The sequence below is a fragment of the Trachurus trachurus genome, assembly GCF_905171665.1.
Source record: "Trachurus trachurus genome assembly, chromosome: 5".
Classification (NCBI taxonomy): Eukaryota; Metazoa; Chordata; class Actinopteri; order Carangiformes; family Carangidae; genus Trachurus; species Trachurus trachurus.
Genome location: NC_139896.1, coordinates 11,662,769 through 11,777,167, shown reverse-complemented (window position 1 = coordinate 11,777,167; position 114,399 = coordinate 11,662,769). Strand labels below are relative to the sequence as shown.

The window sequence follows — 114,399 nt, the reverse complement described above, 5'->3', positions numbered from 1 at the left end:
AATGTGACTGATCTATTTAGGTTTGGTCAAATACGATGACGCTCAGAGGGCAAAACCAGGCGCATTTTTTTAAGATGGTTTCTTAATTAAGTCGCCTACGAGTGGGAGATGTTCACTAGAGAGAGAGAGAGAAAGTGTGTGTGTATGTGTGTGTGTGTGTATGACCTTTTTCTATCCAAAGCAATAATCTCACTTGGACTCTGACGTACTGAGGAGCAGGAAAAGGTCACATAAAGGTGATGCATTTAGTGAGTGGATGTACGATCCCATCAACACCCCGTCTTTTTAAACCTCCGACTGTATAATGAGGTTGAGTGTGAGAGTGAAAACACATTTTCGTCTGAATGTCTGGCGATGATGATGGCAAGAGCCAAAAAGTGTGCGAGTTTCCTGAAGTTGTAGAGCTCGAGGTCACAGGAATAGTTTTAACACTACGGACCAGGACCAGAGGGAAACATCCAGGCCGACCTGTCCAAGACAATCAACCTGTCGGCACCTCTGAAGCTCACTAATTAACATGTTATAGTTTTTATTATTATTCCGCATAAAAACAGAGGTGTAGAAAGGAAAGTCATCAATTTATACCAGGTATGAATAAATACTTTTTCTTAAATCACAAATGCACTGTAAACTCATAGTCTTTTTGTCAGACCTACTGTATATAGAACATATATACATATATATATAATACTCTCACTTCTGAGCACAACCTTTTCTTTTATAATAAATGCATTTTTCTCCTGGTCATGTCTGTGAACTATTGATACCTGATCTTTTCAGAAGAAGACACAGAAATTTCCCAGATATGTAAACATGAATTTTATTCTGCACACAGCACTCAACATAATATCTGGTTTTCTAATCCTTAATCCTTTGTTTTAGATTCAGACTGGACGAGTGTTTGTATTTTATTTTCTTTAAGCTCATTTTGAGCCTTATTTACATGTAAATATTTTCAATGTGTAATGGGCATTTTTTTATGTGACCTGTTTATGGTAAAAAATCTTTTTCTTGAATTCTAAGTCAAAACATTTCAGCAATTTGAAGTTAAATGTTAGACATCAGGTTGTGCTGTGAGTAACGAAATGTTCTTTTAGTCCAAAATCTCTCTTTTATTTTTGCTCTGATTCCTCTGATCACTATTGGTTTTTCCACCTAAACCGTCAGACTTGAATGGTTTAGTGAATGAAATGACTAAAGCCTGCTATCTGGGGGATGTAGAAAGTGAATAGGAAATCAATACAGGTTGAGGGACAGTGTAATAAAATTTGTGACTACCACCGAAATCACAAAACTATTCCTCAACACCACAGACAGATACATTTTTACTTTAACAGTGTATCAGTGGTTAAACAAAGGGGATGAACCAACCTATTCCATATGGATCTAAGTGATGCTCTACCTCCGTTTCCTCACCGCTGTAGGAAGCCTTAAAGTGTGTGTGAGAGAGACTGTATGGCATGTATAATTGAACAGCGACACTCTGCTCCCAGAAGCAGCAGCACAGAGATTAAAAAGATGAATGGCAGTAAAGATAATCTTGCTATTCCCGTGAGACAAACTGATGTAACAGGTTGTCAAAATGATATATAGTGAGAAGACAGGGACGCAGAAGAAAAGTACATGAATAGTAATGGGGAATATGTCTTAATGTGGGAAATTAGATTTCTATCAACTGCATTACAGAAACTTTACAATGATTGAATCAGTCTGGTAGCAACATGTGTTGAATATGTTAATTTTTAGCTCCCAGTGGAAAGCTAAGCAGTAATGTTAAGAAAAAGTCACTTCTAAAATGTGCTTTGTTAAGACTTAATTAAGTCACATGGGCAGCTCTGTGGTGCTGTACCTCTAGGCACAGAACGGTACATGTGTGCACAATGACAATGCTTTCGGGCGGATGTTTAGCTGATATAATGTTAAACTGTCCTACTCTAAGTCAGGCGATCTCTCCACCATCAGGGGCTGATATCCCCGAAGCCATGTCATTAAGCTTAAAAATGCATTTCTTATCAAACGTATCCACATTTGTCTCTCCACCAAACACTTGGATACATTGAACTGCATCTCAAAGCGTCTGAGCAGTTTGGAGAAAATCCGTTTTTCTTCATTAAGATGCAAAGTTATGCCGTATTTTACCTGAAAATCTAATCAGGCCGGCAAGAGAAGCTTGCAGAGAAAGTGTGACGTTTCTGTCTTGGGCTGTTGTTGAGAAAGTCAGACGTCACTGTGGTGGCCGGGCAGAGGAAAGACAGTGATCATTTTGGGCATTTGATGATTTATCCTAAGGTACAGCATGTATCATGAGATAATAATCCCATTACAGGTATTTTCAGGTGATCTCTTCAGTCGCTGCAGCAAGAGAGAGCTATTGAAAAACAGACATCTTTCTTCTGGCCATCAGGAGTCTGATCGTTCCTCCTCCTGTGCCAAAAAGGCAGCTTCAATCACTTGTCAAGACAATATCATCACACAGCTTGGCAGAGCCCTGATTCTCTCAAGACATTACTTTAGACAAAGCAGGGGACAAGAATAGAAATGACAGCATTCAAGCCAGAGAGACTGTAGTGTGAGGGGGTGAGTAACGACAAAACAGAAAGGCTGAAGCTATAAGAACGCAGAGCCCCCTATAGTACAGTCAACACCCACTTCCATGTGTTGTGTGTGTGCGTGCATGAGTGTATGTGCACGGGAGTAAATAGACTCCCTATTGAGACATCAAGCTGTTATTTGAGCGCTCTCTCCAGTCGCCGCGCCATGATGGAGACAAAATGTCATGTCAGAGCAAAACACTTGCAGGCCACTGCTCATCCTCAGCACAGTGGGCCTGAGAGACACACATATATATACAGTGCACTGACGCATGCACGCACGCACACACACACACACGCACACAGTAAATGTGCAACAGAACCCCTGCTGAGTCTAAGTGGTCTTGTAGCTGTGGTTGAATACTGAAAGGATGAAAGTCTGATCCGATGCAGCGGTGGACCATGTTACCGGGTGGTAAATGGAAGGAATTACTTCCACTTTCCACTAAATTATATGTAAAATAAACACAGGTCAGACAGAGAAGTCCGGATGGAAACTGGCCTCCAGCTGACCTCCTGACTTTCTGAACACACAAACACTTTTATTGCGCTAAACCTGTTCAGGCAGGACGTGACTCTGACCTTCAAATGTCAGGGCAACTACCATGTTTACTATTGTCTAGATCACTATCATCATGTCAAGCATTACCAAGTGCAGTGGACATGATAAATGTAAATAGATGGTTGTGGAAGGGGAAATATGTTTTCTACAGTCAATTGTTATTAAAAAAAAAAAAAAAATCTTGAAACACGATTGCATCTGACCAGCATTAGATTGTGAATTGAAATGCTTTTAGTCATTTATGGGAATGGTTTGACCTTTACTTTATGACTTAAACATTATTATTAGGTTTATGAGTCACACAGCTCTTATTGATCGTGAAAGCCAGAGCCCAAAACAAGCAGATAAGGTTCATATTATTGCTTTTTTTTATTATCATTAAGTATTTTGTTGTTCTTTGTTACTGAGATGTTGTATAACTGCATTGTAATTTTGCAGCAGGTCAAGGGTCAACATGACCATAATGAGCTCGCTCACAGAGTTTGTTTTACTCCGACTAGTTCACTGACTCTGTCCAGGACTTTTGCATCTTTAATTGTCACTGTTGTTAAAGCTGCACCGATAAATCTTATTATTAAAAATCTGATAATAAAAACTGTATAAATCTTGGCTCAGTTAATAATGGAGCTGAGAATATATTTACTTGACAACTGAGGCATAATCTAAGAGGAAACTTATACAAAGAGTAAGAGAGTCGACATTTTGCCATTCTAGTAGTCAGTGACCAGAAAACATTTGGTATTGGGAAACAAATCCATTATTTAGACAGAGCCTCCAAATGGTAGATGGGCAAAGTATCCTGGCTCTCGCTGAGGGGCTTTGTGTTGTCCTGTTAACCTGAATTATTTATCGCTCAGCAGAAATATGGACCTGAAATAGCCAACCATTGAAAACCTAAGCTCAGAGAAGACGCAGAGAGAAGAAAAGAGAGGGGAAAGAAGAAAATGAGACAGAGTGAGAGAGAGAGACAAGAGAATGGTGCGTGATTGATGCTGAAGAGAATAAAGCGACTTGGTGAAAAATGATGAGGTTATTTCACTGCAGAGGGAGACAATTAGTAGACAATTAAACCATTTGTGTGTGAGAGACAGAGAAGGTAAGATGATGATGATGTATTGACACACACATGCTCATACATACACCGACACACACACATACACTTCCTGAATTTGTGTGTCCAGCGGGATTCGGTTTCCCTTTCTTCATGTTCACAATCAAAGCCGTCCACAGCAGAACACGGGGACAGCAGGGTGGAGATAGAGCTCAGACTCAGACGCTTTTATCAAGTTGTCTTCCCTCTCTTTGCTTTCCTCCACCTCCACAATGCTGCAACCCCACCGCTCTCCTTCCAAGTAACCCCAGCCCCCTTTACTCCTCATCTCACCTGCTGTTTTACTGCATTTAGTTTCACTTTCAAATTCTTCTTTGAACAACCCCCCTCTGATGTTTTGTTCTCTGTCAAACTGTTGCTCGTGCTGAACAGCTGAAATAGAAAACTGCACGATGCAGCATGTGGGTCATATGAGAGTATAAACCTGATTTATGTGATTCTGTTTGGGTATGTTGCAGTAGTGAAACGCTGAGCAGTACAATGTCCCATGTGACAAAACTATAATGGAAACTGTTCATCTTACTGATTGTCTGACTGCATGGTTTACAGAATACAACCCTGGCATAAATACTTAAATATTAATAGCAAAATGCATCTGATTATTATTGTCATTATGCTGATTATGAATGAATTTATCATTTGGTCTAGAAAGTGTCAGGTAGACAATGAAAAATGCTCATCATGAAAAAAAAAGAGGTCTATGAAATCCATTGACATTTGCAAAGCTCATTCTCTGCATTTTGTTTAAAACTTGATTTGAGTCATTAGGCGTTTATCAAATAATTTTTGCAGAAGAATTGTCAATAATCTCAGCAATTTGATTCAATATTTGGGCAATTTAAGTCAAAAACAATGAGCAGTACACAAAATCCTTCAGGAATAGTAAGACATGACATGCAATAACTGAACAGACCAATCCTAAAAACTCTTCAGTTGCCCTTCAATTAATGCAAATGGTTTAGCTGTCTACCTGAAGTTGCAGTGAGTTGTTATGCCCCTTACATTTTTAAGGAAGGAGAAATAGAGCCATAACTCAGCCACAAATCGACACTGACAGGCAGTGAGAGTGGATTATGAGCGGTATAAGGCATTTGAAAGATATTTAAGGCATGTTTGTCCCCTTGGCTATTGGCACACACAACAAAACATAAATGCAAAACATGGCAAATGCAAACACCATCCAAACAGACATCCACACTTTGATGTAGCTACAGTATGCATGGTGAGATGTTTCCAGCGGACTGCAGCGAGGACTCCCTCAGGAGCGTGGGAGAAATGCACAGCCTCAGAGCCCGTAACTGTGTCAAGCACCTACTCCCACATACAGCCCGAGGTTTCTAATAAAACACAGATTCCTCTGCTAAATCGATATTTCGTGGAGATCCGTGTGCCAAACAGCGCAGGGTGGTGCGCTAATATGGGCTGCATGTCAGAGAGGCAAGTAGGCTACCAATCAACGGACTAAATAAAGTTGGATAAAAAAAATGTATTACTGTAAGAAAAACGAAATTTTTCTGGTTGAAAAAGATGTTGGTGAATATCCGCACGACAGGACAAATATCTATAGCCTGCATCAAACTGCGTAAAAGTTCTACTGAGAGCAAATTGAGGAGATGTGTGAACATTTAAGTGCACGTTCCTATCGCGCCATAACAGTCTTGTTTAATTGGCAATTTAAGTTATTGCTGGTTTAGATTGATGTAGTAGGCTACCAAGCGCTGTGCAATGCACACTCAAATGTTTCTATCAGATAAACGACTGCACGAATAAGTGAGTTCTTATTGATAAAAAAGAAAAATCTGATAGAATTAACTCATTTACAAAAACAAAAAAACAAACAAAAGAACTGCTCTCCTACCTGTGGTGTCGGAGTCGTGTTCTCAGCAACCTGCGTCCACAACCTGTGAGCGTGTTGATGGGAAGCGTTTCTTCTGCCCTGTGGAGCACATGCTCAGCAGCAGCAGCAGCAGCATCGACTCCACTCCACCAGGCGCTGACAACACTACAGCTCCGTGGGACGGACAGACGGCGGCGGTGTCCACAGGAGGAGCTCAGGCTCCTGCTGGATCCACTGAAGACCCTGCTGACGGGACGACTGCAGCCGACTGAGGGAGGAGGGAGGGAGGGAGGTGCTACAGATGCTACAACCAAGGTCATTCAGATCAAATCAGGTTTACATCTTAATACTTGTGCCGTGTTTGTTGAGGCAAAACTTTAAAGATTAAGTTTGATATAAATGTACTGAACTTTATAGGCTATTAAGGAATGGTGAGTTAAACTTTAAAGGAGAACTCCATCTATTTCACACACCAAAGTCTAGGGACAGATGTTGGGGCGGGGTCAACAACTGTATGTGAAAAACATCATCTGTAAATAAAGATGGGCGTGGCCTCTGACGTCATCCATAGGTTAGGCCTACATGTCTTCTCCCTCTTTTGCTGTATTCACTTTCCCGGGCTGGTTAGTTTCCAGCCACTTCTCTCTGCGCTTCTGCAAATTCGCAGCACCTTCTCTCAGCATCATGCTAAGCCCTGTACTGACTTTATATTTAATGAAATCCTTGTAATACTGTTTGGCTCCATTGAAGAGGAACTATGCAGGATTCTCACTTTAACTCTGCTACATTTGCACCTTAATTAAACAGCTTCAGAGCAATTGTGATGGTTAAGTAACTTGTTACAAGGGAGAATGGAGGCTCTCTTCCTTTCACCTAGCGTGCATGGCTGAAAAACAACCTTGTAAGATCAGAGCCTCCGACCCGGACCGGTGTCCCAGCTCTTGCCTCTGCGGCACCGTTTATGACACATAAGACTACACAAACATCGTAACATCATTATGATAAATAATATTATCCCCCCAGCTCCATGGATTGATTTCTCACCAGCCTTGTTGTAAAAAAAAAAGCACATGGCCAAGAGGAGGGTTAGCAAAACAGAGAAAAAGAGACCAGACTTGTAGCCGTATAGTTCCCCTTTAAGTTTATTCCCTCCAAAGCAAATCATGTTTTTGGCAATTCCTGTGTAATTACTGTGTTATGTCTGCGTAACAAACGCACATGGGCCGTGCGCTAGGCCACACTGTCCTTGGCGCTTGTGGTGGGACTTCATGGGTGGCCGCAATAATAACAAAATCTTCTTTGTCTTCTATATGGGTTCGAACTCAATCCTCCTATAGTCCAAAGTGAATGCCATCATTCAAGCAGCTATCCAGTTAGATGTGTTGAGCCCTCAGCTCCACCATTATTATTACCTTAATTACACAGCCTCGAGAAATTGCCAACATAATTCATACAGTTGTAATAAGTATAGGAAAATTAACTATAGATAGATACGGTTTTTCGCATCAGGATGTAAACATGTTTATTCCTGATGTGAAGATTGGCATTGAAGGAGTCAGTGGTGATTGATAGACTCACTTTTGGAGAAAGATTTAAGTGGCCATTAAAGGAACTGCAGATTTTGGCATTAAAATATGTTGGCTTACATTTTTCAGCCCCAGAGGCTGCTGCTTGGAAAGATATATGAAGCTCCGGAAGAAGCTGTGTGAAGTCTGATGAGTTAACTCAAATGATGTTACTTCAATCTGCATCAAACTTTACTAAAGAAGTTTGAAAATGAAAAGAAAATCTGGACTGTGGAGTTAGAAGAAAGACATGAGAGTAGCAGACCATTGTAACCGGCTCCTCGGCTCTGCTTGCTCATACATTGTGGGTAATAGGCAGCATGTTTTGATAAAGAATCATTTTTGGAATAAGAAAGATTGCATTTAGTCCAGTTGTATTGATTGTGATATTTTTTTCCCCGGTTGTCCATTCATTGTGATTTTGCAAACAAAACAGGGCTCCAAGGCCAAAACATTTAAGAATAAAAGTGCATTTTCAAAATGTTTCACTGTTCATCATCATAAGCTGGTTTTCCTGCAAACTGATATTCGTTCATTTATTGTCATGTTTCATCTTGTTTTGTTTACCTTTATGTGTATTTGAGTGAATGGCTGAGCCTTCAATTGACAATGGAACATATACTATATAAAGCTACAATTCAAAGCTCAAACCTTCGGTCTCCCAAGACAACAGTACATGATTAGAAATGTGCAGCTGGAGCATCTGCACACTGTGAAGGGAAACAAAAACAAACCAACTGCCAAAAAACCCTGGTCAATACACTGGCAACCTGCTCACAATATAGAAATCAACCTCACTGTAGATAATTGTATAGCTACAGTTCAATACACAATTGCCATTTTAGTAATGAGATCTAGTCAGCATGCATCTCATGACTCATTTTAGTCTAAACAAAGAAATGGAATATGACCAGTGTTCATCTTTATGTTGCATGTGGGCAAGTAAATGTATTCATGTGATGTACTGTAACTGATACAAAAGCCGACCAATAAAAAAACCCAAACATAAATGTTAATCTTCCCATGATTCATTAACTCATTACATTTAAGCCAGATTCATGCCTTTCAATACATTAGAAAACAATGAAGCAGCTGGTACAATGTGGGGTACTTATTGTGTTTCATGCATGGACATGGACAGAATCAGAAACAACCAGCTCTAGCTCATAATGTTTTCTGTAGACAGAAAAGCTAAAAGAAAAAAAAAGCAGCAAAAACCAACTGATAAGAAAAAAAGAGCAACAGTAAGACTCATAACACTTGACCTACTGAATCTTCCCTTCCCACATTTCTTCTGCAGGACATATCAGACAACCAATTTGGTTTAAGATCTGCCCGGCTTTTTGCTGCCACCTTACTCGAAATGATGGCCAAAGTGGCACTTGTGCCACCAGCTGAAGCCTCTCTCACTCTCAGTATAATGGTTTGCTTCCGTCCCCTCGCCCCTCGCAGCTGCTCGCTCTTTCCCCTTCTCTTCCTCTGGTTCTGAGGCAGAGCAGGCTGCTGCAGCTGACAGGACAGCGCAGGCCAGGGGACAATTAGAGAAGCGTGGGAGAGACAGCTGGACCTGTTGCCAATTACACTGGCTGACCAGGAACCACACACACACACACTGAAGCCTTCTGGTGAACCTCATGCAAGTTAACTTAAATGGACTTTCAGGAATGAAGAATAAAATTTAAAAAGGTTTAGTTTTATTTATTTATCTCCAAAAGAAAAAATGACATAGTGAGTAAAAGTGCTTTCTGAGGAACAACATGTAGTGTTTGCTCCTACGACCATGTGGGGCAATATAATGTAACAGCAACAAAGTGACCGCTGCAATTTCTGACATGTCTCCAAACATCACGGTTATCTGTGACATGATCAAGTAGTTTCATGCGTGTGGTAAATCCAAGATGGACAACGTGTCCGCTCAACCATCGGGAGTTCAGATCAGTCATCAGTAGGAGATCTTTCCCAGCAGCATGCTCTGCAGCTGCCTGATCCGGCTTTCCTGGGGCAGCACCATGCTCTTCTCTGCTCGCTCCTCCTCCTCCAGCAGCTGCTCGATGTAGCAGGAGGAGCCCAGCAGGATGTGGCCTGTGGCCTGCATGGTGAAGATGGTCCATCGCAGAGCCTCTCTGGAAGCACAGCACAGACAGGGAGAGAGGAGGAAAGTATAAGAGAGTTGGCATTAATAGAAAATTCATGTTTCATGCCCTATTTTGAAAGTATAGTTAATTGCATTGTCCCTAAAAAAGTCAACTAAATACGATAGTGATGTGATGTTTAACCACCAAAATCTAATGAGTTCATCCTTGTGTCCTATTGAATATTTGTGCTAAATATGAAGAAGCTGCATCAAGGTGTTAGTGAGATACCATGTCTGCGAGAAAGGGGCTTATGCAAGTATGTACAACCCAAAAACAATATGCCTCTGGCTCTGTCTGCTGCCAGCATGGAGGCATTATAACAATGACAAGTTATTTCTTGAGTAATTGTCACAGGAAACAATACAGACAAGCATGACCGACCACACAAGCTGATTAGCAAAGTGCTGACAGGAAATATTCACAACCTCAGATAGAAATTTCACACATCAACTGCATGTCATGAAGCTGAAATCTAAGAAACAAACCTCCTCCAGCGCAGTGTGAGCACAAAAGCCTCATATATGACAAGTCTGCAAAATTTAATCCTCTCTGACTGAGGCGCTGTGTCAAAGCTGAAAACCAGCAAATCTCAGCAGCTGTGACATAACTCCTCCCAAAATTAATCTCTGTAAAATCTAGCCTTTGTTCTTCTGTGATCTGACCATTTAACTCTTCCACCCACACAGGTACACACAACACAATCTGACTTCATGCTCTACATGTCTGGAGCTGTGCAGAGAATATGTAACGTGTGTTGATATGTTATGGAAGTAGCCGACATGCTGTAGGAAACGGACCGGAAAATAGCTAAATCGTTAGTGGGTGGTGGGATAGCCAAAAGGTGATGAGCTGCTTGGAAATTTATGAAGCAGAAACTCATTTAAATGGATCAAATTGCATCTCTTAACTGGATTAAACTATTACCAAGAATCCAGATAGCGCTTCAGTGAAGTCACCAAGGGAGACAAAACGGTTACATAAGAGTTCAACACAAAAGCATAAAAATATCAGAAGGTCTCACGTATTTGGCAGGAAACTCACTTCAACATGCTTTTGGCAGCGTAACAGCGCAGGTCATAGGACACAGAATAAGCACCGTACAGGGTCGCTTTGACGTTCAGGCAGCCAATGAAATCTTTGGGATTGTTCTTGTAGAGGTCAAATGTCACCTTGGCCACATCTGTCCGGCGCCGTGGCCGATGGTCACTGAGCTGATCTCTGGAGGGGCTGTTCTGCGAGGGGGACAGGAAGAGAAACATGAGACGGGTCAAAAGGACACAGACACATTTCGTTGGTAAACACCAGCACACGATTGGATCTCAGACTGAAGCAGCTCCTGTTGATGATGATGATGATGATGATAGAGGAAAATGACCATGAGACAAGGTCCATGTCAGATCACCAGAGTAAATATTCAGACGGTGATTCAAATCATCGCATGCATCATTTTCTTCGGAAAATAATTGCTTTGGGGTGAACATAATTCATATTTGATGATACCCCTGGGTCTCATTAATATTCAAAACCAGCCTTTCATTTTTCCTCTCCAAATTATGAGGGAGGAAACTAATCTCTGGTGTTTGTCTGTGTTCTGCCTCAGCACAATAACTCATTCATTCATCTCGTGTCCAGTTTGAAGGATAAAATATTTGCCATTATTGAATGTCACTAAATTGTCAATGCATTTCTAATCAGACCAAAGACCATGTCATGTAGCATCCCCATGCATGGTTGCTTCATTAATGAAACAGACACTTCTCTATGGGCTCAGTCATTACATGAAAGAAACACTGGCATAAAAGAGGGTGGATAAAGAGACCATCAGTATTTTATATTATACAGTTTCCACTGTGCCACACAGCAATGCAAATGATCAAGGGTGACATCTAGTGGTTAATGTGGAAAAAAAGAGTCATACTGAATGTGGGAGCCACTTCTGCCCTTTGTCCAGGACCATGAGGACGGTGTTGTCGGGCAGCGTCTGGAAAAACTCCTCCGTGTCCACACCTGTGCCGTCTTCATCCAGCACCAATGCACTGACACACGGTACATTCAGAGAGTCAGTCACCTGAGGAAAAGAAACACACGGCAGCACGTTCATGAGTGGGTTGGTCATGCGTCATATGACCAGACAGTAAACCAAACATTTTTCCTCTATATTAAGACATCACATGAAGACACAGAGACCTCATTCCTCAGCATGAGCTCAAACTGTTACGAGTGTCACAGACGGTGCAGCAGTAAGTGAGTCACAGGCCAGTAAGTCTGTGGTTATTTTAACATTTTAACACACCGGGGTGTCTCCCTGCTTCATCACTGTGTCTTTAACCTTTCTTTCAACTGACTCACTACTGCTCAATCATTCCCTCTTCTGCGTCACAATTCCTCCTTCCTCATCCTACACCTTACACCCCCTGCTCCTCCTCCCCTCCCTTCACCTTGTTCATCAGGTCTTCTAGCGTGTCTGCCATGATGCCCTTTTTCACGCTACGGTTGTCATTTGTGACTCTGAAGGGCTTCAGCTGAGGAGCTCGACCCGACAGGAGCTGCTGGGTCATGGAAGCGGTGGTAGACACGCCAGCTGTCACACACCTGGGAAAAACACAAACACAAACACAGCCCGTAATTGTAGGTGAAAGTTCAAAAGTTCAAGCCTTCTATGAACTGGTGATAGTGCTGCCGAGTCGACCATCCCATCCAACTCAGGGAGCAGTGCTCTTACTTGGAGAGAGAAGATGGAGTCAAAAGGCTGAGAGACTTCATCGCATAATCCATCTGAGGGCGCCTGGACCTGTGATGGAAGTAGATCAGTTTACCAACCAGACTTTAACTGTAAGGCAACAAAGTATCAGCAGTAAACAGTAAAATTACACACAGGTTTCATAGATAAGTAGGAGCAAGTAAGTAGCAGTTTAAATAGCATTATATCAAATAAAGGAAAACAATCAAAACTAAATTTGCTCTGTATCTGGGTTTCCAAACATTCATGTATTACAGCTTGCTTATCTGTAAAATAAACCCTCTTTCTCAATAAACTACAAGCGTACCACAACAAGAAAGGAAATCTACATGTGAGAAATAAACTTACAGTGTCTGAGTTTTAAAAAGCTGACACTTCATCAGCTGTTGTCCCGACCGTATGTGAATATAATCCTCTCCTCCTGAAGAGCTCCTAACTCAGCTGCGACCGCTAAACCTGTGACAACACACGCTCTTGGTGCCGTTTCTTGCACCACTTGGTCAATGAACTTTGCGCCGATGACTGTTGAACTAGTTGTGAACCACCAAGCTTTATTGAGCAACTCTCCAGGAACACTCCTACTAACCCTCCCCACAAGATCCCTGGTCTGCAATTTGTTACAGATTAGAAATGCAATGACATCAACTGAACACCCTAAAGGGTCAGTTCATCAAAACACCATCTCTAATGGGATCTTACCACACAGACAATTTGGGATTAATCAATGAATTGCTGTACTGAAGTGGCAGCAAACACTTCTGTCCACATGACTAAACACAACAAATGTATTTCAGAGGTGCATCAACCAAGTGAATCTAATGTCACTTACACTATGATAATATTAAATAAATGTACAAGAAACAGATGGAAGCTGCAATGATCTGGTTGGTTTCTTCCTTTAATGTTGAAAAAAACTGATTAAAAGGTGGTGAACGTGTAAAAAATACAGATATTTGGGTGCTGTACTAATTTTTCAACTCAAACATTATTTTTTTTAACAAGAAAAACCCCCTACTGGCCAACATATAGACCAACTATAGGGCTATGTCACGAAATGAGGCTAAATTAAACTTCCCACATTAGGTCATCGTTCAATGTTCGCCACGTTATCTAGCAAAGGTGTGACTAGACCTCTCAGTGTTATCACATGACGTCAGGTTACACAATCAAATCTATAGGCAGTCTGAGATCACCTGTTGACACGTATGACAGCAGTTCACACCCAGCGATTGATTTAAAAATGATGTGGTGGCAATCTTACCCAGGTACAAAGCAACAGCTTTTATCATAAACAACATCCAACTAGTATTAATTTGAAAACATTGAAGGGTTGTCTTGGGCCAAGTGTGACCTCACTCACGCACCTCCTGTAACAATACAGCCCAGCTAAAAGGCACAATCTGTTTTAATTTAGACTTAAGACCAAAGAACACTGCTGTTCTATTACACAACTCATACGCCATAGCCAGTGGCTGCGTTTCACACCGTCTGTGAGCTTGAGACACAGCTGAGCAGCACATCATTCACACCCAGATGACCCCTGTACAACTGTGGCATTGGGAGAGAAAATTAATCTTTTCACATCTGTAGTGCACACACAGACTCACATTCACACAGTTCTGACATTAAGTATATTGTTTGCTTACTGGACAGGCTATAATCCTGTATTTGTGTTTTTTGTCACACTGCTAAAATGCAAAACAAAAGCTTTCTGTAAAAAAAAAAAAAAAAAAAGAGAGAACGGAGGAGTCAAAACAGAGGAGATGACTCAAAATTTAAATGTAGGATTATCCATGGAGTTCAGAGAAATACATGATGCAACTGCCAACTCAGAGAGGAGGCATGGTCAGAAAACCAACTTCTTGTTTTCTTTGGTTTCTTAGATAATATATGCCGAGCATTGAGACAGATCTCAGGATAATAAAATCCATAAAGAGAGAACTAGATACTAGTACACCAACAAAATCGTTTGTACTTGAAGGTGGAATGGAGGTAGATTAAAGAGAGATGGAGGGAATAAACACTATGCCTGATACAGAGAGCAGAAGAAAAAAAAAGTCTCTTTAATCAAAGGCAGACTCCATCACCCCACCTTCACCAATCCTTTCAGTAACTCCCATCAGACACTTCAAAGCATCACAGGCCGAAGACAGAGCCTCCAAAACCTTTTTTCATTTCGACTGCACTGCACATCTTAAAACAAGGCAAAATGGACCATCATCACTATTTTTGATGCAACCTTGCAGAGCTTCTCATGTTTATTTATAGACCTGTTGGGTTTAAATGCAATTTTAAGTGAAGCCTTCCTGGGGTGAGTCCCAAACCTAATACTGATTTTATTTTAGCCTATTTTTTAACCATAGCCTATGTGAAGGGCAATAATCATAACAGCAGAGCTGCACTGTTTCTTGTGAAATGTGTGACACTATGTTGTTTAACGTTCAATGCAATAAAGTTTAGAGTTCAGCGGGAAAACAGTAAAACAGTCAAACTTACCTTTCCCCTATATGTTCCTGCTGTAAAGTCAGTCCACGTCCACGAGTCCACCACTGCCTCAGCTCTAATTAACAACACCTGGATTAGACTAATTGGGTCGCCTCCGCGCCATTTTGGCTCATTCTTTCTCTTCAAAATAAGAGACAAGTTAGACTGTAACTCTAGCTATGTGATTCAAAATAGGTGAGTTAGGAGACCCTGTGGTCCTTTCTAATCAGGGTCACCTGTTAAGTTCGTCAATTAGCTACGGTGAGCGGTAATGGTAAGTGCAACGCTTAATTTATGCTCCATGCAGTGAGGATATGTTGGATGAGCCAACACCTGGAACCGTCCGCCCAGTGTAGAAGTGGATTTAGGGAATAATCTGACTCGATCTGTTCATTTTTAACCCAAATTATGAAACAACATGCATAAAAGGATCATGGATGTGGAATCTCTCTCTCTCTCTCTCTCTCTCTCTCTCTCTCTCTCTCTCTCTCTCTCTCTCTCTCTCTCTCTCTCTCTCTCTCTCTCTCTCTCTCTCTCTCTCTCTCTCAAGGCACAGGTAGAAGAAAGAATGAGGACATCACGTGGACAAATGACGAACTACTAGTTCAGACATCCGCAGGCAGCAGGTAAAAAGAAAATGAGCTCACTCTAAATATCCTGAAACACTATGCAATCAGTTTCATTGTGTTGGACAGTGGTTGAAAAAAAAAATGCTTTACGTTACCACTAAAGGTGTTTTTTTTATTATTATTATTTAAGGAGGACAATGCACATTAATGGACATAATAAAATGTAAAAGTGCCAGTGTTAGCCAACGGCTAGGGAATGGAAAATATAGTACTGCAGTAAGTAAAATGTATGTTATAAATAGACCTAGTAGCTACAGGGAAAATGCACATTGTTTTTGTTTTTTTTCCATGTTATGCTAGACATTTCAGACTACAGTCTAACTCTATTCTACTCCACAACATTATATTTTACATAATTAAGAGACACAACAGAGTCCAGATTGAGATTTTCCAGTCTTAGATGGTTTTATTTGGGCCTATTGAGGCCGAATGGTCCAGTATTTCACAAAAAAAAAAAAAAACCTAAATTATCTCAGGACCACCAGGATTTATGACCCCTAGTTTGGGAGCCTATATCTTGAAGGACTAAATGCACAAACTGTAGGCCTATAAAGTAGTGAAAACTAGCTCCCTGACCTGCAACCACACAGAAATGCTGGTTATACACTGAGACATTGGTATTAAATATAGGCCCACAGATGAAATATATGAATTAGCCACAGAACAATTATTTTTGTACATTCACAGATAATTGGCTGTGAATACTTCCATAACCAATGTAGAGATTTGTGCTTGTAATCACGCATTTGTAAAAGTTAGACTTCTGACATCCTGAATCTGGTTATGTTTGAGAATAGTTATTGTATTTGTCAAACAAATGTTGAGTAAAGAGAACGATAGTTTCCTCTGAAATGTAGCAGAGTAAAATGTAAAATAGAAAAAAATGGAAATACTTCAACTAAAATATGGTGCCTGCCTGTACTGGATATTATATCATTGGTGCAGCTTATTTTCCGTATCATTAGCAACTACTGCAGCAGAACTACGTTTGTCCAGGCCGATCTAAGAGATGACTTTCAACCCAAACTGAAAAGGCTAAATAAAGACCGTGGCGACTCAGAGGAATACACACATTGCATAAATTGCTTGAACGATAACTGCTGCAACAGAAGCCTGAGAAAACCTTTTAGTCCTCCTCAAATAGAACATGGTCACATTATTCTCATGGCAGTGTAAACATCGTCCTCCGTGTTGCCAGCGGGGCAACAACCAAACACTAATATATCTAAGTAATTGCTGAGTCATTCGTATATTTTCTGGGGTTAGATCATCTGTTTAGCTCAACAGAGCATTGGTGGTCTTATTGATTTATTGTATTCCAATCCCAATCACAGTGGCAACTTCTGTCTTCAAGTATAGTGCTTAGTTTATTAGTGCTCTACTCTGTTTGCACAGTATTTACGTTGTTTGGTAAAGCTTCGGTGGATTTAAGTGAATAAGTCAAGGTCATGACACCAGTGTAAAACAGAACGAACTCATGTAAATCAGATGAGCAGTTTATTTCACTCTGTTGCTTCACATTTCATGCCCACTGCAGGAGCACAGATGAATCATGCCACAGATATTAGTTTAATGCGGAGCAGATCGTGCATAGGACTTAAAATAGCTGCGACTCGTTTGGAAAATTCATCAAGTATTAGTGAACAAAGGGTCCATAGAAAGGGTCTGCTCCTCTTTCAGAGGTCAATATCCTGCCCATGTCTTTGTCCTGTTATCACACATCAGGCCCCACTGTTGATGGTGACGCATGCTTATTTGGCTCAGACCCATTTATTTGTGCTTTATGGGTTGCTGATGCTTGTAATTATACTAAGCGTGCATGATATCAGTGCGTGAAATGAATTAGACTTGAGAAAAAAATATCATTATCATAATGGATTTAATTGAACAACCTTTTTCTTTGATTTCAAGATTACACATGCAAACACAAGAAACAGATTTGAGAACCTGATCACAGTTTCTGACCCACGGGTGAATAATCTTAGAGAAAAAAGACCAGCTTCATCTTATATCCTTTGACTTTGTTTGCAGTGTCCTTTTGTGCGATTATGTTTTACATCCTTCCTTTTAATTATAAGTATTTCAAGAGTCCGTCCAAGGAGTGTTTGTGTATAATGAGGTAATAGAATAAATAATTTAATACAAATATAAAAGTAACGCAGATCTAAGCTCTAGAGGAAATATACTGACCGCAATGACTGTTTGCACCCAAACTAACATTGTTTCTAACCAAGTGCCAGTGCCACAATGTGTTAACTCCCCTACATGGTGAGATTTTTTTCCATCAAGCCCCATCGACTGCTCCAAGGGACTTTTCATTTCCTCTTGCCTATTCGTGCCATAAGTTCTGCGTTCGCTGCAGCCTTGGTCCTCATGTCCTGGTTCTTGGCCAGGTCTATGAGGACACTGAGGATGCTGGTGGGAACATCGAGAGACAGGGCGAAGCGGGACCCCTGCTGGGCTCGCTTTGGCACCTGGGAGGCTGGGCGAGGGGCACGCGATCGCCTGAGCAGCGTGTGATGCTCTGACCGGAGCAATGAGTTCAACACGCCGCTGCGGTTTAGGATGTCGACAGCCAGCACGTCCGTCAGTGTGTCTTCATCCAGTTTGGCAAGAGCAGGGACGCTCCTCTGACTCTGGACACACCAAGGCAACAGCAGAGCCAGGCAGAAACACACACGCACACGTTTCATGGTCAGAGGCATCTGCAGGGAGAGGAGAGATCACACATCAACCAGTGGCTCAAACTCACTCAGCTGTGATGCTGTAAAAGAGTTCGCTCAGTGATGGCATGCAACAGGATTTTCTTTTTTCTCCATAGTTAATCGGACAGAAGACACTCGTATAAATCATATATCATACTGATTTTATATCATGAATGAGGACAGTGGTGAATTGTAGAATAATATAAGAAAGAAATAATAACATTCATCATCTGCAATATCCAAACCAATACACACACACATTTCAGGAATCCAAGTCAGTGCATAAAAGGAGAATAAACATAATTCATGATTCAAATTTAAATGCCTTGCAGAAAAAGTCACAAAAATCTTTAGTCACTTGTTCAATAAATCATCCAATTCTCTAATATATTACTGCAATATTTTCTGTTTTATGTACCTGGCACTATCAAGAGTAATAATCCTACTCCATACTTACACAGTGACACCGCGGTGAAATGTCAGTAACTTGGCAAAAAGGCACTTCTCCCTCCTCTGGGCTAAAGCCGGACTTTGGTCTTTGGCCGTCAGATCTTGTGTGAATGTATCTTCTGTCGCACAGCTGCTTCTGCTTCTTCTTCTTTTTCTTCTTCTTCTTGCGCTAGTGGAGGAGCGACCTGTGTGGCACGCAGTCGGACGTTCAACTGGACTTCTGCCTGCTCGTCCACGACTTTGTCTTCACCCCCATTTGTCTTTGTTGTGACACTGCCCTCTCCACTCTCTGTTTATCTTCTACATTTCTAGAGCCCACCGCCCTCCCCTCATTTAATCTCATTTCCTCCACACTCATTGCTTGTCTTTCTGTGTCTAAAAATAACACAATGATAATCACAATAATGAATTAGATAGTTGTCTCGCTCTGCTGTCAAAGCACAACTCAGACTTACCACCTCCATTCAAAAGTTATGCTGCAAAAACAACATGCATCAGATTAGCGTGGTTCACTTTCCTACGTGGGGTTATTCATGTGCTGTCAGTCATCCATACAGAGCAGGGTGACACGTTAAAATCAGACACAGTAGTAATTCAAACAGCATTGTGACTGAAGATGAACAATTTTATGGTATAAGATGGGCCTGTGATTATCTTTTTGGTCTTTTGTGTGTGGTAGGTGGGTCTAATTCTGTCTTATTGATTTTCTTAAAACGTACTGAATAGAAAAGAAGAAGATTCAGATTTAAGTGTTGAAGCCTCATACAGTTAACACAACTATGATGCCTTATACAACAGTCAATTTGCAGTTTGTAAAGTGAATGGCAGTTAACAAAGATGTGTCATTAACGAAGTACAAAAACAGAGAGCGATCGCATCTCACGTCTCCACCGAGCATTTGCAGGCCGGTCTCGTCTCACAGCGTGAAGACACGACAGCACTGAACAAAAATCAACTCACGTCATGATCGTCATACACAAAACATTGTTCTTGTGCACCTGGTTGGCTACCTCTTGTAGTTTCATTAAAAGATTTACCAAGAAAATTTTCCTTTAACTCATCGGCCTACAGCCAAAACTTGTGGACCTACATCACACCTCATATCCACCATATTACTGTGACTGTTTAAACTGAACAGGATGCATTAAGTTGGGAGTTTTTCTTCTTTTTTAAGTGATGTCAATACAAGACAAGTGGAAAACAACAGAAACATACAAAGACAAAAAAACAACCTATTAAAGGGTTAGACAAGACAAATAAAGAAAGTGCTATACTGGTGCAAACCATGCATACATATACTATGTGCATGTGTATATCTGTATGTGTTGGTCTGTGCGTGTGTATGTGTTGGAAATAATGGGGATGAACTGGAACGGTATAAGCAAAGAAAATTACATGTGGGATGGGAGAGAAAGAAAGAGAGAGAAAAAAACAAAGATACAAAGTGTTTTCTTGATAAGAAACGTTAAATTGCTCCTCTGTTGTCAGTTTTCAGGCTTGTGTGACAGGTGTCAGAGTTGTGTGTGGCAGCGTGAGATGCATTTCAGACACTGCTGGATGCTGCACATTGTTGCCACCTAATGGAACATATTGTATGAGTACATTTAGTCCTATTTAGAGAGCACAGTGCAGGAGGAGAGGGGGGGGGGGGGGTGTTGGGAGGTTAGACAGAGAAAGCCCTCTGGAGAGCAATAAGGAGGAAGAGGCTGTCAGGCTCAGGAGGGCGACTCGCCAAGACGAAGCCTACCTCCATTTCCTGAGTCACCTCCAGTCCAGCCCATCAACTGATTCATCCTCATCTGACTAATGATATGAATATTACAAGTACGGCCCGATTATAATAGCCGGGCCCTCAGGGGCCCCCGGGATTATGAGCCGTCTGAGTTACCCTCAGATAAACAAACATGGGTCACATAAATGTCACTCAGCAGCGAACAGAGATGTCCTGCGTCGGACCACTAGCATTATTGTCACAGCAACATCATGACGCAGGATTACACATGAGTGTGAGATGATGACATCTCTGTGATTCAACATATAGACTCTTTCATAGCAGGTCTCAGTTTATCCCTCATGCAGCTGACTTGACGTATGTTCTGTATTCAATAGACCTCATGTATCAGGGAGCATCTCGTCAGCTCCTCCGAGCAGTGACGTCAGCCACGTTGTCCATTTAGATTCTGTATCTGGTTTAATCTTACAGGAAAAAAGGAAAATGATCATGTAATAGCAGGAAGCACAGTGACTAAACCTAAAGAAGACGTTGCTGCAGTGGTGAAAAACAACGAGACAACTGAGAATTTGCCCACAACCTAGAATTACTGTACATCTCAAACTATTGATCATTGATTAACCCTGATTATGTTCAGAAGACTGAATAGAGAGAAAATACAATTGCGATGCTGGAAAAAATAAGATTTAAAGAACAACTGTGAGACTCATCAGTGTGTTATTCACCATGGAGGCCTCTGTCCCGCCGTGTTGAGGTCAACGAGCCACAACCTACAGTTTTCATCAAGACAAGCCGTCCTCTGAGAAATAACATTTCATGGACCGTCTGCAGAGAGCAATACTGAAAACAGATATATTATTTAATATTCAATAAAGCAAGGAGACCAAAGTACACAGCTCCTTCTACTACGTCAAAGTGTAGATCCTGCTGGTAAAATATTACACCAATAACGGTTAAAATTGTTCAGTCACATTTAAATTTTATGGCAACTAATTGTTTTGTTCGGTATTTACAGAAGTAGCTTTTTATCCAAATTACTGTATAAAATAAAATATATACTGTGTTGTGGTGGCAGGACAAATTGATGCAGATGTTTTCTGACTTTGTGTTTCGTCAGTTTGCATGTTTTAGGTGTTTAGTTGTAGTGCGTTGAGCTCTCGGGGCCACCGGAGATTTGAGCCCTGCAGGTGAGGTGTCCTCACCATGTGTCAGTGCTCTCACACATTCAGGGGCCCTCAAGACATTCATTTCATTTTACTCTTTAGTGGTGTGACCGACTGTGCTTTCATGTGTAGAAAACTGAATCAGCCAGAGGCAACTTTGCATTTTCATCATTCTTATAGGCTACATTTTGTTTTCTTTTATTTGCGGTCTTGTATAAAACTGAACATAAACGTGGTTGTGTACTTGATGATATACTGCAGTCTCCCGGTGCAATGAGACAAAACAAATCATTGTTTTACAGTTTTTTATTTTCATCGGAATGAGAGCTTCTGTTATGTACAATAGAGGACAGAAACAAATGTTACAGAAATTATAAATATACTCTTGCTCCGAACTGACTGTATTCATTATCGACCGTACTGTGCCCAGTAGATATTTTGAATTTAAGTCCGTCCTCTTTCCCCTCCCCTCTGCAAGTCAGTACCAGGTGATGAGGACCTGTGCAGTGAATTCAAGAGGTAAATCATGTGCACCATGTGCAGCCTAACTGCCCCCCTCATGACTAAGTGTGATCAGTGGGCGGGATAAGAGAGGGAGGCGGGGGAGAAGAAAGAGGATGGATGGCTGCCTGTGCCGTCGAGCCAACACGTGGACAATCCTCAGGTGTTCGCTCTTGTGGCGGTGACTGGAGGAAAGCGGGATGAGGAAGATGAGTAGCAAACGTGGGACACTTGGAGCAACATCACAACACATCTTAAAACCTGAGCCAGTACATGGCACTGCGCATTCTGTTGTAGTCGGGTAGCTGCTCGACGGGGCCTGGAAGAGACAGAGGAGAGACAGATGAGAGGAAATTATCACAGTATGACCTCTGGCGTCGCCGCAGATGGATTAAAGCAACAGCAGAACTCACCGACGCCTGCCACAGCTGGACACTTGTCGTAGATATATTTGGAGCAGGTGTCACGAATCATCCTGGGGGTCACAGCCTGAAAGGAGAGATGAGGAAGGAAGTCAGGACTCTGATAATCCTGAGACAGACTAGAAAATAATTAATTTTAGCAAGTTTTTTTTAAAGCCACTGCATCACAAAAGTGTCGACTCACCTCAATGCGAGCGTCCCACTCGGCCAGAGGAATACGACGTCCGTAGTTCAGGATGTGTCTGCCGATGTCGTCACAAATTGGAGTTGTTCCTAACCACCAACAAACAGTTACATGAATCAGTTATTCCGATAAGTACATGTGTGTGAGTGTGTGTGTGTGTGTGTGTATACACTAGACAGACACGTGACGTACCATTGAGCTGTCCGACCAGGCTGGCCTTCAGAGCGTTCTTGCCTCTGGCTACATCACTCTCTGTTACTGTGGTGCACAGGTTCATCCTGCAGGGAGAAGGAAGGGAAGGAAATCAGATATTATCTCTTTCACTATTTATTCAATAATTATGTAAATTTGACAGATAATACAACAATGATAACTGAACAAATGATGATGGTCGTGGTTCAAGAAAACTTAAAAATACAGAAATCATCTCACTATGTATGAAAAGCATCCGTGTTTGTTTGTACAGCGGAGAGCGGAGTTTCTTCCCTCACTATCTATCTCTGTTGGGTGTCAACAGCATGATGAGGGCACTAATTTAGGCCTGACATCAAGTTACTGACAGAATCAACATTAATTAATGACAGCTGATACAATGTACCTCCGGTGCTGTTTGTATTTTTAACAAGTGGGAACAACTCTCAGTGGAGTCTCAGATCACAAGCTGCAGCCCAATGTTTCGCTGACAATTATTAGCATCAGAGCTTCGGGAAGCTGTTGATGTTGATTGTTTTTACTTGATTTGGTGAATTCATTGACACCTGTAGTCTACGATTGAAATTTTAAAATTGTGTAATTGCAACTTTATGACATTTAATAAGCTTCTGATTGAGCTGTGCAGTGATTGCAAGAAAGACAGAAACACTATAAAAGTGTATTAATTCAGTTGGCGCTGGTGTCTGTGTGAGCGTGTGTGTTTTTGAGTCTCTACTGACCAGGCGTTCTGGGACCAGTGCATCATGTCGTCGATGTTGTTTTTGTCAGTCACAAAGTAGATGCCCAGCAGGCCGGTGTCGCTGTAGGAGGAGTGGAAGGCCTGGAAGCTGTGACACAGGTTCTCCTCCGCTGCCAGACGAGCCAAACGGCTGCTCAGGTGCTGTATGCGAGAGGAAGGAATACATGCCGATATTTTTTTACTGTGTTTAAAGATGTGGTGCATCATCAAAGTGGGATTTTATCACATTATAGATAAACAGTATAGATAAATATGACAAAACTGATTTTAAACCTAAAATAGAATACCGGTTCACGTATAAAACAGAGTTTTGGCATACTTTACCAAACGAAATTTGAGTATTTAAGTGTTTTTAAGACTAAAGTAAATTAACAAAACTGCACAAAGTTATGCGCAGCCAAACATGGTGATTTTTCCTGATATGTAATTCAGGTGATGTTCCTCCTAACAGGTCCAGAGGCAGGGATGAGACCCCTGACCCAGGTTACTGTAGAGGGAGGACCATGATCTACCCCTCCATAATGGCCACTTAAAGCATTAACAACCTCAAGTGGGCAAAGCTAAAAGGGGACAGCACTGAACTAAGAAATTTAGTTCAAAATCAGTGGTTCCTAAGCTGCAGACATCGCTATTAAAACATATTACACCAACCTTTCCACCACCAAAGGTGATGTCATAGCTGCCGATGATGGCGTTGGCCACCATGAGAGGCACGATGTCCGGGCTGGCAGCACTGGCACCCTCCACCGCGATGGCAACGTGTGCCAGAGGCAAAGCATCGTCACGCATAGTGATCTGAGGAGAGGCAGAAAGAGGAAGAGAGGAAATATTAATGGTGGGAAAAAAAACTGAGATAATGTAAAAATGAAAAAACAGCACGCACATCCAAAAGCCCATGTTGTGTGGGTGCTGGACCAAAGGAAGGTAAAACATGAAAAAGAAAAAAGGTCCACAACACCACGTGGCTCCAGTGCAGAAAATTTATAACGTTTCGAGCCACATGGTGTTGCGGACCTTTTTTCTTTAAAAAAAAAAAAAAAAAAAAAAACTGAGATACCATGTAATAACCCATTTCCTGCGTAACAATATCAACACATCTCACCTCACTGCCAGTGAATCGGCATGGTGACAACACGGGGACGGCATCTCCCTCGTACTCAAAAGACACTCCACTGAAGTGAGACTTGGCCAAAGAGACCAGCTCGTTGTGGCTCACACCTTTAAAAGGAAGCACAACACCAACGAGTCATTCCCCTGAAACTGAAAACTCACCCGTGTGTGTGTGTGTGTGTGTGTGTGTGTGTTAGGAGGGAGAGGACCTACCTCCTGCAGCAGCCAGCACCATGCGAGGAGCCTTGTAGTGGCTGTTGATGTAATCCACTAGGTCCTGGCGGGTCAGAGTCCTGGAGGAATCGAACATGAGCATCACTATTAATATACAATTAAATATTATCAGTGTTGGGCATGTTACTATGAAAAAGTAATTAGTCATAGTTACTAGTAACCTTCCCAAAAAAAGTAACTGAGTTAGTGCCAACAAGTTATTACATGATAAAAGTAATTAATTACAAGGAAAGTAACTAAAATGTTCAAATATGTCAAATTACTTGGGCTTCCCTCCCTAACGCCTCTTCCACACGCACTGATCTAAACAGCTGATAGGTGGAGTGATACAGCACATCGTGGAGCCTGCCTGTGTGGAGGAATACTGAGTGAGTTGGTTAGTTCCAGATAAACAGCTTTTTTCCCCAACAAACTGAAAAAAAATGTGTATATAACGTCCTACACTTAAACGGGTGTATTATTTTCTGATGGGACTTCATGAGTCAAGTAACGGCGTGACGGCGCATTTTATTGTCAATAGCGATAACGGTGTTGTAACAGGGGAAACTGTAACTTTTTTTGATTACTCGTTACTGAAAAAAGTAGCGCTGTTGGTAACGGCGTTATTCCCATCACTGAATATTATACAGAATGGAAATGCCAAGAGTGGTGTGGTGGCTGTTTTACTTCTTTACTATATCATCATCACATCCCTGCATTGTTTTAACAGTAATGTGATTTTGAAAACCTTTGAGTTGTCTTCTGAGATGGTCACTTATATTTAAATGTTCTGTGTGTGTATGTGTGTGTGTAAGCAGTTCCTCCTACCTGGCATTAGCAGAGGGTCCCAGTACGCTGTGCCCCAGAGGAGTGCCCTGGAAGGCCGTGGCATGCAGCAGGTCCAGACAAACCTCCTGCAGGTTGCCCTCAACCTCCTCAAGCTCACGCAGCACAACGCTCCTCTGCTGCTCAATCTCAGCCTCACTCAGAGCGCAGCTCTGCACCACCTCCGACAGCAACTCCACAGCTGGGAAACAGAGGAAAAATATTTGCTCATAATGCCTTCATCTTCCAAGACGAAAAGGTTTTATTGTACAAGACGAGCCAGGCGGCTGCTCAGGTGCTTTATGCGAGACGAAGGAATACATGCTGCTGATATTTGACTCTGTTTAACAATGTGGCGCATCATCAAAGTGGGATCTTATTACACTATAGTCAGATAAACGTGTCAAAACTGATTTCAAACCTTATAATGCACAGCTATTTCATCCAAAGATGTTTATTTCCTGACATGTAATTCAGGTGATGTTGCTCCTGACAGGTCCAGAGGCAGGGATGAGACCCCTGACCCAGGTTACTGTATAAGGGAGGACCATGATCTACCCCTCTATAATGGCCACTTAAAGCATTAACAACCTCAAGTGGGCAAAGCTAAAAGGGGACAGCATTGAACTAAGAAAATTAGGTAACTTTTATTTTAACTTTTATTATATATTTAAAAGGTTTTATTGTACAAGCAGCCTTTGAAATCATATTATGGTTAAAAAGGTCTCGTCACCTTTGGGCAGATCTTTGGACAAGGTCTTCATGTAGTAGGCGGTGTGCTCCCGAGACGTGTAGGCACTCAGATGAGCACCCATCGACTCCACCTCCTTCTCGAGGGCGGTTTGAGGGTACTTTTTCGTTCCCTGCGTGTGGAGAGACCAGAAAAGGGGGAATTTAAGTAACTGCATTATGACGATGTGTGACAAAAATGCAGGTCGACTGATGGCTACCTTGAAAGCCATGTGCTCCAGGAAGAAGCCTGCTCCATTGTTCTTCTCACTCTCATAGCGGCTGCCGGTGCTGATCCACAGTCCAACCTGTGAAGGAGATAAGTGGAGCAGCTCTCACTCATGTATCGTGTATCATTTAATTAAAGTGTAATAACAACCTTGTGAATGGTTGTAAAAAAGGACGCAGTGTTGCTGTGTTCTTACAGTGCACGTGTCATGTCCGGTCTCCTCAGATGCAACCCTCAAGCCGTTGTCCAGGGCGGTGAGGCGGGTCTCTGGAGCTCCCACCAGGCTCTGAGCATAGCTGACCGAGGCCTGCCCACGCCTCAAAGACAGCAGGATGGGCTACAAGAGTAGACAGGCAACAAGAGTTATTAAAAAAACATGTTTAAAATAACAGAGCTTGTGATTCACATTCAGGTTCTGGTAGATCCACTTACTTACATAAATATTAAATTACGTTCCCCTTACTAATCACCTGCCTAATGCAAGTTAAGTTTTTTAAAACAAACTACCTTGCCGATAAAACAAGCTCAAAACAATAATTAGATAATGTAGCAGCTATTGTTCGGAGTCTATATACTTCAAACCCACTCAAGTTCATATCCATATGAAAAACAAGAGCAGGAATATTTGGCACAGGACAGCACTGAACCTTAAGGCATCTGACATTGAAGCCACCACCACCCTCCGTGTGTCTCCCAGATGAAATGACTGCCAAAACAATCAGTATCAGTATATGTTCTGTGTTTTAAATGAGAAAAATATTACATTTATGTCCATCTTATTGCATTATGAAACGGGAGACAACATATTGTAGCTACTACACATTATTCACAGATGATAAGTCAAGATTTTAGACATTACAAGCAGACATTACGAAACGTATCATTACAAAACCTGGAAGCACAGATCAAGAAAACACAGTTTCTGAGACCTATGTAAGATATCCTTTATGTATGTCAATGAGCAGCTTTCACGTCATTTCCCCACTTGCTATAGACTTCTTCTTCAATAAACAATCAATCATATTTGGCGATGGATACAACTACAGACTGTCACTGTCCGCGTCTGTCGACCCAAAGTCACCGTGCTAACGCCGTTAGCCAGGACGCTTAAGTTAGCTGTGGGGGGCAAGTGAGGACAACAGCTGCTGAGCCCTAAAATGATCTAACTACGACTGAAACGACGACAGACTAATGTAAATAACACAAACAAAGTCGACATTATATACTAAGTGGCAGCTACAACAGCCTCCGTCTCATTTGACAAGTGACCTTGCATTCACTGCTAGCTGGCTAATGCTAACCGGCTAGCTAGCCTCTTTCCGTGTCTGTCCTGCGGACAAACTGAGCCAGATGTTAGCCAGTGGTGGTTAAACTCAAACCGGACTTCATATCCACGATTAATTTCAAACTTTTCTTCGTAGACTTTCAAATTTCATACTTACACTGCGGGTTTTAGCGAGGGCTCGACCCACGGTGCTCCCGACTCGGCACACGGACGCCGCCATTTTTTAGTTCGGTTACAGACAGAAGGCTGGAGGGAGTGAGAGTTTCTTCTTCCTCTACGTGGCCCGGTGGAAATGTTTAGGCTCGTGTGTTTCAACGCCACCAACTGTTCACTATGTGTTATTGTTGGCGAGTTGTGTAGCACATTTTTTTTCGCACAGTGCAGTTCTCTGGTTGAACTACTTGAAGGATAAAAGCAAAGACGGTTTATATTCTGTACAAGTTCAAGAACCATTCTCATGCATCAGTCGATAACATTTATTTTAGGCACCAAACATTTTGGCTGGTAAAAAATAAAACCCCACTGTGGCAGTGGCTGGTGGCCAACAAAGTTAACTTCAGGCCCTGTACAGACTAGTTTACAAACAGTAAAAAAATAAAACAATACAAAACAAACAAATAAAGGAAATTAAATTGTTTCCATCAAACGTGTCATTGAGATAGCTATGTAAATAGGTGGCCTACTTTAGAACTCCCTTTGACTTTCCCAGATTATATCAAATTGTTTGCACTCTCCACTGCTGCCTTCAATGTCCACATTTTCCATCTGAATGCTTATCAATTTTATGCAGTGTTTATTATGGGTCTATGTTGTTGCCGTTAATCAGTGTGCACAGCGCAGAGTAGACTAGAGTCGACTCATTAGTCCACACATTTTGTGTTATACCCTCCTGTTCATTTGTCGTTTTCCAAATTTGTAGCCTAATTCTTTGACATACATTTTTTTTAGTTATTTTTTCTATATTGAAATATAGAAAGGAGTGCATACAAAAACAGCGAAAGGAAATCAAGACATGATAATCTTATTATATGTGACTTTATTATGAGGTAGGCAAAAAAATCCCTGCAAAAACAAGGTGCAATCAAAAGGAGCGTCAGGGCAGGGCAAGGGTCCGGGGCAATTCTGTTTACAGTCCTCAGCGGGACAACACACATGAACACAAAATGTTACGTTCAAACTAGCTGTCAGTGGTATTGGCAATGGCTACACATGCTGGCTAATCGCTATTGAGCAATCTGATAGTTGAAGGGAATGAGCTTGAGTAGCAGTTTTAGTCTTCCTTGGGGGGGCATAGTGGCGCCTTCCTGAAGGCATCAACACAAAATGACCCAACAAGATGTGGTTTATGTGGTCACGATAAAACCTTTTGCCTTAATTCCTGACAACCTGCTTCTTCCACATTGAAGCCAAGTCACTCAGCTGAAGTCCCAAGACCTTGGAGCAAACCTTGTGAAGTATTACCATGTGTTTGTATGTTTGTTTGTTTGTTTATTTAGCACATATTAAAATTATAAAAATGACCAGTGACAAGAGAACATTATAGAGCAGACATGCAACCCTCAAAGGCCTTGGCAAGAGGATTTCCCTAGATAAGCATAAAGATGGGCATAAATGCAAGACATTACACGAAACACATGCGCTGCAAACACACCCTCAGGAATAAAACACGCAGATGCACACTCACATCATCACACACACATCAGGCTGTCACAAACTTCAAACATCTTATTTAGTTTTTTAACATTCAACATTAGCAATTGAAACATTATCAAACAGCACTGTAGTGAAATATCATCATGTGAATTATTTAAATGTTTTATCTTCTCATTTAGGCACTCAAGCTGCTGGCGACAGCTTGGTGAGGCGGTTTTGAGATGGTAATTTCTGGTGGGAATGATTGATCTTGGTCACAGGATTGTACTTTGTCCATGCAAACTTTTGATTCCTCGAGTCTCCTCTTCAACAAAGATAAAGAGGGAGACTGGGCACTAATAGGCAGGTGGGTGGACTTGTTTACAGTCATTGGCAGGCGAAGCGTGACAGTTTCAATGGGGATGGGCACAGGTGGCTCAGGGGGGAGTGGAGGAGGTGGCAGGACCCCACTGCTGGTGTTCCTGAGCTGAGTTTCTGTGCTTTTCAGCCGCATCTTGGGTGGAGGCTTTACTTTTTTTTCCACAGGCTTCTTCTTCTCCTTGACAGGGCTCGGCTGTTTGGATGCTGAAGTCTTGGAAGGCCTCAGAGTAGGAAGACGGTAGGGATTCTTGATCTTGATGCCTTGAACACATAGGTTCAGTCCTAAATACTGTGTCACTCTTACTGCTGCCTAGAGACCAGAGGGGACATCTGAAGTACTGTATAACGCTCTCACAATGTGAGCCACTTAAAGGGATAGTTCAACATTTTGGCAAATTGGCCCATTGCCATAATCCCTATAGTTTTAGGAGTAGGTTCGTTACCTATAATTGTCGGTGCAAGCTATTTTTAGAATGGCGGAGAGCTACACTACGGAGGCTAATGGGATTTCTTGGTTTCCCTCATCAAACTCATCAAATACACAATCCAACAACTCCAAAACGCTCTGGTGGACAAGTTGTGACCTGCAAATTCACCACGCTATGAGATAATAATGGGACATAATGAGACGGAGTTGTTTTCAAGGTAAATTCGTGTAAAACCACTGATGCGCGTTCCCATCGGGGGCAGTTTTTCGGCAAGCAGGCTTTACATTTACCTCTAAAACAACTCTGTCTCGTAACATCCCGTTACTATCTCATAGCGTGGTGAATGTGCAGGTCACAACTTGTCCACAAGAGCATTTTGGAGTTGTTGGATTGTGTATTTGATGAGTTTGATGAGGGAAACCAAGAAATCCCATGAGCCTCCGTAGCATAGCTTCGAGCAGCTCACGGCTCTGCTCTGCCGTTCTAAAAATAGCTTGCACCGACAAAGGTAATGAACCTACTGCTATGACTATAGGGATTATGGCAATGGGCCATTTTGCCAAAATGTTGAACTATCCCTTTAAAATGTACACTACTACCCATGTTAGGGGGGGGGATTCTTCCTTACCTGCCTATATATGAGCTGAAAGTCTCCAGTGTTTGTGTTGCGGCCACCTCTCCAGTCCAGGATGACTCGTAATGTGTCCTCCTGAACAGCACGACAGAGCCTGGCTGTGACACAGGTGGAGGGACCCATAGCGGGACTAGAATTGACTTCTATCAGCCATGGATGCAGGTCGCCTCCTGTGCAACACAACACATAACTGATGACAATCTTTCTTCTATTTCATTTTCATAGAAAAGAAGCAGGCCACTACCATTGTTATTCTACCTAACATGAAGTCAGCACCATAGAGCTCAAAGGTGTTTTTGCGTGACTCTATTAGATCCTGTGTTGTCTGTAACACGTGAATGATTGTCCTCTTCATCCCTGGGACGACAACAGACTGCCACTGAGCTTCCCGGCCCTGGCTGGACAGAAAGGCCTTGAACTGGTCGTCTGTCCACATGTTTTCTGCTGGGAGGTCTGGATGTCGTTTTTTGGAGGGCCTCAGGTGCCTCTGGATGGAGTTATTGCACAGGTGCACAGAGCTGAGAGGACAGGGTGCAGAGAAGTCAAGATTAGGAAAGCAGACAAAAGGATATGGGTGGCAGAGAGTTAGTGAGACATGAGGTGACAGGACAGATATACAGAAATCTGATAATTATTGTTATCAAGTATGAAGTGGATTGGCTGCTATGCTTTCTAAAATATCACTTTTTTTTTTTGCTTAATACAGCTTATTCTTGTAATGGAAGTCTAGCAGGCTGCCCTGCACAGTTAAGTCAAGTCAAAATACCATTGTACCAAAATATTTTGCAACTTCTCTGGCATCCATACACACTCTGAATGAGTTGTTGGTTTCAGTAATCATGTTTCCAGCCCATAATGGCCCTGAATAGATTTCTCCCTGGTACTAATCCATTGTAAGAGGGGATAATCCTTGTTCTGTTCAAATATGCCTTTCAGAGTTCAGTGAAAACTAATGTACCTCAGAAAAGAATAAGAAACACTGTATAGTTTTCTATATTTCCATATTTGTAAGGCCCATCTGGATGTTTGCTTATGATTTTCATGTAACCAGACCCACAAACATTCTTGATGAAAGTTGAGGAAGCAGCTTACACTTTGGAAATGACTTGAAGTTTGTCTTGCAGATGTCAAGGACCTCAAATACACACTAATTTAAATATTCCCACAGGAGATACCTAACAGTTGTTCTCAGGCCATGCATGGACCTAAAATCAGATCTCCCGCCAAAATATATGCATAGTCACTGCACGGTCACAATCTATCTTGCCTTTCCAGTCTCTCACTTCTCCTTTTTTCTCATTTTAATGTTCATGTGGTTTCACTTCCCTTTATCAGTATGACTGTCTTACCTGTCCAGTGTGTCTAGTGAGTATGGCTGTGTTGAAAAACGCAAATAGCACTTTTTATAGAACCACACAGTCAGAGGGTTCCAGTCGGTGACCAGGAACCACTGGCGCACGTCAAACTTGGTGCCATGGACCAACAAGGGACGTTCCAGGTACTTCTGGATCACCCACTTGCTTTCGTGTAGGACTGTACCGTTCACCATTTTTAGGATCTTATCCAGACGTTTGACACATTTAATACCTGGGTGGCAGAGGAAACCAGTCAGCCTTCCAGTCAGACACAATGTGAACTCTTTTAAAGAGGTGACGTCTCACCTCTACCCCTGGACTGCGCTCCAGGTTTGATGATCCACATGTTGTATGTGCCGTCTATGTCCAGCTGTGGCCTGACCTCTCTCAGCCTCTGTAGCATGGCTTTGCAGCTTTTGATGAAAGTATCAATGCTCTCTATCTCTGCTCCACAACTGAGGAAGCAGAGGGAGCAGTGAGATACTGAAAAGCACTTTGATTTTATCTGTCACAGACTTACGTGGTGGGCTACTCACTGAACGAGGAGGTAATAACTGTCGATGAACTGCGCCCACTCCTCTTTTGTCAATGTTTGTTGTGTCCCCAAGCTCCTGTCAATGTCACCGTGATCCAGACTGTCCACGAAGTCCTGGCATACTTTGAGTGCGCTGTCGATCATTTGTGAAAGGACCACGGGTCTAGATGGCTTTTTGTTACGTCTGCTCTTCTCTGAAGGAGTGAGCAATTAAACCATGTCTCTCTTTATGTAGCTGCCTTGAGACAGTATGCAGCCATGTGAGAAATAGCTTATATATATTATCATACATACCTTCTACACGCCAAAAGCTGTAGCTCGCACTCTCTTGCTCCCTCTCCACAATGAACTTCAGTAAACTGGTGCAGGCTGTTATCTTGTAGTCTTCTACAGAGAGCAGAGAGACAGAGAGATAAGCAATGCCAGATATAAAGGAGACATTGTTTAAGTGAAAGGATCTGACCAATGAAAGCCTGCTTCTCATCCTGGGATCCAAGTCTGTAACAGCGAGGGAAGAAGGTGTCTTTGTCAACCGAGTCAAACCAGTGCAGGTTCCTTAGGTTCAAACACAAGCCCACCTGTCAGAGAAACAACAAGTGGCGGGTGTGAGCCTGTGTGAACCTTTGATTTATGCCGTAAGAAACGACAGTAGAGTATAAATGTACCTTGGTGGTGAAGCTGCCGGCTCTCGAGAAATGGTTGATGATCTGTTCTTTTTGCAAGGTTTTGTGATCAATGGCATCTCTGCGGTTTGTCCAGTGAAAATAAACCATTTCATTTTGCACCATGCGAGACTATGGAAGAAGAAGAGAGATCGATTGAGGTTGATGAAACTGTCAAATAAATGTTGCCAGCACAAATCTTAAATATCAAGCAAAGTTACTTTTTACCATGAGATCTAAGAGGTCATCTGGATCCTGCCCTTTTTCAAAATCCTCTGAGAAGAAGGGACGATGTTCATCAATGGAGAAATACAAATAAAGTCAAGATAAAGAAGACGTATGATTTCTGGTCTCGCTTACTGTTGTCGTTGTCACTGTCACTGGTATCATTAACATCGGTTCTTCTATCACCAGTGGGGCACCGCTGGCGTCTATATTGGTTGGGCCGGTGTCGGCGCTGCTCTATCCAGCCTCTGGCCCACAGTGTCTGCCTGATGACAGGGTAAGGGCCCTGGACATGGAAGATCCTGTTCATCTGAAAGGAATAAAAGCAGGTGCTTCAATGTGGGATAACTTCAGGGAACAATCAGAAATGTATGTTTTGTGTTCATCCAGTCATGTTAACTCACCCTGACAGCTTTATCCACACGGGCCTTGGCAGTCTCCAGTTTTACTGGGTCAATACCAGGCAGGCGGACAAAAGTGTGGGGAACTTTGGGCTCTGGAGGTGTAGCTGATACACACGCAAGGTAAATGGAAAACATACCATGTATACAAGGCAGGTAATATTTCAAATTCTCTTGCTAAAGCTCATTAATGATGAAATTGTTCATGTTGTCCATGCAGTACCAAAGGAATAAGCAGACCGCATTCAGCGTTTTGGTTGTCAATGTACCTACTTGTTTGTCGGCTTTTGGCTTCATCTTGGTTACACTGTTGGATCAGAGCTGTGAACTTCTGAGGCTTGGGAAGACCTCTAGCGTTTGCTGCAACAACGGCAACACAAGATTATCATAATATACAGTATATTAGTACAAAGGTTTGGAGGAAGAAGGCAGGAGAACATGTGGATAATGTTTTCTTCAAACATAGCATGTGCAGAATGTACTGAAAATAAAGGTCCACAAATTGGTTGATTAACAACAGCTAAATGCATAAAACCTACACCCAATTATAAACGATGTGCACCACATAGTAACCATAAAGACAATGTAACTGAATCTTTAGGGTGGACAAAATTCAGCTTGGCCAAAAAAGGCAAAGTCATGAAACTTTAATGCGCGGCTTCTGAGTTCAAACATGTTTCCACCTCTCCTGAGTGTGACCTCATGATTAATTCAGCATTTGTGATCTATAAGCCAACTCTATAAATATAAAGGCCAAGCCATACAGTAGTGACCTTTCACATTTCAGTTCATAAATGGCTCCCTTATAACAAAAGCTCAATCTGTAAAAAAAAAAAAAAAAATGTTGTCTGGTCGTTTGGATAGTCAGACTCTGACAGTGTCGTCTTTGTTACTGTTTGTCTCTCACCACTGTCTGGACATGGTGTACCGTATCCATCAGTAACCGGGTGTCTCTTCTGGCCCAGTTGGACAAACTGTCTGGACCTTGTTGTGGCCTCCATAACGACATCTGCTCTCATTCTTTCCCAACCCCTCTCTTTGCTCTGCTTCATTATCAAAAAAGGCTGAAGAGGAGACAGTCCAGCATTAATGGAGAAACAATCAAACAAAGTGCATAAATGTTACACAGATAATGTATGCGTGCAGTGGACTGAGAAGTAGGTCAAGTTGGTGCGGAACAGCTCAATGGCTACACCTGTCAGGTACATGCTTCACACCCCACTTAACACGTGATACAGACTACTCTGTGTGATTTCCTTTTGTTACCATCTGAATAACAGACCCACAACTTACCCCAACAACAGAAATGTTTACTAAAATCACTCAGAAAGTAGGCTATAGTTTTTCCATGAAGACACCACAAGTTACAGGCTGCAGCATCATTGTCTCAAAGAAACTAATCCACAGTCACACATTTCACTAACATTTGAACATACAGTAAGTAGGCTACTCTCGGGTTACTGTTGGGACAGTTAAGTTTATTTTTATTCTACGCAGAGCTTTTACAATATGGCTTAATGTGTTTTCCTCTTACCTGCTGCCTGCAGAGCCCGTAGAATCTCACCGGAGGAATGAACGGTGCACCCGCCTCTCTACATATTTGGCGTTACCATGGCAACGAGTTTGTAGGTTGCAATGCAGAATGTTTTTTAAAGGTTTCTATAGATACCAAAGGTTGGTTATAATATATCAAATCAAATGAAAACACAATGTTCTCATTTTGTAATAAAATAATTGTTTATCGGAGATCAGTAAAAGTTACGTTTTTGATTAAAAGTCTCGCAGCTTCATCAGCCCTTGTGCTCTTGTAGCCTAAAGTTACCTGATGCAGATTTCTGTCAACATCTGGAATGAATAAACTTACTGCAGAGAGGGTGAGGAGTTCCGGGCCCGTTGTTGCAACGTTCCTGGACAGAGAGGAGTGATTCGCCGGTGATCTTCTCTCTACTACAGTTTATAAAATTTTACACATGACCATGATATCATGTTTTTTTGTGCTAGGTAATCTTCTGATTTGTTTTTTAATTATCCACTTTTGACCATAATTTTGCGTTCGGCCACTTAAATATATCATTGAATGTGGTATTTTAAGTGTACGTTGTGGTATTGTAACTTTCACTAGCGCATAAAAAAAAGGGTTTTTCATATTGTGGCACATTTGAACATTTTATTTTAACTTTTCTTTCGGATGCTGCACTCGGCTCTGTCGCCATCTTGGCTCAGTGACGCAACACGCTCTGCAGAGGAGGGCGGGGCTTCTGTACGTCACGGGGTCACGTGTCTAGCTCCTTCGAATTCTGCCCAGGCAAATCCCCGCTCCAAAACACACATACATAACTGAACACACACGCGCATTGTACTCACGACAACACACAGTAAGCGCAATTACACGACACAGATACAGCTGTGGATAACAGGTAAATATGCCAGTGTTTTCAAACGGTACCTTTGCAGCTAGCGAAGAAGAACATTTCTTGAAATAACTTTTAGCTAACGTGCTAACTCTGTGAAACTTCATTGAGCTATTTTTCACCTATATCTGAACCGTTTTGCCAGGTGTGTGTTGGCGACAAAACACGTTGAAGTCGTGAAATGTGCGGAAGAACGGCGTGTACACTTGCCCCCGACGAGGTGAGCCGAGCCTGCTCCTACAGAGACCGGACAGGGCGGAGGAGACAGCCCCGCTGGAGAGATGGAGATGCAGACAAGTATCGGCCCTCCTACAACAAGAGCCCCCAGTCCATGAGTCCCGTCCTGCTGTCTCAGAGACACTTCGACCAGGTAAGACGAGCCGGATCCTCCCGTACCAAAGCTATATTCACACATTAAGTACCAAGAGACACTATGTAAAAGCCTTTGTAGAAAGATCTGAAGGATGGGTCTATCTACAGAGACGTGCGTTTTCTGTCCATTGAGCTTACAGAAATATTATAAGCTTTGAAAACACATTTTTTTTTAGGTTAAATTATATATTATTTGAACAATTACTCATTATTGAGCCATATTTTGACAATATTTGTTTTTTTTAATCACTTGTAAAAGCAGGTGAGTGCTGTATACTAAACTCAGAAACAATTTTTTTATGATGTAAAATCATTCTTTAGTAAAGAGTTGTAGCGCTTCTGGGCCTGTAAATCTTTATCTTTCACTTTCTATGTAAACTGTTGATTTTTTTTCTCCTACTTTTTATGTTATGAATTTCTGTATTATCTTTTCATGTTGCAGACCACCTGTTGTTTTTACACAGGGGAGGTATTTTCATAAGCCCTTTTTGGCTTCCACTTCTCCTGCACAATGTTTCTCCATGCACAACTAAACTAAACTGCAATAATGTATGCATATAACCATCAATTATATTCTGGAAAAGACATACAAAACCAAAAATGCTATACATATTGTTAAAAAATATATATATATAAGTAGTGGTACCCTGAATTTATGTCACAGGTGTTACAAAACTCTCTCACTCATACTGGTGAATAAGAAGATGGGCATGTTGTAAATCCACTGTTGTTGTTTTTTTGTTTAGTTTTTTTCAGTTTTCTAATTTATCTCATGATTTTATGTGAAGCTTTAGCTTGAAGCCACTGGTATGACCCACTCTATTCATGGTGAAAAGCCAAAAAAAATATTAAGGAAAATAACTTGGAGTGCACCACGAGTGACAACATGTGGTTTGATGCCATTTAGTAAAATGCTTTGTTCTTTAAAATTGCCACTGGTGTTGCCAATGAGGAAGTGACGATATGTGTCTCCAGATGTTCAGATGGACTCTATTTAAAGCTGTTACTTCCCTTGTATATAAAATACTGAAATGGTCATAGCTGCTGAAGCGACTGACAAAAATAAAGTCTTTATTTTAGTAAAATAGTAAGGTCACACCGGTGATTAAATCATGAAGCTGTCCTTATGTGTATTCATACAGCCAGTGAGGTAAACTTAATGGTTATTGTGCAACGGCAGGTTATCCTGTTAGCTAAGATAATTAATGGCATTCATAAATCATATGTACATACTTTACTTTCTTACTTTATTTGTTTATTTGGTCGGGACAATGCATATTAATGGACAGTGAGTGCTAGAGTACCCACAGTAAATACACCGGATTTAGCACATGTGCTAAATTACATCCGTAGTCCCCAAAACAATACAACAAATTAACATAAAAAGTCCAAAAAGACAGAGGACCATTAGATAACAGGAAAAGTACATCTCTGTCAGTCATGAGGACATGTAACATGTGTCCGTATTGCAGTGCATTTTACGATATAGAGTAGATGCTGATGTTGTGTCCACTCCTTGTGTGTGTCCTCAGGATGCTCCTGCAGATGAGTGTGTGTTGGCCTCCATGCGTTGGGGTCTTGTTCCTGCTTGGTTTAAGGAGAACGATCCCAGCAAGATGCACTACAGCACCAGCAACTGTCGCAGTGAGAATATTTTGGAGAAGAAATCCTACAAGGTGAGATGCTGCAGGCTGATAATCTGTTTACCTCTTACCAGCAGGTGTTGCATGCTGTGGTATCTTACCACTTCTTTTTCTTTTTCACACAGCATCCCATGACTAAAGGACAGCGCTGCGTCATCCTGGCTGATGGTTTTTATGAGTGGAAGAAGCAGGAGAAAAACAAGCAGCCTTTCTTCATCTACTTCCCTCAGACTGGGATCCAGGGATCCAGTCAGAAAGCAGAGGATGAGGCTGACCCCACGGCCTCAGCTCGCAATAAGAAGAATTCAAACACAGCGTGCCCTGCAGAGAAGGCCTCCCTGCACTTGAAAGAGGTTCTTAGTGGGTTTTCTATAACAATATAAGCACCATGAAAATTGATAATGGATCTTTCATTTGGAGTAAAACCATAGAGAATGCAGCTATGGGGGAAATAACCATGGCTGAAAATTTCCTGTGTGCCAGAGGAGCTCAGGCAAAAATGTGCATGTGTCCGCCAGGTGTTCCTTTAGCACTGGCACTTTTATGCAATATACCAGCAGCACCTGGTTTCATTTTAATGTTAGTGTCAAGATTGTTGACTGGAAAGTCACAAAATACCACTGATCAGACTCTTGTGCTCTTTGCGGTGTGTTATCCAGGGGGAAGGAGCAGCAGGTGAATGGACTGGATGGAAGTTGCTGACTATGGCCGGACTGTTTGACTGCTGGACTCCTCCAGATGGCGGGGAGCCCCTTTACTCTTACAGTGTAATCACTGTGAATGCTTCCGCAAACCTCCATGACATCCATGACAGGTAAAGTGCAGCTGGCGAGAAAACGCTTATTTCATTTGTTTGTAAAATTGAAACTAAAACTGCATGTTCATTTTTAATTTTTTACTCTTCAGGATGCCAGCAGTCCTGGATGGAGATGAAGAAGTGAGACGGTGGCTGAACTTTGGGGAGGTGAAATCTCTAGATGCCATGAAACTGCTCCAGTCTAAAAACATTTTAACTTATCATCCTGTTTCTTCGCTGGTCAGCAACTCACGCAACAACTCTGCAGAGTGCCTTCAGCCAGTGGATCTTGGCAGCAAAAAGGTATCTGATTTACTGTGATTTCTTTCTTCTTTTTTTTTGTTGGAAGATCTCACAGCAGCTACAGTTTGGCAGGTAGAGAAGTTTCAGCTGACAAATCTGACTCTTGACCCCCCAGGAGCCCAAGCCCACAGCCAGCAGCAAGAAGATGATGAGCTGGCTGATGAACGGTTCGCCGTCAAAGAGGAAGGAGTCCAGAACATGCGAGAGTAAAGAAGAGCGTGAAAACAACCAAACGTCCAAGCGCAAGTCTACAGGGGCTCTTAAGCAGTGGCTTCAGGGAGCCAGTAAGAAACCAAGAACCTCATGAAGATAGGGATTTTTGAAGATCATTTAGGCCTTATTTATTACACCTACCTGTGTTTATAGTCATGAAACTGAATACTGTATGTTCAGGTTTTTGCTTGTATATGTCATGAAATATCTTAATAGTTCCAGATTTCATCAATAAATGTAAGAAATAAACACAGTTTGCTTTATTCAAGATTTTTATTACCCTTATTACTTGAAACGCAGACATTTTGAAACAATGTAGATGCTATGCATTTATCATATTAATAATATAATAATGATGAATGCCAGTACTCCCACCCTCCCCCACACATTTTTTTTTCTCTTTTCAAAGTTACAGTATGTATGCTATCTTGTAATCTATAATGCATTTCAAAGTTTTAACATAATACGAACAGACAGTTAAAAATCTGATCGGTTAAAAGAAATATCAAGCACTTAAACTGTTCGCCAACACAAGCAACTGGCAGAGTCAGATATGGAGATTTACAGCACAACTTTTTTTTTGCCTTCCCCACACAATGATTGAGAGGTTTGCAAATGTCTTGCAATAGTTGACAGTAAAAAGAAGTGTACTAGCTAATAGTACTCTGTTCTGAGTGATATTGAGAAAGATCTCTCTCATCTCCAGGTCTGTCAGGTAGAATGACATGGCCGTCTTGATTTGGTTCATTCCCGTGTCAAATGTTGTATCAAGGAAAAATGGCAATCAAGATGAACCTTCATTTCTCCAATAAAGGAGCAGCAACATTATGCTAGGAACAGCACTTCTATCAACTGAGGCTGAATTCATACCAACAGGAGCTACAACTGCATGTTTAATGGCTCCAAAATGAGATGGCTGAGTCTTCAGTTATTGATTATAAAGGAAAAAAAAAAAAATCCGTACACTCTTTCCGATGGCCTTTTCATTCAACTGGATTTTCAGTTCTGTGCCAATTAACACCAACAAGCAGACAGCATACTAATATGATCCACACGTGCACCTTCACACATTTTGCTCTTTTCACTAATTCAGTTCTGACTCCCTGTTTATGTGTCAGAATTTCTTTTTTAAAGGTTGCATGAGGTAATGTGAAACTAGGGTACACATTTTTTTTAAACTGTGAAACAAATTTTAAGCCACAACACAAATGAGTAAAATGGGGGGAGCAGTGTTTCCTCTTTTCATGCAGCAGTGGTGGGCTGTGAAAGAAAGTAAACAACCACCACTGCGTAAGATACTGATTTAAAAAAAAAAAAGAAGAGAAAAAAACAACTAAACAATAGTTTGTCCAATTTTACTCATAAACACAAACATGTAAAGAGATAATGCTTTGATTTACCACTGGAAGTATCCAAATAAAAGCAAAATTGGGTGTGAAAGCAGCACGATTGTACATGGAACTGAAAAAAAAACGAGATTAGCCCAAACCACCACCGCTATGAAAAAGAACATGGAGAAACACTGGGAAGTAATAAGCATCATACAAGTAAATGCCATGTTTCCTTCGGGTGTTCTTTGGGCTAGGAGACTCTTTATTTTATAGAAAATGTGTGTGTTTTGTTTACATAAAGAGGTGAGCGCAGCATGTCTGTGTGTGTGTGTAGTAGTATACTCTATGAGTGGGATGCTGCTTGTTTATTGGGCTTTAGGGATTAACACAGTGGGCCATGGGAAAGGGTTTTAGGGATATATAGACAAGGCAAGACAGGGTTGTGTACCCCCCACCCCCACGTTCCCCCCAGATGATCCTCAGTGTCCTCAGCAGCTGCAGGTTTCTGCTGACGGCTTGGCTCGCTCGTTCCTGTCCAGTTTTATCGGCTCAGGGAACTCGTTGTACAACTCCACTTCAGTCTCCTGAAAGCAGACAAATAATATAGTTGAGTGAGATGCTGGCCCTGCATCACCCTGCTTCCATGACAACAGATGTGTTCAGAAAAATGTTATTTATTTCACAACCCTGAGGACACCGGGTCAGGCTGCCTATCAGAATTTCTTGTTGGCTTCCCGTTACCTGTTTAAGAGCATTGCGTGCAATAGTCTGGAAGGCCTGTTCCACATTGATTGCCTCCTTGGCGCTGGTTTCGAAATATGGGATGTTGTTCTTGCTCTGACACCAAGCCTGTGCTCGCTTGGTTGTTACCTGGAACACCAAAGAACTGAGGTTACACTCAGAAACACCAGACGCTCATCCAAGCTAATTAGGGAATTATTCCAAGTCAAATAACAACAACCATGTATTTCCTAGAAAAAAAGAAAGAAAAAAAGAGTGGAGCCCACTCATCTGGACCAACCTGTCTGTTCTCCAAGTCGATCTTGTTGCCCAGAACCACAAAGGGGAAATTCTCAGGGTCTCGGGGGCTGGCCTGGATCAAGAACTCGTCCCTCCAGCTGTCTAGAGTCTTGAAGGTGTTGGGTGCTGTCACGTCAAACACCAGGACGCAGCAGTCTGCGCCGCGGTAGAACGCAACGCCTAAGGACTGGAATCTCTCCTGACCTGCTGTGTCCCAAATCTAGGATGCAAACAGAGACAGAAAGACTAAAAGTGAGCATCTAAGAAGACTTGCCATATGTACATGCACAAAATAATCTAATTAACCACATTTCCACAATATAGTTTTGCTGCAGCTTTAAAATACTTATTATAAACATCACTGTTAATGTTGCGTCTTAATTAGGAAAATAAAAGTCTATTGTCTTAATCGTCTGTGTGTACAGTAAAAAACGCAGCTGTAACCCAAAGTAACAGTATAAAAACTGATGCATTATCCTATGTTTATCAAAACCACTGGATTAGTTAAATACTACATGACTGAGGTCATGAAAATAAACATATAAAGATAAATGCTGGTGAAGCCTAAGAGATCTCTTTGTTCCATGAATGCCAAAGCCTTTTGTGGGAAGCCATTAGTAATACCAAGTAACCTCGAGGCTATCCTTGAATAAACAATTTTCACAGAAAACTCAGAGACATGATGAATTTTCTCAGTGGTAAACCATTCAAACATTTGCTAGTCCATTAATACTACGAGTAATTAGAATCAGCATGTTGTTGTTTTCGCATCACAACAGTTTATTGGCCGTTTTGCACTCTGACAATTATTTCCTCATTACCTGCATTGTGACAAGTCTGTCATCAACCATGACTTCTTTTGTCAGGAAATCGGCGCCTATTGTTGCTTTGTACTGGTTACTGAACTTCTTATTCACATACTGGTTCATCAATGAGGTCTTCCCAACTCTACAGAGAAAAAAAAATCACAAGACAATAATCAAACCATACACTGGATGGAAACAAGCCAAATGTGAAATGTCACTGTGATTAACTGATTGGTGAAGCACAATGAGTATATTGCTGCTCTCAGATAAGATTCAATGTCTGAACTAAAGAGTCTTCTTAAGCTTTGATCACTCACCCAGAGTCTCCAAGGATGATCACTTTGAGTAGTACTTTCTTCCTTGATGTCATTGTGCCACAGCTGTAAAGACAAAAACGTAGATTACAGAGGATTCAAAAAGTCCTGATAGGAGCACAGTAACGCTGAGGGTGGGTACAGCCTTGCCCTGATTACATCCCTCTTGATATGGACCAACAGCTGTCACTGAAAGATGATGAGGACTGTGGGAATCTCAGAACTCACTCCGACTTAAAGGACACATTTTAGGAATGTACGATGTCTGCAATATCAGAGTTTCCCACATCTCGCAAACAAAGAAATAAATACAGTGATAGGATTATAACAATATACTGCACTCTGCTGTACCATGAGACATTACACGCTATTCTATTGGCAAACAATGCATGACTTTTTTTTGTGCAAAACATGTGCAACAATGCTGTGCGCTGGGTTTGTTGAACTGATCTGGCATCTGCTATTTTTGCCACGCCAGCTGGTCGCTATTGTTTTACTGTAAGGACACGATATGTATGCTTCTGCAAATCATTCAATGGGGAAAAAACGTTGTTGTTTTATTACTGAGCGACAAATCTTGTAGATCTATAAAGATGGACATTACATGATGCATCATAAAATGGAAAACTCTGTTAAATATATGACAACATACTGACCTGTGTTAATGATTACACATTGCAGGGTCAAGGTGATTTAATTATCACCTTGACCAAGATTTTTTTTTTAAATATATTTTTAAGATGCAGCAAAGCAAAAGGTCTCAGCTACCCTCAACTCTTCCTCTTCTAATCCTATATCTCCTTCCCCCATTTGACTAATTATATTTCCTTCATTTAAAATGAATCATGATCCAATATCAAAACCTCTCTCAGTCCATCCCCATAACTTTTCCATTGCATCTACAGAGTAATCTTTAATCAATGCAAAACACTTGAAACTGCATTCAGATTTTGAGAGTTAATAATCACAGCACTGAATAGTTTGGGGCTAAAAAAAAAAATCCGCGTCTGATCAAACACTCAAGACATCACAAAGCGATTCTGACTTTGGCTGAGTGGGGCTTTGTAATTATAAACCAACTCATACAGCTGTAATGACCAAAGTCCAAACGCTATTACCGAAAGGCTTTAAATCGTCATTTCAGTAAAAGTTAGACCTCGGAGAAAGCATTACAGAAAAAAATCAATCTTTTCCACACATCGCCTAGCATGTACAAGCCCTTAAGTGAACAAAAAGCCACTGGTTGAAGATCTATCAGTGCTACTGAGAGGCAAAAGTGGCATAAAGGCTATCGGTGCGGCTCTCATAATCTGCACCCCATGACACTGTGTCAGGGACTGATCACATGGTTTAAAAACACAGGACTAACGGAACCATGACTTGGCAAGCATGATTAGCACAGCGACCACAATAGTTAGATTCACCACACTTACCGGCAAAATCCATGAGCCAGATCAATTCGTTAACCTCTGATATATATTGGTCGAAAAATTGCTATATAGAAAATCCTGTCTCGACATTTTTAGCTAACGATCACATACAGATATAAAAAATAACACTTGCAAAAAGGGGCTAGCTAAGGAGAATTAGAGCCTTACATCTGGAGATCAAAAGCTAATGTCGCTGATGAGCAAACGAAAAGAAAGCACTAGGAAGGACAGCATTGTCATGAAATACAAAATCTTTTCAAAACGTATCGTTATAAATACCGTATATCCTCACTGCACAGTGGTACTTCTTTATCTAAGCTAACATTTAGCTATGCAGGGTGTTATTAAGAAACGTGAAACTACGTTAACGACAACTATATCGTTAACGTATATGGTTAGTAAAGACAAAACCAAACAAAACAACTTCAAGTCACTACAAACCAACCTGGGCGACGATCCTGTGGTGTAAAAAAAAAAATCTCAAAAGTGGACTTTTCCTCTGCCTCGGGTTGGGAGCGTCAGCTAACAGCGCAGGCTAGCTAACAGGCTAACAGCTGCCGTGGACAAAACAACACGTCCTGAGCGTCGACAGCTAAATTATCTCAGACAGCTCGACTCGCAGCTAACTCTACTCTTCAGATTCAACACTGACACTGTCGAGCCCGTCTCGCCTGTCTCGCCCTTTTTGTGTTAACAGAAGCGTTGATTCCGTACGACGGTCCGTGTCGCCACCGTTTGTTTCCCCCTGTTGACGCTTCGCCTTTTTCCCCCGTCAAGCCGCCGTGCTAACAGCTAACTGCTAACAGCTCGAGCTCCGTCCACTTCCTCCAAAACAAGCTCTGTTGGTGAGCTCTGACGTCACGCGCAGGACACGCCTGGTTGCACAGGACCCCGAGAAGTCACACAAACAAATCTGAAACCGATCATATCAGGGCTCCAGACTGTCCCTACATGGGGGGCATCATTGGTTTTGCCCCTAAGATTTGAGACAGTGCAAGTACATTTTTCATCTACTTTTTTATTTTTATTTTTATTTTTTAAATCTTTTCATTGCCAGGTGCACATTGGATAGAATACCTGTTAGGCTACTAACAGAGCAATCATAGTTTTACAAGTTTTTTGTAATAGACAAAGATATGGCGGCAAAGTCGAACAACAACAAAAAAAAGATTGGAAATAACAATTTGGCGGATTTCAATTCAATTCAATTTGGGCAGGCCTTCTGTAGCTAAACAAAGAAAGTGCAAGCCGGAGCTGGAAATTTATAGGACACTGACAGCAGCAAAAGCTAAAAATAAGCCATGTATCTACATTTTTTGCAACCAGTAAATTTGTTGTTTGTTTTTTTAATACTGGGTATGGAGGGGCGACTCAAAGAATCTGGTATTACAGGTGGCAGGCCAATGTCTGTGAGGATCATGAATGTAAAGGAAATGCGAATATTTGCTTTGAAAGACAATTTACAGGGTGTGCCCATAGATTTTCTGCTTGTGCTCCTAAAGGTTTAAGTTTGGGGCCACTGTGCTCCAAGTAAAAAAGGTTAGTCTGGAGCCCTGTTATATGGTCACTTATTTATTTAGTACATGGTATATATGTGTGTGTGTGTGTGTGTGTGTGTGTTAATACAATTTTTTTTTAAATTATTATTATTCATTAGTTTATTTAGCAGGGACAGTGCACATCATTAAACATTTACTGTAGATGCACCAGAGTTAGCCAAAAAGGGCTACTCTTCATCTGTAGTCCCTGAACAGATGTTACAATGTCATCCTAAAACAGAATATAAGAGGAAGGAGGTACATAATACATGCAAACAATAAAGTGAGTCATAAAAACGTTTATAAAATATAAACGAGGACAGCGTACAGTAGACAACAAACACTGAGCAGAGCAAAAGCACAGATATAAAAAGCATGCGCACACACACACACAGCCCTCGGTTCCACTTTGTTATTATCATTCAACCAATAATGTTGCTGTAATTAAAAACAAAACAAAAGCTGCTAATTTGATGATCATGTCATATCAATAGTGATCTGGGCCTGTTGCTGGTAATATGTGAGCATGGTGTAGTTTGGCCAGAATAATGTGACCTGTTCCCATTTTCCCTTGCTGCTGTGATTGGTGCCATCCTAAGCAGAGTTATTGTCTTGTCATGTCACAGTTCACTCTGCACATCTGGTCTGCAGCCCCAGTATCTGAGCAGCTGATCCCTTGGAGCCAGTTTACTCAGCTATTCAGGGATGACACACTCAGTTTGTAATAGGCTACTATTTGGGAATTTGATGATAATCACTGTGGGAAATGTATCGATGACTTTGATTGTGTTCTTTCTTTTTTCCATTTTTATTTTCTTTTATGTAAAATTAATCTACTGCTACACAATGTCATCATCTATTCAACTATGTTCCTAACTAGGCCCACATCTTATGGACTCAAACTGTATCTTACCATCGAGTGTTTTTTGTTTAGCACCACATCTCATTTACACATGATTGTCAGCTAACCCTAACTCTAACCCTGCACATAAAATACAATCCATCACCTTAATCCATATTCCAGCCCCCTTTTATTTTTGAGGGCAACCCCTCACTGCTATTAGTGACAACAACCGATAAAACATGGAGTATAAGATGCTAGATAGACGGACAAATACGATGCTAGAGATAAACAAACAAATACAGCCCTAATTCTTGGACAAGCCTTGCCAAGGCAACAATACCCTGCTGGAATCCAGAGCATCCTAAATGGCATGGAAGAGGATACTATTTCACATAACTCAATAAAACAATTCAACACTGCATGCTATGTTACCACTATTTAAAAAAAAAAAAAAAAAAACTAATAGAGGGTATGCGTTTACATCATTTTCCCCGGGACACGTCCCGTTCATTTGAACTGAGTGGCAAAACAAACCTCCTTCAACGTGGCGAAGGATAGCGGTAGACACAGCGAAACCCGATAAAATATGTAGTAGCTATATCAAAACGAATTGAGGTCAGAAGGACTCGACAATGATCCACCAGCATCGATTTTACATTTCGGCGGCTCTGCCACTCCTCTTTTTGCCACTCAGTGGGTGTTCTGCAGCGACTTCTGAGTCTATAGTGTAGGAACAACAGATTTTCAACACAAATACAATAGATAGCGAGCAGGCCATGAAGAAATAGTCACTGTATGTCAACAAAGTCTATCAGATTAGAATTGCTTACTCTACCTTTAACCCATGACCAGTGTCCCTGGTAGAAATTTTCAGTACAGACAACACTGTACATGTGCTGTGTGACTGAGAAGAACCTGACGGTCATGTTGGGTTATTTGTCAGCTGTCAGTCCCAATGAGTTTCCCAATCAAATTCATTTATGTCAGACACAGCCTACTGTAGGTGACATGCAGTGATATATTTTTTTAGCACAAGATTTGTTTATAAAGATAATGGGGTGTCAAATTAACTATTTAAGTTTGTTATGTAGCCTACCATTAGATGTGCTGCCAACTATCATGACACTGATATGTTGAATCTGAGTTGCAGATGTTTTGGTAAAAAAGAAAAAAAAAGAGAAGAAGGAGTGAGTTTTGCACATCGATATTTGATGTCTTATAAAACTATATTATTCATTTGACTTGTTTGGATATCAGTTGAGTGTTTTAATAGATAACATGAGTAGCTTGCAGCCCCCTAGGTCTCAGCCAAATCAAGGTTTAAGACCTCTGGGCTAGAACTTGACTGACTGACTGTGAGGTAACCCATCTGTAAAAGATACCTAATAATAAAAATAATAATAATAATGAATGTTTGTGTTAATATAAGTCTTAAATAGTTATATCTTCCGACAACAATCACTTATATAGAGTGTTTGGTCCGAAACACGGGTCTGTCAGTCACTCTGCTCTGCTGTAAGCCGAGGAGAAAACTTTCCTTGTGTCCTACAACTTTTATCCAATGAGGAGAGAGAACGGCATAAAGGGGCGGTCCTCTCTGCGTGTGCACGTAGGAACGAGGGCGGGGACTGCTAACTCCATCGGCTGACAAGAAGTTAGCCTAAACGACCGGATCGCTTACTTCTGCCTTAAGGAAAAAAAAAAAAAAAAAGTTGTCCCACACTGCCGAAACCCGGGATCGAACCAGGGACCTTTAGATCTTCAGTCTAACGCTCTCCCAACTGAGCTATTTCGGCGAGATGCCATGCTGTATGTACATGAAAGCACTGTATATGTACTGAAGAAGATGACGATGAATCGATTTATTGTGCGCCAACGACGGACTGACACGGGTGCCACCGCCAGGCCAGCACGGGTCCATGTCATCGATATTAGCCGTATTATGACACGGGTGCCATCATGAGGCCAGGAAAGGTCATTGACATTAACTTACTACCACCAACAATTCCTACTCAGACGGTAAAACATTAAACACAACGTAGCAATACAACGTTGAACTGGTTGTGTAAAACCGTTTTGTTTTTAATCTGTGGAAAAAAATTGTCATGCATTTCTGTCCAGCGGTTTTACAGTCGTTTGTTTCCGACCAGACGGCAGACGCTGCGACGCACGGCACGTAATATGAGCGCGTCATGACGTCATCGCGTCGTACCGAATGAGGCGTCATCCTTTTCTGATGTAGAGCGGCACGGCGGCCTTTCTTCGCTGCTCTACATTTCCCCTCAGTCTTTCCGCCTTTATCCCGGTATTTCTGTTCTTCATTTAATTTTTAAAAAACAAAAACCATGGCTCTGAAGGCGCCACTTCTCGCCGCATGCCTGCTGCTTGTAGCCGCCCTGGTCGCTGAAGTCTCGGCGGACGGTTTGGTGAACGAGGATGTGAAGAGGACAGTGGACCTGAGCACTCATCTGGCTAAGATCACCGCCGAGATCGTGCTGTCCAACCAGGGACACTCCGCCGCTCAGAGCTTCGTACTGGCGGTGGAGGCAGATCTGGCCCCTAACCTGGCCTACATTGGAGCCTCGGTGAGCAAATAAAACACCCGTGAATCGAAACAACAACGCCGCTAACTCTTCTTGCTTGTAGCCCGCTAGCCTGTTGTAGCCTGTTAGCTGCTTCTGTAGTGGGCTAGACGCTCCTTAGCTTTTGCTAAATCCTGCAGCTCGCTACGTTTAATTGCTGTGCTTTGAAGTGACAACAGCAAAGGTGCAGATGTTGTTGTATACACGCTGCCATGAAATGTTACAATGTGCATATTGAATGCATTAAATCTGAGCTATCAGCGGTGTGATTGACTGCGGGGCTTTGGAGGTAGAAAGCCACCGATAATCAGAGGGCGGTAACGTTATTATCTGGAGACGTGTACTGTCTGTGAAGTGCAATGTTTTCTCATCAGCTCAGTTGTTGTGAGCAGAAATGCATGTACAGAACATCTTTAATAGGACTTGATTCATTTTGAATGGCTGTGTGTGGATGTGAGTAAGGAGGAATCGTTAACTTCCGCAGCGCTGCACGCTCTCTCAGTGGCTGAATGACACGTATGCGCTGGGCAGCTCACTTCCGTGTCTGACTGCGCAGGCCTGCCCCCCTTCCTTTATGAATGACATATAGCAATCTTCTGTTTGTTTCTGCACAACAACGAGCTACATATTTTTACATCAGGGGTCTGTTAAGTATTGGATTGTGAAGCATTCACTCGTTCATTTTGCTCTAAATGTGAAGTTCTCCTCCGAGAGTTTGCCCTAACAGCAGCACACATGTTTTCTCAGGTGAAGGGTGATGAGGAGGAGGATGGCATACTTGAACTCCAGCAGACAACAATCCAGGGCCAAAGGTGAGAGATCTATCTAAAATGTATGGAAACTGAGGTCTAGCAATGCATTTGTATCTATTGTATCTATATTTTTTTTATTAGTGTGTCACAAGAGTATTGCTAACAATACGGGATATTATTTATAAAAAAATTAACACAAATCTGTTGTTATCCATTGCTAACGGATCAGATCTCACAACACAAACCTTCCTGTCAAATAGCTTATACCACTTTAGTGGCTTTGTATTTAAAAGCAAATTAATTTTTGTTACAAAATCATGCTTGACCAATTGTTTGATATAAATATAAATAAGGATTTAGTGCTATAGTCACTTCTTCTGTTAATAAAAGTAAATGTCCCATGTAATGTTCAAAATAATTCATGCTCCTCTCTGTCATCTGTTTTCAAACAGTGGTGACTTTTACAAAGTGCAGCTTCCCTCCAGCCTGGCAGCTGGTGCTCAGCTGAAAGTGAAGGTGGAGATGACCTTCAGCCACGTCCTGAAGCCCTTCCCCACACAGATCACCCAGGCCGAGCGCCAGCTGGTAGTATTTCAGGGAAACCACTACCTGTACTCGCCGTACCCTACCCGCAGCCAGACCACACGCGTCCGCCTGGCCTCCAAGACCGTCGAGACCTACACCAAGCTGGGCAACCCCACCAAGGCCGACGAGATCATCGAGTACGGACCTTTCCGTGACGTGTCCCCATTCAGTGAGGTACAGCTGCGACCTGATTTCACGATCTTCAAATGAAACTGTGAAGAAGTGGCTGGGGAAAAATAAATCTTATGTTGCATGTGTTTTCTCCTGTTTCAGGATACACTGAAGATCCATTATGAAAACAACTCACCCTTCCTCACCATCAGCAGCATCACTCGCACCATTGAGGTGTCTCACTGGGGCAACATCGCTGTCGAAGAGACCATCGACCTGAGGCACACCGGGGCCGTACTGAAGGGCCCCTTCTCCCGTTACGATTACCAGCGTCAGTCGGACAGCGGCATCTCATCCGTCAAATCCTTCAAGGTGTTCTATAAAACACAAACCATGTTGTCTGACTTGGTTTTTCTTTTTCTATAATGATGCTGAATATACGTCTTTTCTCTCTTCAACAGACCATCCTTCCCGCCTCGGCCCAGGATGTCTACTACAGAGATGAGATCGGGAACATCTCCACCTCCCACCTCCAGGTTCTGGATGACTCGGTGGAGGTGGAAGTCAGGCCTCGCTTCCCCTTGTTTGGAGGCTGGAAGACCCACTACATCATCGGTTACAATCTGCCAAGCTACGAGTACCTCTACACCCTGGGTGAGTGGATGGACGATAAGCCAAACAAAAGGATAACACTTGAGATTCCTGGGTTAGGTTAGGTTTTCTAGTGTCACCTGGGTGGAGTGGACACTTGACATGAGCAAACGAATCCTTCTTGATTTAGAGACTGATCTCTCCTCAACCACCAAATCCCAGGGTGTGTTGCTAATGTGTTACATCTTTTTATCTCCTAGGTGACCAATATGCACTGAAGATGAGACTAGTTGACCATGTGTATGACGACCAGGTGATCGACTCCCTGACTGTGAGGATCATCCTGCCAGAGGGCGCCAGGTCAGTGTTTATGAGGAGCTCTTTCTTTATCAGGTTGTGTTTTATATCTACAGCAGTTGACAATAATTCCCCCCCTTTCTTTCTTCCTTTTCCAATCAGAAACATCCATGTGGACACACCTTACAAAATTGACCGTATGCCAAACCAGCTGCACTATACATACCTGGACACTTTTGGCCGACCTGTGCTGGTCGCCACAAAGAACAACCTGGTGGAGCACCACATTCAGGACGTTGTGGTAAGATGAATGATGACGACAGTCCATGGGAATTCAGTGCACCTAGATTTCTCTGTAGAAGTTTATCAAAATGTGGTTAATTATGTTCTCTGGCTAAGATCACTTGTGTGCATTTTTAGCATCAGTTTTCTTCACAGATTTTAGCAGGCTCTGGGTTTTATTCTGAAAAGCTGTCCGGTTATATACTAGACTTAAGTCGACTAATACGGTACTAATGTTAGTATTACCTACATAGCTTGACTGGGTTCTCACAATAAAATCTGAGAAGCTGTAACCAGCAAAGATTAGAGGATGTTTGTTTTTTTTATACTTGATGAATAAATAATTATAGTAGTAATTTCCTAAAGGGCTTTACAAATTTGCGCAGCACACACTGAGTCAGACTAATATCCTTACATGTTTGATCCGGACAAGCACAAATTTTGGAACAGATTGTATCAACACTACAAATTAGATCTGAAGCTGTCTCAAATGGCCGTCGGTGTATGTTTCAGTTTGGGGGGGAAACTGTTTCTTATTATCAGTGCTTACTGCTTACACTCCTGCAATGAAGTGACGGTTGTTGTTGTTGTTGTTTTTTTAACCTAAAGTGATTTGAAAAATGTGAAAATGTCAGCCTCACTTGGTCCTCAGACCCATATTGATATACTTCTTCCCCTGTGTTCAGGTTCACTATAACTTCAATAAGATCCTGATGCTGCAGGAGCCTCTGTTGGTCGTAGGGGCCTTCTACATCCTCTTCTTCACTGTCATCATCTACGTTCGCCTCGACTTTGCCATCACAAAGGTAAGATGGCGTTCATGTGTTCAAACCAAATCCTGGTTTCTGTTTGGGTCTTGATCCTTTTCCCAGCTGCTCTTCCTGAATATATTTATCCTCATTCGTTTCTTTTTACTACTTTAATGAATGTCTTTTCAGTCATTTTTACATGTTTAAGTGTACATCCTCTGTGTTCAGGACCCTGCTGCCGAGGTTCGTATGAAGGTGGCCTCCATCACAGAGCAGGTGCTGACTCTGGTTAACAAACGTCTGGGTCTGTACAGACACATGGACGATGTGGTCAACCGTTACAAGCAGTCTCGCGACACCGGCGCGCTCAACAGCGGCCGGAAGACGCTGGAGGCGGACCATCGCACCCTCACCAACGAAATCAGCTCCCTGCAGGCCCGCCTCAAAGCCGAGGGCTCCGACTTGGCCGATAAGGTGAGAGAGATGCTTGTTTGATATATTACGTCTTGAATAAAAATGCGTGTGTGCAGTGAGTCTTACCTTTTCTCCTCCTCCTCCTCCTCCTCCTCCTCCCGTGTGGTCAGGTCGGAGAGGTGCAGAAGCTGGACGGCCAGGTGAAGGAGCTGGTGTGTCGTTCCTGCCTGGAGGCGGAGCGTCTGGTGGCGGGTAAGGTCAAGAAGGAGGCTTACATCGAGAGCGATAAGACTCTGACCAGCAGGAGGCAAGAGCTCGTCAGCCGCATCGACAGTTTGCTGGACGCCCTCTAAACTACTCCTGCCACACAAACAACACAACATACAACCGACTGTCTGTATGTATGAGAATTAAAAAGAAATGTGACCCATTGCATAAACCTTTTTTTTTTTTTTACCATCCTTGAACCCTGACATGGACTATTAACGTCTCATCCTACAGTAGTGAAGGTTTATCCAAACACTTGTGCCTTTGTGCCTTGTGATAAACTTAAGGTCACTGCATGTTCAGCTCTACAGCAGCTTCATCACAACGTTTGGCTTTTTTTTGGTTTGATTTTGACTTTGATGAACTTCACTCTGTCACACTCTGCTCTGACTTGACTCTTCATTTTCAAATCTGGACTCTACTTTTTCTTTCCATTCCTAAATGTGTACGGTTATGGGATTTTTTTTTTTTTTTTTTAATTAACAGCCGAGGGGCCCAAGTGTTTTCAGTCTCATGTCTTTACTCAGATATGCCGTGATCTAAGATTGAATCATCTCTAGCTCTTAAGGATGAGGGTGATGACCTTTCCCAATCTTGGCTATCTTCTGCACTTACAACTTATTTTCTACTCAGCCCTGACTGATGTTTATATTTGACAAAAAAAAAAAAATGAAGCTCTGATTCTGTGTCACCTGAAATGCTTGTTTTTGATGTTCCTTGGTCATATTTTCTATATTTTGTATGACTTTGTTTTGTAAGTGGTATTTTTCTTTCTTTTTTTTTTTTACCATGAGATTAGTGAATACATGAGATTTGGTTGTATGTGAGAAAAGACATGAGAAATGGGACACAAATGTTTGCGAAATGGGCAATGATTATGGAAAGTTGTTGAATTTGAAATAAAATATGGAGAAACTCATCATTTTGAATGGTTATTCAGAAAGGTGGTTGCATGTCTGGTGTTATCAGTTCATTTGGAGAAGCAGTACCCTCAGTTGATCACAAGAGGGCGCACTTGTGTCAAAAAAACATAATTATATTGGAGGCTTTTTTTCCCACCCTCTCTCATCAACGATACCACCCTGCATTGAGACTCTTTGTCAATACCACTGAATACTCTGCTGACAAACACAGATAAAAAATTTAACAATGTCATCCTAACACCCCCCCAAAATAAAAAATAAGCAGCCGTGACTGGTGTCCCTTTTAAAACTGGCACCTCGGAGGGGAATTTCCAGCACATTGTTGCATTCCTTGTTTCAGAGTAACCCCACCTATCACCAACCGACCTGCCTCAATTACAGTCTGAGCTGAGGACAAACACAGGGGTCAGTCTGAGGTCATCGCTTTCCCTCTGAGGTCACCAGGGGTCCTGGCAGGTCATTTCCTGCTCCATAATAACAGGCCCCGTTCGCCTCACAATGATAATGTTAACATATTGTATGTGCTATACAATAATCATTCTGAAAATACACAGCAGGGGGAAAGCAAAGACAATGTCTGTTAGCGCTGATGCTCAGTGCTGGTGAAAGACCACACAATGACTTTTTTTTTTGTTTGTGTGTTTGTACTCGAGGAGACTTGGAGCAGTGCAGAGCCGTTCAGTCTCATTCTCACAGTGGGGCGCAGCTGGCGGACCGCCGCCGCTGCCCACTGCACACGTCCACCGCAACACAACCGACTGAGTCGACAAAACCACTGAGCTCACGTCTGCAAGTTTCAATCTTAGACTGGCAAGATGGAGAGATTAACTCGGAGTGGGAGACGTGTGGATTTGATCAAACTGAATCAGACCTTTAAATGTTTCTGAAAATGAATTGATACGATTGGAAATGCTTTTTCTTCAATCAAAATTTGTCAGTAAGATTCGGCTTAGCTTCCATCCCCAAATCCACATTTTAACAACCTTCAGAATAAAATCCCAGTTTGGAGCTTCATGATGAAAACAGACATTTTAAAGTTATTTTGTTTAAATGAAATATATGTCAGAAAGAATTTAGTAATACAGATGTTAAAAAAGTCTTAAGACAGATGTTTAAAAATATTTTTTTAAGCTTTTATCACTTTTGACCACATCCCCAGTGTGTCAGGAATTTACATACACCATGTTAGTATTTGGTAATTGCCCTTAAATTGATTAATTTGGGTGAAATGTTTCAGGTTGTCTACTTAGTCCATGTCTCTTGAGTCTGGTTTGTTTGGCCTCCTTGCTCGCTGCAGCTTCGGACGTATGTGCACCAGCTCCTCATGCAGCAAAGCAGCCAAACAACGTAACGCCTCCATATAGTATGTGTAACCCCTTGAGCTTTGAGTGTCAATGCATCCCCCAAAATAGGCCTGTTTATCACTGACTGCTTAATTTTAACGGATCCTTTAAAATGACGACAGAATAAACAGTCACACAGCACTTCCCTTTGTTCTCAATAGAGCCTCAGTTCTTCATGTCTTCAACAACATTCAACAAGATCTCTGAGACTCCGCACCATGTTCACATGATAGCATCACATCATTTCTGTGGATCTGTCAGCTGCACACTGATGCTGCCAATCTCCTGATCTACCACATCCCAAAGATGTTCCACTGGATGCAGATCTGGTGATTGAGAAGACGACTGAAGTTCGCTTTCATTTTTACAATCATGAAACTGGTTTGAAAAGGCCGTTGCTTTGTAGCACAGTGCTTTATTATACTAGACGTAGCCATTAGTAGATGGTAAATTGAGATCATATCGTGATGCACGTGGTCATCAACAATATTCAGATAGTCTATGGTATTCAAACAATAATTGATTACCGTAGTATTAATGAACCCAAAGTGACCCCAGAAAACAGTCTCTACTCCATAACACCACCAGCAGCAGCCTGAACTGTTGGTACGAGGCAGGTTTGGTCCATAGCCAGGTTCATGTTAACATTAAACTCTGACCTTCCCATCATTAATCCACTCTAATCAGACCAGGCTACGCTGTTTCTATCTCCAACCATCCAGTTTTGATGAGTCTGTGTCGAGTGCAGCTTCAAATCTCTCTCACTGACCGACAGGAACCTGACGTGATCTTCTGCTGTTTAAAGGGATAGATCAATAATAACTGAACATTACTGTTTTCGAGGTAAATTAATGCAAAACCGCTGATGTGCTTTCCCATCGGGGGCAGTTTTTTGGCAAGCAGTCTCTGCATTTGCCTTGAAAACAACTCTGTCTTGTAATGTTCTGGTCTCATCTCATAGCATGGTGAATGTCCAGGTCACAACTTGTCCACGAGAGCGTTTTGGAGTTGTTGGATTGTGTATTTGATGAGTTCGATGAGGGAAACCCAAGAAATCCCATTAGCCTCCGTAGCGTAGCTCTGAGCAGCTCGCGGCTCTGCTCCGCTGTTCTAAAAATAGCTTGCGCCGACAATTAAAGGTAACGAACTTACTCCTAAAACTATAGGGATTATGGCAATGGGTCAATTTGCCAAAATGTTGAACTATCCCTTTAAGCTCCTCCACCTTCAAGTAAAAAATGTTCATACTGAGGTTTGTTTCTGCTCACTACATCAGTAAAGAGTCGTTGGCCTTTTTATTAGCTCCAACCAGTCTGGCAGTTCTCCTCTGACCTGAGATTTTTCTTTATAAGTCTACAGACTGTTGTGCATCCAAAAATCATGTTTCTCCACAATTTTTTGATTTGATCTGTATGACCTATTCAACCTGTATCTGTAGGATTTTAAGCGTTGCATTGCTCCCGCATGATTAGGTGTACAGGCAGGTACAGGTACAGGTGTGCTCCTTGAATGTGTGTTTGAATGCTGCTGTTTTCCAGTTCCCACACTACAGGACTATCACCTGTATCAATGTGACTGGACCTTTAGCACTTTATCATCCCTTCATCAGTTTATCTCTTGCATTTGCTTCCCCTAAGTGGCTGCTGCTGTATCACTGCTAAGACATTGTCACTGTCTTGTTGTGTGGTATTGGAGGCCGTTCAGCCTCTTCAGTTCCAGCCCCTGCTCTCGGGCCGAGGGTGTGCGACTACCGGTCGCAAGAACAACTGCGGTTGATCTGTTGGCGTGAACCGAGCAGAATACTGTTTAAACCGGAATTCATGTGCAGCACTGTATCCTGATGTGGCAAACCGTGTGTGTGTTTGAGGTGGATGGTGGGGTATGTGCAGGGTGTTGGGACTGGTTGGGCCATGTGGTTGAGCTGTCATGATACCCCCCTCCCTCCCTCTCCTCCCTCTCCCCCCTCCGTTTCAGGCATGAAGTTGATTATTATCTTCCTTTCCTGAAGTATAGTTATGATGCAGAGGATGTTCTTTCTTTATCTGCCAGAAAAATAATGAATATGCAAAAAAAAACGTGGAGTCAAACTAGGTATCAGTTGAAGGGGTAATCCACCAAGCCCCGGGGCCTTGTGACGTGGTGGTGATTGATTACATTGAGGGCTCACCTGCAGCGCTCTTCCTCTTAATCTTTCTTGCTCTAAAATACACACACACAGTCACACACACACACACACACACAAAGAGAGAGGCAGAAGTCACCAGTCAGGGAACAATATCCTGCTTAGAAGACCCTTCACAGCACACTCTCATAAATCACTGAGACAGAGCCACCACCCTCACTGTCAGCATGTTATTATGCGCGCACACACACAGGTCCACGTTCCTCACAACGTACATTCATTCATTTGAGTCAATCCTGCTACCCAGCCATAAAAGGATGTCATCGAAAAGAAGAAATATGAGGCGAATCTAAACTCAAAACTCGGCCTCAAGCGCACACACACGTACACACGCCTCACCTGCACTGATTCCCTCTGGCTCTGCTTAAAACACATATCTTTACAACAGCAGCTCTGTGTCCCTCTCTGCCCCGGCCATTCCTCAATGACAGGGTGCCAGGACGAGATGCTCTGGAGGGAGGGGGAGAGGGGCGGGGGAGAGGGGGGCAAGGTGAGGTGGTGGATGAAAGCCTCGAGGGCTCAGGTCCCGGGACCCTGCTGCGTCCTGTGCAGGTGGCAGGTGTGATCAGGCCGGTGTGCGGACGCGTGAGGGCGAGGAAGAGGAGGACAATGAAGGCGTCTGTGGTTCCCCCCTCGCCGCTTGCAGCTGCAGGAGGCGGAGAGGAGCGGGGTGGGGGTGGGGGGGGGGGAGCTGACAGATAAGACGGTCAGACGGACGGACAGATGGAAGGAAGGGGAGGACAGCGTAGGGAGAGAGCAGAGATGCTGATGGGACTTCAAACGGAGGGATTGGGCCCTGGGTGCAGAGAGACGCATTCTTGTCTGGCACGGAGGAGGTGGTGGTGGTGGTGGTGGTGGTGGGGGACGGAAAGACGGACGGCATAAAAGAAGGGGCGAGCATCAAAGTCCACTGTCGTGCTCGTGTCGTGTGGATGTTTACATCACACGCACACTCTGCCCCTGCTCTGCCTATATCTGTGCATATTGATGTCAACCTCTCTCTCCGTATGGATTTGTATCGATGAGACAGTAATCCTCTTCCCTTGCTGCTCTTGTGTGCAACTGTCCACAGCTCCCACTAAGACCCACTGATCTCTGCCACATGGCGCTCCATCAAAGCACCGATGGTCATGCCTCTCAGGGCAAGTTTTTGCCAAAAAAAAAGCAAAAAAAAGAAAAGAAAATGCACCCGCGTGGCTCATATATGTCCCTCAGTGCAGAGGATAAGCAGCAGATGAAGGTCTAACACTATACTTCAGACTTTGTATCGTCTTGGATCACATGAAGGCGAGTAAAACAAAGCTGCTCTCTGTTAAAAAAGCACTCTCCTCTGAGCGTGTACACACACACATACAGACACACACACACATTTCCTACTTTCTCTGTCGGACCTGATTAGAGTGACAGGGGCACTTCCCATTGGCTGTGAGAGTGGCCCTCTCCTTCCCAGGGCAGCCAATTTCCCCTACTCCAGAGCTGATAGGAAACTTTGATTGTCCACTGAGCTCAGGAGAGACAAAGAGATTTTTCCTCCTGCAATCCACATATCGCTCCATCACATCTCCACCTACAATCTCTCCCTCTCTACTTGCTCTCTCCTCTTGCCATCTCTCTCCCTCTTGAATTTTTCTTTGCCTTGGTTATTTCCATGATGAACCCCATACTATGGGCTTTTTTGTGTTTGTGGTTCTAGCAGATTGCCAGTCCATTAAAGTGGCACTGGCTGCTTTGATGGGCAGGAAGTTTCACTTTATGTGGTGACATCTGCATCCTGTGACACAATCCTGCCCCTGCGTACACACCAACTACTGGAATAGCGTTTCAGATCATTTAAATCCTGTGAGTGAGCACGGACGGACGCTGTTAAAAGCATTTTTTTTTTTTGTGGACTGGTATGTGCTGGCGTTGGGTGTGTGTGTGTGTGTGTGTGTGTGTGTGTGTGTGTGTGTGTGTGTGTGTGTGTGTGTGTGTGTGTGTGTGTGACGTGAACCCAGAAAAAGGAGGGGAGGCACTGCGAATAATCGAGGCGTCTAAACATGTGTGGAGGGCCAACAGGAAACATCTCCCTCTCTCTCTCTCTGCCCGGTGCTGAGGACTCACTTCCTGTCAGAGCTCCTCTAACTTCCTGTCCAGCCACTGGGAATCACAGCTGGAACATTCCAGCTGTGCACTTCGCCTCCCTCCCTCTCTGGGCTGCTTCATTATTACTGTTTCTTAGTTACTAAAGCCTTCAGAGACCCACACGCACACACACACACACATACACACGCACACACACAGGGCTGCTGCTGCTCTGGCGGTGCTACTGCGGCTCCTGCTCGCTAGGGGTCGCTACATAACAGCACATTTCCCCCCTTCACTCAGCAGTGCGCCTCTCCTGCAGAGTGAAAGCCTCGCTCTGGGTCCTGGGGAGACTGCAGGGCTCCTAGAACCCTTTGGAAAGACGCTCATTGATATTACTAGTGTTTTTTAGCACAGGAAAGGCGCTGAGTGCTATTAGTCTAATGGTATTAAATGAAACAGCGCATGCATGTTTATGATGTGCACTCTGTAGTGTAGGGAGAAGGAGCAGGAGGAGAGGGGGGGCTCACGTAGGGTGGAAAAAAAGCAGGTTTGGTGACTTTGTATATGACCTTTTCGGAAAGAGAGCTAATCCCGAGCTATAATAGACTCCGGGACCGATATGGAAAACTGCTGCACCGTTATCTCGGTTGTCTAGGAGACCATCAGAGCACCGGGGCCGGTGGAGATGCCACGGTATTAAAAGGGGAGTGTGCGCGCGCGCGCGTGTGTTGTGTGTGTGGCTGTGTGTAGCCTTCGTGTATCCTATATGTGTGTATGTGTGTGATGGAAAATGTTTTCTTTTTTCTCATAAGTGTCACTCATAAATACTGCATTATATCTCCTGCTTGATTATGGACGTACAACCATTTTTCCTGCCCGCCACCTTTGTCCCGTGGCGTCATTAAACCTGTTTGGGCCTGTTGAATTTATAAATTCAATTTTGGAGACATATAGGAAAAGGTCAGTGAAGTAGGAAGGTGGATGAGGGGGTTGGTGGTGGGGGGTGGGGGCACACACGCTCGTTTGCTCGGCTTGTTCGTTAAATTAAACTGCACCGGCCTGACATCAATTATAAAATTTTAGTAGCTGCTCTGTGCACTAAATTATAGCTGACACAGCCCGTCGGATCAAATGCCACAGCAGTCTGTTGTTATGATAAGACACGGGCCTGCGACGTGAGGCCTAGACTGACCGGACCAGAGCAAATCACAGGAAACTAACGGTGCGTGTTAAAGCGGTTTATTCTGCTGAGAAACTGGAGATAATGGTGTCATGTTTCGATGCGTTTATTAGGAGGGAAACACTTTCAACATGGACAATACACACGAACTGAAAATTGAGCTTATCTCTGATTTTATGCAGTTAAGTTACAAAGATAATCTAAAAGTTATTAAAATCATACTTTAAAAAAAACACACACATCCTAACCAGCTGAAAGTTGTATAAGTTTGTAAATGGGTAACTGTGATTTTTCTTTCTTTCTATCTTTCTTTCTTCTTTTTTTAATTTTAGGCTATATCACAGCACATGAGTTCCCCCCCCCCCAAAAAAAGGCGGCCTACATTTAAAAATGGCTTCATCTGTATCCTGGAGCAGTAAATGGGACTAATCAGACAGATAGGCATCACATCACAGTGATATATGTTTAATATAGCTTGTATTGATATGTAAAGTGTGTGTGTGTACCAGTGGTCTGGCCAGGAGACTCCCTCCAGTGCCAAATAGGAGCCTATATTGGCTGCACCGCTGCAGCGCGTAAAACGTGTAAATATTTCTCATTCCCTGCGCCTATCTGTCTCTATCAACCTGCGGGATCTCTCCCCCCGCCCGTACTCACCCCCCCACAAATGATGCATTAGATGCATTGAATGTATTTGTTGTGCAAGTTTGAAAAGGCGGCGATAATCTGGGAGTGAGAGATAAGGAACACCAATTTATTCAGCAGCACTTTGGACCCCGCTTCCAGCCTCGGTCGGTGCTGACACCCCCAGCAGTTTGCTGATAACGATTAGGCCATTTATTATCTTCACAGAGAACAAAGATTGCGTGGTGCCGATGAAATATTACCCCTGGTAATAATCAGAAGGAGAAGGGCCCTGGCATCTAATGCAGTGTGCATATAATATCGTCCCTGACTAAAACTGTGCGCGCACACGCACACACAGCCTATACACGCGCGCACGCACACAGTCTCGTGCAGAACATACAGAAAATTGATTAACAAAACAAGTGCAAGTGGACACAAATATAATATTAAGCAATACTGTTGTGAATTTGATTCTATGATACAGATTATCAGTTTTTAAGAAGAATAAGAAGAATATAGATGATGATGACAGTCTAAATGTGCTGGTTGTCATATTCCTACCGGGCAGTGGCTTCAATAAAACCATCAATATAAAATGTGTAAAACACTTCATTATTTATTTGACCATCTGCTTTGAACCTGATTGATAACATAATCTGAAGGACAGATCACAAAGACCACACTGTCATCATTTCAAACTAATTAGATTCTTGTAACTAGTAATTTCAAAGGCTGTAAATGCTGACTCAAGTGCTTGCGTAATCTAATTATTTTAATAATAAATACAATACTGTTGTAAACGTCAATAATAGCTACAGAAGTTACACTATTTATGCTGTTTTTGAAGAAAGCATTTCCGCCATCTTTTCTATCCACACAATGAAATGTACAAAAAAAAATATCTAAACATCTGTACGTGTAGGTTTGAGTCAGATTTTTTTTTTTTTTTTTGGACAAACCCAGTGTTTCGCCTCCTAGTTAACAGTGTTAACCAGTGTTTCCGTGAACAACCATGATGTGCCAAATATCGATATTTCCAGCCCTCACATCTCTGCTCTGGTGATTTTAAACACTGAAACAAATGTTATTAATTCAGTCAGACTTCGTTTCTTTTTCTCTTTCTGCCTTTTCTTTTCTTTCTTTCTTTTTTTTGTGTGAGTGTGTGTCTGTGTGTACACTCTGGGGAGCACGAGCCCCCGAGTTGCAGCCGGGGTCCTCGCGCCTCTTGCACCTGCCTGGATCTGCCTGCGCCAACGCACGAGCACAGGTCGCGTGCAGGAGATTTTAGGGGCTTTGCATGTTTTACAAAGTTGTTGTGAGTGTGTGGTGGGATATAAAGCACGAGGAGGTGGGGGAGGAGAGAAATCTCGGTAAGTCAATTAGCACCGAGTCCGTCAGACCTGCCCAAATTTTACAAACTGAGAGTGAGACAGACAAAAGGCAAATATTTAAGAACATGGAATAGCCTATATATTGGCCTATATGATCCACTTAACGAGGCAGTGATCAAATAACAGTGTCTACAAATGGCGTTTTTTCCCTTTTATCCAGCTAATAATGTAAAGCAAAAATGATCAATTATTTAGCTTCTTTATTATTTTACTGCCCTATAAAGAGAAAACAATGAGTTAACCCCTCATCTTTACCATTAACATGCAATATAGGCTACTTTTAGACTTTAAGTAGCCTATATAATGGTAATAAGAAATACTAACAACACCATAAAGGCTATGGTTGTAGCCTACACTTGATCAAAACAAAACAAAACCACGTTAAAAGGCTGGTGCTGTGGGTAAGGACTGGGTTACAGGGTATTGATCACCTCCTGGGAGCAGGTAGCAGGTATCCTGCTGCTGCTGATGCTGCCCAGTTTCTGTCTATTTAACCGGGACCCGGAAGACGAGCTGCTGCTGCTGCTGCTGGCTGACGTGCCATTACGTTGCTGTGTGGCTGGCTGCAGCCTCTCACACGGCCACAGAAGTTTGTGTTCACATTCACACAGAGGTTCGGATACAACGAGAGGAGGCGCGGACACACACTCACTGTTCACTGTTCACTCACTCACTCTCACACACATACACACCGCTGCTCTCTGCCAGGTGATGACACCACCGACACACACCTACTCCTTCACGCCGTCTCGACAGCAGCTTTAGAAGCGCAGAGGCTCCTCTTGTCCGTCTCTCTGGACACATTTTTTTTTTTTTTACCCCATCGGTCGTTTTTCTCTTTGCGCCGTTATTTGTGGAGAGTCGCTCCGTGGCTGTCGCACCGAGCCGGATGGATCCACTCTGAAAGCGCAGCCTCATCTCACCGGAGCAGGTCAGTCAAAGTCAACTCCAACATTTTTTACGCATTCGGATTTTACATTTTATGTAGAATTTTTTTTTCTTGTTTAAAATTATAAATAATAATCCAAGCTAATGGAAGATAAAGACATGTCAATTGGCTTACTGAAATAAAACCTACAACAGCAACAAAAGGTTATTTTTCTGCAACATTACTCGAGCTGGCTCCCATGAATGTCAAGGAAAGACGTCGGTTTTACGCTTTGTTAATGACATTTCCCTTCGTGGTGTGCGGATATTAACTGTATAAACTCCATAGCATCTGCAGCAGCAGCGGCGCAATATTGAATTAACCGTGTGAAGCACATCAGTAAGCAGAGTTATCTACTGTAAACAGGCGTTACTGAGCTCTGCTACTTTTGTTGTATAGGCTATTTATTCACACAATCTGATTTTCTATTCGTAATTTTAGATTAGTAACTTATTTTATTTTCTAAATGACCAAAGCAATGAAAAAATGTCCAAAATAAATAAGTAATGCATCAAAAATAAAGTACTAAAATATTGTAGTTTCTCTTTTCATGTGAATCCTATCGAGTTACAATCTTTTTTTTTTTTGTGATTTTTTTTTACGTGGCCCACTTTATGTTGCCGTGGGCAAGGTGCTGCTGTATTCCTGGAATAAACCCCTCGATCACGAAATGGATTAGTGTATCATCAGCATGATATTAGTGACGACAAAAGTATTCAATTGTCACGGCTTTAAAATGCATAATGACTGGAGCAATCCTCTTTCATCTGCAGAAAGAGCAATCACACCAGCACAATGGTGGAGCAGAGACAGGGGCGGGCTGGGGTCTCCACAGGCATGAAGGAGCTGGAGTCAGTACATGGCACTTTTTTTTTTTTTTTTTTTTACTATTATTATTACCAGCCTCTCTCTCTTTTATATACCTGTGCTGCTTTATAGACTGTGATTCAAATGACACAGTGATTGTTGAGTGTAGCCAATAGGTGAAATCTGAATATGTTTAAAGAGATGAATTACTCAGTTGATGGATGAATTTTAACACGGCTGACTGTGTGTGGAGGAGCTGGCCGTTTCTTATCAGACAGTTTTTCTATGTGGAACCATCTCAGCATTGTGGTGTGTGGAGAACCTCTCCATCTGATGTTCTGTATTTTATAGTAGGCCCAAAAAAGAGGTTCAGGCCATGAACCTAAGAATCATCTCATGCTCTGTAATCTCTTTTGTCGAGTGTGCAGAGCAGACCATGTGTGACGTCCTGACCTATTCTGAAATGTTATTATTCGGAGCTCTAACTGCTTAAATGGGAGTGAGTGCTGCTCTCATAGCAGCATCCAGGCCCCCTCTCTGTGCAGTTATATGGTCTTGCGTCTGGGTGCTTGTGTCTATAAAGCCCCCCGGTGCCCTGACTTGAACTAATTAGCCGTGAGTAAAGGGGACAATAATGCTTCAGCTGGTTTGTGTCATTCTCTTCTCTCTGGCTCTGCTTATCTTCACAAGCCCCACTGTGGCTCTTCACACACACACACTGAAACACACACACAGTCAAGCACACACTCACATAGCCACACACCTCCACTCGGGATAATGATGGATGACCGTGCCCAATGGGAACAAACAGGTAGATAAAGCCAATCCCATTTAATAACAGCATGGATCGGAATGATAATCTTGTTGTTCATTAGCCACTGTGGCTGCACAGCCATGCAGTTGTTGCTTGCACACAGTTCTCAAACCAGCACACGAGGTGTTGTGAGGGGGGGGTGTGAGGTAGTGTGGGATAGCATCCCTATAGGTGAAACAATACTGCTGTGTCCTTGAGAAAGACAAGAGGGAATGCACCACCACCACCACATCACCATCACCTCCACCAACCCTCCCAGACCCACTTGCATCTTTTGTTCCAGCGCAGATACAAACAGGATTAATGAAGGTATAAATTACAGAGGGCTAAATCATGCTGAGTAATCCATTTGGCAAACATGCAAACAACAATGGGCACGCTGCAACTAGAGCCTGAGCCTGACCCACTCTCTGAGGCCCCATGGTTAACAACAGAGAACAACACAGGCTGCTGACCACTGTGGGCTATGATGACATGTTACAGTGTGAAGACATTTTTTTTTTTTAAAAGAGAGAAAAAAAGGCTCTTTCTAGCCTGAAGATCAAGAGCATCTCTGGTAATCCATTCAAGCTCAAACAGAGGGAGTCGTTGTTGTTGTTTCAGGTTCAAGTATGTGTGGCGGCGATTAATCTGTAGCATAAAATTGCATGTTTTCATTGGACATATTGTGCATTATCATTGACTCTGTGAGTTATAAACAGAGCATATGAATATAAAGGTGAGCGTGCTCTCTCTCCACCTGCCCACTGCGGCGCTTCTCTCCACTGGAATGTCAGTTATTCAGGTAACCAGCCCTCTGCTGCCCCACATGCACTAATTTGTTGATTTAAGGAGTTGACAAGCTCAAAGGGCTCAGCTCATCAACTCATGGCCGCTGGCAACACGCCAGTGATTTAATGACTTATGACTGACACACACACACACACACACACATACACATTCACTCTGCAGTAACAGTGTGAATTGTCGCCCTAATGACCAGCACGGAGGAGTTTATTATAAGGGCTATTTGTTTTTGTTTAGTTTTTTTTTTTTACCTGGAGACATTGGCCCAGGTATCAGCAGCCTCACGTGACGACCCATCGACCCCCGCTGCAGACTCCCACCCACTGTGATTCTGTGACGTCAGGTCTCGGCGTCGGCGTGGCGGCCAGTGTGTAGGCCCCGAGCACCCTCCAATTATTCCCTGTCAATCACACACATAAACACACACACACAGAGACACACAGCAATAACATCAATGTACAATGCACTTTTTTATGAGTATCGCCTTTACTTAAAAAAAAAAAAACGTGACTCTCCATGTCAGTGATGATGACAATGATGATGAAGTTTGCTGAATTAATGCGCCTCAGTTAAGACTTGTGATTTGTGTTTTCATTTGCATTGTGTGTCTCTGAATGAGGGCGTTAGCAGCCGCTTTGATGAGCACCAATTGGTTTTTTTCATATAGAAAATAGGTGAGGCCTCGCGCCCATCCCTGGTGCCGCCGTTAGATACAAGAGACGCCGTTAGTATGCAAACTGCGCTGTCCAAGAGACAAAACCCTCTGTTTTCACAGGAGGAATGCCCTGCTACTAATTAAAGACAATTAGGCTCCGCGGACAATGGGGCCATCTTCAGGGTCATAAATCGACTCCTCCTCTGTTGGTTTAAGAGGCGCTGAAAACCGCTGTTTATTTACATAACAGCACTAAGCGAAAAAACAACACTATAGGCTACAATTATTGATAGTGATGCAAACCGAGTTTGAAATGTTAAAAGGCAAATAAAAGCAAATACAATATTCAGCTTGGAGCGAATTTGAAGTCGTTTCTAAATAAGAAAAATGTCCACAATAGTTTATATCTTTGTAGGACTCATACAGGTGGAGGCGACCTACAGCATGATTACATTTTTTACATCACTATGTCGTAGCCTATATTGTGTAAAAAAAAAAAAAAAAAAAAAAAGAATTCCCCTCGTGTTAAGTGTCTGTCTTTATGCTGAGAACTGTCGCTAAAAAAAAGCAGATTATCAGGCACCGATTGTGCATTCAGTGTGATCTTCATGAGAGAGAAAGAGCCGGAGAAATTACACCGCTGATTGATAAGTCTTTTAGTTTTTTCGGTGCAGGGAAATGGAAATTGAAAGAAGGAGAGCAGGGATGCAGCGAGCCAATTGTGGCAGGGCTGACTGTGATTGGCTCAGAGCGAGGCCCCGCCTCATGTGGCTTGATATGGGAATTTACTGGCGCCAGCCGCATCAGTCTGCGCCACATCTCATTAATGAGCCTGAGCACTGCACGGATCAGGAGGTTTTACACATCCAAGCTGTATTTTCCGTCAGCTGATCGAAATTTGCAACAGGTACCCAGAGGAAACATGTCTTTTTTCTCTCTCTCTCTGTCTGTATGCGGGACACGGGATACATCGCCTCGACACTCACTTTGTGCACTTTGTTTTCGACCTGTAATCACAAGGAGCCTTCAGTGTGCAGAGTTTATTTAACTGCTAGATAAAACATATATAAAGAATGCTTATTCTTTGCATGGAGGGGGAGGTGGAGCGGTCGCCGTGTCTATGAATTAACATTTTGTTTTCGTCTCATTGCAGGTAGAGTCCTATATCTGAGGAGAAAGAAAGAAAAGAAGGAGACCGGGTTATTTAAGGATTTCTATTTCTGAAGTAAATAAACACAGCCAAGACTTTCACAGCTCAGGAACTATATTGTAAGGAGGATTTAACTGCAACTTGGAGGTAAACATAGCCTAAAAGTAGCCCCCCGACACACAGAGACGCATTCAAAGGGGGAGAGAGGAGACGGCTCAGCTCAGCTCAGCTCAGCCATGGAGGTCGCAGCGGCCGATCAGTCTCGGTGGATGGCGCACCATCACGCAGTGCTGAACGGCCAGCACCCGGACTCTCACCACCACAGTCTGAGCCACAACTACATGGAGCCCATGGCGCCTTTACTGCCCCAGGATGAAGTTGACATGTTTCTGAACCACTTGGACTCTCAAGGGAACCCCTACTACACCAACTCCCGGGCAAGGGTCACCTACAGCCAAGCACACGGTAAGAAGATGCTGCGGTTTTATACCAACAACCTTCAATCTGACGAGTTGTGTGTGTGTGTGTGGACATGTGATGAGGGATTATAATTATGGTTTTAAAAAATTACATTTATTGAGGCTTTGCTGAAGCTTTTTTTTTTCTCCATGTAGCCTAATTATCAGTGAACACAGTGTTTATTATATGCATGCGATCTGAGTGTGTGTGTATGTGTGGAGAATGTGTGTGTTAATTTAGTGCAGTTAATATAAGCTCAACAATTCACACATTGTCCAGTTATTTGCTTTAAAAAAAGAAAGAAAAGAAAAGTCCTTCTTGGTATTTCTGGGCCGATTCTCCCAACATAAAAGGAATTTCTAGCGAATGACAGCGAGAGGAAAGGGAAGTATGTCATTTAACCCCTCTGTGTTGGGGCAGGGGTTGTGGAGAGAGAGAGAGGGAGAGAGAGAGGGAGAGAGAGAGAGAAAAGCACTTCCCGGATATAAAATAAAAACCGCAAATTTACTTATAACAATCTTTAGTCCGCGGGCTGCAGCCGATGAAAAGATAGGGTCCTGACCAGGAGACACTTTTTGCTGTGTTTTTGTGCAGCCAGGCCCGAGTTACCTCTGTAGCTACTGGGCGACATGACTGAGCCTACTGTCACCTAACGGGAAATATATATATATATTTTCGTCGTTGTTGTTGGGATAACTGATCGGTTGTTGGAAAAATCTATTATTTTAAATCGACAATCCTTCCAGTATTTTATCATCAAGTCTACATCTGAGAAACTAAATGTCGGACTTGACTAATCTTGAACATTTGTCAGGTGAGAGCTTTCTGTTTCTGTTGTGCTTTGCAAACTAAAGACTGGTGTGTTGTGTAGGTCGGAGGCATTCAAGTAGAATAAAAATAATAAAATAAAAATAAAAACACAGCAGGCGGTATTAAAATAGATTATTTTCGATTTCAGCTCGTCTCACTGGGAACCAGGTTTGTCGACCACACCTCATCCACAGTCCCGGGATTCCCTGGCTGGACCCGGGGAAAGCAGCGCTGTCCGCCGCCCACCACCACAACGCATGGGCGGTCAGCCACTTCAGCAAACCCGGCCTGCACCCCACCGGCTCCGGCTACCCCTGCAGCAGCAACACCGGCACGGCCCCGGTGTCGTCGCTCACTCCGGCGTCCCACTCCAGCCCGCACCTCTACAGTTTCCCCCCCACCCCTCCGAAAGACGTGTCCCCGGACCCCGGCCCTACCTCCCCGACCTCCACCTCCACCAGGATGGACGAGAAGGAGTCGATCAAGTACCAGGTGCCGCTGACGGACGGCATGAAGATGGAGAGCTGTAGCCCCCTCCGCAGCGGCCTGGCCTCCATGAACAGCCAGGCCGCGGCCACTCATCACCCCATCCCCACCTACCCGTACTCGCTGCCCACTCACGACTACAGCGGCAGCCTCTTCCACCCCGGCAGCCTGCTCGGCGGGTCCTCCTCCAGCTTCACGCCCAAATGCAAGAGCAAAGCCAGATCGAGCTCAGGTGAGTCTCTATATGTGTGTTTGTCTTTCTCCCTCAGCTCAGATCAAAGATCAGACGGATAAGGCCTTATTATTAAATGGTTATGGTTTATTCTGCTGGGCAGTGGAGCATTATACACTCTGTCTATCTATCATCAGGAGATAATGTCTTATTTGTAGCCTACTATTATTACAGCCTGATACTGCCACATTGTTTGTGTACGTGTGGGGACTGCCATACGGGGAATTTACCCAAGTATTATTATTAATTTTTTTTAAATATTTTTTTGTCGTCTTGAATTTTTTTGCTGATGTCACTTCTGCATTGTTGCTGTGTGGTTCTAGGTATAGATACTCACTCCTGAGAAAACCTGCCCTGTCATATCTGATCTGTCGCCTAAATGTCTCACATTGAAACCCGTCAGACTAACTGGGGTCAACTGTTTACTAAATGTCCAGTTAAGGTCACTACGTGCGCGATTAGACGTTTCTGAAGTAGCCTGCTCTGCTGTGGCGACTGAAGAGAAAAAGGAAGTGGGAATACATCTAATTAAACTAATTGATTTATTGTAAATATGTTGAAAAAAAATAAACGTACTATTCGCGTTTATTAAAGATAATTAAAAAAAATAAAAAGAGCTCGTCTCTCACATCTCACAATAACTTTACATCAACTTATCCAACTGTCTTCTGACTTGATAATGAAGCGGCCTCTTCTTCGCGCTGTGGGTTTGTTTTCTTTAAAATGTGGCGTTTATTGCACTTAGAAAATGAAGCAGTCACGACGCCCTGGCTCCTGCCATATCCTGTATACCTCCAAGTGAACAAATCACGACCTCCACCCCGCCCACCCGCTCTCCCCAGTACTAACAAAGCACAGGCTACAGAGCCCTGCTGTTTGTGTTTTTAAGCATGGCCTTGGCCCAGTGCACTGACACAAAGTGCAGGCAAAACCAAGTCCACAGTTGATCTGCTTTTATGTGTAGATGAGAGCATATTTAATAACACTGTCACTGTAGGTCTGGAGACCAGTGCACTGCAGTAATCCTGATTAAACATGCACATAATTGGTGTTCCTCTCTTACCTAAAATCCTCAAAGCCGAATCAAATTGTTTGCAATAAAACACACAGCCTATTTTCCTGACTGTCTGGACCAGCACCTGATTCAATATGCTGCATGTGTTGGGAGTAATATTTAGACTTTATGCCTGACATTAATGTGCAGACATTTGAAAAACAACTCAGTCTACTAATGGCTCTGTAATTTCCCTACATTGTTCCAGCTGTTGTACTTTGGATTAATGGACAAAAAGTAACAGCAGACGTCTTAAGACTGTCGACAAGTTGCTTCAAAATGCAGCTGTGTAATTATCATTATTGTCATCCATTGTCCCCATCCATAAGTGTTTTTTTTTTTTTTTAAATACACCTGAGGGACGCTCACTGGCTGTTAATCTGTGTGAATGTGAGCTGTTGTTGCAGAGAAATGTTATACGCTGACATTTAAAAAGAAGTTGGCGAGACTGTGCCTGAATCAGTAACACAAACATATCAGCCACGGCATTAAAAAGACTCTTATCTATCAAAGTCGATGTCCAGTGCCAGTAACGGTGATTGACTGTTGTACAAAATGCCACAATGACATTTCAGCTGTCAGCACACACACACACACGCACACCTTACAGTAGCGTGGCTTCCTGTTGAACTAGCCTCAAACCAGAATTGCCCCCCCCCCAATTCTTCTCCACCCTAACTTTACTTTTCTTATGTAGCTTTTCATCTTCCTTATTTGGTCTTATTTCAACACTATACATTGCTTAAGGCATAATTCAGCAGTCATTGGTGGTGAATAAGTAAAGCGTTAATGATCTTGCTTTAATGTGGTCGTTGGACTTACGAAACACTTAAGAGGAAGAAAAGGGAGGTACAAAAAAAAAAAAAAAAAAGAAAAAGCGCCGAGGTGCATTTCAAAAGGAACATAGCTTTTTGCTAAGGTCAGATTCCATTGTCGAGCGAGGGTGGGACTTTGGGTGTCGCTAGCATTATAACAAGAATAATGAGAGGATGCTCTAGGGAGAGAGGGATACTTGAATTAAATGAATCGGTCGCTTTAGCAACAGGCTGTTTGAAGTCAGTCGAACCTGTATGGGAGAGGTGAAACGTGTGGGAATAAGTAAAAAAGCAGGTTTTTCTATGCAGGAATGCACATGAGAGGTCTCTCCCCCCCACCCCCCACCTCCCTCTCTGGTCCCAGTCCCAGTTTGAGAAGAATAGAAACGTCACCAAACTCACGTCAAGACTTTAACACCTTTTCTATATTATTAATTGCAAACAACTGGCATGCAAGTGCAACACGGTCCGGCACATTTAATACCACCTCCGCACACGTATGTTTCCTCTCATGGGTGCCCACTGAGGTGATGAATAATGTAGTTTTAATTTGATGGTGTGTCTCATTCTTCTTGTTGGACACCTCTGGACATGTTCTGGCTGTCTGTGGCCTCCCCTCTCTGGATCGGTTTACATAGACGTGTCTGTGTCCATGACAGCCACGCACACTTTGATGCACCTCCTCGCTCATATGGACGTCGTCCCCGTCGCGAGGCAGACTCGGACTTCATATTACAGTACAGGGGCCATCTGGGGTCATGCAAGTGCTTGTGCGGTTGCCCGGTCGGGACAGCTGTTGCTTCTGACTGAGAGTGAATTTTTTAATTATATAAAATTCTCCTTGTCTCTTTCTCTTGAACTATATGCAGAGGGCCGTGAATGTGTGAACTGCGGCGCCACCTCCACCCCTCTGTGGCGACGGGATGGTACCGGCCACTACCTGTGCAACGCCTGCGGACTGTACCACAAGATGAACGGCCAGAACCGACCACTCATCAAGCCCAAACGCAGACTGGTGAGTTCTCACTCTGCTTGCTTTTTACTCTGGGACAAGGCACCCAAATATGAGCACAAAGCAGATGCCGGCAGCACAATTCCAGGAAAGTTATATTTTCCCTATGATCTTCCTGGAATTGTGTGTCCCTCTCACCCCCCGATGATCCGCCTTCATGGCCTGTTACAATACTGCTACTATTGCCATTGTTCCTGCTATCATTATTGCTGGTACTTCTGATACTGTTACTGATACCAATGCCCATGCTGCTTTAGTTAACACCATGCTCGAGTAAATGAAAAGCAGCATGGACACACAACGTTGGAGTTGTTGTTGGTGTACCAACGCTCCACAGCAGCAACGCCACTTCTGAAGCTGGAGACTTTTCCATGTGGCACGATTTAGCCTATTTATTTTATGGCTTTAAACATCTATCTATGTATCTATCTATGTATCTATCTATGTATCTATCTATCTATCTATCTATCTATCTATCTATCTATCTATCTATCTATCTATCTATCTATCTATCTATCTATCTATCTATCTATCTATCTATCTCGTCTTATCTCTCCTTATCTTTTATCTTATCTCTTTGAATAGCCTCAATTTAAAAAATCACTTTTAAGGTTATTATTTTTTACAGTAGCCTATCTTCTGTGCCGTTCATTACTGAGCTAAAAAAGAAAGTTTTGTTTTTACGTTTTTGCTCAAGTGTTGTTTTGACAGCAAACGGGGGAAAAAAAATCAAGGTACTTTGTTTAGAAATATATAATAATATGTTTTTAAAAAAGATTAATTAACACTATTTTGTTGTTCATTGTTCATTGTTTAGTGAATAAAGATAAGTATTCTACTTATACATTAATATTTGTTATTAATAAAATTAAATAGCATTGAGTTCATTTACTACCAGCCTAACTAATAAGGATCAAAATGATAAGGGGGAAAAAAAACAATAAGGGGGAATTAATGTAAATCAATGTTATAAAATTAAATAATAAAAAGTTTGGCACTGGTTTAACCTTTTCACTTTAATTAAAAAGAGATCTGGGATTTTTCATTTACCCATGCAGGCTAATTATGAGTGCGGAGGCTGCAGCCTGGGTCTAATGGTCTTCATTAACATTAGCTGCATGGTCATTTCACTTGCCTATAAATTGGCCGCTATCAGTCGATCGGTGAAGATGTTTCCAATATAATAATAATTTTTTAATTATTATTATCATCATCACCATCATCATCATTTTTTTTTTTTTTTTGGTGGTGTTCCTTAAACCACCTCCACTTCGTCTGTTCCTCCTCGTGAAAAAAGTCCATTACATTTTCCACTGGGTCGGCCCATGTGGCTGTAGCTTTTTGCATTTTCAGCTCAAGTGTTTTTCAGAGTTGTGTTCAAAGGGGCATCCAGTTGTTTCCTATCCGGATATCTGCCCGGCCCAGATAAGGAAGTCAGGCTCCCGGCTGTTTCCGCCCTCAACCAGCGCGCTGCATTCTCTATGGCCAGACTGACATATACTGTAAAGAGATTATCACAACACTGGAGGAGCCGCTTATGTGTGAAGAGACAGACCGTGAGGGGCGGGGATTGGAAAATAAATGGATTTATGTTCCTCTCTTGTTTGTCTTTCTCAGTGGGCAGTGTACAGTCTTATTACGCAGCGGCTTTTTTTTTTTTTTTTTCCAAATTTTTTTTTTAAGACATTTTATTTTGAAATATAGATTTAACATTTCATTTCGTATGAAATCACCGCAGTCATTGTTGTTGTGCAGGTCAATCGCAAAGAGTCCCACCTGAAATTAATTAAAAGAAAAACCTGGATGCTGCTCGTGAAGCAAAGTGCCGCGGGGTTCTTGCGTGTAAAGCTAATGTTTCTTATTATGTGTGAAGAATTGATCCGCAATGGACGCAGGAGCACATTGCCAGACAGGACACCGGGTCTTACACGACTTGTAGCCCAGTTTCCCCGGATCAGGGTAAATAGAGGGTTTACACAAGGCCTCTATTATAACCTGTTAATACCAGCATACTTATTTTTAATTCCATAAATATGATAATTACCGACAGGCGTGCACAGTATAAGGCATTCTCTGGAAAAATGTCTCCATATCTTATTGCGCAAATTAGAAAATTTGATCATGGTCGCAGCGGTCTGCATACATGCATTTTTTTTTTTTTTTAAACAGAGTATTAAGTTTTTTTTTTGTTTGTTTTTTTTTCCAGCCCGATGTTGCTGCTTTTGATGCTTGTTTCTGCTCGTGGTTCTGTGGTTGATGCCGAAACCTCACGAAAATCCACGTGCCGCCGTTTAACTTTAGAAACACTTTCTGTCTGTCGGTGACTTTGTGCTGAGGCAGGAACCACCAGCTCGTTGCATGCGATGTCAGATGTCTAATATGGAGAATCGATGAGTGATAGCCAAGTCTGTGTGATACCGCGAGTGTTGCTTGTTTTTCTTTGTTTTGTTTTTTGTTTTTGCAGCTCGGTGTGTCCGCACTGACCTCCGTGTAGCACCTACCTACTGCCACATGTGAATGGCTCATTATTCATGATGTATTTTTCTCTCTGCTTCCCCTCAGTCCGCTGCTCGACGTGCAGGCACCTGCTGTGCAAACTGCCAGACCACCACCACCACCCTGTGGAGGCGCAACGGGAACGGAGACCCGGTGTGCAACGCCTGCGGCCTTTACTTCAAACTGCACAATGTAAGTAGCCTGGAAAAGGCGCAGAAACTGGGGAAAGGGAGGGAGAGAAGGGGAGGGGGAGAGACTGGTCGTTAACTGGTCAAGTGGGCGGACAGTTTGTATCGATTTAGGAGCAGAGAAACTGTGAGAGTGTGGAGGAGAAGCCTGCTCACCCTGTCGAGCAGAACCCACCGGTCGGTCTTTTTTTATTAATCCATCGTTGTTTCAATGGGGGGCGTTACTCCCAGGAGAGGCTGCAGGGTGGGACTGTCATTCAGTGTAACGGCGTCGGTTACACTGATGAGGATTTGTCTGAGGCTGTTCCTTTCAGCCACCAGCCTGGTCCCTCATCCCCATGTATTCATATTGACCTGGACGGTTCTGTTGGGTTTTAAATGAGACAAAAGCTTAAAAACGCCCCTGACTCGCCTGATAATGGAGCTATATATGCAAAACAGCTGCTCATTATTTACAGCGTTTTTATTCCACACTGGTTTAAACACATGATATTAGACTACCATGAAAAATGTAGATGGAGTAGATCCTAATATGACATATACCTAAAAACGTTTTGGCTCATAAATTTGTAAAACACTCTGTTTACACATCAGTGCAGCTTTTGTCTGCCCCACATTGACCCGACATCCTGCTCTCCACAGGTCAACAGACCCCTGACCATGAAGAAAGAAGGGATCCAGACACGCAACCGCAAGATGTCGAGCAAGTCCAAGAGGAACAAGCGAGTGGGGGACGGCTTCGACGAGCTGTCCAAGTGCATGCAGGACAAGTCGTCTCCGTTCGGCGGCGGGCCCGGCCTCACCAGCCACATGGCCCACATGGGTCACCTGCCCCCGTTCAGCCACTCCGGACACATGCTGCCTACGCCCACGCCCATCCACCCGTCCTTCGCTCACCCCCACCACCACACCAATCGCTCGCCAGTGTGGGCCGAGCCCCACTGAGGCCCCCCCCCCCACATCCCTTCTCCAAGACCTGAACTCCTCATGCCCGTAGTAGGAGCCACCGCCACATCGCCATTAACACTAAAATGGCCTTCACATCACGTCGAGAGCTGAGCAGACTTGTTGCGTCATGTACAGTGGTTCGAAAGTGGGGGGGGCGGGGGACTTTCGGTTGGACTTAATGGCTGAGGGTCACGCCATGCCTGACCTCACTGATGGGACGCTGCAGAGAGCAGGACTTAAGCGGACTCTGTGAAGAGCTAATGTGACGAGGGGCTTCTTAGTCCCGGGGTGACTGAGGCTTAAAGGAATGGAGTGAATGGAGATGCTTGTCATTCTTTTTGCTTATTTTTACTAAGTCACTTTGGTACCCACCTCTCCATGACCCTGTAACAGGAGACTCACGAGAGGTATTAAAAAGAACCGCTGTTCCCACCTCACGACCATCTCATTATATAAGTGAGAGACGTGCACCCCCGTCCCGTCCATCCCCAAGGCTGTCGGGCCACGACTGCTGCGGACAGACAGACAGATGGACTCTTCAGCGCTGGAGGTCTGAAGACTGGCTGACAGCGACAACACACCCGTACGCCCTGTTACCGAGCAGCCAGGCCCAGACTACAATACCCATAAACCAGTGCTCTCCTCACATGCTGGATTGTACACCACCACCACGATGCTCACCTGTTTTTAATAATGGACTTTTATGGAGAAAAAAAAAAGACACAGTAAATAAAAGTGTTTATAAATGCTTAATTGCTATTATTGTTGTTATATTTGATGTTATAATTATTGCTACGATAATTTATTTTCACTCTTTAAGCTTTCGTCAAAGACACATGGAAACTTTTATGATTTTAATTTCATGGTTATTACGTAAAGAAAAACACTGACCTATCTTAGATAAAAAAAAGTCCCTGAGCTGTATGTTTTTATCATTTTTCCATCTCACAAAAGTAAAGGAAATAAAGTTTAATACAGACGTACTGCCTCTTCAGTCGAGTCTCTTGTCTTGTCTTTTCTTCTACACATGTATACGCAAACATATAGCTCTAACCTAAACTCTCCTTTTAATGAAGACTGCTTGATTATTAAAATCATAAGTGATATCAGATGTATCAAGGAAAGCTCTGTGATCCCTAAAGCGTGGTAATGCTTTGGTCAGGCTCCTCCTCTATCTGTGATGGCGCGTTGTTAAGAGAAGGCCTCTTTGTGGAGCAGAGGCCCCAGGCTGGACCATTGTACCCAGACAGCAGTCTCCAGCGAAGGGCTCCGGAGTCACACACAGTCATACATATGCACATTATCACATGCTCACGCACACACGTAGGGGGGGAAAGACAACCAAAACAAAAAAAAAACACAAACTCAAATTCACACCCTTCTTTGACTAAATAACCTATGCAAGGTCTCTTATTTAGCTTTTTTTTAATATATATATAATAATGATTATATTTAAAAATCTGAATTCGTATGTGACAAATACTGAGTCATGAGTGTGGTTTGGTTCGGTGGGAGCCGGCTGCCTCTGTCGGAGTAGCCCTCTCTCTTGGCTGCGGTGATTGGAGTGAGAGGAAGGACAGCGGGTCTTTAGTGGGAGAGAGAAGAGGAAGGAAAGGCAATCAGGCGACCTGAGCAAACACGTGGGGGTCTGCTCAGACCCTTTGCACACAGATGTGCACGCAGCTGAGGCTGCCAGGAAGCAGGCGTCGACTCGGTTTCTCCCTTATCTCGTCCTCTTTTTCTTTCTCTTTGTTTTGTTTATCTTTGTTCGTTCTCTCTCTCTCTCTCTCTCTTTATGCTCTCCCCATTTATTCTGTTTGTCTTTCGCCCTCCTTTACTCTCTCTTTCTGTGTTGGTTATTCTGTCTCTCCCTCCCCATTTTGGACCATTACAGTGAAATAAAAGGGGTTGAAGAAACTTTGAACAGAGCCAGCCACTAATGAGTCTGCTCGATTAGGGCCAATTTGAGGTCATCATCACTGAGTTCAGCATGCCCTCACACACCCACAGCACACAACCATCCGATTAAACAGTCCAGGCTAAAAGTGGACCACTACCCCTCCCTGAACCCTCCACCCTGCTCACATCTGCTCACATCTGCTGGACTGCTGTGAAGGTTGATCTGCTGGGTTTTCCCCCCCCAGCGGCTCGATCAGTTCAAATTGGAAATAATATTTATCATGTAGGTGCTGTTTTGCTATCCAGTGTTGCTGGAGCTGTCTGTTGTGCGACATCACAGCTCCGACTGGCTCCTCGCTCATGGATACAGCACTGGAGGACTGCATCTGGGTGTCTATTTTCAGAGTGGGGGGTGGGATCCCCCTGATCCACTTGCTGAACATCAGTGGAAATGTAATGCCTGACTGCCAGTAAGCAGTCTAGCCATCTGTGTGTAGCTCAGCGCTGTGGGTGCTGGGCCGTGTACAGGCCACAGCTCCAGCGAGTTGTGTGTGTGTGTGTCTGCTGCTGCTGCTGCTGCTGCTGCTGCAGCCGGCGAGCCTGCTCGGCCGGGGCTTGGCCAAAGTCCCGGAGCCTGAGAGGGGGAGACGGAGAGAGCCAGCACTCTTCAATGAGGCCCTCCAGAGGGAAGGAGCAGCCCTCCCAAAAATAATACAGCAGCCTGCCAGGCCAGCGACTCCCAGAGCTGCCCTCGCTCGAACACACATATCCCCACACACATACACTACACACACTCGCTGACAGGAGCATGTATTTGTACATATACATACTGGGGCGATGTGTAACAAAGCCTCTGACGTAGATGTGGAGGCAGTGTTTGTGTTTGTGGGGAGCTGGGCCACAGGACGTTGAGTAGCGGGCGCATGACATGCACACTTGCCTCTTGCAACCAACTGCTTGGCACAGCGGTTTTGTTCGACACGATGAGCGACAGTATACCGTCGCTACATTTTCTGCAACATTAAATTCATACGGCCTGCAAATCCGTGGGTTCGGTGCAACTACTTCCTCCTCAACAATGGCTACGCTGAACGAGACGTGGCCCTCCCAACTCACATCATGAATTATGTGACATGAAAAGAGCCATAAAACAGGATGTTACTTATCTCCACTATCAGAGTGGCGTTGCATGGAGAAGATGAAGAGGGGGAGATCTCGGATGCGTCGGCGGGGTGAGCGTGGTGACCACCTAGATCAGAGCACGGAGAGGTTTACGACTTCAACCTGGAACTGGATGTTTCAACTCATCTCCACTCCCTACCTCCTTTTCTTTCCCCCCTGCGCTCTTCCGTTCCCCCCCTTCCCTCCTTCTCCACCTCCACCGCTGCTCCTTCCCTCTTACAACTCTCCATCTCTTCCCTCCCAACCCGACTTCCCCCCATCCACTACTACTCCCACTCTCTTCTTGTCTCCCACTCCCCCGGTGTATTTGTTTTTCCATCAAATTGAATTAGCAGAATCAAAAGGTATCCCGACCATCCCCTCGCAAAGTTGAGTTAGGGAGAGAGACACGTAGAAGATGAAAGGAAGTGGAGCGCAGTTCAGATGCAGGTCTCGTAGTGTGTGTGTGTTGCAGTGGGGGGTTGACCTTTGTCTGGGCCTAACTAAAAAAGCATCCCTCCTTCCTCAGACCCCTAGAAGGATATTAAGGCTGCAGGACGGGACAGTATTTAGATAACACAAACATGGGCCATGTATTCCTGCCTTTATTTGTAGTAAAGTTCTCTTAGTGAGTAGCTTGCTTGTCGTCCTTGAGCAAAAGGAGAACTAATGCCTCGCTATGATGAAGCATTAACTAAGTCTTTGAAATACAACAGCTACCAAGTCATAGTGATTGTGCTTTGAGGAGACCCACATGTGAACTTCCCTCTTTTCACGGATCAACAGAAATTCATAGAAATACCCCTAAAGACTGGGCCTGACAGGAAAAGGTGTGGATGTTCAGTAAAACACCTGGTGACAACTTCTAACACATACACACCATCTGACTCTTCTTAAAATTAATCAACCATAACATACTATAGCGATGATGTGATCAGAAAGCTCTGGCAGGAAAAACTGTCACTCGCAAAAGGGAGCGAGAAGCTGACAGCAGATAATCACTGATGACCTCTGTTGACAGGAAACAACCGCATCCTGACCTGCCAGAACATCGAATCTCGCCGAGGATCTCTCCAAATGTCAGAAATTAGTCAGAAAAAGCCCAACCTGTTTTGATCTTGCATCATTTTTGCTGCCTTCCATGACCTCTATTGCCTGTCATATACCTTTTCTTTTCCACTTCGGGCCCAAAATTGGATGGCTCCTACTAGCGAGTTACAGCTGCATACCAAGCATGACTTTTCAAGGCAGAGAGAGAGAAAAAAAGAAGGGAGAAAAACAGGAAGTGAGAAGTTCAAACAGGAAATACTTATGTTGTACTATTAGGGCCAATTAAGACCATAGAGTTCTGACAGGGACAGTAAGAAAGGGACTGTTTATGAGCAGCACTGTGTTTGTAATTCTCCGTACAGTTTGTATCCTGCAGTAAACATCATGTGTAAGTATGAGCAGCCGTGACTAAAATCAGTTTACAGATGGCTGTATTTGTTAATTACTCAGGCTTTTGAACTTTTTTTTCCCCCCTCACAGACATTGCTAGAACACAAGAGCCAAACTTTGACAATGCTAATGTAACCTTGGGCTGACTGTTGTGGATTATGACCATCAAAATAAATATAATTTACATATATTTTTATATTTAATCTAATATTCCAAAAGATGTGACTGTATTAACTCAGCATCAGTGGGATGTTGTGTTTATATGAAAGTAGAAGTGAAAGACATAAAGAAAGAGGGAGAGTGTTTCATATCATTCATCAGAAGCTGGAAATGTACCGTTTGCCAGATTGTGGTTTTAGAAAGGTTTCTGAATAAAGCTTTTTGACCAAATAGAAGACTCACAGATCTTTGTGGCTGTTTTGTCGCATTTTCCAGTGATTATAAACCGCCCTCTCTCTTTAACTCGGTGTCCACTTGCCTCCCACTGCGGTCTGGGATGTTACTGTCATGCTAATGTATTTCAGTTCCTGACTGTGTTTGCTGAACTGAGGCAGATATAAAAACGCTGGCCCTGTTCTGTTTCACTGATCACATGAACTTGCAATATCTATAAATTGGCATCAGTCGGTTTTTTTTGTGTGTGTGTGTGTTTTTTAGTTTTCCCCCCCCAACAGCAGCAGTCGAGTATAAAACAGTGGCTGTCGGAGGAAGGGTGTGGACATGCGGAGCACCCCTCCCATGACTCACCCTGAAAATGAGGTCAGTCTCCTCTCACCTGGGACAGGGAGCATTCAGGATGTTCACCTGGGACAGGTAGTGTTCGGGTCTCATTCATGCCGTGTTCTGCGGCGCGGAGGCCCTCCTGCTCACCTGCTCCACAGACAAATTCATCCCCACTGTCTGAGGACAAATGAGCCCATTCATCTGGAGGCTCCCATTGACAAACAGGGGGGCAAGTACAGTACTAATGCCTAGGAGGGCTCAGGGGAGTGGGCGTCTGGACCTGCCATCCTCTTCCGCGCCCATATAATGTCCCTCGCCATTCCCAGCCCTCAACCCCCCGCTCCACTCGCGTTTTTGCTTTCACTGGCAGGTAACTGGAGAAAGGCATGAGTAGGGGAGCTGAGGGCACGCTGGCTGGCGGCCAAGGAGCGAGAGGAAGGGACCCAGGTGCCTACCCCTGGATGGATCCTCTGGACACTCCCACAGGGACCGATGACCAGACAGAGAATGGGAGGACAGCGGAGGACAGTAGAAAACCCACAGAGACCTGTCGTGGCCCGCTCAGACTCCCAAGCTGTTCAGTGGCTATTGTGGACGTAACGATGGCTGCTTGTGTGGTGGATTAAGTGACAGAGCTGCTCTGTGGCTGATTCACTGTAAAGCCGACTTCCTTCTCATAGACCGATTTGTCCTGAGAACACAGTGCAGCTCATGTACTGAGGTGAGATTAAAGTGCATCTAGATTTCTCGCTTGCATAATACAGTTGCTAAACACCAGCCTGCCTGTGTGCAAAGGTACACCAGAGAAAAAATGCTGACACGATTGCTCAATCTCCTCCTCCTCCTCCGAAGACAGTCGGCTAGGCCTCATTTCATTTCAGCCCCGCTCATCTCGTCTCTCATGCACAAAAAAGTGCACGAGGTGAGGGCATTCCTTGGAAATATTCTTCTCAGAACAAGATTTGGTTGTATCTGGTTTTGGTTTACCCAATACTGGTCTGGTTAGTGCTGATCGGAGGACACAAACAAACACAGACATATAAACAGGTCAGTTTTATGAGTGAATGATCAATGAAACACAGTGTGCTTCGTTTTAAAAGAGCATGATATGATTAAACCATTAAAGGACCACAGGGACATTTTGGAGAGGGATGAAAAAAGATGAAAGTGTTATTTCTAAGGGGCAAAATTGTGGATGCATTCAGAGTTTAGTAGATCCAAACAGCTGATAAACAAAGAAAAAAGAAAGTTTTGATATGACTCACTTGCACCAATGTTTTATTCTACCCTAGGAATAAACAGATGTTTAGCACTTTGTAATTGACACCTCTCATTTTTGATCAGCAGTGTGAATAAAACTGCAGCTTCTACGTGTGTGTTTTACCTCGATGACCTGGACATGCACAGATCGGGCAGATCTTCAACTGTCCCTCCACACTCAACTTTTTGTTTTACTTTAAAGCAGTTTCTAGATAGATGTGTGCAGACCTGCAACCATTACACAGTACATGCCAGAAGTCAGTGGAGACAGAAATTATCAGTGGCATCACACGCGCACAAACTCACACATGCACTGCAGGCCTATCTGTTGAGGATCGGTATGAAAAAGGCATTGTGCTCACTCATTGGCTCAGTGGGATGTTGCAACCCCAGCACCTAACTGGTCCTTATCTCCCCTGAGCAGACTGCACAGCTTGATATGCATCTGTCATATTTGTCGGAAAGAAAGACACCACGGTGAGAGCATGATGAGTCAAAAAAACGGGCCCAGTGACATAAACTCACTTCCCTGCGGTTTCTGCATGATCGCGATCATTTCTTGTCTGTGTCGACTCCCTGGTTGAGAAGACGCTCAACACAAACACATCCAAACGCAGTTATGGATACACGATGCTAAGCACTCGTATTCACAGTTTTCTTGCATGTGGATGTTATTCACCTGATCGCCGACTGCTGCTGCTGCTTTACATGCCTGCGCAGATGTGGCTGCGTTTTGGCAGTCGCGCCGTCATGTAAGAAAAACACGAAGCCGGGGGAACAGATTGTCATCATTCCATCGTGGCCATCACCATGACGACAGATAAGACCCTGTCCTCCTGTCGTCATAGCAGCCTTGCATCAGCTCCATCTTGCTGCTGTGGCTAGCTGAGCCTCTGACTGTGCGGGTATGAGTGTCTATCTGAGGGCTATCTGGCCTGATAAGAGCTGGAAAAGAGACAGAGCGACACGTTCACCACCGAGCTGCTGCTATATCTCAAAAAAAAAGAAAAATATATAGACAAGAGTCCACGGTAAAAAGGGTTTAAGTGTCATCGACAACTCCTCTACTGCTGCCGACACAAACGCACCCCTATATGTGTTTGTGCAGACAGACAACACCTCCCACTGTCCTCATCCTGCTGTGTCAGGTTGTTAAAGGGGCCAAAGGTCACAGGGGCTCGGTTTAATCTTATTTAAGTCGAGTCTCTTTCTCTGTGTTACGTTTATGCCACTGATTGACTTTTAGCTTGCCAAACCATCATTAATTGGCATCACACGCACACACACACACACACACACACTTACTTACACAATCACATTATACATACACGCGCGTTGATGCATGCACGCACACAAATACGGAGCATCTAATCCAGCTAATCCACCCTGCCAGTTGAACAACTGGTAACATGGTTAATCACCCATGTAAAAATAAAGACAAGACCAAATTGACTGATAGAATTATTCCATTTACCCGTCTGATTAAAACATGTCACCACTGCCATGGTTCACTGGAGATCATCTCAAAAGAATGAAAACAACACATGAAAATTAATTAAAAGTCAGTGGTGTAAACGGCTTCATTCAATATTGGTGCAAATAACAAGCTTCGTAGCATGATAACCGCCACGTACAGACACATCAAATTAGCTCGCAAAGAAAAATAGGTAATCGGGGAGCCACTTTGAAACTCTTTAAAAGGCCAGGACAGACTTGAAACAGGAGACACTTTCTCCAAACAAGGGAAGCACTCTCCTGAAAGAAAAGAATGAGCATTTTACGACACCCGTCCCAAACACAGAAGAAAAAAAAAAATCTTTCGCTGGACACAAGGCTCGTTTCGACCTCGGGTCACTTCCCAACAGCCCTTGCTTCTGGCGTGACATCATAGGCCGCGCGGGTCAAAAGTGAAGCGTGCTGAGACGGTGCACGGGGCGCAGGCCGAACTACGAGCCGGGGCAGAGGCAGAGACAGGCAAAGTGAGACAAAGGAAAAGTGTGGTGGCTGAGAGAGGGCTCTCTGATTCGTTTCCTTGGCAGGATGACAAAACTGTGCGGAATGCAGTGGAGAGGGGAAAGAGAAGTGATCAAGAGCTCAAGAACGAAAAGAGGGGGGAAAAAATAGACGACAGACGAGGGGAGAGAGGCCTTCTGAATAAGCCAGGATGGCAGGGCCTTCCATTGATTCATTTCCCCTTTCCCACCCCATTACCATTCTCTCCCCTGCCGTCCTCTGCACACCCATTAGCTACATGCCGGCTGCTCCTGTCAGGATTTAAAGGGCATCTTTGTGGCCTGATGGAGGGAATGAGAATGAAGGTGAGCCGCTCGATCCCGGCGTATATTCTCTGTGCACCGAAGACACAGGCGATGCGCTCGGTACGCTCCGACTTATTCAATAAAACCTACAATTAATTGAGACTTGACATACAAAACATGCACGCTCATGCACAGACACAACAGACTACACATACACACACAAAATTACAGTGCAGCAGGCAACGGGCTGCCTGTCAGCCACATTTCACAGTGGCCTATCATGGCCTGGTGTACCCGGCCTGCGGCCAACCACTGCTTATGCACTGGGTAAACACTACCACCTCGTCCACATGGAGTCTCACACACTCTCTCAGAGTGCCATCCAACACGCAACCTCAGTCACACATACAGGCTGTGATTAATGGGGTGTGAGCATTAGATATGACAGCATTACTACGCTCTCTGTGATAAAGAGCCACACACACACACAAACACACACACACACACAGCCACTCTGTTTTCGCTCAGCTGTTTTTTTTTTTTTTGGGTCCATCGCCTGTGTCCATCCTTTGTCCACTGACTCTGGACTCCTGTCAAGCCGGCTCGGGACATTTCGCCCACGAAACACTACCTTGGCATAATTTTTCGTTTTTAATTTGAGAGTGATGAAATGCTTCTGCCTCGGTAAAAGTATTTTTAATACCTCCATTATATTTTACAGGCTCCATAGTGAATACTGGCAACAGATCCAAGCTTTGAGGGCACACACACACGCACAGAGAGAGAGAGAGAGTATCAAAGGACAGTGATAACATTAGCAAGTCCAAAAAGTCTCCAAAGTCCATGGCTCCCGGTGGGCATTAGATTTTTCATGGTATAAATGTGAAACTCACAAATTAATTCCGTTCTCCATGCTGACAGAAGTGTATCCTCCGATATGGCAGTTATAGCCGAAGACTGAACAGAAGCCCCATGTTTACACAAGGATAATTCAGGTCATGAGTCATTTGTGCAGTTATTCAACAGTTCGAATGTAGTTTGGCTTCATTATATGCCCATCATGTGACAGCAGTCAGCCAGAGTGCCCCCCCTCCGCGGCTCCATAGCTCCTCTCCTCTTCCCTCCTCGGCTGTCATGGTTTTGAATTTCAGTCTGCTTATTCATCCTTTGATTCATTCAGTGCAGTTGTTTGTGCTTATATGTTCTAATTCTGCCGTCGTTTCAGACACGTCCCATTCACAGCTTGCCTTGCATTTCTCACCAGGAGAGTCACCTGACCTCCTCCTCCTCCTCCCTTCCTTCCTCCTCACCTGTTCCCCATTCACACATTGATGTCATAGTATATTAACTGGTCCATTTCCACTTTCTCTCTGCCTGGTTGTCTTTGTACCGTAGCTGTCCACCACTCTGTTCTCTTTTGATCCTCATTGTGTTTTTCGACCTTGCCTGTGTCTTTTGGATTTTGCCTCAGACCAATCCTTTGTACTTTGTTTTGCCTACTTAGATTTTTTTGTATCCTTGTTTTTTTCCCTAAGTAACGACTCTTTTACTTTTACATCTGCCTTCTGAGTCGTGCTCTCGGGTCCCTTTTCTGAGAACCGTGACATCTGCGTCTTCTCATGCCCGTCTCTTACCCCCACTCCCCCACCTTCTACTGGCGCCTGTACGGTTAGTTAGGGATTGCCACAGGACATCATGTGACAAACAAGCTAACACACACAAACACGATGCCATGTGCACACGCACACAGGCACGCACGCACGCACGCACACACACCAGCAGACATGTAAGCATGTAAACTAGAAGCACCAACACATTCGTCATTCTCCCTTCCATTGACTTCTTTCATGTGGGCGAACTTGAATGAGCAGTAGAGCCCTCCAACAATAGAATCCATTCTACTTTCAGCATCGAGGCTGCGTCCATGTGTATTAGTCCCAGCAGTGGCCAGACACACCTTGAGGCAAAATGTTATCAGTTACTTACTGTAGTTACAGCCTTGCCAAATTTAGGATTTGTTACTTGTTTTTTTATGTGACAAGTTAATTTACGCTGGTTATGAATCAGTGTTTCTAAAGTATTTATATGGTCTGTCCTTGACGACTCCGTTGCCATTAATATTTCTGAGAAAGAAGACAGTTTAAGCTTCGAGCGTTTTAATTTATTTGGGGGATTTCTCCATTTTGTGATGTATGGATGTCACAACAACAGGAAATATTAACATCTTGAAAAGAAGCCATTATGAGGATAACACCCTGGTGATCCCTACACTCATTACTCGACCTCCGTCCTTACCTACGGTATCCAAACCCTCCTCCTCCCCCTCCTTCCTCACTTTCTCTCCTTGTCTGGCGGACCTCCAATGTCTGAAACTCTAGACGGCGCTGGTTCTGCCCTTTCTACAAAATTTAGGAAGCCATTAGCAACATCAAATCATTACTTCAGGAAAAGGGAGAGAGAGCGATGCGTGGGGGTTGGAGTGGTAAAGAACGAGGAAAAGACAAGAGTAAGAACAAGAGACAGAATCAGAGAGAGAGGGAGAGATCAGATTTCTCCTGTTTTCAGTCACTCCACTAGAATAATGTGCAGGGACCTATTTTATTAATGCAAACTGGAATGATCCCCTGTAATAATGAGCAAATCTAATAACCGACCGCGCTATCTGACTGTTCTGTTAGTAGGATTTGCAAGTTTACAAGCAAATAAGTTCATGGATCTTAGAAATGTGATTGTCATGTGAGACAAACTGGGAAAAATATAAACAACTAGCTGTGATGTATGTCTTAATTCGCACTTTATTTGGTCTTTCCCACCGTTCTCACCTTCAGGGTTTGTAAAAAAGCATGTTTTTAGTGGTAGAAACAGACATTACACAAAGATCAGTTTTATCTGGCTTGGGCAAGAGTTTTATAATATGGCTTTTTTATTATATAACAGGTATTAGCTGTCGTACTACGGTGTTTTGTGATCGCAGCGCAAGGAGTGCTCTGTCAATCTTCAGTTTATTATTTAACGTAAGCAGCTCCGTTAGCAAGTCAGTCACAAGAGTGTTTTTACTTTCCCCTTATGGAGAGACGACTGATTTCAGAGCTACTGTTGCTTCAAGCTCTGGTCAAACAGTGGCCGAGGAGGTCGCCAGAGTTAAAACAATCCAGTATATTGGAAATGTTGTAACCCCGGTGGGCGTAACTTCTTTAAATTAACTTTAAACTAACTTTCTTGGCTTATCTTCTAAAGCTCTGCATGGAGCGAACCGCCGGCTTTTATAACCAAGTCTCAAAGTCCGCCTGAAGGACAGAGCTTTATTGGGATCTATGTATGCTTAAGCATTGTATTTGTTTATTTTAAATTTTCGGGCCAATTTTTTGATCAGATTTGTGGATTACAAGAGACAGCGGTGCTCTTAAGTAGGTTGGCGTACTATGAGTTGTATTGTAATTTACCGTTACGCCTCCGATGAATAGCGTCACAACCACATTTCGCGACTTAAAACTGCACGTTTCTTAAAGGGAAGTCCAGATTCCTCTTTTCATGACCCCCAATACTTCTGCTTTTCCCCAACTCTTACTTTCAGTCACTCTCTCTTTCGTTACTGCACTGTCATCCCAACACTAATCCAGTTCAAATGTAAACAGGCTTAGGTCTTCATTCCTCACTTAAACCGTATCAAATGTATCAAAGCGGAGGCTCAGTGGTGTCCCTGGCTACAGAGGGGTCAGAGCGGGGCCACACGGGGCCACACACTCTACTCAATTAGCCAGAGAGCCAGTTAGTCTGTCTGACCAACACCGTGTGCGTTTTATGCTTGTGTGCGTGCCAGACGGAAACAGTCGCTGGGTGTACGTGCACGTCCATGGCGTTGTCTGTGTACACACAGCGCGCTACATGAGTGTGTAATCATATGTGAGTGTGTGTGAGTGAATGTAAATGGTGCTGTGTACTGGGTTAATAGGTCAGTTCACGGTTATAAGGGGCATGAGTATGTGTATATAACTCTGTTTGTGTGTGTGTGTGTGTGTGTGTGTGTGTGTGTGTGTGTGTGTGTGTGTGTGTGTGTGTGTGTGTGTGTGTGTGTGTGTGTGTGTGTGTGTGTGTGTGTGTGTGTGACTGTGTGTGTGTGTGTCTAGCAGAGACATGGAGTCTCAAAGCTCCATCAACCAAAAGGGAAAAAATGTGAAAGGTTGTCTGCAGGCTAAGGACAATAATGCAGTCTGTGTCTGCAGCAACATTATTTCTCTGGTTAAGTCGGTAGCCCTGGAGGAGTCCTCGATGGCCTTGAGAGGGCATTGGCTTTTTTTTTTTCCCCCGCAACCCTGAATATCCTCTTTTTTTCCCCCAATATGACACAGAATACAATCCCCCTCTCAGATGAGATGCATTATGAATTTACAAGTTGGTTAAAGCTGCTGCTGCCTTTAATTTCTGAGATATCTGACGTCCAAAGTAATTTAAACTATGAGCAAATTTACCAAACAGAAGCAGTTCACAAAACTGCTTCTGTTTGCTGATCAAAATCTACAATTAGTGCATTAAAAAAAAAAAAAAAAAAAGACAATTCAGCCATCTCATCTTTTTTTTCTTTTTTTTCCCCCCAGGGGGATATGGTCACTTCTCACATGTGGTGGTTTTCAATAGATAAAATGCTTGAAACCTTTGATCCTTGACATGTTGGTGCATCCATGGTTGGTTTATATGTGGGAATCAACCGCAACTCGAGCTCCCATTATCAAACTATCTTATCGTATCGTGGAACAGGAGGAGGAGGAGGAGGAGGACGAAGGGTCCCCTGAGACCTTAATTACAATCAGTTTTCTTGTCAAGTTCCAATTTCATCAGCTTCAAATATCTTGTTGTTTTACACACAAGCTTGAGTTGGATACAATCAAACTAATTAGCAAACAAGAACTCGTAGTTCTCGTAGTTCTCGTTTGGTCCAGATTCCAGTTTAATGTGTCACCAGAGTGTTTTCTCCCTAATTAAGTAATCAGTATCGTTAGGGTAAACATATTTTGAAAGCTCTGGAGGTCCCTCATGGGCCCTTCAGCGTTAAGGGATCCTCCTCCCAATCTCAATCCCAAGCCCATCACTCTTCCTCAGGCACTCAACTGTCAATCTGACCCTGATCTGGGAACCCGGTCTTATCTGATCCCTCAGAGCTCCCTGGAGGACGGAGGGGTAGAGGTGGTGGGGCGTCCCAGCCAAGCCAAGCCAAGCCAAGCCACGTCTACATACCTCCCCATGAACGACGGCTACAGCCAAACTTTCACCCAGTAGGTGAAACCTAACTGTGAGAATGCTTTAATTGAAATGTGTAAAATGCATTTAAATGAGGATTGGGAATATATTAGACATTGGCAGGTTGTCTGTTAACCATAAAATAAGTTAATGAAGGTATTTTAGGATTGTTTACACTATAAGAGGAAAAGAAAATACTAAATATAATTTCCAATGTTGAACGTATTTAATCCTAAAAGATATTAAGTGGTGAAAAAACTTATCAGAATTAAATAATTGTTATAAAATGATAATTATTAGGTCAGTGTGGTGTACTGGTCCATGATTATTGAAAAGCTGCTACCGATTCACTTCTAGGCTAAGGTGGCATTGGTGCAATAGGCTGAATATTTGATAAAATGCACACTTTTCTTGTATTTTTTGTACTTTCTTTTCTTTTTACTATTTATATTGTATGATGTGTTATATGGACCTGTGTCTGAAATAAAAGCTTATATTATACATACAGTACAAACAGGCTATTGTTTGGATCTTGTCTATTGGATTCGGTAGGCCACGGCCTTTAATGAGCAGAATTTTCTGGATGTATTAAAACATTGTAGTGGTTTATGGGATTGAACAGTATCAGCATTTTTAGCTGGTGAGCTAGTAGTGTTGCTGCCTGTTTTGAACTTTATAGATGGCTTTCGTTGATCACAGTGTAGTGTATCGCCACCAAGGCCTCACCAGGCTTAGGTTAGGTCATGTATGTATTTATACATGGACCATAGACGATAAAAAAAAAAAACATACCTACATAAATCTGACAAATGCCTTCGGTGCGGCCACCTAAATCCACCAACTCACACACCTGGTTCAATGAGTCACTTAATATGTCATCAAGTTGTTGAACCTTAAACACGACGTCATATTTTATAAGGAGCGGTACTTAGTAATGAAAGCTTTGTGTGTACGATCTTCATCTGTAAAGTGCAAAGTGAAGCATGGGTGAACAGACACAAAGTCTAAATGTCAAATTGCCAGAGCATCACATTGTGTTTTTGTACAGTACTCGAGCGCTGTGTATCAGACTTTGCCAGTTAAGGAGAGAACAATTAAATTTAGGATTTATCTCCATTGTCTGAACAGTAAGTGGTGATAATGTGAGTAGAAATACTTAGAGTCTTTCATCTGTAAACATAGATTTTACCTACATGACTGACATATACGGACTGCACCTGGTGCTTTAAAAGTGTGTATCAGTGACGAGGCTGGAGGAGCCTGGAGAAAACATTTCACCACAGGGTCCACGTAGCAACCGCTCTAGAGATCTCCAACTTAACAAATCCATGCTGACAAGTATGGCAACATTCAGACGTCAGCGCTAATGGTGGTCTAATTTCTGCACCGTTCAAAATTAACTTCATTCAAATATCCAGAGTGAAACACAACACCCCAGCGATCTTCCTTCCTGGTTGTTACAAAAATGCTTTTCTGAGCATGTTGGCTGAATGCAGGTTATATACTGTATATTTGCGCTTAGTTTTTATTTAAATAGCATGAACCAGTGTTGCAAACCAAAGCATTTGTGGACCAAGCGAATTCAATAAGGAATCCATGAAATCATATGTTATACAGATGTGTCTGTTAAAGAGATCTGATCTGTTTTGATGACGTGGATCTTGACATTTCACTCTCCACACATAAATTGTCTTTCTTAACTATGACAAAAATGCATAAAATCCTTAAAATAGAAGTAAGAGTACTGTTCTAGAAATGATACTGACCTCTAAGGCAAAGAGTGAAAATAGTTTCTCCTTATGTCCTCAAAAATATCTAATGATGACATACAATCAGGCATTCAGCTGAGAGTGCTTTGTCAGTGTTGTTTGTCCGCCTCTCTGTGTTTATGACGATGTATTTATGTGTTGACTCGTCTCCTTCCCTTTATCGACAGATTCCATCATGCAGAAATAAGCTCTGCCAGGTCTTGTAGCTAATCGTCCCGAGGCTCGTCCATCAGACACAGATTCAATTGGAGCCTTTTAATTAATAATGCCGTTTATCGGGGGGGACATCAGGCGCTTTGGGGAGGGGGGACATTGGGAGCTTGTCTGTGTAATTGGGACGCCTGATTAGGCTCCGGAGGAAGCTTTTAAGTCAGCAAGGTTATCAGTGCTCCTCCCTCTGCCTGTCATCATCTTCTCAATGTGGGCTCCCGTTTTTCCTTCGCTCCTGTGATCATTTTTTTTTATTTTATCATCTTTCCCTGCTGCTTCCTTTGTCTTTTTCCTGTTCTAATCTGCTCTTTGCTGCCTTCAACAGGTGTCGGACATGAGATTCCTTCAGAGAGCGGCCTGTAACAGCGTATTAAATATACTTTACTCATTTTACCATCTCCCTGGTGTCTCAGCCTGAGTCTGATTCAATGCAGCAGACACTGAGGCTCAGCACTCAGAGAGCTGGACAGCTCCTGTCCAGCCTGATGTGAATGGAGACTTATTGATCCCAGCAGGCTGTGGTCAGGGGGCCCTAATGCATTTACACCCGGCTATACTCCCTCTTCACATTCGGTTTGTTCCTCTTAATTAGAACTACACCATAACGGATCCATGCAATTCCCCTGATACTCAATGACTTTCTCTGCCCTGTTTTTTTTTTTTTTTTAACCCATCCAATTCCTCCCCATTTCCCCCCTTCTTTTCCCATTTGTCCTCCCACCCTCTGCCTCTCTGTCCCTCTGGGATCCCTGGGGTATTATCTCTAACGGCAGCATTTGTAAGACCAGTCTTGTGTTGACATGGCTGATGTATTTTGCTGTGCGATGATGGTATCTTTCGAAATGATTCAAATTAACCAATAGTGCATGACATGCAATATGGAAACACCCACAACTGTCAAACTAAGGTTTCTGTGCTGTTGTGGGCTACACATTGCTTTTTACATGGAAACAATTTCACAACATTAGATAACATAACTCATATGTACAGAATGAGCGGGCATTTTACATTGCAGTCGAATATCACGATTCACGCATACTCTTTTGATTTTTAATCCTCCATTACTGTAGCTATATCGCTTATCCCTTTTAGGGTCACAAGATGCCGACATCCTAATTCACACTCACATTTACACTCATGAGCAACTTTAGCGTCACCAATTAAACTGAATGTGGACTATAAGAGGAAGCCAGACTACCCAGAGGAAACCTGCACAAGCAGAAGAAGAACATGCAAAGCCTCCGACAGAAACTTCTTGCTGTGAGGTGACAGTACTTTTTCCTCACTGATTCATTCTGGGACTTTACTGTTAATAAATATTTACAGGCTGTTGACTTCTTAAAAAACTACGCTGGAGCTCAACGAGGAAATGAGGAGATTGATTTAGGAATTACGCTAAAAGCTATGGGGGAGATGAAACAGCGTTTAATTTTATTGTTGTGAATTACTGCATGTGACAGATCAAACAACATTTTTGTTAGTGCAGGACCAAAATGTGTCTTCCTTCTCCCTCCCTCAATCCCTGTCTTCCTCTCTCTCGGTATGCTGTGATCTCAGAGGAACGTCCCACCCTGTCTCTGTCTCAGACGCTTACCCCCACCTTTACCTCCTTAAAAACTTCAGCTTAAATTATATTCTTAAATTTCTACACTGCCCTGACCTTGTGTTAACTCCCGACCCGTCGTTCTTTAAAAAAGGCCAATCACATAGGAGCAACATGGTGGTTTTCACCGCAGCTAACTCAGCAAAAGGAAAACATCAGGTACAATGTAGATTTTTTTTTTTTTTTTTTTTTAAAGCCTGATAGTTTAATTTTGCTCTGCTTATGAAAGCAATAGCACACATTCAGATGACTAAGAGCAATAACAAATGAATCATTGTGGATAAAAACAAACCAAGTTTCTTTCCATGTAATAAAACACATTAATGTCCCATGTGACTAATATCTAACAGGGAGATAATGGTGTTAGGGGATGTGCCGGGTAGATCTGTGGTCTTTGTCTCCCTGTTTAGAAAAGACATGTAAATCATCAGAGAACAGTCTTAAAATGTGACACAAGAGAGAGACAGATAAGCAAAGCGAGGAGGGAGGGAGGGCCGGGGCGACGAGAGCAGTGCTCACATACCGCACCGTTTATGACAGTGATCATTCAAACACTTAATCTGACACGTTTTTTTATTCTTGTGGTAAATATATGATTGTGCTGGTACTAAATAATAAAGTTTTTGTAATAACCAAAAGTAAAAGTTGTGTGTTTTTCCAACATAAACAAATAGAACGATCATTGTTGCTCTGAAATGTAAACACTCCAGTAAAGTACAACGCTCGTCATCATTTTTTTTAACATCTCAAAATAAACTTGTGTGTTTCATTAACTAAAAATGTTATTGGCTACGTTCAAATGACTATAAATTTTGTTATATTTTTGTTTTGTTTTGTTTTGTCAATGAGGAGGAACAATGTGGGCCAGGTGTTCATTTCTGTGAGGATATTACACTGTGCTTTCCAGAAATCTGCTGCCATTAAATCAGTGTGTCATCATAACCTTTTTTTTTTTTTTTTTTTGTCTTTAGTTTTTGGCGCCACAGTCAGTGGATGAGTACATCACACACACACAAAATTAATTTTCAGTGCTCTTACAACCTATTTGCTCCACCTTTCTCTTAAATGACAAATGAGGAATGAAAATCTTCCATTAGTGTTCAATGTTCAGACAGATTTATAAAAGTTTTGTTTATTTCATGTTAAAAATGTCTAGATTTTTTTTTTCAATGCTCTTCTCATTGGTTTGAATTAGGGAATTATTTCATACACTTAAAATGCACCAATAATCAGGATTTAGAATTGAACATGTGGTGGTCTTGTTTATGCTGCTTATGATGTCAGATACTATCATTTGGTTATTAAACATTTAACCCAACCCTAACCCTAAACTCTTATAATTAATAAGGATTATTCCTCATAACTTAACCTTTCACTTCATTGAGTCATGAATTTTGTTGTCTAGAAGAAACATTGACTAAGTTTTAAGACAATTTTAGGTCCTTCCTCTACTTTTCAGTATTGGTGCACAATCACACACAAAATATCTCAGAAGATAAAAAAAAAAAAACACAGAAAAGAGAACAATGAAAATAATAATCTGGCGACTTTTACTTGAGTTGAGTTTTACCAAAAGTCCCAAGAGATATCAAGTATTTCTATGAACTCCAGGGAGATGTATGAGTTGGCGATGAGTCATAGTACAATATTGATTCACTTTCTTTTAAGCAAACGCCTACTGCCTACTGGTTTCCTCACATCCAGCCCGGGTCTGTTTTGGTTTGGTGTGGTCTAAAGTGGTTGTACCAGGGGGTTCTGTCCCGCGGCCCATCCGTCGGCCGGTTCCTAATCCAGTTAGGGCTGAGAGGGTCTGGCGTTTCCCGTCTTGGCTGAGCAGGCTGTGCTAAATGAGGTTTTTACTTGCCCTGGGGAACCCAACTTTAATGGACCCTTTCAAATGAATACATAAGGAAGAGAGGCAGACCAGTGCGGGGAAAGGCTGGGCATATCAGCGGAGAAGGAAGAACAATGACAGTAATTAAACAGGTGAAGTAATCAGTCAATCAAATGATCAATCAAATAGAAATCCATCTCTTCTCTGATAATCAATGACACAGCTGCGTCTTAAGGTCACATAACAAACAAATTGTTAATGTCTACTGGCAGCCATGACATTAAATAAGTTAAGTAAGACTATTATAATGCTGTAAAGCTCTTAGTGAGTCAACATGAAGGCGACAGAGGTCTATACACTGGTCAGTGCACTTCCTCTCTCCCACTATTGCCAGAACACTATTGTGCGTATGAATGTATTTATAAGCTGCTGCTGCTGCTGCTGCCACCGCTCCGAGCCCTTTGCTACAGTCAGAAAATAGCTCCATCTATATCGCTGCTGCGCTTTCTTTCCCTCACACTATGCATAGAGGCTCACAAACAAACAGCCCCTCCACTCCACACCGCTCCACCCTTTCCCACTGGGTCCATGGGATGGGCAGTGGGCTCAGGGGAAATGAGGTAACACACCCACACCCATACACACACACACACACACACACACACATACGCACAAATACACAACGACACATAGAAAACACAGTGGCAGTGTAGCACCATTCAGGCCTCTGTTCTCCTCTGTCCATCAAAGCTGTCAATCTTAGGGGGCATGTCTCATTACTACCCCCCCACTACCCCCCACCCCTCCGCCTCAGACCTCGACCTGCACCTTTTAAGGCCTGGAATATTTGGTCCTGCCGGTTGCCACGGTAACCATCCAGATGTTGGACTCTGATTAGCTGGCGACGGTCAAATGAAATCAGAAGAGGTGTGATAAGATCGCGGGGCGACAGAGACTGGGAGAGTGGTGGCCGCGAGCAGCAGGAGGAGGAGGGGGAGGAGGGGGAGGAGAGTGGGGGGGGGGGTCATAGGAAGTCATAGAAAAGGGGGAAGGTGGGCTTTTGCAAGAGGTTTTTGCACACACACACACACACACACATTCAAACACTTGAATGCAATTCACCGGGGAGTGCTATTTTTCGCCCCAAACATTTCCATTTTCAGTCTGTGTGTGTAATCTTTGTCTTTCTGTTGCGGCCTGTAAAAAAAAAAAAAGCAGTTTTCACTCACTCAAAACCAAACAATCACACTCACTGTTTGTTTTCTGAATGAGAGTGTGTCCCGAACATTCGCACAGTGAGTGACAACAGAGCACCTTTGACTCTTCTCTCTCCCCCCCCCCCCTCCCCAATCTTCTGGGAGAGTCGAAATAGAAACAAACGGATGTCGCGGCGCAGCCTGTTAATCCCACAGAGAGGTGGATGTTAAGTGACCTATATGCAACTCTGAATTTGCAGCGAGCGAGCGAACGAACGAACGCCGTGTGCTTTTTTCACTCCCGATCACACAAACGATTATCCTACCGGGAGGCTACAGGCTACACATTCACATGGCTTTTAAACAAACTCCAAACAGCACTTCTCTCCTCCCCTACCTGTCCCGCAAGTACCTAATCGCATCCAAAGTCCCATTTCCTGTCAATGAAATTACATTAAACATCTCCCTTTAGGTCCTTGTCCAAAGTGACCCCAAACTCACAGTGACTGATAAGGGTGCTAACTAGGTAAAGGCTGAAGCACTTCCCAGTGTTCGCTCAATGAAAAAAGCTGCAGCGAAGGAGATGCTGGGGGGTGGGGAGGGGGGGGCTCGGCCCTGCCCCTGCTCGCTCCATTTTTCCATTTTCCAATAAACTCCGGCAATCAGATCAGCGCTGCTTTAAATGGACGACTTGATGGCAGCAGGCTGCATTAGCCGCTGGTGTTCTCCCAATCCGATTAGACAGAGACAGTGACAGTTTCCAGCCAAAAGAGGCAGGTAACACACACACACACACACACACACACACACACACAAACACAAGATTTAATTTACCAGAGTTAAAATATACAGAAGGTCACACACACACAATAACAGGTCTAATCTCAAGTTTGCAAAAAGGCAACAACTATAAAAAACAAAAGTATAAAATGACAGAGTATGACAGTGACACATGGAGGCAGCACCTCTCGCTAATTGGATGTTGGGAGGCAGATGTCATTATTGTTGCGCAGTCAGCCACTTGATGTATCCAAGTTGTTGGGGCAGTCATTTGGGTGTATTAGCAGCTCTGTCAGGGCAGAGGTCATACCCCCAAGGTATGTGTGCGTGTGTGTAACTGTGTATGGTTGTTTGTGTGTGTGATTTATGCATGTAAAAACGACTCTCTCCCTCTAATGGCTCCCCCCCGCTTTGAGGAACGGCCTTTTACGGTCATATAATTACCCCTGATTGTTTTTATGCACACAATGGGGTACTTTTTCTTTTCTTTTTTTTTCGCAGTGTGTGTGTGTGCCTGACATGTGAACCTGGCAACAAGCTGCTAAGTGCAACAGGCAGTGTCATAAAAATGGTTGCCATACCTCAGATAGCGAAACCCTCTTTTCAGGGGGGGGGGGGGGGGGGGGGGGGGGGCAGTGTCTCTCCTAAACAGGACTCGCAGCAGAGAGAAAGGCCCCTCAGTGCGCTTATCAGGTAAAATAAACCTCAATGATGCAAAGTAAATGGCTGGGTTATATGAGAATGCACGTGTGAGGTAGAGACTAGGAAACTCTGCTCCTTATCACGGGGCTAGACGGAGAGGAGTGAGACTGTACTTAACAGATTTAGACGGTCAGTGAAGCCCAGCACCTGGACAGAGTGAAAAAGGGGAGGAGAGCCGGTATCTCAGGTTACGGTGGAGCCAGCCCAGCCTAAATACAGAGGATACAGGAGAAAAACCTCGACAGGTCGCCGGTGGTAAAAACTTTCAGAGACGAGGCAGACTGACCTGAGACGATGTTGATATAATTTCAGTGATTCCTTTGCAATTAAATAACTTCAGCAGTTCCACAGTTTAGTCAAATGAAGTTTTTTTTTTTTTGGAGCATATGCCATAGAGTTAAAAAAAAAAAAAAAGCCTAGATGTAGATGGAAAGATTTTAAATGAGTTTACTCCTGCATAACTCTATGAGCTGATAAAAGCAGACCACCGGCTGTTTTTTAGTGTTTTATGTTGGAAACACATTTGCGCAGCGCTGCGCTACCTGACGCCTTCTGATCCTGTGGCTGATGATGGACTGCGGATCAGCCAGTTAATTTAGGCCAGATAAAAGCCTCTCATCTCCGCCGAGGTAGATTACTGTAATAGCAGCCTTTCTCATCTTTTGATCTTTTTTTACTGCTGCGTCGGTTCATTTGCATGTGTCAGAGATACAGCTTTATTTAGGGCGCTTATTAATGGGAACAGGAGGGATTCTAGATACTAAAACCTGAAGCAGATTAGCACTGACCCCCCTGGATCTTGCATCTGTTTCTTCACATACATTTACGAGGAATATTATCTATGTGTGCAGGTGCACGCTCGCACCCTATAACACTGAAAACACACACACGTATGCGTGAGCAAGGTGTACAAAAACACGTAATCTAATAACGCTGCATGCACACAAACGCCACACAGAGAAGAACACAAACTCACAAGGTGACGCTCAAACGCAAACACGGGGGGAATATTTAGAGATGCACGGATGGAGACGCACAACAACACACACACACTTAAGACAAACACAAACATTCCTTCATCCCTGCCCTCACTGACAGCACGTTGGACTTCTAAGCGTTCTCTCAGGCCTCGGCCTGTCATCCTCCTGTCTCTCCCCGGCTGCTTCACTGCGGCAGATATGGTCGATGTGGACGTGTACTTTGTCCAGATCATCCGTGAGATGAGATGAGAGGAAGTGGGAGGTATTGTTCTTCCTGTGGCGCTAAGCCCCTGGGCGATTACCCTGTCAGGAGGGAAAACTCAGCGCTGGCGCCGACTGCCACAAACCAGCGCTAAATCCCAACTGATCGCAAAAGAGGCCGATTTTACACTTTAGATTCCTCCCATCTCTTAATGCGGCCGATGAGGCAGAGGATCTTCGCCTCTCCCTCATCTTATCCGCTGCTGCTATCCTCCTCAGCCGGTGGCGTCAACCCCTAAGCTTGCGCTGCGGGGATAAGACTCAACGCCTTGTCAGGCCAGATCAATGTGATTTTACAATGCAGTCCGAGGGAGAGGCCCGTATAGCCGAGCGTGGCTAAACAACAGCACACAGGCCCTTCCACATGCCCAACCAGCGCTCAGAAGTGACTCTTGCCACCTCCGTGTATCTAGCGCGCTCAAATGAGATACCGTAATCTAACAACAATCTTGTACACAAAACCTGCCAACTGCATCTCCTAAATCTGACTACCTCACACATACCTGTACTATCTCTCCCCTTTCCTCCTTTGGTTTATCAGTGAGGTTGATCTCTCTGAATACCTCATTGAACTCCTCCATCGCTTTATCTTATCTGTTTTCTCAGAAACACTCCTCGGGACAGTTCTTAAAATTCCTCCTCAAGTCATCAAAGCATTTCTTCTTCTTCTTCTTCTTTTTTTTTTCCCCCTCGCAAGATCACCCAAGGATACATCCCCTGAAGATGACACTGTCGTTATGTGTGTGTGTATGTGACAGAGGATGTTTATGTTATAAAAGGAATTAACAATTATACAGCAATTATGGTTATTGCATAATGCAGTCAGTCATACAGTCGGTCTCCCTATCATTAGGGCTTTTTATTGCATCCCCCCTCTGTGGAGGCTGAGGAAGAGAGAGGTGCAGCTGGCAGCGAGGCTCAGGGACAGATTGAGTGAAGGTGAAATGAGAAATAACAGAAATATCGTCGCCCATCAGAGCATCCAGCTGCATGATGACATCCCTCTCCCTGCCAAGTCCTCCGACTTATTTCCTGTTTGGGTTTGATTATCATATAGGGCCACACTAGTATATCATCTCCTCCCTCTGCTCCTCTCTCCTCTCCCCTTTAGTTTTACGAGTGACAGTTGGGAATAAAGAAGAGCGTAAATCTCTGGCAGTAATAAAGCTGCTCAGGCCAATGTTCCTTACTAATGCTGGTTCGTCTCTCCCTCATCACAAATTTGTGCGTTTTTTTTTTTTTTTTTTTTTACAAGACAAGCCCTGACTGCCTTTCAATGGTCCCACTAAGTCATCCTCAAGTGTCAGCTCTCAATCCAGGTTTTAAGAGTATTGGGAGATCAACGGTCTGACACAAATACATCCCCGAGTGTTGCAACAAATGTTACGAACACAAATATAAATTCAAAGTGTGCACAGCTCTACACACAGAAGTACCTCCAACAACTTTTAAACACACACACACATACAGTACGCGTGCACACACAGCGTTCCCTCCGCCTGACCACATTCCTGTAAAGGCCGATCATGAATCTTCGGCAGGAATCTGAGCCCTGTGCTGGTAAAGCGGCCCGTGGCAGGGCAGCACTCCTCCGATCCCCCAATAAAGTCATCCCTCGCTCGGTGGGCAGGAGAACCCCGCACCTCCCTGACCTCCTCCATCCATCAGCCAGAGGGGAGTACTCGCCTCTGCTCACCGACTAAAGGTCCCTAATCCATCTGCCGGCCTGCTGCACCAGCCTTCACACACACTACTAAACCACACACACACACACACTCACACACACACAACTCACAATGAACGGCATCTAACTTGTTCAAGGCCCACAGGTGTCAAAACATGCACTTAAAGCTGCGAGCATACGGCCTACAACCATCTAATCAGTCAACTGTTAGATAATGCTGTCAAGTGGTGAGCTATTCAACCCCCTGACTTATCACTTAAAAATCCTTTTTCTACTCCTCATTTATATTCGTGCAAAGGGGAAGGTTGCCTTTATTTTAGGGGGAAAAAAAACAGCCTGTGAGTTGTCTCACAGTCGCAAAGCAAGAAAAACAATTATATTTAGCACAGAACGTGCTGCTTCTTGACCCTTGGTGCCCCAGCATGTCTCTGCATGCAGAGGCAGTGACCTCTGGTCGACAGGTGGAGGATCTTTTCTTTTAACTCTGTTGATTAGTGGTGCACTGTCCCTATGAAATAAACTAATAAATGAAAATGAAATCTGGGTGAGCGCCCCGCAGGTAGATCTAGGGGAACTGAAATAAATCCCTAGATTTTCTCAAACTGAAATTCATAGAAAACCACAGTCAGATGTGGTTTCACTTTATTCATACCTGTCACAAACACCGTCTCGGTCCAATGTTTGGTACTGTACTAGTGTTTCTATGAAAATCAAGGATGACACATAATGTTCTTTTGTAATCTTCAAGTTTTGTGTCACTACGAAAAAGTGCACAAGAGCGTATCAGCTTTTGGAAGATGATCATGTAACCATAAGACAATTTTCTGTTGCATCTTGTGTCATTAGCACAAGAATGACTTTGCCTCTAAACAGCAGGTAGCGTTTATGAGTCACTATCCAATCGAATTTCTCAAAACATCTGATTAATGTGCCTCTTTCACGTTTATCTGTTGTTAAATCAAAAAGTGTGTAATCATAACCCCGGTCACTTTTACGTAAAACTTATGAAGGTGGGGAAATAAATTGAAACTGGCAACATTTCTGAATCACTTTCAAAAGATACTGAATGTTGACAGATTACGGTAACGTAGAGGTTTCCTCAACACAAGAGTAAAAGAGATTAAATGCTGATCTTGCAACATCAACACCTTAAGCGTTATGTAATAAATACTGTATATTATCTTAATCTGTATCTAAAATAAATCTACAAAAACACATTTTGTACAAACACAGTGACGAGGTGACCCACGGCCAACTGTGTGGACGAATAAATTAATGAATCAGCAAAACACTTCACATACATAAAGCATGCAGATAGGATTTAAAGGGATAGTTCAACCTCGCTATAGTCATCATAGCAGTAGGTTCGTTACCTTTATTTGTCGGTGCAAGCTATTTTTAGAATGGCAGAGCAGAGCTGCGAGCTGCTCAGAGCTACGCTACGGAGGCTAATCTGATTTCTTGGTTTCCCTCATCAAACTCATCAAATACACAATCCAACAACTCCAAAACGCTCTGGTGGACAAGTTGTGACCTGCACATTCACCACGCTATGAGATAATAACAGAACAATACCAGACAGAGTTGTTTTAGAGGTAAATTCATGCAAAACTGCTGATGCGCGTTGCCTTCAGGGACAGTTTTTCAGCAAGCAGTCTCTGTATTTACCTTGAAAACAACTCTGTCTCATAACGTTCCGTTATTATCTCATAGCGCGGTGAATGTGCAGGTCACAACTTGTCCACGAGAGCGTTTTGGAGTTTTTGGATTATGTATTTGATGAGTTTGATGAGGGAAACCAAGAAATCCCATCAGCTTGCGGCTGCGCTTGGTGGTTCTAAAAATAGCTTACACCGACAAATAAAGGTAACAAACCTACTGCTATGACTATAGCGATTATGGCAATGGGCCAATTTGCCAAAATGTTGAACTATCCCTTTAAACGCGATGTCATCCAATACTGTGATGTCAGATATTATAAAAAGGTTTAATGAAACTGTATCTATCAGTGGATTCACTGTAAAAAGCCGGAATGAGCATCTCTCACACTGACCACGGTCATCAATTTGGGCTTTAACGGCAAAATAAAATCAATCAGTTTGAGACAGCCTTCGTATTTTCTGTCACAACATCTGTAACATCTGTACCATTAAATTAGATTATATTCTCAAAATGATTCTTTCCCTTATTCAAAGTCTCTAAAAGACCGCTCACACTTCACAAAACTGTGATAGCAGTTATACTGTGATTGATACTACCGCATCAATCACGTTACCCGACAGGAGTCTTTCAGTAAAAATGGTTCCCTGGAGCATACATTAAAAAAACAAACAAACAAAAAAAGTCATATGGTCATTTGTCCCGTTAGAACATGTTAGGTCAGACAAACACAGACCCAGAGGCTGCCACGGTGTCAAAGGCCAAAGCACGAGAGCCTCAGCAGTGTTCAGGAAAACCCTCCCACACGTAGTAGAAATACAATCTATAAACAACAGAGCAACATACAAACATAGTTTTTCAATCAAATGTAGTAACATTGATGCCTCATACACACGTATATACACACACACACACACACACACACAGCGATGTCATCAGTCCCCCAGAGTCTGTTACTCACAGGGGTGGGTGTGTGGGAACCGTGCTGTCACTTCCTGTGCCCGCGGGCCTCGGCCAATCGTCATCAGATAAGAGCCGGGGCTCTGCCAATCAGAGCCGGTCCTCGGCTTCACACGAGGGCAGAGGGAACCCGATAAGGACATAACTTGCCAGGGAAAACGTCTTGATCTCAATCGTATCCCCTTCAACCCGAGCCCACCTCCTCCCCCTCCCCTCTCCTCCTCCCACCAAAATAGTTATTTGGAGACAAGGTTTCTTTTTGTCTTTTGCCCATAATTACGCTCCCTTTCATCTGCCCCCCTGTTCCCCTTGACCCCCTACTCTGGGGTCAGTGGCCAGGATATCCCACTCTCCTCGGGCCGATAATGTGCCTTTTAGGGTGGATGAAGAGGGGCATTCATGCCAGGGCAGACAGGAGAGCAGCGAGGAGAGTAATCACTCCATCACACTCTGCCCCCATCTGTCCCAGCTCCTGCCCAAACACCCAAACATCTCGCCTCGCTCCTCACATCAAAGAGCCTGGACCCAGACGACGGCCTCGGCTTCAGCTCCATGCGCCACAGAGGGCAACTGTGTCACCCATAAGGGAAAAAACTAAAGCACAGTAGTGATTCACCAATACAGTTGTGTCACCGACGTGGAAACCCCCTTGAGATTTTTTTTTTTTTTTTTTTTTTACAACCACATCTGGTGGAGATTCAAAGAATTTAACTCACAGGGAAGCACAACGTAGTAGCACATGCATATTAGAAGGACAAACACACACTGTCATCAAACAGAGCCTTAATAAATAGACCTGCACAATGAGTCATTAAGGAAGTGTGTGAATCGTGGGGGAATTTTCCATTAGCTAGACCTTGAGCCGTCGCACACAGACCTTACATACATTAGTATTGTTCCTGAGCAGCGATCACAGGTGGTGGTCCGGCTTATGAACTAGTCCCTGGACGCTGTCTGAGCTACACTAACCGTTGTCAGGTTATGTCAACAACATGAATGTATTTTAAAGTGCTGCACGCCAAAGGAGTGTCACAGCGTATCTACAGCATGTCTGTGTGTGTGTTTCTGTCTCTGTGTGTGTGCGTTTCTGCATATGTGTGTGTGTATCTGTCTGGTTTTACTTTACTATAAATGTCGGAGGGCCTCTCCTGACCCTGCAAAGAACAATAAGCCAAGTGTGGAGCAGTATCTTAAAACATTCCTCAAAAAGAGTTGAAGACTAACTGGAGCTCGGCCAAAAATCTCCCACTCTGTCAAACGTCCCGTGCCCTCACTCATACGCACGGAGCTAAATGTGCTGCAGCAGTACAGCATAAACTCAACCATCAGGTCTCGCACATGAAAGCGGTGGAAGCAAAAACAATATCCGACTCTGCTATTCTACTGGAAGTTTTCAATTTAGGAGATTTATTTATAAAAGACACTTAGAGGTTGGTTGTTTTTGTTTTTTTACGTTTGCAGTGTTGTTAAGAAAAGACATTTAAGTCCCAACTTTACATTAAATACAAACAAAGAACCACAAAAAATGAGCGAGGGGCGAGGAGTGAGATGCTCGGGCTTCATCAGCGCGGCCCTCGTGCAGCCACCGGCCTGAATAGACCTCAACCAGTCTGCCTGCAGCCTCCCAGCCTTTAGAGTTTCACTGTGATCAATAGCTGGATTAATTACTGAAAGGGCGGGGGGGGAGGGGGGAGGAGGAGGAGAAGGAGTAGAGGGGGGGAGGAGGAGGAGGAGAGCGAGGAGAAGGAGGAGGTAGGAGGTCGTCAGAGCCCCAGGCAGGGGTGGGTTTTAGAAGGTGGGGGTTAAGATGGTGCTGACAGGCAGGGAAAGCTGAGGGGATTTAAAAGGCGAGCGGAGAGAGGAGCTGGAGTTTGGAGCTGTAAGAGCTGGAGAGGGAGCAGCTTCTATACCTCCCTCCCTCCCTTTCTCCCCTCCCCTCCCCTCCCTCCACCCTACCCCACCCCAGGTCACCTGGCAGCGTGCAGGGCGGCGGGCCGTCAGATTAGGATCTGAGAGGGGTAGATAACGAGTTTATTGCCCCCTGGACAGGGGCTGCTGGAGCCACAGAAGGAGGAGGGCAGGCCAAGCAGGCCGGGGATGGGGAGGGAGGCTGAATGGAGGAGGTGGTTTGTGTTTGTTTTAACCTGGGGAGATAGATGCAGCCAGGCAGGGTCTTTATGAAGGAGCAGCCCAGCGGGGCAGTAAAACACATAGGCAGCATGGTTAGAATACCAGCTCCACTAACAGAGGCTCATCCATCACTGCCGCCACACTAACACAAACTTGCATATGTGCATGAGCTTGCAGACACACACATACACACACACACACACTCATGCACAACTTCATAATCTCTGCACACGTGTCTGTGTTTTTCAATGTGTTAGAAAGTAGCTGCACAAATTGACTGTCAAGTGCTCAGTGAGTAACTGATACTGCAAATAATTGTAACTGTAATTTGTGAGAGCTGAGTAAATTCATGTCTGCGGCCGGAGCATGTTAGGAATTCCACTTTCTCATTGATCAACATTGATGTGTACTTTCATGTTATCTCCTGAGTTATTGGAAATGGGATAAGCCCGACTCTATTACAAGCAAACACAGAATAACGTATGAAATCTATATGTATTTCATACCGCTGTGATCTTTGTTCACTGAATTCTGCGCACGTATCGGGAGCCTGTATTAGCTTTGCGTGTCTGGCCCAGGCACTGGAGGAGAGATAAGGGGAGCGGATATGAGAAATATGAAAAATAGCACTGTGATAGGATGATCAGTGAGAATGAGCAACACGGGGCTGCGGTGACAAATGGGACAGAGAGCCAAAGAGGAGAGCAATGCAAAACGGCTTCAGAGCCAAGGACAGAATGATTTTTTTTTCCAGGAGGAGTGGAAATGAAGCATACCTTCTTAGAACAAACAGGTCAATAATAACCCCCTGATATCAGTCATTTAGTCACTTTCTATTTCATATTTTTTCAGGTACCAGTCATCTGTGAGGTGTTGTTTCCCACTGAAACTGAAATTCATCCAGCAGCTGCATGCGCGGTTTGGTAACACTGTGTGAACAACAGTCCACAACATAACAAGAGTTAGACATAGAGACATAGAGGAATATGAGCTAAACTACTAGTTGCAACAGAAAATAACTTGTGCTAGTTTATTATGGCTCATCTTACAAAGATAAGATTAGATTACATGATACGTTTTTTGGTTTTAGCGAACAATCCAACCACACAATTGAGAAAATGAACAGACATCCGCAGCATCAAGGGAAGGAAGAAAAACGGGATGAATAGCACGGATCCTTCTCAAACACACAAACCCCCCACTTTCTCCTCGACACTCACACACTCAAAAAGGATTTTGGGGGCCCTGTGGAGCGGCACGTGAGCGGCCCTCTGTCAGCTGTGTTTGCAGTGAGGCAGGCGAGGGGCGCCCCTGCACCTCCGAAAAGAGAGTAGCGACCCAGCGAAATGTGCAGAAAGAGGAGGGGGGGGGGCTGCTCTGTGGAAAAGGCCAAGGCCCAGGGAGAAGAAGAGAAAGGAGCAGGCACAAAACAGCTTTCCTCCAGAGAGAGAGAGACACACACAGACACACACACACACACTGAGGGAAAGAGAGAGAGAGAGAGGGTGAGGAGGGGGCTCTTGGAACAATGCCCCTTCAGCTGCAGGTGCAGTGGCTAAGGCCGTGTGTGTGTAGTGAGCACTTTCTTTTTTGTGTTAATTGAGCTGATCTGTTGTCTTTTCTCTGCTGCAAGTTTAACTCACAGCTGATTAACATGTGGCCTTTTGCAGCTCCTGTGTGTGTGTGTGTAGAATAACAGAACGAGCCCCGCTGCCAGTGCGAGCAGCAGAGAAATGACACAGGCGCAGGGTGTGTGTAGACACTGGCTAACAGAGAGTGTTAACTCGATTTGCACTTGTATGGAACAGAGAGCAATGGTTAACACATCTGAATAAAGGCTTTATGTGCGACATGTCGTACAATAGGAAGTGCACAGAGGCGTCACTCAGCCACTAGGTTAAATAGCATACTCAGAGGATTACAGGCTTTACACCTAAGAACAGTAACAACCTAGGCTTTCAGCTCGCTTACAGTATCTACTACCAGAGTCATATTTCTTGAAAAAACGACAGAGTCACTTCCAACGCGGACAAAAGTTCACGATGCAGTGACTTTGCTTTTCTTTACACAACCTCACAAACATGAAAAAAAAAAACAGATCTTACCCAACAAGTTATTGTGTCACTGCAGGTTAAACAGAGAGCAACTTTAATAATGTTGAGTTTCACATCAAACACTTCGGTGTCGAAACTTAATGAGACCCGGGGTCCTGACGCCGAGGGTCTGTCCCTGACAGCTGCCCCCATGGCGAGAGATCCTGATATTCAGACCGCGCCAGACTGGACGACCCTTGTTTGGACAACTGGTTCCTATCCTACAGTCACAAGAGAGGACGAAAACGGACCACAAGGAGGACGGACAGCGCCGCAGCCCGAGGGCAACGCCGGGGCCGGGAGAGGTGCCCGAGTACCACCCACCACCAGCCGTGAGAGGTGGTGGGCTTCTTCGGGAGCAGAATTTGTGAGCACAAACAGTGGAAACACGCCGTGTATACACATTTAAGGCACCTCAAAGTAAGAGCCCGAGGGCCGTCGGCGGGGTGCTCAGACGGCCCCAGTGAGGCAGAAACACAGAAACATGTGTAAGGCCTTAAAGAGAAGACACTCACTTCACAGAGGAGTGTGCCCCCCCCCCCCCCCCCCTTATTCCACACCTCGGCCCATCCCTTTCATAGGAGATTATTGGGAGAGAGAGAGAGGAGCAGAGGGTAAAGATGGGGAACGGTGATATGGAGGAGAGCGAGCGAGGAAGATGAAGACAGAAACAGAGAGAGTTTGCTCTCCACCCCTCTCTGCAGATATTACTGCTTAATTAAAAGGGCAGCATGTGCTAAGTATTATTCCAGCTGAGATCTCTATCTTCAGCCTATGTAATAAGATCTTCAGCAGGCTTACAGCTAAATTTTCGAGCAAATTTCCTTCCTATTCTTTGCCCTTATTTCCTCATGGCCTATGTCTGTTTTGTGCTGTCGCTGCAATCTTTTTGCATGCCTGCATTGTGAGTGAGTGTGAACGTGAACGTGTGTGTGTGTGTGTGTGTGTGTGCATGAGCCGAGCGGGACTGTTTTGCATGTTAATTAATGTAATATTTTGTACACCACTCGGGAGCGTGTAAGTGTTCTCTTGAATGTGTTCCAATTAAGAAACATCCCTCGGGCACAAATTGGTTTGGACACACTGAAAATGTTCCCGTATTTTTTTTTTTTTTACATATTTGGGAGAACACGAAGAACGTGAACAAAATGCAGAGTTTTACACGCCGTGCAAGTGTTGAAAAAAGACGTTTGGTTTCTCCGTGGAGTCTTTACAGAGTAGCCTCCTTCTCCCCTAACTGTCATTCCCCAAAGCCGCCTCTCTCTCCTTCTCTCTCTCTCTCCTTGTCTCCATCTGCTCTTATATCCCAACGATGATTCACGTCTGCTGCTAATGCTGCAAATCCAGAGATGGTGGCTGGGTTGAAGGTGTCAGGCTGCCTGCTTTTAACTCAACATCTCCAAAAAAACATTAGCAGTGCAACAGCATTTTTTAAAGCGCCATTAAAACATGCAGCCAACACTGCACTACTGTATTTCTCCTTCGGTTCATCTTATATAGGTGAAGACGGTCTACAGATACAATGCACATTCACTACTCTGTGTTGTGTTGTGTGCAACTGTACACACGGTAAGCATGATTGCCAAGTCATTCATGTATCATGTCTTCTGGAGGTGGGGGGGAGTGGGGTGGCCATGAGCCCCCTTTTTGCATTTTTTTTTCCAAAAGAGTGGCTTTGGACTCACATTCAATCATCTGGTAAATTAGTTTAATCCTGCAGCAAATCTGTCCCTCTCCTGGGACATTTCCAGAGGTGTCAATCGGAGATAAGGCCTGTGTGACAATAAAGCCACCAAACCACAGGGGTGGGGGGGTAGGGGGGGTGGGGGGGGACACTGCTCTTTAACTCTCCCATACATTCGGAGCTATTTGATTTGATTTACGGGAACAGGGGGACAAGACAGCCATTTTCTTTTCCATTAAACTGTTAAAGAAAAGAAAGACATGATGATGGGGACACTCAATGTGCTTTGGCGGAGGTGTTTAACGTTTAACGCAGCATCTGAATGCAAGATTTCAGAGAGAATAACATAGATTATAGTAATAATACGCCTTAATTAAATAACACTTCATTAATATCACTCCTATTAACGGCTGATGAAACTTTACTGTCCAGTATGAAAAGCTTTACCGGCGATGCACGGACATTAATCATAGATATGAACACACACACATATCGAAACCTATAAGCACAAAGCAGGATGATGAGCACACACTCACACAAACATGGCAATGCACACCTACACACACACACTTTTAACCCACACATTTGTAGACATAAACATGCAGTTTCTGAATATCTCTCTCTGTCTCCCTTCATATTGCACACAGGCCTCTGCAGACCACTTCTGCCCTCTATTGACTCTGAGTGGGACTGCAGCAGCAGACACATGAAGTTACAGGACAGAATTAAAGATGGAAAGATTAACTTACCATTCAGCGCGGCTGTGTACAGAGGATTCACCGAGGCAAAGTACAAAGTCCTTGGCAGCTTTATTAGTGATGGACAACTGGTCGTGGGGAAAATGGTGAAAGAGGAACAGAGAGAGAGAAATTTACATGATCTGAGTCATAACGATGACTTACAGCTTTGAGTTTATTTTTAGAAAATTAGGGCACTTAAGATAAACTCTTATCACCATTATTTGGATTTAAGATTCCCATGTTCACAACATAACCAACTGCCTCCAAAGAAATGAAACTTTACAGTAAGACGGTAATAAAATAATTAATGTGAGAAAAATAAAATAAGGATAATGAGGATAATGACAATAATAACATTCAGGTAATAGCTAAAATAAATTAAAATGAAATTATTTTTGATGCTGTGCTTATTAATCATCACCAATTTCACAAAATTTTGTATTTAAAATTGCTACTCTAAACCCCTCCAGGTATTACACCGATGTTTTTTCTTTTTTAATTGGGTGAACTTAATTATAAAGTAAAAAATAATACCGGGTTAAAAAGTATTAAAGTTCTTTATCAGCCACTGTATTTGTGTCCTGTATTAAAAATTAATTTATGTATCTGTTTCTGTACTATTGCTTTCAAATAAAAGGTGAATGCCTCTTCCTCCATTACAATAAACTTTCTACTTTATACACACACACACGAGCCCACCTACACAACTGATATAGAGATTTTAAACGTACTCTCTTGACCTATAAAAGTTTCCACAAACAGTGAGCAGGAGAGCTTATGTGTTGCAGAGTGGCATTAATGATTGGGGGAGACCCGGGTGATTTAATGTGAGTCATTTTAACATTAAAACAAGTGGGAGACAGAGGAAACAAAAAGAGCAAAAGAGGAAAGGAAACTTCAAAATGCTCTTTGAGGAAAATGAGATCACAGGCTGCAATTATATAATTCTTGTCAAGTGATGGTGGCGATAGCATGAGGAATGCGCACACACACACACACACACACACATAAACACACGTGCATGTGCTCACACAGTGGGATTAACTCCAATGGGAGAATAGGCTCCTTGACTGCATTTTAAAATGTTGGAAAGTTATGGGGGTCACACGGGGGTCAGGTACAGGAAGAGTATGCGAAGAAAGAGTGTGCGTCGGTCTGAGTGTACACGAGTGTGTGTGTGTGTGTGTGTGTGTGTGTGTGTGTGTGTGTGTGTGTGTGTGTGTGTGTGTGTGTGTGTGTGTGTGTGTGTGTGTGTGTGTGTGTGTGTGTGTGTGTGTGTGTGTGTCAGGCCCCTGAACACTGGGCCCCTGATAAAAGCACTTCTTCTGATTTCCTCCTTCGGTTTTTGTTTTTGTCCATTTGGTCGCTCTCTTTCTAGTTATGATGAAAGTCAAAAAGCCAAGCGTTCCCAAGTGTTCCCTGATGCCGAGCGCAGATTTGAGGAGGGAGCATGACTTATGATGTGTGTGTATTGTATACGTACATGTGTGTATGTGAGTGTGTGTTTCAGTGTCTCCACCAGCTTTGAGAAACAGTCAATCTTGATATGGCTCCTACACATGGACTACAACACAACCGCATGAATAAAAACATATATGATGATGATGATGATGATGATGATGATGATGATGAATAAGTAACGGTACGGAGCTGCTGCTGCTGCTGCTGCTTCCAAGTCCAACGTTAAACAGAATAAACCGGGCATTCATACTGTGGCCTACATATCATGGAGGACGCTGCTACACATCTCCACATCTCCCAGTTTACAAAACCCATTTACAACACAGGGACTGGAACACAAAGGTTCCAGTCTGAGCTCTCGTCATCCATCCAAACACACACACACACACACACACACACACACACTCACACACACACACACAGGCTGGTGGTGGGGCCAGGGGGTCTGCTGCTAGGTTCCCAGGGAGCCTCACTGGTCTGATGGAGGCACTTTGTCTGAAGCCGGGGCAGACTACAGCAGACTCCAGAGGAGATGCCTATCAGCTACTGGCTATGCTACGGCCTGAAGGAGAGAGGGAGGGAGCCAGTGATATAAAGAGAGAAAGAGAGAGAGAGAGAGAGTGTGTGTGTGTCGGGGGTAGGAGGGGGGGACTACAATACAAGATGCTTAATGAAAATATGGTCAACATCAACATGGAAATCTGAAAAAGTAAATCGCTCACTAAAGACGGAAACAAAAACAAACAACTAACTAACTAAAAAAAGAAAAGAGAAACCACCCCGGCCTGAAATGTTGACGGGCCGCATCAGGTTAAGACAACCCCACAGGAAATAAACATTTCCTGTGGGGTTGCCAGATATTGACAACAGCGTTTTTATTTTTTTTTTTATTTTACAGCATCAGTCAAAAGATTGGGATAAATCCCTCAACGGGCGAATCAAGTTAAAGAGCCCGACTGCGCTGAGTCGCCACTGACAAAACTCTCCCTCTGGCATGTTACACTCTGCAGATAACGGTAGCAGCGGCGGCCATATGCAAGTGTTGACAGGCAGAGTGATGTATAGTGAAACTGAGGGAGAGGCAGGTCAGCGACACACCAAAGATCAACAAGGAGCGTGACCCCTCCAGGTGTGGCCTCCTCCTCCTCCTCCTCCTCCTCCTCTCAGCTCCGACACAAGCTCAGCCACCTTTTACACTTTCTTCATCCACTCCCTTTTCTTTTTTTTCTCTCTTTTTTTTTCCTATCCTGGTAAATGATCTCTGACAGT

At 43.4% G+C, this 114,399-nt stretch overlaps 7 protein-coding genes across 7 annotated transcripts; 3 read left to right on the top strand and 4 right to left on the bottom strand.

The window, feature by feature from the left end:
- Nucleotides 1-9,349: 9,349 nt before the first annotated feature.
- cidec (cell death inducing DFFA like effector c) lies at nt 9,350-13,057 on the bottom strand. Its single transcript, XM_083972553.1, has 6 exons — nt 12,890-13,057; nt 12,524-12,592; nt 12,240-12,393; nt 11,720-11,869; nt 10,843-11,033; nt 9,350-9,789 (listed from the first exon to the last, which is right to left on the bottom strand). The coding sequence occupies exons 1-6, from the start codon at nt 12,919-12,921 to the stop codon at nt 9,609-9,611; spliced, it is 777 nt and encodes a 258-aa protein (XP_083828679.1). The 5' UTR covers nt 12,922-13,057; the 3' UTR covers nt 9,350-9,608.
- Nucleotides 13,058-21,992: 8,935 nt separating this feature from the next.
- uqcrc1 (ubiquinol-cytochrome c reductase core protein 1) lies at nt 21,993-28,441 on the bottom strand. The gene is made up of 13 exons (XM_083972547.1): nt 28,312-28,441; nt 27,066-27,206; nt 26,862-26,948; nt 26,645-26,774; nt 25,915-26,113; nt 25,087-25,166; nt 24,866-24,981; nt 24,415-24,558; nt 23,744-23,904; nt 23,004-23,089; nt 22,812-22,900; nt 22,619-22,694; nt 21,993-22,524 (listed from the first exon to the last, which is right to left on the bottom strand). The coding sequence occupies exons 1-13, from the start codon at nt 28,372-28,374 to the stop codon at nt 22,460-22,462; spliced, it is 1,437 nt and encodes a 478-aa protein (XP_083828673.1). The 5' UTR covers nt 28,375-28,441; the 3' UTR covers nt 21,993-22,459.
- A 1,520-nt stretch (nt 28,442-29,961) lies between these two features.
- On the bottom strand, nt 29,962-35,978 carry LOC310985637 (tubulin monoglycylase TTLL3-like). Its single transcript, XM_083971256.1, has 15 exons — nt 35,942-35,978; nt 35,315-35,471; nt 34,681-34,767; nt 34,411-34,514; nt 34,142-34,316; nt 34,010-34,056; nt 33,785-33,913; nt 33,583-33,697; nt 33,414-33,506; nt 33,121-33,313; nt 32,891-33,039; nt 32,579-32,816; nt 31,488-31,747; nt 31,224-31,399; nt 29,962-30,477 (listed from the first exon to the last, which is right to left on the bottom strand). Exons 2-15 carry the CDS (start codon nt 35,457-35,459, stop codon nt 29,983-29,985), a joined length of 2,406 nt encoding a protein of 801 aa, XP_083827382.1. The 5' UTR covers nt 35,460-35,471; nt 35,942-35,978; the 3' UTR covers nt 29,962-29,982.
- Nucleotides 35,979-36,727: 749 nt separating this feature from the next.
- On the top strand, nt 36,728-40,347 carry hmces (5-hydroxymethylcytosine binding, ES cell specific). The gene is made up of 7 exons (XM_083972552.1): nt 36,728-36,824; nt 36,964-37,188; nt 38,723-38,866; nt 38,959-39,186; nt 39,493-39,647; nt 39,740-39,932; nt 40,048-40,347. The coding sequence occupies exons 2-7, from the start codon at nt 37,000-37,002 to the stop codon at nt 40,237-40,239; spliced, it is 1,101 nt and encodes a 366-aa protein (XP_083828678.1). The 5' UTR covers nt 36,728-36,824; nt 36,964-36,999; the 3' UTR covers nt 40,240-40,347.
- A 594-nt stretch (nt 40,348-40,941) lies between these two features.
- On the bottom strand, nt 40,942-45,912 carry LOC310986595 (ras-related protein rab7). Its single transcript, XM_083972554.1, has 6 exons — nt 45,492-45,912; nt 43,620-43,682; nt 43,318-43,444; nt 42,498-42,716; nt 42,218-42,346; nt 40,942-42,060 (listed from the first exon to the last, which is right to left on the bottom strand). The coding sequence occupies exons 2-6, from the start codon at nt 43,670-43,672 to the stop codon at nt 41,965-41,967; spliced, it is 624 nt and encodes a 207-aa protein (XP_083828680.1). The 5' UTR covers nt 43,673-43,682; nt 45,492-45,912; the 3' UTR covers nt 40,942-41,964.
- A 3,740-nt stretch (nt 45,913-49,652) lies between these two features.
- On the top strand, nt 49,653-54,978 carry rpn1 (ribophorin I). The gene is made up of 10 exons (XM_083972542.1): nt 49,653-50,013; nt 50,758-50,822; nt 51,215-51,521; nt 51,621-51,830; nt 51,920-52,112; nt 52,310-52,409; nt 52,509-52,647; nt 53,315-53,434; nt 53,606-53,851; nt 53,962-54,978. Exons 1-10 carry the CDS (start codon nt 49,774-49,776, stop codon nt 54,142-54,144), a joined length of 1,803 nt encoding a protein of 600 aa, XP_083828668.1. The 5' UTR covers nt 49,653-49,773; the 3' UTR covers nt 54,145-54,978.
- Nucleotides 54,979-68,577: 13,599 nt separating this feature from the next.
- Nucleotides 68,578-77,405, top strand: gata2a (GATA binding protein 2a; the record flags this gene model as incomplete). Its single annotated transcript, XM_083972550.1, has 6 exons — nt 68,578-68,665; nt 68,912-69,373; nt 70,326-70,895; nt 73,634-73,779; nt 76,339-76,464; nt 77,103-77,405. Exons 2-6 carry the CDS (start codon nt 69,145-69,147, stop codon nt 77,403-77,405), a joined length of 1,374 nt encoding a protein of 457 aa, XP_083828676.1. The 5' UTR covers nt 68,578-68,665; nt 68,912-69,144.
- Between the last annotated feature and the right edge of the window lie 36,994 nt (nt 77,406-114,399).

Excerpts from the sequence above, each read along its gene's own strand:
- cidec (XM_083972553.1), bottom strand. The coding sequence starts at position 12,921 with ATGAAGTGTCAGCTTTTTAAAACTCAGACACT. Across the intron at positions 11,034-11,719 it reads AGAAGTGGCTCCCACATTCA|AACAGCCCCTCCAGAGATCA; the intron begins GTATGACTCTTT and ends TCCCCCTCGCAG. Across the intron at positions 9,790-10,842 it reads GCTGCCAAAAGCATGTTGAA|AGAGGCTCTGCGATGGACCA; the intron begins GTGAGTTTCCTG and ends CTGTGCTTCCAG.
- uqcrc1 (XM_083972547.1), bottom strand. The coding sequence starts at position 28,374 with ATGGCGGCGTCCGTGTGCCGAGTCGGGAGCACCGTGGGTCGAGCCCTC. Across the intron at positions 26,114-26,644 it reads GTCCAAAGATCTGCCCAAAG|CTGTGGAGTTGCTGTCGGAG; the intron begins GTGACGAGACCT and ends TCTGTTTCCCAG. Across the intron at positions 22,695-22,811 it reads AGTGGGACGCTCGCATTGAG|GCTGTGACCCCCAGGATGAT; the intron begins GTGAGTCGACAC and ends CTCTCCTTTCAG.
- LOC310985637 (XM_083971256.1), bottom strand. The coding sequence starts at position 35,459 with ATGAAGCAGAGCAAAGAGAGGGGTTGGGAAAGAATGAGAGCAGATGTC. Across the intron at positions 34,768-35,314 it reads TACACCATGTCCAGACAGTG|CAAACGCTAGAGGTCTTCCC; the intron begins GTGAGAGACAAA and ends CCGTTGTTGCAG. Across the intron at positions 30,478-31,223 it reads TTCAGCTCATATATAGGCAG|GCAGCAGTAAGAGTGACACA; the intron begins GTAAGGAAGAAT and ends TCTGGTCTCTAG.
- hmces (XM_083972552.1), top strand. The coding sequence starts at position 37,000 with ATGTGCGGAAGAACGGCGTGTACACTTGCCCCCGACGAGGTGAGCCGA. Across the intron at positions 39,648-39,739 it reads CTCCATGACATCCATGACAG|GATGCCAGCAGTCCTGGATG; the intron begins GTAAAGTGCAGC and ends TTTACTCTTCAG. Across the intron at positions 39,933-40,047 it reads TGGATCTTGGCAGCAAAAAG|GAGCCCAAGCCCACAGCCAG; the intron begins GTATCTGATTTA and ends TTGACCCCCCAG.
- LOC310986595 (XM_083972554.1), bottom strand. The coding sequence starts at position 43,672 with ATGACATCAAGGAAGAAAGTACTACTCAAAGTGATCATCCTTGGAGAC. Across the intron at positions 43,445-43,619 it reads ATCATCCTTGGAGACTCTGG|AGTTGGGAAGACCTCATTGA; the intron begins GTGAGTGATCAA and ends TTTTCTCTGTAG. Across the intron at positions 42,717-43,317 it reads ACAGACTTGTCACAATGCAG|ATTTGGGACACAGCAGGTCA; the intron begins GTAATGAGGAAA and ends TTTGCATCCTAG.
- rpn1 (XM_083972542.1), top strand. The coding sequence starts at position 49,774 with ATGGCTCTGAAGGCGCCACTTCTCGCCGCATGCCTGCTGCTTGTAGCC. Across the intron at positions 50,823-51,214 it reads ACAACAATCCAGGGCCAAAG|TGGTGACTTTTACAAAGTGC; the intron begins GTGAGAGATCTA and ends GTTTTCAAACAG. Across the intron at positions 53,852-53,961 it reads GCTCCGACTTGGCCGATAAG|GTCGGAGAGGTGCAGAAGCT; the intron begins GTGAGAGAGATG and ends CCGTGTGGTCAG.